The 106593-nt window shown below is 41.3% G+C and overlaps 1 protein-coding gene across 4 annotated transcripts; it reads left to right on the top strand.

Annotated features, from left to right (window-relative positions):
- Positions 1-11175: 11175 nt before the first annotated feature.
- HTR7 (5-hydroxytryptamine receptor 7) lies at positions 11176-99591 on the top strand. 4 transcript variants are annotated; one of them, XM_047073155.1, is made up of 3 exons: positions 11176-11806; positions 86824-87582; positions 99005-99591. In XM_047073155.1, the coding sequence occupies exons 1-3, from the start codon at positions 11262-11264 to the stop codon at positions 99027-99029; spliced, it is 1329 nt and encodes a 442-aa protein (XP_046929111.1). In that variant the 5' UTR covers positions 11176-11261; the 3' UTR covers positions 99030-99591. The 4 variants fall into 4 exon arrangements, with proteins under 4 accessions (XP_046929111.1, XP_046929113.1, XP_046929110.1 ...); XM_047073157.1 differs by having other exon boundaries at positions 86824-87587; XM_047073154.1 differs by lacking the exon at positions 99005-99591 and adding an exon at positions 93993-95712.
- Positions 99592-106593: the final 7002 nt, after the last annotated feature.

The following is a 106593-nucleotide window of genomic DNA, read 5'->3' as shown; positions in this document are numbered from 1 at the left end:
GATTCTTTCGAAATGCACTGTTACAACGTTTATTGAGCGCCCGCCACGAACCAGACCCTTTCGCCAAGAGCTAGAAGCGCTTTTGAAACACTCGTGAGAAACCCTTTTCCCTCCTCCTGAAGTCCATTCCGTTGTTTAAAATGGACTTGCCGAGAAGAGGGAGAACTGACCAGAAGACCTCGGAGAAAGCGTCATTTTGCCAATCAGAACGCGTGGTGCCCAGCACGCTGCTTAGTCTTGCGGTCGACATCTGCAGCCACGAGATGGCAGGGCTCTCTCTGGGACGAGCGGTGAGCTCCAGTAGTGGTTTAGCCAGACATGTTCGACAGGGGAGGTGCAAAATTAAAATGGGTCGGTTTTCCATCTGCTAAGTGTACAAGGTGGTGTAATTCCCACACATTTGATGTTTCCACATTTTTGGACCTCGTATAAATGAACTCTTGAAGACTGATAATTATTCGACAACGTAAAATTGTGGAACTATAGTTTACATCGGTGCTTCTCAAACCGTGCGGAAGGGCCAGTCTAACTTCCACCCCATCCTATGGTACCTTACCCCACCTCCTAATTCTTCGCGGACCAGTCGTGGTGCCTTGTGAATTACCGGTGACGAGCTCCTGCCTCAGAAAACTAATTTGACAACAACCGAATTGCCCTACACTCGACTGAGTAAGAAGACACCACTGATTGGGGGCTTGGATATCCAGACAATACTAAAGTGCTGTAAACGTTTCTAAACATTTTCAATTTCAGTACTTAAAACAAGGTAGAGTCAATGGATCACACCTTGATTAGTCCTCTTTTACATGATTTCTTTCCTGATTTCAGAAGGGAATTTTAAGAGGGATCTGTTCCGTGTAGTAGCACGCAATTCTCCTTTTGTTTAAATTTTATAAAGAAGAAATATTTTGCTTTTTCTCATACTTAATATTTCCTCAGAACAGAAGAATTTTTTACTTCTGCAACTAGAACAAGGTCATACAAACTGTTTTTCATCAAAAAATCTAGTGTTAATTTTGCAAGATCATACAGGCATCTTCACCTATGACCACAAAATCTAGATTGGTTAGAAATAAGATTCTTTGATGCCAGCATTAGGCTAAAGAGGGCTTCTTTGAAACTCATGGTGTTCTTATTGTGAACTGTACCATTTAGACTTTTTCACCTTCATCCTGGGCCTAGGTGTTCAATTTTCAAAGCAACTGTGAATTAAGAACTGGTGTTTTGTTTTGTTTTGTTTTGTTTTGTTTTGTTTTGTTTTGTTTTAGCAACATCTGCACTTTACATCTGAGAAATCTATGGCTCAGGTAATAGTGATAGATAGAACTACATGTAGATACGGGCAGTTTGGTTCAGTTTTCACTTCGCATACAGTCAGCTGGGCAGAGCAAGCAGTGGGGAGAGTTGGATGGTGGGAAGGAGGGAGTGAGAGAAGAGAAGGGAAAGGAAGAAGAGAAAGGTGGGTCAGAGGGGAGAGGAAAGAGGAAGTAGGGAGTGAGAGGGAAGGGGAGGAAGGAGGTAGAAGAGGAGCTGGAGGAGTGGGAAGAGGCAAAGATAGGGGAGAAGAATAGGGAAGAAGGGTCGGACGTTGGCCTGCAGGGGAAGCTGAGGCAGCAAGGATCTGGAATCTGAAGAAGACCCTGAAAATTTCTGCCTGGAAAATAATAGTACTGCATAATTTATGTACTCTGTGTCCATTATCTGACTTATCCAATTTTATCCACTTCTACTTTGTATCCATTATCTGATTAATACTCATAACCAGCCAATGAGGGAGATATTGTTATTCCTATTATATCTGGAGATGGATGGCTCTTAAGTCATTTCCTTTTCTTTGGGGAGTTTAAAAAGAGGGGATGGCTTTTGACATCCAAAGCAACTTTTGAGCCCTTCTCAGTCTCTCCAAAGACCTGTCTTTCTCAAGCTGGTCCCTAAAAGTCAGTGTGTGTTCACTAGCCTTTGACTCTCTCTTTTCATTTGTTCCTCTTTCCTGGGTGCGCCAAGAAACACTCCACTGGGCCCCTGTCCTCTGACAGCTTATGGCTGAGGTGGGCAGCAGGGGAAGAAAGCAGTACTATAACATGATTTGTACAGGTGTATCAGGAGCATCTGGCAGGGTGAGGGGGAGTTTGGGGGATTTGGAAGAGATAAAGGACGGTTTCCTGGAGAAGGGAATGCTTGATTTAGATTTTGATACATGGAATTGAGAAGTAACAAGATGCAGAGGTCTGGGGTATATCCAGAACTGGCACAAAGTAGGCGGTGCTCAGTCAAAATTTGCAGATTTAATCAATGAACCCATGAGCTCTTGTTCTCCTTCATACCCACGTTATTACAGCCATAGCTGTCAGATGTATGCGGTTATCTAAATACATGGCCAGAAATTCACTGAACTGTGCATCTAGTGCACTGGTATGATACACCAGCAACCCCCAAAGAACCCCCTTTCTTGTTCCCAATGATGGAGCACTTACAGGAGCTCCTATGCAGTCCTTCCTCTAGGTAGACTTGTATTTGCCCCCATTCACCACATGGCTGGTAAGTCTGTGCAGTGAGCGATCTGCCCAACTTTTCACAGAAATTTTGATAAGGCATACTAGAGGAGGTAATTGCTAAACCTAGAAGTCTAATGGGACTCCATAAGACATCACCAATCCCGGAAGGCTGTATCAATAATTCCCTCTCATCTTCTTGTCTTCCCATAGAAAATCCCATTACTGACCTGATATCTTCAGAATTGGTCCATCTTCTGAGCTGGGGTAGTCTATCTCTGTTTGCAATGTTAGTTAGTTTTTTATTTGTTTATTTTAATGTGCAAGTGAAATGAAAGAGAAAAAAATTTTTTTTATATCTATACTTCTGTCAAGAGTTTGGAAATGAAAACCAGATGGAGAAGGCTGGTATATTATAAAAATTAGCATTGTGAAAATAAAGAATATTCTTATGTCTTTAAGATGCAGTGTATACCTGTGACCAAAAAAAATACAACTTAAGAAGACATTAGGAAAGAAAGTGAAGGAAGAACTGGTATTTGGAAAAGATGTGTAATGATAAACTTAATGAATGGACAAAGGACTTGAAATTTCAACAGGATTGGTTTTTTAATACAAGTAAAATAAGTGATTGTATTAGTCAAGGTTCTCTAAAGAAACAGAACCAAAAAAGTGTGTGTATGCACGTATCACATGAGGAATTGGCTCATGGGATTATGGAGGCTGACAAGTCCCCACATTGGCAGGTGGCAAGCTGGAGACCCAGGAGAGCTGATGATGTAGTTCAGTCTGAAGGCTGGCAAGCTCAAGGCCAAAAAAGAACTGATATTTTAGCTTGAGTCCAATGACAGAAAACAAACAAACAAACAAACAAACAAACAAACAAACAAAAACATTGTCCCAGCTTGAAGGCAGTCAGGCAGGAGGAATCCTCCCTTATATGAAGAAGGATCAGAACTTTCTATTCAGGCCTCCAATAGAGGATGAAGCCTCTCTATGTTAGGAAGGTTAATTCTGCTTTACTCAGTCATCTGATTCAAATGCTAATCTCATTCAGGAAAAAAAAAAACCTTCATACATACCCATAATAATGTTTGCCCACATATCCCGTGGCCCAGTCAAATTGACAGATAAAATTAATCATCACAGTGATGCTGCCTTGAAATTGTTGCATATTAAGTGAAAACAAAAATTTCCCTGGCAACAACTTTTTAACCAAAGGCAAGTTTACAAAGAATATTTATTGAAAACAAAAGAACAGGTCCTGAACAGAAATTAGCATTTGCAAACATAATAACTATAAATTCTATTGCTCAGTATGTTGGAAATACAGCTTGGAACTTGCAGGATAAATTACATTTAAAAATCAAGTTATTTGGGGGGTGCCTGGTTGGCTCAGTCAGTTAAGTGTCCAACGTCGGCTCAGGTCATGATCTCACAGTTCTTGAGTTCAAGCCCTGCATCGAGCTCTGTGCTGACAGTTCAGAGCCTGGAGCCTGCTTTGGATTGTGTCTCCCTCTCTCTCTGCCCCTCCCCTGCTTGTTCTCTCTGTCCTCAAAAATAAATAAACATTAAAAAAAATTTTAAATCAAGTTATTTGGGGCATTTTCTATTGCAGTTGATAATCAAGTAGATATATAAAGGCTATTTGTGTTGTTGAAAATTTCGATATGACTAAATATCTTCTGGAAATGGTGTCCCAAAAAAGGCACATCATTAGGAAGTGGCTTATTTTTATGTTTGGAGAAGAATTTTGAGAATTTTTAAGTAGATTTGTCAGAATTGGTAACCATGACTACAGATGGGATTCCTGTAGGGGTCATTTTTAACATCAGACTTATGAAACATAAGCACAATGTCACAAGATTTTCTCAAGACATAGAATTTTAGCCAATTTATTGTACCATTGACTAGAAACCATTTTGAGCTCTCAACTTAAATACTGTACAAATAATGGCTATGGTAGTTAACCATGGCCCACACATAGTTCGTGCTCCAAATAGCTGTAAATGGATGTAGTGGACACTGAGAAAATCTTGAATTGCAGAAAGACATCTACTTATTAATGTTATCAAGGAAAATCTCTCCTGGCTCATCAGTGAAGACTGGACCAGATTTAGTTCTATCTCCTTTAAATATTCTGATTCCCTGCTCCCACCCTTCTCCTTTTTAAAAAAGCATATAGGGGCACCTGGGTGACTCAGTGGGTTAAGCATCTGACTCTTGATTTTGGCTCAGGTCATGTTCTCATGGTTCGTGAGCTCGAGCCCCGCATCAGGCTCCATGCTGTTAGCATGGAGCCTGCTTGGGATTCTCTCTCTCCTTTTCTCTCTCTCCTCCCCCTCTCAAAATAAAGAAATAAATAATTTTTAAAAAATAATAAAAAAGCATGTAAACTGATTTTTTCACGTATAGCAAAATTGTGCTTTTGGTAAACTCATCTGGCTGGGAATAATCTAGGTCATTTTCTGCATAGAAACTGGTTTCCTGGTATGAAAATTATGGGCTAACCTCATACTGTAGCATCGAGACTATGATCCAAAAAAAGTACTCTGATGCAAACATTTAAACTTTATGATAATACCACTTAACTTGTCCTTTTCAATTAATATCATTAGTAGGAATGAAAATTACACAAGGAAGTTTTGCTATTTAAGGACCCATATTACAGCCTCAATCTGGCATCTTGGCCTAGAAAACTTAAAATACATATGTGATATTTTACAGAAAATGTTTCATGAGCCCTTCTTGAAATCAGTGTTCCACAAGGGTTGATGTCCTCTCTTCCATCTCCTAGCCAAACCTGGGGTCACTTGAAAATTTGTGTGTGTTTTTTTTAGGCTTATTATTGTCACAATAATTGAGAAATGGGATGGCCGATACTAGCTTTAGCAGGAAGGGTCCAGGGATGCTAACTACCCTGCAGTGTATGAGAAAGTCTCGTACTATGAACACTTGTTCCTCGCCTGGCATGGGTAAAGCTTGTTTAGCATTTTTTTTCCATCTAGAATCTAAATAGGTTTTATATATAAATGCACAGCAATTTTTTTCACAATTTTGATATGCACAGAAGATTCCAGGAATGTAACTATTGAGTAAACAGAGGGAAGACTGTACTTTACTTTGCTTGGAATTAGGAGTTGTTGGAACTGCAAGAGAACTATAAGAGCTGTTACTAATTTCAAAAAATCATGTCATTGCAGTAACACTTCTTTTGTTATTTGGGTTGACAATGCAGTACACCTGTATCACTCCACACTTTTTTTTTTTAATGTTTATTTACTTTTGAGAGAGAGAAAGAGAGAGAGAGAGAGAGAGAGAGAGGCAGAGTGCGAGTAGGGGAGAGGCAGAGAGAGAGAGGGAGACACAGAATCTGAAGCAGGCTCCAGGCTCTGATCTGTCAGCACAGAGCCCGACGCGGGGCTTGAACCCACCAACCACGAGATCATGACCTGAGCCAAAGTCGGGTGCTTAACTGACTGAGCCACCCAGGTGGCCCTATCACTCTGCATTTATAGCAGTTACATTTATAGTTACTCACTTATATACATATTACATATATTACCACACATACCCTTATATACATACATATATGTATATCATCATCCTATATATAATATCTAATATGTGTTAAATAAGTTTATATATTTAGCCTAAAGGCTAAATTTTAAGTAAAATTAAAAATATTACATGTACATTAGAAGTGCTGATGATATTCAGTTAGTTATCTTAATTCTAAATTTAAATATATTAGAATCTAAACATAATTATTAGAAAAGTGTCCCACATATTTGTGGAACCTTGTCCCCTTTCCTCCAGTCTACTGATGAAATTTGTACTTGAACTGCAATGTTGTCTCTGTGAATTCTTTGGTTTTCCCAGTCAGATCCATGCCTATTTCCTATGGACTCCCACATCTTCATTTCAGACCTATATTATGAGGCTTTTCATATAGTACTACAACTTGGAGTATTAGACACTTAATAAATGTTGACTCAACCAGAGTGAATGATGCTTTTATGGGTTTTTCTTTAAACTTCTTTAGATTAAAGAACTTCATTTTTCTTCTTTTGTATATTTTTCAATATTTATTTTGAGAGAGAGTGTGTGTGTGTGTGTGTGTGTGTGTGTGTGTGTGTGTGTGTGTGCACGAGCTGGGGATGGGTAGAGAGAGGGAGAGAGAATCCCAAGCAGTTTCCATGCTGTCAGCACAGAGCCTGACGAGGGGCTCGATCTCACCAACTGCGAGATCATGACCCAAGCCGAAATCAAGAGTGGACGCTAAACTGATTGAGCCACCCAGGCACTCCCATTTTTCTTTTAGTTAGTCCTTCAGGTTCAGCCCATGAAAGACAACATTGTTGAATTTGTTCCCTGACAGAAGCTTTCCATGGAGGTTTTCTCTTTGTGAAATTTGTATTGAGGAACAGATTTCCCACTAGGGGGTGGGCATGTACCGCTTATATTTCAAAATGGTCCTAGTATGAAAAAAATGAGCAATTTAAAAATAAACAAGTGTTCTTGGATCTGTCTGTTCTTTGATTTTCTATTTATCTTTTTTTTTTGATGACAATTTTTTAAAGTTACATTTATTTTGTGAAGAGAATGAAAAATTTCTAAATGGAAGGAACCAAAGAAATAAAGTTCATTTTAGTATTCAGCATTAAGGGATAATACAAAGGTGGCATCATTGAAGGATGCATGTATCTAAAATAAAACAAAACCCACAATTCACTTTTAAGCTGAGGAATTATTTTAAACCATGAATGACTTGGCTATAGGCATTATTCTACCCTCAGTTTATTTGACAAATGTTTATTGAACACCTAGCATGTGGCAGAAATAAAATACCCTTGCCTTGGGGAGTTCGCAGTCTAATGGGAAGATAGTCATGTAAATATAAAGCATACTGCAAAGGTAGGTGCTGTAATAAAAATAGGAAAAAAAATGCTTCAAGAGTCTAGAAAGGATGACACTAGCTACGGTAAAGGGGGTTGTCACAGAGAAAGGGGAATTTCTGGTCCTAAACTAGCTGCTTTTATCCCAACTGAGCCTCCCCGATGTCTGTAGACAGACTTGAGTCCTTGAGTGAGGATGTGTGTTCTGTCTTTTCTCTCTGTGCTACTGCTCAACAGACCAGCTGGTAGCCACAGGGTATTATTTGGATATTTATATGTACTAATCTTAGCACTACATTTGCCCAAGCATTCTGGTTTTCCTAGTCTTTTCTCATCCAATTCTGGGATCAAGGGACACCCAGGCAAATCATTTAGTTGAGTGAGGCCATGGGGTGTAAGAGTGAGTAGCTGAAAAACTTTGGGGAAGTAAAAGAGTAGCTGTAGGAAGTCAGCTGTGTCGGGCATTGGACGTTACTGGAACTCCAGTCGGCATGACGTTAATACGCTTAATCGATTAGTGAGTTGCCAATGGGTCCTGTGGCATAGAAAGGTTTATTTTACTTGCGTTTCTTAAAGTAAATCTACATTGTCAGAGTATGCTGGTTTTAGGGCAAAAGACTCTCCCAAGCTTATGTCCTATGGTTGGGTATGTGTGCGTCTGTGTAGATATGAGTAAGCATGTGCATGTAGATGAGCTAGATGTGTACCTAGAAGGAAGAAGAGCTTATAAAAAGATGGTAATGCCTGTTGTAGGACTCAGCTGCTCTTCTCTGCTACCCTTGAGCGGTTCTGAAAGAAGGAGATTACCAGTTGGAAGCATCAGAAAGCTATAGTCTCAAGTGCCCTCATTGACAATTTTATGAGACTGCTGTTATAGGAAATGAGAGTCTAGACAAGGTTTGGTACTTTTTAAAGCAGCAGAATTATTTTTTAAATGAGAGAAATAAAACGGATGAAGACTAAAGACATGATTTGATTTAAATGCCAACGCTTTTCTTAGTGTCTTCAGTATAACTGCCAAAGAGTGGGTAGGCAGGGGGAGGGGGAGGGAAGCAACACCTTGAGATGGATTTTAAAACGTGAGGAAACAAGGGGCAAAACCCTTTTTTAGGTGAATGCTTAGGTATTTTATGAATATTTTGTGAAGCTGTATCTTTAGCTTTTCTTTATGAGGAGATTATGGAAACGTATACGTGAGATTTTTAGCATTTTTATGAAGAGAGGATGATTTGTTAGTCAAGGTTAGAGGGAAACAAGGAATTCCAGATAGTTCTGTCAGGATTTTGGAATAGTGATGGATGAAATTTAAACTCAACATAAGCAAGGTAATGCTGCAGAAGCTGAGATTTTCAATAACTATGTTTATGCATTGTGACAGCTTATAAATTAAAAACTTAGCCACTCTAAGAAAATACACTCAGCCATCACCGAGGATAATGTAATAGAGGTGACTGCTCTATAAAAAGGGGAGTTTGGACCTGATGCTATATGGAAAATGGAAGAAGAAGTAAATTTTAAAGTAGTATTTTACTGAGTATTTGGTGCATTTATATGTCCTACACTTAAAAAACAAACGTAAAAAACATCAGAAGCTGCTATGGATTGTAAGCGGGCTGGGTAAGAGCTGGCAGGAATGTGGGTGGCAAATTATATCGACTATAGATTTAAATAATAAAACTATACAAATTCTTTGTATAATTATGTAACGTGGAACATTACTTAAAAGAGCCAAGACAGAATGTAAGTTGCTCTGATTACTCAGGGAAAAAAAAAATACGAGGAAAGTCAAAAAAAAGTTAAAGTGAGTTAAAAAATCAAAATGAGGAAAGTCAGAAGTAGCTTGTGAAATTACCACCTTAAAGAAATGTTTAAGACGCCCTTGACACAATTCTAAACTGAAAACCAAAAAATTAAACCATTTCAATGTAGTCATGTGTGATCTTGGACAAGTCATTAAACTTCTCCCAACCTCTCTTTCCCTCTCTGTCTTGAAGGATAAACAAATGGTGTCTTTGATGGCTTCCGGCTGCAAACTAGTTTCCTTTTGTCTGAAATTATGTTTAATACTCACATAAGACTGAAGAAATTTCCTCATCCATTTCCTTAACCATTAAATGGTATTGCTTTGTAGCCTACATGTAGTCTCTTCCACTCTTCCTCTGACTTAAGGTATTGACCTGCTTATCTCATGCAGAGAAGAGCCCCTGACCTTTTCATGGTGAACACTGGCCCACCATTTAGGGATTTTTTTTTTTTTTTTTACTTAAAAAAAAAATCTGTTTTTGAATGGGTAGAGAGAAGAAATTGGACATAGTAATCAGGTAAACCTAGGTTTGAAGCCTATTACCAGCTGAAGGCAACTGTATTTCTTTATCTGGAAAAATAGGGCTACTACCCACCTTGAAGAAGGAGAGTATTAGCTCTCAGATCAATACATTTTGGGGTTTCTGTTCCTTTTCTTCCTATTTATAATCTGCTAGGGCCTAACTAGAAAAGAAAACAGATTGGATTGTTTCCAGAGTCTTAAACTAAAGGAATCACTGCTTGCTTCCAATAAAACCTTTAAACAAAATGGAGTGGAGTAAGTCTCACAAATGATAGAAATCAGACACTCTTACAGGGTTTGAATACCAAGGGGATTTTAGGCAATAGGCATTAAGTCAACATACACCTCCAAGATTCTTCTGCAGGGCATTGTAACCGGTCATTTCTTCGCTTATGTGCAACATTTCCAGAATACCATGGGATAAATTAACCCTCATTTCAATATATTAGGCTTTGAAGTCTGAATATAAAAGCAGCCAGGGATTATTTTCAGAGCCCGAGAGGCCTGCTTCTAGACGCTGGGGGGTTAGTCAGAATGGGTTGAAGCCCATGGAGGTCCCTTCCCCAGAGCCCAGCCCCCAGCCCCCAGCCCCCAGCTCCACCCGGGTACCAAGACCTGAAGGCATCTCACCCTCTCCCTGTTTTCTTTCTTCAGATCTCCCACCCCCCACCCTGTTGGCTGCTTCTCCTTTTCCATCTTCGCTTTTTCCCATAAGTGGTCAAAATAGGAAACGGAAGTATCTATTTGTTGCTTGGTGTAGTGCTCGAAAAAAGGTTTTTTAATTAAGAAAAAAAAATCCTCTCCAGGTTCTTCATTTCGCAATGAGTCCGAACGTCCTCTGGCTCCCGAGTCCTCCCCCATCCGAGTGTCGTTCATACAGTGAGGAGGCTCGGGTCTGTCGGAGGGGGTCTGCGCCTCCAGCCGCACGGCAGGATCTGCGAGCAAGCGAACCGGCTCGGGATCCCGGGAGGCGCGTGGAGCACCGCCCCCCGCCCAGCTGGGAGGCGCGGGAGAGGCGGCGGCCCGACACAGCCGGGGAAACCCGTCCCGGGAGCCCGAGGGGCGCGGGCAGCGGCGGCAGCGGCGGCGGCGGCGGCGGCTGCGGGGACGCGGCGCGGCTGCCGCAGGGGAGCGGCGGCGGCGGCGGCGGCGGCGGCGGCGGGCGCGAGGGGCGGGGCGCACTCCGCAACTTCTGCCGCTGCCTCCCGGGCGCGCTCGGCCGAGGCGCGCGGCTGCTGCGGGCTGCGGGGCGGCCAGCCGAGCCGTGCCCACCGGCCCGCGAGCCGCGCGTCCCGGGCGTCCGTCGGTGCCGGAGGCGCCTCCCGCAGGGAGACTCGGCGCGGCCGCGCTCCCGCGTGGTCCGCAGCGGCTGGGGGCCCGGGACGTGCGGGGCCGCGAGGCCGAGCCGAGGCGCCCCCCAGCGGCCGGCGCCGGCCCCATGGCTGCGCCGGGCGGAGCGGAACCGGCGAGGTGAAGCCCCCGGGCCGGTGGCCGGAGCGCGTGGCGGGGGCGCCGGCTCCATGGGCAGCAGCGCACAGCGGCACGATGATGGACGTTAACAGCAGCGGCCGCCCGGACCTCTACGGGCACCTCCGCTCTTTGCTCCTGCCGGAGGTGGGGCGCGGGCTGCCGGACCTGAGCCCCGACGGCGCCGGCCCGGTCGCGGGCTCCTGGGCGCCTCACCTGCTGCGCGGGGTCCCAGAGGTGACCGCCAGCCCGGTGCCCACCTGGGACGCGCCGCCGGACAATGCCTCCGGCTGCTGGGAGCAGATCAACTACGGCAGAGCCGAGAAAGTTGTGATCGGTTCCATCCTGACGCTCATCACGCTGCTGACGATCGCCGGCAACTGCCTGGTGGTGATCTCGGTGTGCTTCGTCAAGAAGCTCCGCCAGCCTTCCAACTACCTGATCGTGTCCCTGGCGCTGGCCGACCTCTCGGTGGCCGTGGCGGTCATGCCCTTCGTCAGCGTCACCGACCTCATCGGGGGCAAGTGGATCTTTGGCCACTTCTTCTGCAACGTCTTCATCGCCATGGACGTCATGTGCTGCACGGCCTCGATCATGACCCTGTGCGTGATCAGCATCGACAGGTAAGGTAAGGGCCGGGCCGCCCGGTCCCGGGGTCCGCCTGGGGATGTGCGGGCTGCTGCCCCCCTTCCCCCGGCGCTTGCCTTTCTTAGGAGGATAAGCCAGACCCCTCGAAGGGATAAAGGGCTGCGCCTAAAATATCAACCCCCACACACCAACCGAGCAACTTCAGTTACAGCATAGCCTATATACACCTTTAAAAGAAGAGTCCAAAATGTTCTAGTTTACTGTAGTGAGGATTTTAAGACCAAAGTTAAAGTATTTTAAGCATTAGCAGTTCCACCAGGGGGTCCCTTGGCTTGGTTTTCAGACGGAAGGGATTCGATCCTCTCTGAACTTGACAAACCCTTGCTGTGAGCCTGGAAGTGTCATTTCTTACTTTAAGAAATCAGTCGTTGAAAAGCCTCCTTGTTTCCTGATTTTGGGAGCTGCTCCCCAGGGCCAGTGAAGGAACTGAGGATGGTTCCAGAATTGGGGGTTCTACATGTCGGAACGTTGCACTCCTATGATCGCTGATTCTGAATCTCATGCTTTTGGAAGTCTGATTTTAGTGTTTGGCATCGCTGTCTGTATCCTGCAGGCGTGCTGACTGGAGCCTAACTCCGTATCTGAATGGTTGGTTCTAGCCCTTCATCATATCTCTTGGGAATCTTCTCTTGAGAACTCCCCAGTGGAGTAATTGAAACAGAGGCTGACCATCTGTCAGAGATGCTGGGGGAAAAATTCCTGTCCTGGGTGTCGGATCGGGCTAGGAGACCCCAGGGTTTCTTCAGACTCTAGGATTACAGAATTCTGCAGTGGAGCATCTTTGGTCCTAGAAATACAGTGCAACTGACAGCTTGAAGTATGGTCCCAGTGCTCTTTGGCCACACAATAACACTGTGTTTCTCTTGAAACTGAAATATTAAACCTTAATATTCACCCACATAATTCTGATGTTTTAAAACTAGCACAGGACTGGCATCCTGTTGTGTTTAATGATACAGAGAAATGATTGCTTATTTTCTTTGTGGACCTACAGAACCTTTAAATGTGTAAACCTTTCAGCACAGAAGAAATAATTGGTGGCTCCACATTTAAAATGACAGTGCCTCAAAGGATGGTGTAGCACGAAACTGAGATTTTCTTCCTTTTCCTCCCTGTAAACACTGCTATTTGTGGTTTGTTGATGTTTAACATGTTCTCCTATTTTACTGCTTGACCAGGGTTTAGAATTACTGAAGAAAGGGGATGATAGGAAAGGGGTGTTTTCAAGAAAAAAAAATATATTGTATCTGCGTTTAAAGATCTAGGTTATTTTTAAAAAATTGATCCTGCCATTTTCTATATCATGCTAGGTAGGAGCCTCCGACAGCAAACAAGGAATTAGTTTTTAGAGTAGTGCGTGAACAGCATATATAAGAATATTAGCTCTAAACTTGACAGCTGAAGTTCTGAATTACTGTAGTTAAGAATGACAAAAACATATGCACTCACAGTCTGGCTGTGGCAACAGGAACTAGGAGAGTGCACTCAATATACATAGTAAGTATATACATGAATTGTAAGCATAAAAATTGGACCTCTAAGCCTGTCTGAGCTTCTTGCATGAATGCAGTCCTTTTAAATGGAATTTAGTGTAATGCAACAAATATTAATTTATGGTGCAAGAAGTACATTTATAATTTTTTCATTTCATAATTGATACTAACTCGTGTCCTAACACAGCCAGTGCTTCTGTTCTGCTGGGCACGTTCAGGTTTGGCTTGGGACGACCCTGAGGTTCCTATATATGAGCCAAAGGCTTTCTTCACTCAGTGTGCACATGTGACTTACCAGCAAGCAGCAGGCATGTCTCAGATACAGAGAGGTTAATCCTTCTTGGCAAGAGCTTCTAATTTCTTTGTCACGTATATCCTTACAATTGTCACAAATTGTGATATTACATAGGGATATAGATTCTGTCTCCTTATTTCCTCCTATTAAGAAGTGTCCCATTGGTGAATTCTGCTTAAAAATTATTTTAGAGGAGGAACATATCATTTTTTTAGATAAATGAAAAACTTAACACTGGAAGAAGACACAGATTGCTTTTCTTCCAAGAACACACAGAAATAAAAATGAGAAAAAATAAAAAAAAAGAAATAAAAAATAAATTTAAAAAAATGAGAAAAAAGAAAATGTGTTTGATGTCTAAGGTGAATTATTTCTTTTTTTGTTTTGTAAAGTTTATTTATTTTGAGAGAGACAGAGAGCTAGTGCAGGGGTGGAGGAGGGACAGAGAGAGAAGGAGAGAGAGAGAGAGAGAGAGAGAGAGAGAGAGAGAATGAGAATCCTAAGCAGGCTCCACGCTATCAGCACAGAGCCTGGCTTGGGGCTCGATCCCACAACAGTGAGATCATGACCCGAGCCCAAGTAAAGTGTTGGATGCTTAACCAACTGAGCCACACAGGTGCCCCTAAGGTGAATTCTTTCTAAAGAGGTTGTTTTCTTCAGTTCCATTGTAGAATATGACCAATGATACAAAAATGTGCTAAGAAAATATGAAAAATTTTAGTCTTCATTTATTCATTCCATCTTGAGTTCAAGGTTAGGTTACAGTGTGCTTTGTGCAGCATAATTAAAGATGAATAATAATCTTGCTTTTGAGCTCTTACTGTATTACAAGAGTTTGGCTATCTATTGAGCATTTCACTTATCCAAAATGGAGCCTTTGATTTTTCTTAGCCACACCCCACCTCACCTGGATGCTTTTCTAGCCTTTTCCAATGCAATTTCATGCCATTCTTCTTAGGTGGCCGCATTCCCTTCCCCATCCTCTTCAGATAATGAATGATTCATGATCATTGAAAAAGTAACAGTCATTGGATGGGAACGCTGTAATCCTTCCACTACCAAACAGTCTTTCACGTTATATCTGTACCTGTTTTTATTTCGGTCCAGTTAAAAAATGAGATGATATTGTGTCCCGGCCAAGGCCAAACCACCTACACCTCACATCTTCCCATCTCCTTTTACCCCAAGGATTTTGTTCCTTCCTTGATCCCTCCTCTCTTGTCTTCAGTGTTTTCTCTCAATGGGCCAAGCTTGATCTTCTATTTTCTTTTGGCCTCACTTCTCCCTCCAGTAACTGGAGTTAAGCTGCTCAAAGAACTGTGCCCACAACCTGTCTTTGTTTCCTTCCTCCTCAGGTAGGTAAGTTTGACACTTATCAGGTCTACTGGAATATTTTAACTCGCCTTCCTAGCTTCACTTCTGTCCACCCTGCATCCATTGCCCATAAAGAAGCTAGAATGATCTCTTTATAAAAAAAATTGTTTTAAAAAAAATTGATTCTAAGTGAGATAACATTTACATATAGTGAAATGCAAAGATAATAAATGCATAGTCTGATGAGTTTTGACAAATGTCTGTACCCACGTAGCCAACACTCTAGCCAGGATGTAGAATATTTTTATAATTTCAGAAAGTTCCCTTGTACCCCTATTAGAATGATCTTTTATTTAAATTGTTTTTAACGTTTTTTATTTATTTTTGAGACAGAGAGAGACAGAGCGTGAACGGGGGAGGGGCAGAGAGAGAGAGGGAGACACAGAATCGGAAGCCGGCTCCAGGCTCCGAGCCATCAGCCCAGAGCCCGACGCGGGGCTCAAACTCACGGACCGCGAGATCGTGACCTGAGCTGAAGTCGGATGCTTAACTGACTGAGCCACCCAGGCACCCCTACGATGATTTTTTAAAAATAGAAATCACATTATATTTTATATATAGTTCAAAAACATGCAAAACAGTTCTATATGTTGTTTAGGTGAGCTTATCTAAGGAGTAAAGGAAAAAATAGTGCAGAGGAATGGAGAACACCAAATTCATGAGAGTGGTTATCTCTGGTGGGGTGGATGGAGGTGTCATGAGGGACTAGCTCACGGAACTATACTGGTAATGTTTTGTTTCTAATTCTAATGGTTGATACAGTCTTGTTTTTCTTTGTATAACTTTCCGTATGTCCGAAATACATTTTTAAATGTCTTTTGGAAATACATATGGGAAATGAATAAGCCTAAGCGTAGAGCGTGCTGAGTTTCTACAAAGTGAACACCTTAGTGTCGTCTGCCATTAGATCAAGAAATTGAATATTACAACCTTCTGCCCCTTTCCAGTTTCTGCTGCTCCCGAGGATGACTGTTGTCCTGACTTTTTAGCATCATGAATGAGTTTTACTTGGTTAGAACCTCATATAAAGGGAATAGTAGAGTATGTACTCTTAAAAAAAGTTTTTTTAATGTTTATTTATTTTTGAGAGATAGAGACAGAGACAGAGGGCAAGCAGGGGAGGGGCAGATAGAAAGGGAGACACAGAATCCGAAGCAGGCTCCAGGCTCTGAGCTGTCAGCACAGAGGCTGATGTGGTGCTCGAACTCATGAACTGCGAGGGATCATGACCTGAGTTAAAGTCAGATGCTTAACCGACTGAGCCACCCAGGAGCCCCTATATAGAGAATATACTCTTAATTCTGGCTTCTTTTGCTCAGTATATGTGTGATTCATCCATAGATTTTAGTCTGTCAGTATTTTATTTATTTGGTGAGTAGTATTCCAGTTATCTTGCTTATCAATTCACCTGTAGATAGACATTTGAATTGTTTCTAGTTTCTGGTTATTACTAATAGTGCCACTATAAACATTTATTTATACGCATGCCATTTTGTGGACATGTTTACATTTCTTTTGGATAAATATTATGCTGTATAGTAATGTACCTTATTGTATTTTATTTATCCCCTTACATCTTTTGTGTTATTGTCGTCATGCATTTTAATCTACATATTTAAAAGATCTAATCTATTATTTTTGTTATTTTAAACAGTTAATAGCCACTCTTATTTACCCACATGTTCAGCTTTGCATTGCTCTACATTACCCTGTTTTTATCTGGGATCATTTTCTTCTGCCCAGTTACACTTTCATTAGAATTTTTTAAATTAATTAATTAATTTTTTAATGTTTGTTTATTTTTGAGAGAGACAGAGACAGAATGGGAGCAGAGGAGGGGCAGAGAGAGAGGGAGACACAGAATCTGAAATAGGATCCAGGCTCCCAGCTGTCAGCACAGAACCCATCGTGGGGCTCGAACTCAGGAGCTGAGAGATCATGACCTGAGCCGAAGTCAGTCGCCCAACCGACTGAGCCATCCAGGCACCCCTCATTTGCATTTTTTTAAATGACGGTTTGCTGGTAATAAGTCCTCTCAGATTTTACTTATTTGAAAATGTTTTAATTTTGCCATCATTTTTGAATGACATTTTCTCCGAGTATGTAATTCTATATTTGAGGGTTTTTTTTTAGCACTTTAAAACATCATTCCATTGTCTTCAGGCTTCCATCATTTCTGTTGAAAAATCAGCCATTAACCAACATTATTATTATTCCTTTGAAGATGATGTGTCTTTTTTTCTTCTGGCTGTTTTAGGATTTTCTCTTTGTCTTTAGTTTTTATTAGTTTTTCTATGCTGTTCCCAGGTCTGGCATTATTGATTAATTTTTGCTGTTTATTTGCTGTCAGCCCTGGGTGAGGTTCTTAGTAATTTTTGTACTTCTGCATTGATATCTCCAATCAGTTGGATATTATCTTTTTAAATAATTTTACTGTCTCATTCTTTCTCTCTTCTTCTATGTCTCAAATTTACATAATTTGGAACTTTTAGTCTTATCACACATGTCTCTTACATTCTATTTTCCATTTTCCATTTTCCTCTGTGCTTCATTTTTACAAAAGTTTTGACCTGCCTTCCAATTTATTAATCATCTCTTCTGGTGTGTCTAATCTGTTGGTCAGCATTATTTATTCAGTTATTAATTTCACACTCCTAGAAATTTCATTTGATTTTTTTTTTCTGTATTTGATCTTTTTTGTTGATTTGAGTTCTCTGCCTTTTCATGTAATTTCTCCTTCTTGTTATTACATTCTTGAGTATACATAGGCTCTTTTTATACTAATTCCAGTATCTGAATCACTTGTGGTTGCTTTGTGTGTGATCTGTTTCAGTTTTTTAACTCTGGATTTTGGGTCTATGTCTTGGCATGCCTAGTACATTTGATTATACACTCAACATTTTTTATGAAGAATTATGGATGCTGTAGATGATGTTATTTTCCTCCAGAGAAAATAGCTGGTAGGCAGGCATATTGGTGGAATGATTATTGTAATCCAATTAGGGTTTGTGTTACTATAGACTGTGTTTTAGTGTTGATAGAGTTCTGTCTGCCACTGGCTGATGCCTCTTTCTGGGATGTAGCCTTCTTGGGATTTCAGCTGAGAGCAGGGGGTGTTCCCAGTGACTTCTCCCCCTGGCTTGTTCGGTACTCTATTCTCTCCTCAGCACTGTAGATTGCTAAAACTCCCACTGAAAGCCTTTTGGGAAAAGGAAAGCCTTCTTCCTTGGCTTCTTAGCCTCCTGCCCTATACAACTTCAGAATGCAACCAATGTCTTGAGGGGAATACCAGCCAAGTGTTGGGCTTAGTTTTCTGCCCCTTCCTTATTACTGGGATGTTGGCCTCTGAGGTCTTTCATTTTGTCTTTCTGACCTCAAGAGATTACCAATATGTCTTCTGACATTGTTGCCTCTTCACAAGCAGCTCTGCTCAAGTTTTTTGCCTGGATCCTCAGCGCCTTTCCCTCACCTAGTTTTGGCAAATGTCTCAAGGGAAAGAGTGCCTGCAGGATTTTGACTCACTGCTCTGTGGTTCTGTTTTCTCCAGGATTATTTTGTTTTCCTTAATTCCTGGTTGTCTCAAGAATTCTGTGGTGGCGGGGCGCCTGGGTGGCGCAGTCGGTTAAGCGTCCGACTTCAGCCAGGTCACGATCTCGCGGTCCGTGAGTTCGAGCCCCGCGTCAGGCTCTGGGCTGATGGCTCAGAGCCTGGAGCCTGTTTCCGATTCTGTGTCTCCCTCTCTCTCTGCACCTCCCCCGTTCATGCTCTGTCTCTCTCTGTCCCAAAAATAAATAAAGGTTGAAAAAAAAAAAAATTAAAAAAAAAAAAAAAAAGAATTCTGTGGTGGCTACAAGCAGGGGTGTGTGTGTGTGTGTGTGTGTGTGTGTGTCTTTGTGCTTTATCAAGCTTTTTTAGTTGTTTCAGCAGAAGCATTGGTCTGAAGCATCAAGTAGCTTCATCATAGCTAGAAGTGGATGTGTGCCTGAGATATTTTAAATATATACAAATACAGAGTACAATTATGTAAATTGCTCTTCTGAAAACCTTTCATTGGCTTTTCATTTCACTGGGAATAAAATGGAAAGTGTTTAGCACATCCATAAGGTCTCTGCTTTGTTTCTGCCTCACTTATCAATGACAGTTTGTACCAGAGTCCATGTTGCTTTGCAAAGTATAGTCCCCCTGATCTTTTCAGTTTCTCCATCAGGCCCATTCCATGCAAACTCACCAACTAACATATTTGCAAAACTATGATTTCATGTCTGGAGTTCTAGTTCCTAATATATCTGTTCCCTAATATATATTTTTTTATCCCAAGTTGGGAAGCTTAAAAGCGTTTAATGCTCTAGAAGGGCAACCATTAAAATCTCTGAAAAATACTAAGTATTGACAAGGATGTAGAACGAAGGGCACTTCCGTACATTACTAGTAGGATGGTGAATTGGTAAATCATTTCGAACATAGTTTGGCATTATTGTGTGTGGTTGAACATACATGCACCCTATGATTTTGCTATTTTACCATGAGGTATATATCAAAGAGATTCTTGTCACCAAAAGTCTTGTACAGGAATATTTGTAATATCCACAAACTTGGAATCCTAAAACTTGAAATAATATATATGTGTATCAATAATAGAATGGATAAATAAATTGTGCTACATTTACACAATAGAATACTATTCAATAGTGGTTATCCAACTTAAGCATGTATCAGAACTATCTGGAGAGCTTATTAAAACACAGACTGCTGGGTCCTACCCCAGGAGTTTCTAATTCAGTAAGTCTGGGGGGAGCCAAATAATTTGCATTTCAAGCAAATTCCCAGATGATTCTGAGGCTCCTGAGTTGGGGGCCCTCCTTAGAGAACCATTACCATAGGGTAATGAAAATGAACAAACTGGTTAAAACAAATCTCACAAAGTAACTTAAACAATATTTGGTTATAAAAATTTGCAACATATTTAAAAGTGAAGGGTATAGTATGAAGAATCTAATGTGTCCATTGCCTGGCTTCAACAGTGATCAATTTATGGCCAATTTATTCAACATATCCTTTGCAGCTCCTCCAGTCTTCACAGTATTTTAAATCAAATTTTCAATGTCATGTCATTTCATCCATAAATACTTTGGGGTCACAAACACAATGATGAGCAGAAGCCGCAGAGTCCCAAAGAACACGTATAATGCAATTCCATTATGATAAAAATTTGAAACAAACAACCCTGCTTAGAGACCTACGTAAGTGGAACTTTTATAAAGGAAAGGAAAGAACTATATATCATGAGAACTAGGAGAGTGATTACTTCTGGGCATGCTTCTGAAGTGCTATCATGTTTTATGTCTTGACTGTAGTGGTAATTACATGAGTGTTCATTTTTAAAATTACTGTAAAAGCATCCATGTATGTTCTAGGTGATTTCCTGCATGTACCTTTTGTTTTATAATCAAAAGGGCAAAAGGATTTATTTGACGACATCTTGTGAGGTGTATCTGGATTTACATCAGATGGATGGTTAATCTGAGCCGGTGCAGTTACTGTTCCAGTGCTGTCAGCGACCATTCCTTTTTTTAGCTTCGTGTATGAGGGCAGGGGTCATCTTTGGGCTGTTAACAGTTAAAGGAACTCATCTGTATTTGCAGGAGCCATAACCCTTAGTTCTGACTAGGGTCTGGCTGGAGTTTTGCTTCCTCGCCAGGTACTATGACTCATTCACTTTGACGATGTGAGTTGTGCTCTTGGCTTTAATTCTGCTATGATCAGCAGCACAGGGTGCGTTCTGGCTTCTCTGGATTGCCTTTTTTTTTTTTTTTGGAAGAAGTCATCCTTGCTCATCTCTGAATTAATTTTCAGCTTGTAGATACACTTTATGAGTTGATAGAATCCTCTTCTTCCTTTGCTACGAAAGGGTGAGAGGGAGGAGATTAAGCAGGTCTTCCTCTCTTTTGTGAGTGACAATTCCCATAAACTACTTTTTAAAAAATGTTCATTAATTTTTGATTGAGAGAGAGCATGCGCATGCACACACAAGTGGGGGAGGGGCAGAGAGAGAGAGAGAGGGGAATAGAGGTTCCAAAGGGGGCTCCGGGCTGACGGCAGAAAGCCCAATGTGGGGCTCGAACTCACCAACTGAGCTGAAGTTGGACGCTTAACCAGTTGAATCACCCAGGCGCCCCATGTAAATATATTTAAGGAAAAGAGTAGAAGTTTAGGTATGGCCGCGATGGACTTAAATCCTGACCGAGGTCTCAGGAGAAATGTTGAATTACACTGGTGATCGAAGGGCAGGAGAGTTTCCAGGCAAGGGGAACAGCAGATGCCAAGAGGCTGGAGGCAGTGAATCAGTCTGTGAGTGAACTTACAGAGAGGGAGCCAGAAGGCATCCATGTGAGGAAAAGCCCAAGTCTCCTTGTGGCAGATGCTGCTGGTTGCCTTTTCTTGACGCCCGTCACCCCCTTCCTCCTCAGTTACAGGAATTCCTGTTTTCACCTGGGAGTATGGCTGCCCATGATAAAGTCTACATTTTCTCGTCTCCCCTGCAGCTAGATGTGGCCATGTTACCAAATTTTGACTCCAGAGATGTTAGTAGAAGTATTGTGTTTCAGCTTCTTGGAAACTTCTTTCAAGACATTTGGTGTGGGCCTTCTTCCTCTTTTTGTTTGTCTTTGCTTCCATCTTGTCTCCTGGAATTTAAGTATGGTGACTGGAAGTCTCGCTGTCATCTTGGTCGACAGAGGGCCACACTGGGGAAGGAGGAACAGCATGCTGGAAGGGTAGCCTGGACCCTGGAGGGCTGTGGATTCCACAGGGTTGCTAGAATCCTGACTTCTTAGTAATGGGTGAACAGATACCATTATTTTGTCTCTCACAACTGCTGAAGGTGCCAGTTTCTTACCCCACTCGCTTGTCCTTCCCATGGATGTCCACATGTATACATCGTAAAACATCATTGAGGGTATCACAGTACCATTCTTTTTTGGAAACCCTGTAGGAATAACAACTACCATTTTTGAGAGCCTTTTGTGCTACATAAATTCCTAGAGACTTGACATATAATATCTCATTTAATCTTCATAGCAAAGGTGTTTAGTGAGTGTCGGTAAGGGTGTTTATTTACTGTCTGTCATTGAATGTCTCTGCTGGCCGAAGAGGAACAAGAGAGAGTGTGAGCATTTTTAATCCCATTCTGTAGATGAGGAAGCTAAGGGAACACACACCTTCTGTGTGGGAGGAACAGTGTCTACCCCATGGGTTCCCCTATATCACTGTAGCCATTTCTTGCTGCATGAGGAGAACAGTCAAGGCCCTTTATAATTTAACTCCAGCCTCCCTTATAGCCTCAGTCTGACTAACTCCATCATAGGCCCCTCCCTCTCAATATGTCAGAACAGAGCTAATGCTCTCACCCCCCAAACTTGTTCTTCTTCCAGTGTTCCCATCCCAATTGGTGACATCATTCTGTACCCATTTGCTTTGCTAGACATTTGGGTACCATCTTTGAAACTTCCCATTCAGCCCCCCACTCTCACCATCCACTCACCAAGTCCTGCTGATTATCCTTTCACTTTCCTTCTCCCCACTGCCATGTCCAGGAACTCAACCCAAGCCTCTATCATCTTTCATATGGACCACTCAATGTAGCCTCCCAGGGGGCTCCCTGTATCTACTGCCCCATGTTAATGCAGCATGTGTAACCCCAGCTAAAGATTAGAATCACCTGGGCAATTAAAAAACTAGCAATTCTTGGAGAGAGAGATCCTGATTTAATTGGTCTGGGTGGGCCTGGGTAGCAGTATGTTTGAAGATACCACCCAGGTGATTCTAATGTGTAGCCAGATGGAGAACCCCCGAGTTAGGATGATCTTTTTTTTTTTTTTAATTTTTTTTTTTCAACGTTTATTTATTTTTGACAGAGAGAGACAGAGCATGAACGGGGGAGGGGCAGAGAGAGAGGGAGACACAGAATCAGAAACAGGCTCCAGGCTCTGAGCCATCAGCCCAGAGCCTGACGCGGGGCTCGAACTCACGGACCGCGAGATCGTGACCTGGCTGAAGTCGGACGCTTAACCGACTGCGCCACCCAGGCACCCCTAGGATGATCTTTTAAAAAGGCAGATGCAGGGGGGCACCTGAGTGGCTCAGTCAGTTGAGCGTCCGACTTCAGCTCAGGTCATGATCTCATGGTCCATGAGTTCTCACCCCATGTCAGGCTTGTGCTGCTTCAGATTCTGCATCTCCCTTTTTCTCTGTTCCTTCCCTTCTCATGCTCTGTCTTTCTCTCCCTCTCTCTCAAAAATAAGTAAACATTAAAAAAATTTAAAAAGGCAAATGTAGGGGCGTCTGGGTGGCTCAGTCGGTTGAGCATCTGACTCTTGATTTCTGTTTGGGTCATGATCTCACAGCCTTGAGATCAAGCCCCACATTGGGCTCCATGCTGAGTGTGGGGCCTGCTCGGGATACTCTCTCTCCGTATCTGCCTCTCCTTCTCTCTTTGTGTCTTTCAAAATAAATAAATGGGAAATATAAAGTAAAAAAAAAAAATGAAAAAGCAAATGTGATTTTATTTGTGGTTCCCGAGCTTACCTGCACTTTAGAATCACCTAGGAATCTTCAGAAAATTCCACAGCGCACACCCAGGGCATCATAAGCCCAACTAATGCACAGTCTCAGGGGGTAGGACTCATGCACCCCTATTTTGGAAGCTCCAGTCTAGTCCAATGTGCAGACGGGTTTGGGCACTACTCCATGATGGTGTTTTTCTGCTTCTTTAATGGGTTAATGAGTTCCCCTACTCTTGAGATAAGGTCCTGAATGTTTAATGTGACCTAAAAGATTATACAATTTGACCTCTGCCTTAGTTCACTAGATTAGGGGTTGGTAAACATTTTTCTGTAAAAGGCTAGATAAATATTTCCATAAATACTTCAGGCTTGTGTGCCATGTGGTCCCCGTTGTAACTACTCTGCCACTGTAGTTTGAACATAGACAATTTGTAGATGAATGGGAGTGGCTGTGTGCTAATAAAACTTTACTTATGGGTACTGAAATTTGAGTTTCATGTAATTTTCACATCTCATTAAATATTCTTCCTTCTTATTTGTTCAACTTTTTAAAAATATAAAAACCATTCTTAGCTGGGGTTGCTATACAAAAACAGGCAGGCCACATGTGACCTGCTGCAGTCTGCCAACTTTTGCCCAAGATTTGATTCAATTCACTTTTATACCCATCTATCTCCCTATCTATCTGCCTACCTACCTATCTCCCCCAAGTCCTGAATATTCTGGCAACCTTTTTGTTTTTTTCTTCCAATTCCTTGACATTTTGATGTTCAGGGCCTTCACAGGTCTTTTTATTGTACCCCCTGCCTCATCCCCCCATACTGTTCTACCTCTTTGGCTGGCTAATTTTTACCACTTTTCAGACAGGTCCTTGATTAGATGTTACTGTCCCATGCAAGTTTCCTAGAATCTCCAGATTCTCTTAAACAGTCTTTTTTTCTTACTAACTGCATTTTTTCTTACTAACACTCACCTTAATTTGTAAGGAATGGTTTGTGAAATTAACTGTAATGAACACATGATTTGTGGGATCAATCATCCATACACTCTGCATAGCAGGATGTCCTGTTGGAGACTGTGTCCCCATCCCCAGCATAGTACTTAGCACATGGTAGGTGTTTAGTTAATCATGGTGGGTTGAGTTGAGAAGGTTGGGTACCTCATATTCTCAAAGGTCCGGCAGACCTTGACTTCTTATTCTCCAGCATTCTGTGAAACCTTCTTGGTGATAACGTAGAAGTTTCCTTGGGAAACCAAGTTAGGATCTGGAGATTGCTGGAACAGACGTGGTACGGAGGCAGTGGGATAGCCCCAATGGGTTGTCCTATCCAGCTGTAGTAGGCTAGTGAGTCACTCTCTGCTCTCCATACATATGCAGAACACTGACTTTAACAAAGCCCTAGTGATATGAATCCTTAGCAGTTTAGAGCCACGGATTGTGTCTTTATTATCACCATTGTTGTGCCATGAAGCAGACGGAAATGCAGGCAAAATTGAATGAAAATCCCAGAGCCTTTTTCTTTCAGCCGAAAGACACATTTGCAGCCAAGCTCACACATCCTAGAAGGAGAGCGACAGGTATCAGGCAGGAAGATGCTTCCCAAGTAGCAGAGCACAGTAACTGGCTGTTGCGATATTATTTGTTGAGTGCACACTGTGGGCCTGGTCCGCTGCCGGGGGCTTCATGTAATTCATCTCATCTCATCCCCATGACCACTCCAGGGGCACTCTCATTCTGGCCACCTGTGTGATGAGCAAAGGGAGGCTCATAGAGGTTAAATGCCTTGCCCAAGAGCACACAAGAAGAAAGTAGTGGGATCACAGTTGGCTGGGAAAATGACTGACTTAGGTCTTTTGGGCCCGAAGGGTGTTGCCTTTGGAATATCATCAAGCACTAGATAGTTACTGCTGCCTTCCACAGAGGACAGCGATGACAGTAATTATGTTAGCCTAAGTGCAGAGCCTCTCACCTAATATCCTAGGGGCCAGGTGTGTTTTGGCACCCTCTCCTCCGTTGCTGATCCAGGACGTCTCCACTCCAGGCCATCTGTTAGCTTTTGGGTTGGGGTTAGGGTAAGTCATTACGGAATATCAGGATCTGCTTCTTCACAGGTTTAAGATGGACTCTTGAGCAGCAGGTCCTAATAGAGAGCCAGGTGTGTGTGTGTGTGTGTGTGTGTGTGTGTGTGTGTGTGTGTGGGAGAGAGAGAGAGGGAGGAAGAGAGGAGAGAGAGGATGCATGAGCAAGCTAGAGGAGATGGTGGAGCTGAGATTTCTTTAATAGGCAAACCCTTGTTATTTGTCTACTAGATATTTAAGTACTGGGGGGAATACAGAGGTGGGTAAATACATGGCCCCATCTTCAAGAGGTTGTCGAGTTGAGCATAAATTAAGATTATTTATTCACATATCAGAAAATTTGGACCCTTAAAAAGGTAGCTTATACCTTTGCTTTGCAGTCAATCCCTGTGAGCGATGACCTTTTTGGAAGAGTTTGAGTCATTTAGCTTCTGGTTGCAAACAATTGGTTTGTTTGAGTGCCTCCATCAATAAAAACCCAGGTACTCTGGTCTGTTTTTTGAATAGTCTTTCTGTGCCTAAAGAATTCTTGCTGAGGACTGCTGCAAAATGATGGCTCCTGGGTCAGACCTAAATGCTCACTCTTCCGATGTTGTAGTGAAGCACAGGTTGACCGCCTCTGGGGACAGAGCAGCTGGGGGACCTGGGGGGCACATTCCCAGTGCATCTATGTGGGGAGCCTTATTTTGGCCCATTTTGCCGGCTTGCATTCTCACTTTGATCATGGGCTCTGTTATGATTCACATTCCTGAACATTCTATATTTCTGGGCATTCTGATAATATTCTCTGCTCTTTCAGAGAATGGTAGCTGGATAGCTTTCTTCCTTCCAAATGGTTCTTTCATCTGGAACATCCACCAGAACCACCCACTCGCAAGGGACTGCGAGTATTAATGCTTAAACCTGAGAGACTTCAATGGTGTGCTCCAGTCCAGCTATAATCTATCTGGTCCAGTTGCCTGAATACACGTTCTGTATGTTTGGTGTGAAAAAGTCTCTGATATTCTCAATAAAAGTCTTTGAAAATTCTTCCATTGTGATAAGTAGATTGCCTTGTGCTTTCATACTTGATTGTTTTGGGGATACTGCTGGCCCCTGCCATTCTGGCTTCCTTTCTGGGTCACAAAGGCAATAGTCCTTTAAAAGCAACTTCTTAACATATCACAATTGTTTTTTCTTATTGTGGGAGTCATAGGGGATTCATCTATTCACTTCTTCAACGTTTATTGATTGATCACTCAGTCTTCATTAGTTACTCTTCTGTATCCTAAACAAGGCAAATAAGGTCTCTCTCTCTCGGATCTTATATTCTAGCAAGAATAAATAGGACACAGAAATGTTTTTTAAAAGCACACTAATTCATTGGTAATATGTACCATATGGAGAATTAAAACAGAGCAACGTATGGATTAGAGTGGGTACTCATGGAAGACCTTTCTGGAGAGGTGACATATGCACTAGATGTAAATAACGTGGTGGAGCTGGCTCTGTGAAGATCAGGAGGAAGAACACTCTGGAAAGGCAGTAGCTGGTCAAGGCCTTGGACCAGGTGATTGGAGTAGGGGATCACGGGAAAGCCTGGAAGGAAACGCAAGTAGAGCAGTGGTCACGAATTATGTTGGGATTTGGGCCAGGTGGAGTTTGGATTTTATGCCACGTGCAGTGGATCCATTGCAGAGTTTGGAGTGTAGGGTGACATGATCCCATTTACAATTTTAATAGTTCACTATGGTTACTTTGTGGAGAATGGATTGGAGAAGGGTAAGACTGCAAGCTGGGAGACCAATTGGAAGGCTTCTGCAGTAGTCAAGAGAAGAGATAACTGGGAATGGCGAAGATGGAGAAAAGTGGAGGGATGCAAGGTGTGTTGATGGTGCATCTGCAGAACTCAGGGTTGGACGTGGGGAGTGAGGGACAGAGAAGAATAAAGGGTGAGTGCTTTGGGCTCAAGCTACCCAGTAGCTTTCACAGATGCTGTTTACTGACTTTCACAGTCCGTAAACAGGAATGAGGTTTAGTGACTGTGAAAGTAGTAGGACTGGCGGTAAAAATCAAGAGTCCAACTTTGGATGATAAGTTTGGTCTTGGTGGACATTTTGATGTAAGTGGTTAGAGTTCCAGAGAGATTTCAGGACTAGAGATCCAAATTTGGATGTCATTGTAAGTGATATTTAAAGGCATAGGATGGGAGAGAATAGATAGGAACAGGGGCCTGGATACCAAGCCTTAGGGAGAGAAAACATTCAGAGGTCAAGAGGAGAGGAGAGGTTAGCAACATTTAAAAAGGGACGGTCAGTGCAATATGAGGAACACCTGGAGAATGTGCCATCGTGGAAATTAAGGGAAGTGTATTTTGAAAAAGACAGAATATCAACTATGTCAAATGGTGTTGCAAGGCCAGGCCAGAAAAATGGCCAATTTGGTGATCTTGAGGCCTAGTCATCCTGAGTAGTTTCAATGGAGCAGTGGAATGGAAGCCCAGATGGAGTGAGGCAGAGATGATGAGAGGAAAGACGTGGAGACGGTGACTAGAAAAAGATCTTTCAAGAAGTTTCACTGATAGCTACTTAACCTGGGAGTCAGGCAACCTACATTTGAGCTCTGCGTCTGCTGCGTTGTATGCTAGTGATAATTCCTTATGTATACGTGTTAAGTTCCATGACAATGGGCGAGAACTTTGTTTTTTACTTCTACTGCTTCTGCACCTACAAAATTCCTAGCACACAGTGGGTGCTTAATCATTAGCTGAATGAATGGAAGGATGAATTGATGAATATCCTACTAGAGCAGAAACCTTTAGCTCAAGACTGTGTCTAATTCATCACCTACAGGCTCATGTAGACCAGGCGGGATGCAAACATATTCCTCAATGAATAAATGTATCTGGTAAACTTGGGAGTAAAATAAGGCAGTTTGGGTTAGGAAAGGTCCCAGAGAATGGGACAGGATACAGATTCTGTCTCTGTGATTCCTGTGACCTTACATAAGTCACTATACCTTATCTCTAAACCTCATTCCTCATAATGATATAAATATCTCCATAGAGTTAATATGAGGAATAAATAAGATTATATCCAAGAAGAGTTCAGCTGAGGGCTTGCCTCTTATAAAATGCCCACAGATTGAGAGCATTGTTATTATTACTATTATTCATGTCCAACTCTGGGCTGTGGTGGGGACTTGAGTTCTGCCAGCCAGTCAGGACATCATCCTGGGGTTAGAGCTGTTTGAATTGGAGGGCTTACTGGTGCCCTTCTTGACTCTCCTGTCTTCTTTCATTCTGAAAGTGGTAAGTAAATCAAGTCTGCCTGCAGGAAGAGTCTGTGTGCGGTCTTGATGAGGCGTCAGGGAATGCCAGCCTGCCCCCAAACCACCCTACCTGTCCATTGATGCCGGAAATAGGGGCTAAAGTCAATTTCATGATTAAGTTCAGACACTGCTTGAGGCAAGTCAGGGACTTGAATTTCTTCATGCTGGGGTGTGTTCAGTGGGTCAGTCAGGAAGGGTAAACAGCTGGTACCTTACATAATGTTGTAGATAATGGGGAGAAGGTGGTTGGTGGCGCATCATTCCCCGTCAGATGACATCCTAGCTGTCTCCTGCTTTTGCTCTTTCTGTGTGTACTTCCTGAGTGTCACAGAAAGTATGGGGGCTGTTTCCATTTTTCCTGAATATACCACATCCTCCCTTGCCTCTGTATCCTAATAGCTGTTGTCTCCTCTGCCTGGAATGCTCTCACCTTTCCTCCTATTTCCTAAACATTCTTCAAGATTCAGCTAACACATCATGGTCTCTAGGAAGCTATCCCTGACACCGAGGTCTGAGTTGGGTTCTCTTCACACACTCTCCCTTACAACCCTGAAATTCATTCTCTATTATCATCATGCTGAAATGTACCTGTTTATATTTCTTCCCCTGCCTCATATACCAAATGCTGAGGTCCTTGGGGACAGGGGCATCTTATTCATCTCTGTTTGTTCCCAGCTTCTATTGGCATGTGGAAGGTGCTCAGTAAATATGTGATGCGTAAGCGAGTGAATAAATGAATGAATGAAGCAAGCAAGCAAAAAATTGACTTATTTAATTGGGTCTTGGGTCTGAAACAAGTAGGCAGGGAAAATGAGGGACATAGAAGCCACGCCATTTATGATTCAGTTCTGCTCTGGTAGGCCTTGTTTCCTTTCTCCCTGAGTGGGGACCTCATCGTAGCTGCCAGGAGCATTTTTTTCTGACTTTGAAGGCACAGTTCTGCTTCACACGATTTATAAAGTCACTGTGGATTTCATTTTCAGGATGTTCTGTCATTAAGGTCTATTTGTAAACGTGGCCAACATAACAGAGTTTTTAACTGCATGGTGCATTACATGAACATCCCCAGCAACCTTATGGGGTTAGCATCTGAGTCCCAGAGGCAAGACTAGATGCTGGAAATAGTATAATGGGATCCACTACAGCTATGGATAATTCAAATCCACTTGCACAAAAGGGGAAATCACATAATAAAATGTAACCTTGCCTCCAGAGCCTCTCATTGCTTTATCTTGGGTGAGTCAGAGGCATTTTTACATTTCCACATTGGTTCCTGTCTTGATTCTTCTTCCAGGGAATAGCTCCTATCCTGGTAAATTCCTAAGAGACTGTTACTAGATTTCCCTCAAATGTCACTTCTGTGTAAATTATGATAAAAATGCCCCCAAATTCTTCCCATTCTTTTATGCACGTGCCTTTCATGTGAGACTTTACAGCCCTTGTCACATTGACTCTAGGCTTGGCCTTACACCTTGCTTTGGCTGATGGGACTTTAGCAAACATGACTGAGGTGGAGACTTGAAAAGAGCATGTGTGCTGGAACTTGCCTACCTTTGCTGCCTTGGGGGACCCTGTGACTGCTACCATGTGAAGAAGCCTATGCTGGGTGATGAGAGACTCATGGCTTAGTCCCCCTATTTCCTTGGCTGCCAGTCCCCAGTCAGGCAGATGAGATTTTCATGAGCTGCTATCACCTGACCACAGACATGAGAAAACCCACTTGGGATGAACTGAATTTTCCGGGACCAGAACAGTGCAGCTGACCTACAGAATAGCAAGCTGAATATATGGCTGGTGTTTAAACCTCAAGGTTTTAAAGCAGTTTGTTGCACAGCAGAAGCTAATGGATAGCAAGCCTTCAGTGATCTGATCCCTTCTCTTCCCATAGTGATTTGTTCATGTTACGGCACAATGTCCGTCATGTTCTCTGGATGATTGTTTATGAGTCTGTCTCCCCCAGTAGACCTTGGATACTCCAAGAGCAAAAGCAATGTCTGGAGGGCTGGTAGGATTTGCCCACCTGATGCCTTCCCCAGGGCCAGGGACCAAGAACGCACTCTGGAAATGTGGGCGGGCTGGACGAATGTGTGCACAGCTCGGTTGTGATGTCTTAGAATCTTGGCTTCTGCAGCACCAACAGCCTCTTTACTAATTTCTTCCCCTCTCTCCAGCTAGGTATACAAAACGTGATGTTTTCTCTACCCTTAACATTTTGTATTTCCATACTCTCTTTTATAGTCATGGTGGTATCTTACCCATCCTTATAATTTCTTAAGTGTATCTATAGGTAATAGCAAAGTCCCCCAGGTTTTTAAAAAATGGGATTATGTAGTCACAAAAGACACTAGCCAAAATGAAGCTTTTTGAAAAGAATCCAAGTTTCCTTTTTATAATTATATTTTTCAAATGGCATTATGTGATGATTGATTTTTATTTTATTTAGATTTGATTTGATTTTCACTGTGTAAGATTTATATTTTCAAAATGAACAGTTTCCCACTGAAAGCTATTAATTTCCTTCTGTCTAAGGTGATGACTCTTCAAACAAATTCATTTTGTGGTTGTAACTTCAGTAAAAATCCCTGCTCAATTGTTGGCATTTTAGGAACCCTAGAAAGTTGTGTGAAAGGAATCCTCAGAGTCAGAATGAAGGAAGAGAAAGGTAATGCAGGTAAAAGTCATTGACAGTTGCTAAGAAATTTTTGTTAGATAAGTGCCCAGTGAAGGATTAAACATTACCCTGTAGCTGTAGGACTCTGTGCTACGTGCTGACCATTTCATTGACTCGTCCCAATAGTCTTGTGCACTAGGTTCTGTTACTCCCATTTTACAAATATGGAAAAGCTTAGATAATTTCATCAGGTTACTCAGGGTCAGAATCTGGAATCAAACTTGGGTATGCCGGATTCCAGAGCTGATGTCTTAACTTTTATGCTTCACAGAGAAGGGAATCGAAAGTATGGTCTGTTCCTGGTAGATTATGTGTCTTCTTTTAAAGACAAAAATCAAATAACGTATCTAGACCTTGGAGGTTCACCTAGGGCCACATCAGCATCTTGAAATATTCTGTACAGTGATAGGATAGGGGTTGGCCTTGGTGTGTGTGTTGGTCCTTACCTACCCCTGATTGTCCAGAAGTTCCAGGTTTGGCATGCCAGAGGTCAAGTGGGGTCAAGTTGTCCCCCTCCAAATTACCAGACAAACAGAATGAGAGAATATTAAAACTGGAAGGGACCTGCACTAGTTCAGATCTCCGGGTCTACTCTTTACTTTGCTCTGCTCTGCTCTTTTCCCTGGGAAACCGATATGCTCTGTGGCTTCTAGTTGGGTTCAGCTGGTGGCAAGGTTAGGGAAGATATGATATCAAAGGGAGATCCTACCCTTCCTGAGGGTCACCTTGTACTTACTGTGCTCCTTGACTGGAAGTCACTGTTCCCCTCAAGGTGGCTCTTGCTACCTGACTCCTTCCTTCTGGGTCCTGTAGCTGCCTCCTGCTACCTTCCTCCCTTTGCATGTGGGGTGATGATTGTTCTATTGCTGCACTGTCCTTTATAGCTCCCCTACCCCTGTTCATACCTCTGTAGTTTCCCTGAATTATCCTAATTTGAGGGTGCAATTTATTTCTTGCTGAGATTTTGATTGATATAAACTTGTAGAGATCACGTAGTCCAGCCTTCATGTTTTATAAAGAGAAAACCGAAGCACAGAGACAGTAAGTGCCTGCCTGAAGCAACTGACTGCTAAGTGGCAGAACCAGAACTTGGAAGGCACATCGGACTAATATCTTATCCAGTGATTCTCCCATAAGCCCAGGTGAGGAAAGACCAGTGAATGCCACTATATTAGTTGAGACAGTTGCTTATTTTATTTCCTTTTCTTGTAGAACAAGAACTTAACTGAGTCACGTTTTCCTGTAATGACTCTGGCCCAGGTTATTGCTCAACTGTAATTGGGCAACTTGTTAACAATGACTTTGGCCTTAATCTTGGACGCTCCAGAATGAAAAATGCCATGAATGGGCTTCTGTGTTTATCTGGTTATATATTTAAAAGCAGTGTAGGCAGATGGTTTGTGTGTGAGTGTAATTAACATCTTTCAGGACACATGGTTTTTGTTCTTTAGGAAACATGGGGTTTTCATTAGCTCAGGAATGCCCACAAACCACAGTGGCAGTGAATCAGGTTCTTACCGTCAAGGGAAGAATACCGTCACACTGTTTATCAGTAGCATCATTGAATGGTATTCAAGCTGGAATTACTGAAACTTGGCTTTTGCCAATGTGCTGGCTCAAGATAAACAGTCAACATTTGTTGAATGATTTAATGATGAATATTCATATTGTCGATGAGCGGGAAATAGTAAAATTATCAGTAGCACCTACTCTGTCTAGAGTACTGCTCATTAATTCTTTGACTTCTGAGGCGTTCTTGTTGGCTGTTGACACCTAATGAAATTAATTAGAATTCTGATGCCCTGACTCTCTTTATTTTTTATTTTCTGTTCATTTTGCATACCAATGATGACGTAGAAAACGTTACATCTGGAATCCAAAGGTCCTGCTTTGAGGTCTCATTCTGTCACTTCCTTACTAACTGTAAGATATCATTTCACTTTCTTTGAGCCTCAATTTCCACATTGTGGAGTTGGGTTGATAATACCTTTCTCATAGGATATTTTTGTGGCAAAAATCAAAACGTATGTGCAAGGGTACTTTTTTGTAAGTGGAGAATGATGCTTAGCTGTAGTATTAGGATGTTATAACTGCCTTTGAAATGATAGACTTAGTGGGACTATGGGTCCTATGTTGACGTTCTGATCCGTGTGTGTTTTACTAGTTCAGATGCTTGGAATCTCCCAGTATCTGTGAAGCTCGCTTGTGATTCTTATGATTCTAAAGAGACAAGTCAAGAAATGGTCAGAAAGCACGTTTCCTGGAGTGGATTTCCCATGCTGTGGGCTGTGCCTGTCTGACAGCATCCGGGTCCTTGCTCCAAGAAATAATGATCTGAATTCGTGCTCAACTCTCTTCCCATTGAAGCTTTCCCCCTCAACACTTCTTTCAGTATATTGGGGTTCTTCCTCTCTTTTGCCCACCCCCCCAATAACAAAACAATATCTAAAAGCTACCACTCCCTTAAGCTTCCTGAGAACTACTTGAGAGATCTTTATTATTTTATGATGCAAAACAAATTATTTCCTATCAATCTCTATCTCACTCATCAGATTAATCTTGAGCCTTCCCTTTCACAACTTAAGTCTGCATCATCTTGAGGAAAAAATTCCACCCCCCCCCGACATGAATTCTGCACTTTCTCAAAATGCAGAAGCAGCTGGAGTTAAGTATTTCTTCCTTTTAAAAAACAGCAGATTTTCCTTCCTGGTAAATGTAGATGTGAGTATGATTAATAAAATGCAAATTTACTTAAGAGCATTTACGCTAGCATAACGTTTTGTCATTCTGTACTTTTTTAGTCAGCTGATACTAAAAGTGCAATTACTACTGAGTGTGGGTTTGAAAAATATTTTGACATTTAAAAGGGGTCCTCATTTTTGAAGAAGGATGAGAATCCCTGGGATATACCCTTTAGCTTATGAGATACTGCCGGAACTCTGTTTCACCCCAGAACTAGGGAGAAGCAAGCTGATGCCAGTCTAAATGAGACTCTTGGCCTGGGGTCTGGAATGGTATACAGAGTTTTTGTTTCAGGTTTCTGCATTGAGGAATAAGGCTGAAATAAAACCAGTGTCCAGGACAGAATTGAACTTGGGAACCAAGAGATGCAGTTGGGAGTGGATAGACCCCAGAAGTAGAAACCAGATACCAGGTTCAGCCTTCATGATGAAATTTAGGATTATAACTCTAAATTGTCCACAAATCAATGGATATGTGGGAGATGTGAAGGGGGGATAGGGCACGCTGTTCAAACACAAGGTCCCAAACCTGGCAGTTCCTACTGACCCTCAGTCCCCAGTCTGGGGCATCTCTGCTTGTCACAGTGGATAAAGAGACAGTATTTTAGTGAAAAGGGTGTAGGAGAGATTTTTCTGGGAAGAGATGCAAATGAACACTTGATTTCCACAGTGGTTTTTAGTTCTTTTTTTTTCCCTTTGGTGTTGTTTAACAGCTTTAGTGAGGTATAATTTACATACCGTAAAATTCGCTCATTGTAAGTACACACATTGGTGATTTTGAGTGAATGTATGGAGTTGTGTATTTTTTTTTAAGTAGGCTTTACACCATGCAGAACCCAACATGAACTCACCACCCTGAGATCAACACCTGAGATGAGATCAAGAGTCAGATGTGTATTTATCACCACAATCCAGTTCTGGAATATTTCCAGTACCCTCCCTCCTCCCAGTATATATACTGGAAATATATATTTCCAGTATATATATATGTATATATGTATACACACACACACACACGCAGTAAAACCTTGGTTTGCAAGCATAATTTGTTCTGGAAACATGCCTGTAATCCAAAGCATTTGTATATCAAAGCGAATTTCCCCATAAGAAATAATAGAAACTCAGATGATTCGTTCCACAACCCCAAAATATTAATATAGAAATGATTACAATACTGTAATGTAATACAAAATAATAAAGAAAATCCAAACCGTAGGGGCATCTGGGTGGCTCAGTGGGTTAAGCATCTGACTTTGGCTCAGGTCATGATCTCATGATTTGTGGGTTCAAGCCCTGCATCGGGCTCTGCGCTGACAGCTTGGAGGCAGGAGCCTTAGGGTTCTGTGTCTCCCTTTCTCTCTGCCCCTCCCCTGCTCACACTCTGTCTCTCTCTCTCAGAAATAAATAAACATTAAAAAAATCCAAACTATAAAGAAAAATAAATTAACCTGCACTTACCTTTGAAAACCTTTCTGGCTGTTGTGAGGGAGACTAGAGAGGAGGGGTATAGTGTAGGATGACTTTCACTAACAGAATCACTGCTCTCTCTTGGTTCAATGGAATCAGTTTTCTGCATGGGGGCCACTGTATACGCTCACACAGATATTGTCTACAGTACAGTATTAATAAACTCTTGCCATATACTGTATTTAATGTAACTGGCAATACGGCAGCAGAGGAAAGGGTCTGTATCTTCAGGTTGCCTGATCTAGAATGAAGCAAAGTATTCCTAAGCTTACTCTTGTATGGAAAAGCAAAGACCTGTCCATAGGTGCTTGAAAGTGACAAAAAATACACTAGTGCCAGTTGTGGGCACCTTCTGATGTTCTAAAAATCACTGATTTCTTCCACATACCACGGCCTGAGACCAAGCATCCAAGCATGGGAGACGATTACCCACCATCACGCAGAGAGAGAGAGAAGAACCATTGGCTCAGTTGTGATCACGTGATGTTCAGCATCACATATCACTAGCATTGCAAGACATCGCTTGTTTATCAAGTTACAATTTATTAGAAATGTTTGCTTGTCTTGCAGAACACACGCAGAGTCAGTTACTCACAATCCAAAGTTTTACTGTATGTATGTATGTATGTATGTATGTATATGTATATGTATGTGTATCTTGCAGTACAGAATGCTATTGTATGGATATACCACATTTTGTTCATCTACTCATCAGCTGAAGGACATCTAGGATATTCCACTTTTTGGGTATTATAAATAGTTCTGTTATGAACATTTATAGACAAGTCTTTGTGTGGACATTATTTTTATTTCTTTTGAGTAGATAACTGTGAATGGAACTGCTAGTAAGAATATGTTTAATTTTCTAAGAAACTATCAAGCTGTTTTCCAAAGTGGTTATACATTCCCAAAAGCAATTTATGGGAGTCCGGTTTCTTCACGTTCATGCCAGTCTTTTTTGTTATAGCTACTCTAGTGGGTGTGTAGGGGAGTTTTGTTGTCATCAAATTTGTGTTTTCCTACTGACTAATGATGTTGAGCACCTTATTAGCCAATTGGATATTTTATTTGGTGAGGGGTCTATTCAAAACTTCCCCCTACTTTTTAATTGGGTTGTTTATGGTTTTATTGTTAATTGGAGTTCCGTGTTCTGGATACGTGTCCTTTATCACATTTAAGATTTGCAGATTTATTCTCCCATTCATAGTCTTTTTAGTAGTATTTGAATTATGTTAATCATTTATTTTTAACAAATATTTATTAGCACTTACTTTGGAATGGATACTGTTCAACACATTGGGAATTAGCACACAAACCAGACCCGTCCTCGCTCTCACAGAACCTTGGATCTGGTGGAGGACGTCAACACATAAATTAAGACAAAACAACAACAACAACAAAAAACACAGTAGGAAGTAATTTGTACTGTGCAACAAATTAAAACATGGTAACATTAGGCAGAGAAGTGCTGTTTTAGATGGAGTGATGTGGGACATTCTCTGATATGAGGACATTTGAGCAAAAAGATGTGATAAAGTTAGGAGGCCAGTTGTGTGCTGTGTATGCAAATGGGCTCACCCATAAACTTTATTTTTTTATTTTAATTTTTTTGTAGTTTCAAGTTTTTATTAGTTACCGTATAGTATAATCATTAGTTTCAGGGGTAGAATTTAGTGATTCATCATTTACATGCAACACCCACTGCTCATCACAACAAATGTCTTCCTTAATCCTCATCACCCATTTAAACCATCGCCCTGCCCACCTCCTCTCCAGCAACTGTGTTTGTTCAATGTAGTTAATAGTCTATTTTATGGTTTGCCTCTCTCTCTCTTTTTCTCCCTATGCACATCTGTTCCATTTCTTAAATTCCACATATGAGTGAAATCATATGGTATTTGTCTTTCCTGACTTATTTAGCTTGGCCTAATGCAGTCTAGCTCCATTCATGTCATTGCAAATGGTAAGATTTAATTCTCTTTTTTTCTTTAAATTTTTTTTAACGTTTTATTTATTTTTGAGACAGAGAGAGACAGAGCATGGACAGGGGAGGGGCAGAGAGAGAGGGAGACACGGAATCCGAAACAGGCTCCAGGCTCCGAGCTGTCAGCACAGAGCCCGATGTAGAGCTAGAACTCACGAACTGCGAGATCATGACCTGAGCTGAAGTCGGACACCCAACCGACTGAGCCACCCAGGCGCCCCAATTCTCTTTTATAGCTAAGTAATATTCCATAATATACATTATAGAATATGTATAATACCATATATGTGTATATGTATTATACATATATGTATTCTATATGCGTAATATACCACAACTTCTTTATCCATTTAGCAGTCGATGGACATTTGGGCTCTTTCTATAATCTGGCTATTAATGATAATGTTGCTATAAACATCGGGGTGCATGTATCTGTTCAAATCAATATTTTTGTATCCCTTGGGTAAATACCTAGTAGTGCAATTGCTGGATTGGAGGGTAGTTGTATTTTTAACTTTTTGAGGAACCTTCATATTGTTTTCCAGAGCTTGGGGCAGCAGCTGTATCCCAACTAGAATAGAAATACTATAATATTTTAACAACTGTTACAGTCATACCAATGTATGTACCTGATATGAGATGAGACTTACACCTGATATTGTCAAGCAATTTGGGAGAAATAGGACCTGAGTCAGGGCAGGGTGCCTAGGGTATCAGTGTGAATACCAAGAATAAATCAACCTAGAGTCTCACCAGAGGACAGTAGGGCTTTTAAGGGTCCTGATCTGATTCAGGCAGGTATGGAGGCTCAGCAAGGTGCAAGATATTTCTCTGGAGCATTAGTTTGCAACCTGGGCTCTTACGGGAATCATCTGAAGACCTCTGTGCCTAGGTCCCAGCTCAGGCCAATTCAATCCGAATATCTGCAAGTGGGACTCCCACTCTTGTTTTGAGTGAGATGGCACCTCGTTCTGAAGGAGCTAAATAAATGAAGATACTATGTTCACTTTTGCAAACATGTCTTCTCAGGGTGCTTGAGGGAATGTGGACAGAAACCGCAATATCAACTCCCATTTTTGAGCACTCTTTAAAGCACATGACCTCATTTAGTCCATTGATTATTGTCCCACCCAGGTAGACTTCATTCCCATTGTACATGTGAGCGCACCGAGGCTCAGAATGATTATGGTTTACTCAAGACCACAAGTTCACGAAGGGAAGGAGTCCTCCTTCTCAGAGGATTAGCGTTCTCTATATGACTGTCACAGAAGCCTTTAGTACTGTATTGTAAACACAGTCCCCCAACCTGAGGGATGGAGAAGAGGCCTCCACATTCCTACAATGTATGACCCAAGAGAACAACATTAAGACTCCTACTTTGTGTTCTAAGAATAGTTTTTCATTTAGATCGTGGTTATTTTTGGTATAATTCTAATAAGGTTGCTTATCTGGTTTCCCAGTTGTCAGATTAGAAGCGGAACATTAGAAACTGGAGAGGCGCTGCTCACAGTAGGCACTGAAACAGCAAAATGTTGAAGCCAGAGCCTCAGAGTGGAGGAGGAATAGTTTGCTCCTCTGTGAGATGAGTAGGTTGTATTAGTTAATCTCTGAGGTCACTTCCAGCTTTAAAACTCCATGTGTTTAAGATAAAAGCTATAAAAAGCTATAGAAAAGCACACAAGAGTGAAAAAAAAAACCTAGAAATCTGGACCAGTGTAGGGGGATATAGTCTCCCAGAGAACTTGGTAGCTCCTGAGGGCATAACTGTGTCATAGACAGCACAGTGCTTGATGCTTTTGATGATGACACTGAGTCATCGGGAAAACATTAGATTTTGTTCTGTAGATGCTGTTTCAGAATGCAAAAAAAGCACACAGTTATTTTCGGCAGATTTCATTCAATAATGCTTATCAAAATGCTACTTAAAGATGCACCGTTTGGGAATTTTACTTCGTGGGATGTCTTCCTTGACACATTCCTCATTGTTCTATGGAGTTTTTGTTCCTTGATAGAATAATACAGATAGTCGTGACAGTGTCTTGCATCCATCTGTTGTTTTACGCTAATTCACAGCATTTTTCCATCCTAGATCCCAGTTAGTACTTCTACTAGATGTGAAATTCTTCTTATAGTGTATCTTTAGTACAGAGTCTTCTTGTGCAAATGGGTTTTGTGGTTGGCTGCTAATGAGTCTGTAGACCGATGGCTCCTTGAGGGCAAGAACAGGGTTTTCTTCATTTTGGTAGCCTTTGTGCCTTGATAAATGTGAATTGCTGAGTGAATGAACTGCAGAAGAATCAAGTCCCTCGGCGGTCCTGTTGCTAAGTAATGTAGATTCATCTTCCACAAGGAAACGCCTATTGCGTACCTTTCTCTCATTGCCATCACCGCTACCCAAGACAACCACTAAAAAATAAATGCCTGCATGATTGTTGTAGAAAATGCATAAAGGAATACACCCGAAAGGGAGAAAAAAGGCCATCAGGAATCCCACTATCTAGAAAATAACCATCTTTCCAGTCTTTTTGCTTAGATATTTCATGTATAACCCAGTTGTCAGCTGCCACCAGCCTCCTCTGCGTTTCCCTGGAAGAATCCACATAAACGTACTTGTAAGCAATTTATAGTATATTGTAAATTTCCTTTGGCAACAGAGTTTTGGGTTTCTCTTTTACTCTCCTTCTCCCTTTTGTGGACTGCCATTTTTGCCTTCTTTCTCTTAGTTATTTCCTAGAGACTTCTAGTATCTTCTGGCTGTATTATTTATTATTCAGAGAGCCTTTAAACCTTTGTGCTCATGCGCCTGGGTGGCTCAGTCAGTCAATTGAAGGTCCGACTTTGGCTCAGGTCATGATCTCGGGGTTCATGAGTTAGAGCCCCACATGGGCTCACTACCGTCAGCACGGAGCCTGCTTTGGATCCTGTGTCTCCCTCTCTCTCGGCCCCTCCCCCACTTGCACGCGCCCACGCTCTCTCTTTCTCAAAAACAAATAAAACATTAAAAAATAAAGAAAACTTGGGGCACCTGGGTGGCTCAGTTGGTTAAGCATCCGACTTGGGCTAAGGTCATGATCTCACAGTTCATGGGTTCAAGACCCACATGGGGCTCTGTGCTGACAGCTCAGAGCCTGGAGACTGCTTCAGATTCTGTGTCTCCCGCTCTCTGCCCCTCCCCGACTCGTGCTCTGCCTGTCTCTCCTTCAAAAATAAATAAACATCAAAAAAATAAAAAATAAAATAAAATAAAATAAAGAAACCTTTGGGCTCATATCTAGGTTCTCCTTAGAAGTTAGCGGTGGTGGAGGTGGTAGAAGGATGTGATCATTTTTTATGAATGTCTTTCAAATGGTTTCATACCTAGTTTTTTTTCCCCATTTAAAAAATTGTGGTAAAATACACATAACATTTACAGAACTTAGCCACTTTTAAGTATGGTCCAGTGCTGTTAAGGACATTCACATATGCGTGCAACCAATCTTCAGAACCCTTTTCATCCTGCAAAACTGAAATTAGAAACATTAAAGAACTCCCCATTTCCCCTTCTCTCCACTCCCTGCAACCACCATAATACTTTCTATCTCTGTGAATTTGACTACTCTAGGTACCTCACAGAAGTAGAAATGATACCACACTTCTGTCTTTTTTCACTTAGCACGCTGTGCTCAAGGTGCATCCATGTTGCAGCATGTATCAGAATTCCTCTCCTTTTAAAGGTGGAATAATATTACTTTGTATGGCTAGATCACATCTTGCTTATCCATTCATGTGGCCATGGACCCTTGCGTTCCTTCAGCCTTTTGGCTGTTTGGAATAAAGCTGCACGAGCGAGGGTGTAGGAACATGGATCATGGGTGTACAAATATGTCTTTAAGACCCTGCTTTCTAACTCTTCGAGGTATATACTCAGAAGTGGAACTGTTGGGTCATATGCTAATTCTATTTTTAATTATTTTGAGGAACCACCATATACTGTTTTCCACAGCAGCTGCACCATTTTACATTCCCACCGTAGACAGAGTTTTAAGTCTCGCTGTTTTTCACTTAAAATTATGTTGAGAACGGTTGTCACAACCTCAAGTCTTTTTTCAAAATTACAGCTTCTGGTGTCTGAATAATTGTCTACCAGAATTTATTTGGTCATTTTCCTGTATTTTGATATTCAGGTTGTTTCTAGTTTTGGGCTATTAGAGAGAATATTAATGAAAATACTTCTTTGCTGCACTGATTATTTTCTCAGGATAATTTCTTATAAGTGGAAATCGTAAGAGTTTGTGTATTTTTAATATTTATGGCATATATTGTTACATTCTTCAGAAAAATTGTGCCAATTCAGGTTCCGCCACCAAGAAGAGTATGTAAAAGTGTCTGTTTCACTGCATTCTTGCCAACACTGGGTAGTATCATTAAAAAAACTTTTTTGGGGGGCGCCTGGGTGGCTCAGTCGGTTAAGCGGCCGACTTCAGCTCAGGTCATGATCTCGCGGTCCGTGAGTTCGAGCCCCACGTCAGGCTCTGTGCTGACAGCTCAGAGCCTGGAGCCTGTTTCAGATTCTGTGTCTCCCTCTCTCTGATCCTCCCCCGTTCATGCTCTGTCTCTCTCTGTCTCAAAAATAAATAAACGTTAAAAAAAATTTTTTTTTAACTTTTTTTTTTTTAACTTTGGCGATTGAGGAAACAAACATGGCATCCCATTTTGGTTTGTATTTTGATTACAGGTGTCCAACTTTTATCATATATTGACTGGCCTTCTATTTCTTCTTTTATGAATTGTCTTTGTATATTGATCTTCATTTTACTGATAGAGAAATAACTTTTATTTCTGATTGTAAAAATACTAGGTTCACTGCAGAAAATTTGGGGTGTACAAAAAATATAAAAGACATAAAATTCTTATGTTAACCGCTTAATGATAGATACCATTAAAATGGTGAATATTCAAATAATATTTTTTGTTCGTATCTCAGTGTCTGTATTAATTAAAAATTAGCTTTTTGGAGCTCTTCATATTTGAAGATATTCCTCTTTTGTCATACATGTTATAGATATACTTTTCTGGATTATCATTTGCTTTTTAATATAGTCAAAGCTACCTTTTATATTTTAGGTTGCTTTTTGCTTATGATATTTTTGTTTATCTTTTGAAAATTGAAATATTTGTGATTTATTTTAGATGATTCCTGGATTTTTTTTTTTTTTTTACATTGAGTTCTTTAGTGATTTTCATCATTGTAATGAAGTTTGTTGTCCTTTTCTCTAAGTACGTTGTGGTACCAAGGTCTGTTTCTGGGCTATAATTCTATCTGGTTAATTATCAGTTTTTTAAAAAATATTAAAAAAAATTTTTTAACATTTATTCATTTTTGAGAGACAGAGAGATGGAATATGAGCAGGGGAGGGGCAGAGAGAGAGGGAGCCACAGAATCCTAAGTAGGTTCCAGGCTCTGAGATGTCAGCCTAGAGCCTGACACGGGGCTCGAACTCCTGAACCAGAAGATCATGACCTGACCTGAAGTTGGATGCTCAACCAACTGAGCCACTCAGGTGCCCCTAAAAATATTTTTTCATGTTTATTTTATTTTTGAGAGAGAGAGAGAGAGAGAGCACAAGTGGGAGAGGTGCAGAGAGAGAGAAGGAGACACAGAATCTGAAGCAGGCTCCAGCCTTGGCACTGTTAGTGCAGAGCCCAATATGGGGCTCGAACCCATGAACTGTGAGATCATGACCTGAGCCGAAGTTGGACACTTAACCAGCTGAGCCACCCAGGCGCCCCAATGATCAATTTTTATACCAGTATTTTGCTGTTTTAATTTATTATCAATAGTACTGTTTCCTTTTCAAAATTTCTTGGCTAGTATCATCTAAAGATTCTTCTAGATGAGCTTTAGAATCACTTGACTCATTCTGAGAAAACAAACATCCTACGTATTTCTTTTTTTTTTAATGTTTATTTTTATTTTTGAGAGTGGGAAGAGAGGCAGAGAAAGGGGGAAAAGGACCTAAAGCGGACTCTGCACTGACAGCAGACAGCCTGATGGCAGTGCTCGAACTCATGAACCATGAGATCATGTGTGACCTGAGCTGAAGTCAGATGCTTAACTGACTGAGCCACCCAGGTGCCCCTATCCTATTGTATTTCTAGGATACAATTTTCTATGCCAACTTTTACTTTTTAATGGATTCAATATGTAGCCTGATCCTTCTGAGGATATTAATTATGCTTTCAAAATGTTTGTTTATTTATTTATTTGTTTATTTATAATCTGTACACTCAGTGTGGGACTCAAACTCATAACCCCAAGATCAAGAGTCACATGCTGTTCCAACTGAGCCTGCCAGGCGCCCTCAAAAAAATGATACTATTTTAAAGTCTCTACCTGTTTGCTGTAACAATTTTTTCCCCCTCTGGTGTCAAGTGTTTTCGTTGAGTTTAGGGCTTCATTTTGGTGATTTGGGTTGTCCCCATATGGTTGGTGGCTTTTGGTCGTGGGCTCATCTTGCCTTTCCAGGTAATATGTTCTACTAGGTAGTGTTGTAAGCATGGGGCGGGAGTGGAGAGTGATGATAGGCTTATGTGTCTGTTCCTACTGGGATAACCATCTCCATTCAGATCACACTGTTGGTTGCTCTGGATCTTTCTTCCGTATCCATCCAACTTCCTAGCACCTTCAGAGGCTCGCCCACACTTTTCAGTAGTCATTTTCTTTGAGCATTTTGGACTGCAGTTCCTCTTTTCATTTAATCCAATCTACCTTCTGTCTTTAAGGGATTCCATATGATTTTTGGTTCATCAAAGGCACCTCTTCTTGCTTTCCAATACTATTATGGATTTTTAAAAAAACTCTCTTTGTACATTAAGGAATTGGAGTATAAGAGTTGAAGCTGCAGTATACACTGCTCTGTTGAGCTGATCTTATTTTTTTTGTTTAAGAGTTTTTTAAAAATTCTTTTTAAATACGGGGCGCCTGGGTGGCTCAGTCGGTTAGGCGTCCGGCTTTGGCTCAGATCATGATCTCACGGTTTGTGAGTTTGAGCCCCGCATCAGGCTCTGTGCTGACAGCTCAGAGCCTGGAGCCTGCTTCTGATTCTGGGTCTCCCTCTCTGTCTGCCCCTCCCCCACTCACGCTGTGCCTCTCTCTCTCTCTCTCAAAAATAAACATTAAAAAATTCTTTTTAAATATAATTTTTTTCATTACCTATATATTAGTGAATATGTATATTCAGAATGGTCAGCAGGGGCACCTGGGTGACTCAGTTGATTAAGCATCTGACTCTTGAAATTAGCTCAGGTCATGATCTATCTCATGGTTGGTGAGATCGAGCCCCATGTGGAGCTCTGGCTGACAGTGCAGAGCCTGCCTGGGATTTTCTCTCTCCCTTTTTCTCTCCCCTCTTCTGCTTGTGCATGTGTGCTCTCTCTCTCTCTCTCTCTCTCTCTCTCTCTCTCTCTCAAAATAAATAAACTTTAAAGAAATGTTAGCATATATATATATATATATATATATATATATATATGTTGATATACTACTGTATTATATAAATAAATTTCCTAACATTAAACTATGCTTGCATTCCTGGGATTACTTCCTTCATGTTTATTATGAACAATTATTTTAGTTTATTTAAAAATTTTGTTGTCAGTATTTTGTTGTGATTTTCACATATTGCATATCTACCCCCATCGCATTTATAATCACTTGTTTAATGGCTAAACTACAAGTACCAGGAAGACAGAGACCATATATATTTTTTCTTGTATTTTAGCGTAGTGCAGGGTAGATAACAGGCTGTATATAATCCCTCTTGAAATTAAAGACGTGGGACTGGTCTGTAGTTAATTTCAGTAGTTTGTTCGTATTTGGTGCTAGTTTTTTCAGATATTAGAATTATATTAGATTCATAGAATTAGTGGATTTGCACCTTTCTGTCTATAGTAGCACATCTGGTTCTGGAGCCTTTGTTTTCTCTTTAATCTTTCAGTTTCCTTCATTATTATTGGACTGTTTACATTGTCTGTTTCTCTTGGGCTCAACTTCGGAAATTTGTATTTTCCCATACACATTTCAAGTCAGCTGAATTATATACCCTACTTTACCAGAAATTATTATGACCATCTGTGTTCTTTAAAAATTGTTTGCCTGATGAATCTGTTTATCCTTCAACTCTGTGTTTTTTAATAGATGTGTGTATTTTAAGTTTTATCTTGTTGAATGTTTTTGAAGATCATTTGAGGATACTTGTTAATAGGCTATTCGCTTAAGTGATTTTTGTAAGTTTTATGTCTTTGTTTCTCTTGAGGGGTATATATTTTACAGGGAGTGGCTACTACTAGAATGTTGACCAGATGCCATTTCGGTGATATTTTCTTGTACAACTCTGAACTGAACTTCCCGATATTGGCTTCCCTCCCTTCGGTCTATTTTGTCTGTAGACAAAATCAGCAGCAGGATGTCCTAAAACACCCCTTTGATCATTCATTTCCTCATTGAAATTCTCCCTACTGTCTTCAGAATATGCTTAAGATAATTTAAGTGGCACATAGAGTTCTCTGCCCATAGGTGTATCTTCTCTTAACCCTCATTAAACCCTTACACAGATTGTTATTCCAGTTGAATTCATCTTTGTGTTCTCCCTAGTCCCGCCTCAAACCTGCCTTGGACTTTCTTAGGTTTGAACTTTGTTCAAGCTTTTGTTCATGTTTGGATATTCTTTTCCATCCATCCAAATGATACTGATCATCTTTGACTGAAATCTGACCCGCTCCATTGAGTCTTCCCATATCACAGCATGAGGGGACTTCACTCCTGTGTGAGGGAAGGGAGAGAAAGGGACAAGGGAGGTGCCCGTGTATAGATAAGGTTGTGTACATTCTGGTTCTTGGGACGGATAGCACATTCATGGTGATCATTGTATTATTTTTAAAGATAAATAAAAAGAGGGCCATGCCTGGAACAATGTTGACAATATGTTATAAACCAAGAATTATGATTAATTTCCATCTGGTATGGCTGTAGTAAAAAAACAAAACAAAACAAAAACAAAAACAAAACAAGAACCCACAAAGAACAACCAAAAAACCTCCTATTATTTATAGACCCTATCTTGTATCTCCCCAATTAGGCACTGAAGTCTTAGAACCCAGGACTTTGTGCCTTATTTTTGATTCTCAACTGCACCCTGCATGAAGATAAGCTTGGGCTGGAAGTCAAGAAACTTGGCACTTTGGATCATGGTATCGTGGTTATGTTCCTAGCACTGAGACCTTGTGGGATGAACTTGTGTGACACTTAAAGAATTTTTAAGTATGTTTGAGTTAAAAAATGGTTTCGTGTTCTGTTTCATTTCATCCTTTCATCAGAATCATCCAAGCTGTATGGGTCATAGATGCCATGGAAACGAGGAGTTTGAGTTGCATGATTGTACGGTTCCTTTCCTCTTCAAAAATTTTTAATTTCATTGTCCTTTTTTTTTAAAGGCTTTATTATTTTCTTCTTTCTTTCCTCTTTTTGAGAAAGAGTGAGAAAAAGAGAGGGAGAGCACGCACACACAAGTGGGTGAGAGGCAGAGAGCGAGGGGAAAAAAGAATCTTAAGCAGATTTACCTAGTGCAGAGCCCAATGTGGGACTCAGCCTCACGACTGTGAGATCGTGACGTGAGCCGAAATCAAGAGTTGGGAGCTCAACTGACTGAGCCACCCTGGCACCCCTAAAGATTTTATTTTTAAGTAATCTCTGCGCCAACGTGGGGCTCAAACTCACAACCCTGAGATCAAGAGTTGCACGCTCTACCAACTGAGCCAGCCAGGTGCCCCTTTAGTTTCATTCTGTCTTTTTATAAAATCTCCTGAAAACAGATTTGGAGATTTCCCAAGTAAATAACAAAGAACTATAGGGAGCAGCTATGACCAGGTATTTGACATTTGAAAAACCTGAACTCCTGTCACATATTGTAATATTTTCATGTTTGTGAGACATTGTTGGGAAAGATCAAGAAACAAGCGGATTATCAAGCTTCACTTTATGGGAAATTATAATGGTATCTTGAATGAAAGACAAACACTGAAAGGGAATATCAGCAGAGTTCACTTTAAACATTTTTCCCTTTGGGCTCATTAGACCTAGGATAAATAGAAAATGGACATCTTTATTCTAGCTACAATTTTAGGAGTACAACATGGTTCACCTTAGGCTAGCCTTTATTGTCTCATGTTGTATTCTCTCTGCCACTTCCCCCTTCAGTGAACATGAACCCAAATGTATACACATGCACTTGGACCACTTCTCTTTCCTGAGTATTTCCTGAATCTTCTACCTCTTAATCTTTCCTTGGCAGTTTCTGTTAATTCTCCTGTTAAATTCTGTTCAGTATTCAATGTGCCACATAAATACTGATTTTTTTATGTTATTTATGAAACTTTCCTCTAACTTCCTAGTTGAAATTCATCATCCTACAGTCTACCTCCTCGAATCTTTAGGTATTAGATGTATAATCTACATACACACTTTGAAGTCCCTTTGCACATATTGCCATAGTCTAAATATGTGTATGTCTGTCTTCTCTAGACTTAAGCCTTCTTGTGGACAGGTACTTTGTGTGTCTCATTTAGGAACCATTATAGTTACTAGCCTATGATAATTGCTCACTAAAGAGAATAGCTTGGAACAAAGTTTTCTGAACCTCCCTTTTAAATATCACGTGTAATTCAAATATGTAGAAGGGATTAAGGGGACATTTTATTAGTGTAAATTTGTGACTTCATATTTGTGACAATTGATCATTAGAAAGTCATCCAAAAGAGTGAGGAGGCTGACTTAAACTTTCAGTGAAATTTGTGTTTATGGAAGACAGTTCCAGTCACATCAATTCTAAGCATCCAGTTTAATTTTCCCTTTCACTCTCTTTCTCTCTCATACCTACACATACTTTTTTTGCATGGTGTCAGGAAAATGTGGACTCATGCTGATGAGTAGTTGTGAATAACAGTATTTTCAAAAGTAGCTTTCTTTTCAATTTAATGGATACAGTAACTCACAAGAGTAGGAAATACTCGTCTCAAATTAAAATCACAGCGAGTAACAAGTGTGGTTATTAATTAAGTATTCAGCTTAAAGGATCAATTAATGGGTTCCTCAGCCATTTTAATTTGTCAGCATCTGTCAGAAAATACCATGTGAATGTGTCTTGTCATTTAACTGAGTGGAGCACACATATGTTGTACGATTGTATTTGCTTGTATGATTGTATGTAAGTAAGCACGTGCAGGTGAATTGTAACCAAACAAAACAGAGGGAAACAAAAGACCTGCGGTCTTCATAATCAGTGTCATATTCCCAGGAAGTTCAAATACATCCACAGAAAAGCTTTATCATGAGGTCTCTGGAATAAAGCAGAGGCAGCACATATTAAGTTCTTTGGGGTCTCCTTTGAGTTAAAATATGATAGAGAACGTAAATGAGTGTGGCTGATGTTTCACATTACAGTTTTAAAAACGATTCATATATTTTAACTGTGAAATTTGAATCAAACGTTTGCAGAACTCTGGGAACACCATTAGACTATTCACATGGCTAGGATAAAAGATGTTGGCATGGGAAAATTTCATTGTGTCTGATCCTTTCGTTTTTCCAGATAGGAGCTGCGGTGGTATGTGTGACAGTTTTCAGCATAATATCCAGGGTGTGCACTCAATACTTATTTTCTTGAAGTACTGAATAAATGAGAAAAGACAAAGAATAATAGTTAATATTTATTGAGTGTTTACTATATGCCAGATGCTCTGCTAAGTGCTCATAACAAACCAGGATTGTGCCATTATCACTCCCATTTTACAGATGAGAAAACTGAGGCATAAAAAGATTAAGTAACATGTTTTAGGTCGCCCAGTTTATGCACGGCCAAACAAGGATTTGAATTCTGGCTCTGTGATGTGCCCCAATCCAAATATTTTTAACCATTACACTATACCAGCAAGATACATTTAACCAAGTACAGTGCTTTTCCTGGTGATTTGTTTTTGTTTAATTGTAGCTGATTTTATGTAACTATGCAATTCCATCCTTGTGTTTTATTTCTCATTTTCATGGAGTGACAGCGATTCTTAATTGTCTGTTAACCTTCGGCAGTACATTTGCCAACAGCATTTAAATAAACAGATCGTGTCCAGGCACTTGGATTTATAAAGTGGGTTTGATGCTCCCAGTGAGCCTTTCCACATTCTTTTCAGTTCAGGCGGATGCACTGATGTGTGTGCGGTGTCCCTCCTGACAGAGTTTTATCGTAGGCAGAAGAGACAAAAATAGCATTGGAAACCAAAGCCCTTGGTTATTTTTTCTGCTTTACATTTCAATGATTGTCGATTTTGTAACTTGGGAGGACTCGTTTTGAAGACGATGCACACACACACACACACACACACAAAATCACAAAAGGAAGAGTCAAAGCAAAGGCCTTGAGAATTGCTGGGTCTTTAAGCTACTTTCAAGTGCTTTCTGTTGTATAACAATACAAAGTAAAGCTTGGGAAGAAGGAAGTGGCATTTGTTTCAAATGATCGTTATTTACTTCTGGTTTCTGTAGTCACTTAGCTGGCAGATGTGCTGAGAAACTTCAGAAGAAAAGCCTCATAGTCTCTAGAGGACAGGGACAAGTCAGTGCCTAATTATGATATTATATTATATCATCATGTACATGTCAATCTGGGGTCTCAATGGTGAGAGTAAACAGCTGGAGGAGGGACACAGATAAGAAAAACTTCACAGTGGAGTGACCTTGAGCACGGTCTTGGAGGATGAATAGGAGTTTGCCAAGTTATGAACTGGGGATTAGAAGCATATAGGTGCCTGAGTAGCTCAGTCAGTTAAGCGTCACACTGGATTTCTGCTCAGGACATGATCTCACCGTTAGTGAATTCGAGCCCCGTGTTGGGCTCTGTGCTGAGGGCACAGAGCCTGCTTGGGATTCTCTCTCTCTCTCTCTCTCTCTCTCTAAATAAATAAATAAATAAATAAATAAATAAATAAATATATGTATGTATGTATGTATGTAAAAAAAAGAAAAAGTAGCATGGGGCGCCTGGGTGGCTCAGTCGGTTAAGCGGCCAACTTCGGCTCAGGTCACGATCTCGCGGTCCGTGAGTTCGAGCCCCACGTAGGGCTCTGTGCTGACAGCTCAGAGCCTGGGGCCTGTTTCAGATTCTGTGTCTCCCTCTCTCTGACCCTCCCCCGTTCATGCTCTGTCTCTCTCTGTCTCAAAAATAAATAAACGTTAAAAAAAATTTAAAAAAAAAAGTAGCATACAGATTCTTCCACATTTTCCCACTTTGGCCTGTAACTGTGTTTCCCTGCATTTTTCATATACCTCTTCTCTCCTTTCTTTCTCTTCGCCTTTATGTCAAAGGGAGAAAGCAACTTAAAATGACTAATTGAAATAAAGTACTCATTTATTTTTCCTGTTTGTTTCAAGGAAAGGTCTTTTAAAAAAAAAGTATATTCGGGGCCCCTGGGTGGCTCAGTTGGTTGAGCATCCGACTTCGGCTCAGGTCATGATCTCACAGTCCCTGAGTTCGAGCCCCACGTTGGGCTCTGTGCTGACAGCTCAGAGCCTGGAGCCTGCTTTGGATTCTGTGTTACCCCCTTGCTCTGCCCCTCTCCCACTCGTGCTCTCACTCTGTCTGTAAAAAATAAGTAAATGTTAAAAAATATGAAAAAAAAAGTATATTCAATTGGTTTGGTTTGTCTTAACTTAAACAAAGTATAGATAGAGCCTTTTTCTGATACTGATACGTTGATATTACAATGAGCTAATATTTATTAAAAGAATGGGCAGAGAGAGTTGAGTTCCTGTAGAAGCAAAGATCAGGAACAATCGTTGTCTTTTAGGCTTTATATCTGGACCCAATCTAATTCTTGGTCTCCAAATGACTGGTTTTATCTGTATTAACAAGATTAGTGCAGTTATTTGTAGATACATATATGAAGTTCTCTTCTGTAAGAGTTTGAGGTCTTCCCTGTTGTGTTGTGACCATGATCATGACCTTTCTGGAAGAGTTCCTTCTGCTCTGTTGATCCCTTAAGAGTACCAAAGCTTGAAAAAAAAAAAAAAAAGAATACCAAAGCTTGATCTGCTTGGGATATTGTTAACTTTATATACTAGTTGAGTAGCTTTTGGCTATCAAATCAAGTGTGAGAGGTCTGTAGAATGATGGCGAGGTACCTGCACGAAGACGTTTACCTGAATTATCCAGGTGATCGCTTTAATTTCCAGCAGCCTTTGTGCTGTCACCTACTCAGAACAGTGGTCTTTCCTGTGCCGGGCTTCTCGCCACTAGATGGCGCTAATATTTGCTGTTGTGGCTCCAGCCCAGGGTAATTTAGTAATATAGGTGAATCATTTATTCGGTAGAAGTTATCAGTTAATTACCCACGAACCACACTCTGTAGGGGTTGTGATTGGTGGGTTCCAAAGATAACTAGGGTGCAGATCCTACCCTTGGGAGGATACGCTCATTGTTGTACACAGATAGCAAGGTAGCAAGTGAAAGAGGGCATAAAAGGGAGGCAATTTCATGAAGGGATGAAGCATGCAGGTTCTGGGGCCAGAGTGCCTGGGTTCACATCCCAGTTCACCCACTTACTAGTGTGCCAGCTAAATTACTTAACCTCTCAGTGTCCTCATTTGTAAAATGTGAATAATAATATTAGTACCTCCCTCACAGGGCTGCTATGGACATTATCTAAGCTAAATATGTGAAGTATTCAGCACCACAGCTTATATAATTGTTGGCTATTCATTCCCTACCCCCAGCTGTGACAGGTAAGCCCAATGAAGACAGTGAACTTTGTCTGCTTTATTTACTGGTGGGTTCTGAGTGCACCAAGCAGAGTGGACGGTTCTCCTGCGTAAATATGTCGTACTATATGGGAAGGTTTGAGGATGGGCTTTGTGGGCTTAGCTGAGTGAGTGAAGTGTGGAACTGTAGGTCTGAAAGGGGCTCCAACTTACTGCTTTATTCACTTTGTGTTCGATTTCTGTCTGGCTTGTTCTAAAGAGGTACGTTCATTATTCAAGAATGCTGTTTCTATGGGGAGGTCTTCCTGGGAAAATGCAGTAATGCAGAGGATGGTTTTCCCCATGTTCTGCGGGAGGAGGAGAGCTCCTAGGGTGACCTTTCGTTTCCTAGGGACCTCTTATGGAGGGCTAACCTCCTGCGTACTGTGGTAGCCATTCCTCTTGTCCGCTTCTCTCTTGCTCTTTCTCTCTACGTTGAACAAACATCTTGAAGGCAAATGTCAAGACTAGGAATAAGAAGAGCTTAATTTGTCACATTGAGTACAGCTGTGTGTGGAACTGCAATTTGCATTTTAATGTCCTGCTTATTCCAGAAAAGTGGCGTTTTACAGATTTCCTGTATTATTCATGAATTTCAAGGCTTTGTAGTTTAAAAATAAAAGTTCAGGTAATAACCGAGAATAAGGGAAGTTAAACTCTGTCAGGTTTTCTCGCTCTTTGCTTATCTCATCACTTTTTTTTTTTTTTAATTTGAGCATTTCTTAGCGCGTTCCTCTGTCGTGTGCCCCAATACCAGGAGCAAGCACACGTGGAAATGTTAACCAGGCGCCATATCTGGCCACCTCTATAGCTTCAGAGTTCCCGGGAGAACCTGTGTGGTAAATATATAAATAAACAAATAAATAAAAATCGCTGACCTGCATAGTGAAACATGAACCAAATACCTAGAAGCAGGCAAGTATGACCAGGCATTTTCCTGCTGATGAAGTGGATGAAGCATCCCAAGGCGAGGCCTGCCCTTGGCCACTTGGCCTCCACAGAGTGCTAATGCCCCCATGGTGGGTAGCCTGCTTGTTGGACATATGGGCAAATGCTGAGCAAAGATCGGGTGTTAACCTGCCTGCTCTTGTAAAATCTGTGTTTTTAATGAAAACACAGGTTGGTTCAGGCCAGACATAACCTGGGCATAATGTGCTGTGAAAGTTCCCACAGCAGAAATGCCTGGAGTGAGTAGTCTTTAAGATAGAAGCCAAGTGGTGTGGAAGCACCTTGCAGAAAGGCCAGAATCTGGGGGTCACATGAATTTGGGTGAGGAAGCACACTCCAGGGGCAGACACATTCCGATGCTGGGCTGCTCGCAGGGAGCCTGGTGACTGCTTCCTGGGCTGTCCTGAGCAGCAGCCGTAGGACCTCGTGCATCACTGCATTCTGGGCTGAGTCCTTGTCATCGGGCATTGTGGATGACAAGCTTGAGGAACAGTAAAAAATGTTGGGGAAAAGGTAAACACAACTTCAAGGACCAAAGAATAAGAATACACCATAGTGTTACTTAAAATAGATCACAGGGGGGAAAAAAAGAAAAAGAAAAGGGGCTAAGCATCCAACTTAGGCTCAGGTCATGATTTCACTGTTCATGGGTTCAAGCGCCATGTCATGCTCTGTGCTGACAGCTCAGAGCCTGGAGCCTGCTAAGGATTCTGTGTCTCCCTTGCTCTCTGCCCGTCCCCTGCTCACTCTCTGTCTCTCAAAAATGAATAAACATTAAAAAAATTCTTTTAAATAAAATATATCATGGGGTACCCAGGTGTCTCAGTCTGTTAAGGCTTCAACTCTTGGTTTCTGCTCAGGTCATAATCTCGCAGTTCGTGAGTTCGAGCTCCACATTGGTCTCTACGCTGACAGCGTGGAGCCTGCTTGGAATTCTTTCCCTCTCTTCTCTCTCTCTCTCTCTCTCCCCCCCTGCTCCTCCCCCATTCATTCTCATTCTCAAAATAAATAAAGAAACTTAAAAAAAAATACATCACAAAATGGAGGCTCAAAGTGGATTGCGGGAGTTTGGTTACTGGTTCTTGGCCAAAGTATCTATTGCCATAGGCAAAGTGTTAGGATTTGATGGGGGAAAATGGCAGGGGTGCCATTCAGTTAGGTAACATTTATTTGGTGCTTATGTGTAAGGTACTGAGCCGTGTACTATATGGACAAGTGTGTGTGTAGTGAGTAGTGGTAGGAGAGGAACAGACAGACTGAAGGGGGACATTACACAGGTAGCAAAGGAATTTGCATCTAGGACTTAAAAATCCCCTAGATTCTACTTGGCTTTCACAGAGAAGACAATGTTGAAATGTATGTTCTGTCACTTCTTTAATTCGATCGTCTCAATTAGATATTTAGGTCTGTCTGAATGACCAAACACTTCTAATATTTCTCATGTCTCTAAGTGATGTCTAATAGGGCAAATAATAAGTATTTTACTACAGTTCTCTGCATGTTTCATTCATTCATCCAATCAATATTTATTTAATGCCTGTCATATCAGCCATTGTACTAGGATTGGGATTTAGTGCTAAACCAGGAAAAACATGGTTCCTGTCCTAACGCATCTTCCATTACTGAGGATCCAAACAGATAAGCGGATGACCATGGTCCAGGGTAGTTGCTGATGTGATGAGGCAATGCCCCTGGAATTCTGAGCGGGGCAGTCAGTGAGACGTGAGTCTTTCTGGAGGAAATGGCATCCAAGCTGATCTCTACTGAATGAGTAGGACTTAGCCTGAAAAAGACTATGGACTGTTCCAGACACAGGAGCAGCCTGTGCAATGGCCAGGAGCTTAAGTCTTCCCCAGAGTGGTCATGGCTGACGAATGAACTGGGCAATAATACAGATCTGCAAGTACCATACTGCAAGAATTGCTAATGATGCCGAGTCACACGGTCAGCTGTTACACTTCCTGAACTAAGGCCGGAACCATTGACTTCATCCTGACTGACCATCTTGGACTGTGGGTTGACTCCACAGAGGGCCAAGAAGAAGAGGTGGGTAGGTTAGCACATACTAATCCCCACTCCTTAAACAAACCTCTTGGTTTCCTAAACTCTGATACTGGCTCAGTTCTGGTCACTATTCTGGTGGGGATGATGCTAGATGAATATATTTTTTTAATTAGACATTAATAGATTATTCTTAAAGCTGGCAATTACTGCAGACAGTCTGTGTGTCAGGCCCTGTACCAAGGATTTTACAAACATTCTTATTTCAACCCTGATACGGTCACGTGAGGGAGGAGCAGTTATTCCCATTGTGCAGATGAGGACCAGAGGCTCTGGGAGATGAAGTGACCTGCTCGTGCCCTCTCACCTGGTAAGGATTAGAGCAGGGATTCAAACTCAGGCTGTCCCAAAGTCTGGGCATGGAACCCCAATGCTTGAGCTTCAGAAAAGAGACCACATGGAGGTATTTAGTATGCGATGCAAGGGTTATTAATAGATCTTTCCAGAGTCCTTTGTGGTTAATTTTAAAATAATGAAAGGTTTATAGTGGGTAGATGGTTATATTTCCTGAGGTGGTTGGCAACATGATTAGGCATTTTTGTATGTCGTGTATTTTGTGGCAGATAATGTATAAAATGCTATACTATTCCACATCATCTATTTAATGGGACTTGTCTTAGCAAGAAGGTAATTAATCTCCACCTTTCTTTGTGTAATTGTATTGTACCTAAATTTTCTAGAAATCTTGCTTGAAATCACAGTATAAAAATGATAATTATATACTAACCTTTCTCCTATGGACAGACCTAGTTGGAAAACTTCGTGATGAAGTGCCACAGCTTAATGGCAGTTGAGAGGAGAATATAAGAGAAAACTCAGAGGGGAGTTAGTGGGGGCTCCAAAGGAGAGAAGGAACATCATGTTTATTGAAGCAAGATGACAAGGAGAGGCAAACATAAACCACTCAAATAATAGGGTGAAGAAAATACCGAGTAGATTTTAACATCAAATTAAAATCCAGGCTGTTTGTGGTAGTATTATGGACGGACTAGATATTCTATTAAAGCTCATCTAATGCAAAACTCTGAAAATGCTGGATAAAAATTTAAAAATACATGTCATTTTAATTGCATGGCTGAGCTGGCAAGAAACTAAGAAGAATCCTCAGAGGCCTAAAATGGAGAGGCAGCAAACAGAGAGGTGAGCCAGTTTGGAAGCTGGTGGCCTCCCTTGGGGCTAGCTGCTGATTTCTGGTGACCTAAAGTCTTAAATATAAAGGCTTCTTGCATTCCAGAGGCAAGAATAAGCCCAGGGGTTTTGCAAAGTTCCTTGCACAGCAAAGGGAGTGAGATTGAAGCTGCTACCCAAGTCTCTGAGAGGGTGGCTCTTGAAAGGCTGACCTAAGGGGGGAAGACTTGCATGGGACTTTAACAGGGAGATTTGCCTTTCTTAATTAACCCTGGCATTGGGGGGTGAGAAGTCTCTCTTGAGAATCTGTAACCATAAGCAGGCACTCACAGCGTTTGGGGTCGCCTTTATACTACTCCTGAGGTCCAGGAAAATCAAACAAGCAAAACCTCCAAACTAGACTTAGGTTTAAAGGGGCCCTGGATTGGCAGTGCTGCCTCACCAGGCGGAAATAGATGCAAATAGTCTGGAGAAGTACACCTTCGATGTAAGCTCCGGAGAATTCCCACCGTTAAAGTTCCAGGAGGAAGGGGTTCATATTCACCAAATCATAAAACTCCTCAGGAAACCAGTCACTACTGGAAAAAAACTGCACACAGCACAACTGGACCTGCAGACTTTAGATGTAATCATCAAATGTTGAACACAAGATACCCATGTTTACTGTGCTTAAAAAAATTGAACCAGAAGTGAGAACGAGGAACAAAAAAGCGCAAAAATGGTCAGATTCCCTTTAAGAGAAACCTTTCTTAGGATGGGTGTTAGATGATTGTACAAGCCTCAGATGCACTCTGGAGGAGCCCCAGGAACATGGCATGGGTGAGGGTTTACCTTGTCTCAGAGGATCCTGGTTAAGGCTAGTTGGCCAGTTAAGGGCGCCATTGTGGCTTTTTCAGAGTACCTTTTCCCCTGGAAGGATCTGGGCCATCTCGTTCCTTGAAGCATAGGAAAGGTGACGGGGCCTGATTCTAGGGGGTCAGTTGCTCAAGGAAGTCAGGAATTACACACACTTTTTGGAGAGGTCAGTGTTGTCACCATTGCCATCGTCGTCATCTCCATGAACATTTATTAAGTACCTGCTGTGCTTTCTGCTGTTGCGATGGCCACACGACATGGATTGTTTAATCTTATTAAGTAAGGTTATACTTTGTTTAATCTTATTATGTAAGTGTTGTTAATAATCCTGTTACAAATGAGGTCATGAAGTCTTAGGAAAATGGCCCACTCAAGCCTATGAAGTTAGAACTTGGGTGTGAACCCAGTCAGCCTGACTTCTGAGCTGACATTCCCACACTTTGGCGCTTCTGGAGACTGATCAGTGCCCTCTTGGAGAAGCAGAGCACTCTGCGTGATATCCTGAAGAGTCTGGGGTATTGGGTGCGCTGTCTCTTGCCTGTGACTGTGGAATTGGAGGTGCCATGGACCCAGCCAAGCTAGTATCTAGGAGCTTCTCCAGGGTGTGGGATGGAGCACTCTTCCCTATTTTTGTGATGTCCATTAATGGCAGGAATTGGCCTCCCAGGGGGGAACCAGAGCACAATGAGAGGTCACTCCTTGGTTCTGGAGTCCAGCCTGATGCAACCTAGGCAGAGGCATGAGAGACCCAAGGCCTGGAGCCAAAGGAAGATGTGCCCAGAGCAAAGAGCAGGGCCGTGGGAGTAATTCTTGAGTAAGGTGCAGAGTGGGACTTGCCTGCTGCCCATACTCACTGTGGCAGCTTGTGCCAGGAACATTATTGTAGTCAAAAAATAGCAAATTATTTCCCAGCTACGTCCTGATTTTGATCCAGAAAATCTGACACATGAATATTTAAGTTGATGGGGGAAGGCTTTTAATTCAGATTCTCTTTCTTGTGAGGAAAAAAAACCAACAAGAGTCCTTGTTACATAATAAGACAAAATGTTTGAAATAAGGACATTTGAAATCAGATTTCTTCTTCTAATAGAATCACACACGTTGTATTTTCTATGGAAAGTAAAACATTTACTTTCTCAGATTCTTAACTTCACTTGAAAGATGAATAGTTACAATAATGTTGACCATTTATTATTACCCTTCTGATGTCTTTTGGCTTTTCTGTAGAATATGAACTCTGTTTTCTCATTGTTTATCGAGGACAATGCCTTGAAGACTTTCTGTTTGAAAGATATATTTAAAACTCCAAAAAGTTGTGGCCTCTTTGTTAGGGGTTTGGCTCAAATTCTTTATTCTCACTCTTAGCTTTAAGATCGATGAGGTGTGTTTATATGTACTGATTCAGAGATGTCCAAATGTACAGCAAAAAGAACAAATTGTGGAATATGTAGAATATGATCTTGTTTATTTGGAAAGATTATATATCAACATGTAGGAATATAATATGCATAGAGATTTCTGGAAGAATACACTGTTAACAGTGATTACTTCTGAGAGTGGTATTAGGGATCTAGGGTGGAAATGGGGAGGCTCCCACTTTTAAATTCAGGTCATTTTGTATTATTTTAAATTTTTGCTTTGGGTCCCATATTACTTTCTAATAAAAAAATGAGAAAAATTTAAAAACTTTCAAATTTCAAGCCACACGTCATAGATATAAGCATTTTCTTTGTGTTTCCTTTGCACAGTAAGGAAAATACCAACAACAAAAAAAGACAACCTACTGAATGGAAGAAGATATTTGCAAATGACATATCTGATAAGGAGTTAATATCCAAAATATATAAAGAACTTATACAACTCAATGCTATACAAATAATTCCATTAAAAATGGCAGAGAGCCTGAATAGTCATTTTTTCCAAGAACACATACAGATGTCTAACAGACATGTGAAGAGATGCTCAACATCACTTATCATCAGGGAAATGCAAATCAAAACCATGATGAGATACTGCCTCATACCTTTCTGAATGGCTAAAATCAAAACATAAGAAACAAGTGTTGGTGAAGATGTGGAGAAAAAGGAACCCTCTTGCACTGTTGGTGGGAATGCAAACTGGTGCAGCCACTGTGGAAAACAGTATGGAGGTTTTCTCAAAAAATTAAAAATGGAATTATCATATGGTCCAGTAATTCCACCACCCAAATTCACCCAAATAATACAAAAACTGTAACTCAAAAAGATATATGTGCCCCTATTTTATTGCAACATTATTTGCAATAGCCAAGGTATGGAAGTAACCTGGGGTACCTGGGTGGCTCAGTCAGTTAAGCTTCTGACTCTTGATTTTGGCTCAGGTCATGATCTCATAGTTTGTGGGTTTGAGGCCCATGTCAGGCTCTGCACTGATAGTGTGGAACCTGCTTGAGATTCTCTCTCTCTCCTCATTTTCTTCCCCTACACCTCTCGTGCTCTCTCGCTCTCTCTCTCTCAAAACTAAATAAATGTAAAACATTATAAAAAAAAGATATGGAAGCAACCCAAGTGTCCATTGATAGATGAATGGATGAAGAAGTGGAATATATACACAATGGAATGTTTTTCAGCCATAAAAAAAAAGTATGAAATCTGCCATTTGCAACAACATGGATGGAGCTAGAACGTATAACGCTAAGTGAAATAAGTCAGTCAGACAAAGACAAATATATGATTTCATTCATGTCGAATTTAAGAAACAAAACAAATGAACAAAGACAAAAGACAAACAAACAGAAAACCCAGACTCTTAAATATAGAGAACAAACTGATGGTTGCAAGAGGGGAGGTGGGTGGGGGACGGATGAAATAGGTGAAGGTGATTAAGAGTACCTTTACCGTGATGACCACTGAGTAATGTGTAGAATTGTTGAATCATTGTATTGCTTCCCTCAAACTAATATAACACTGTATGTTAGTCATACTTCAATTTAAAAAAAAAAAACAAAACTTTAAATTCAAGCCACATACATTGTAGAACATTTATTTCTTGTGAGGGAGTTTTGTTTTTCTGTGTTTTCTTCCTCAAACCAATGGTGTTCTTATGAAGGATAGAAGCCTGAAATAATGTTCTAGGCATTGGGCTCTGTCATTCTCTTGCTGGGACAAAACAAAACAAAACCAACCTCCCCCCCCCCAAACAAAAACAAAAACAAAATCACATCCCATAATTCATTGGATTTTACTTTTACAGATTCACAAATGTGGAAAGTTTGATTTTGTCCTTCTTGATGATGGCTGACCTTCATACTGGATGTGGGTCTGTCCGTTCCACTCCCCTGTGACATTGTGCTTTTGCTGTTCTAGGCTCTTTCTAGGTTGCTATGTGTTTATTCATTTAATCATTTACCACACATTCTGGAATCCCTCACCATGTGCCACACACTGAGGTCCATACTTGAATTTTCAAAACACAAGTAATAGGCCTTTACAAGTGTGTAATTTTGTGAGTCAAGATAAGCAAATAATGTGGCAAGTGTAATGAGAGCAGAGAGTTCTGATAGCCTGGGTGCAGGCCTAGAGGGTGAGGAAAAACTGATAGGAATACGAGTTAACCAAGGAAAGGGTGGGGGTGGAGCATCTTATGGAGAGAAGCCACTTTGAGGAGCTAAAGGGTGGAGGTGAAACGATAATATGGAAGGTGTGGCAGGTTATTCGTGTGGCTCAGCAGTATTTCCATCTGTTCTTCTGCACTTGTGGACCGACTTCCTCACCGCGCCAGGGTTAGTCACCGCCATATAGTACATTTTAGCCAATGGGATGTGAGTGGAAATGGTTAAGTATTCAGCTGTGGGTGTGGAGTCTCCAGATACTGTTTCCCTGCCACGGGATCATGGAAGCGTGGCTTGACACAGAGAGGTACCGCTTAGCCATCGCTATGGAGGAGAGCTGGCCTGAGGAGTTACCTGGACTCATGGAAGATGTGACATGAGTGAAAAAAATGTGTTGGGACTTCGGAGTGTTTTGTTTTGTTTTGTTTTTTTATGACAACAGAAGCTAGCTTCTTTGAGCCAATACAGTATGTGAGACACAAAAAACAGGTATAGGAAAGGAGTGCCCTACAATGAGCTTGGAGCAAATGGCAGGGGGTTAGAGCGCGGAGAACCTTGTCCGTGTCTTGCTGTCTTCTTCCTGGGATAAAACACTGACCACTTCCTGCAATCACGTCCGATTCTAATTCTCAGCAGATTTAGAAAAGGAGAGCATTTGATTTTGTTATTCCTGATGGTGTTGGTCCCTCTTCTGTCTGTCTGTCTGTCCTAATGTCTCTGGTCCAGCATTCTCTGCTCCAAAGAGGGGCAATGGAAGAAGAGAGCTTACCTTTGCTGGAATTCTTTTTAAACATCTTCAAGAGGCATACACACTTCCTCAGGGACTGCTCCTAAGGGCTGTGCAGGGCAGCGCCACCATCAAGTGGCATGTTTAATATCCTCCCCCCCCACTGGCCCTTCACCAGTGTCATGACCCGAATCACATAGACAACGGCTGTCCAGGTATGGAGCCACATTTGGATGCTAGAAGAAACAGGAAAGCCCAGTGTGAGAGGCAGTGGGTGTAGGCAAGTGGAGGTGGCCTGGGTTAATTATAGAGGTAGAGGGCACATATCCAGTTTGTGTTTCTGTGGGACCCCAATTCATTTAAAGGAGTCCTTTTTGAGCGGACCACATGGTGAGACTTTGCTTTCAGTTCATTGCTACTCAGCATGTCCAGTAGTCTGCCCTGCTAACTGAATTGGCTGGTGCAGACAGACATGCCCTCGTCCTTGTCCCCTGGGGTCCATGGTTTGCCTAGTTAGAATCCACTTCAGGGGCAACGGAGGAGGAAAGAACAGTATGGAATTGTATACTTGGAAGTGTCCATGGAGCCTAACATTATCTGAGGGGGAAGAGACCAAGAGACACATGTGGTTTGGGATGGAGGGTCAGGAAGCGGCATGGTTACTTGTCAACACAAATTGTGTTCTCTTGTACTGATGCTCTCTGCTCACTTCCCGACCCACTCCCATGAGATGTAGGGAATTTGGAAGCCAATTCCCCTTTCTCCACAATTATGCCGTAATTCCCTTGTGTGCAACTGCTGGTTACTTTTTTCCAAACCCGTTCTGTTGTTTTTCTTGATCACCAGAGCTCTGGTTTTGCTTAGAATGGCAATGCTTCCATTTGAAATACTTCTCTTCCAGCCTCTCTTGGCGCTGTGGTGGTCAGGTTACACCGTCCTGGCCAGTAGGACTGAGACTTATCAAGTTCTTGGGGGTGGCTCCTGGAGAAGTGCTCAAATATGGCAAGACTTGGTTAGCTTTATCTTTTTTGCCTTTTGGCCTTTATCCTGCCTTCTAGCCTAGAACATGGATGGCATGCTGTTTTTTGATAGGTGCCATCATAAGTCTCCAAGATAAGTTTGTTAAAACTGGGAATTTAGAAGAATGGGTTCCTGATGGCATGGTAGAGACACCACAGCTATTCAGGACTCCTCCAGAGGAAAACACATCCCACTTTGGAGGGGTTATTATATTTAGCCAAAAGCATTCTTAGCTAGTTACCCTCACTTATTCTGTACAAGAATAACTGTTCTCAGGGCACCTGGGTGGCTCAATCCGTTAAGCATCTGACTCTTGATTTCAGCTCAGGTCATGATCTCACGGTTTGTGGGTTCCAGCCCCACACCGTCAGCATGGAGCCTGTTTGGGATTCTCTCTTTCTTCCTACCCCTCCCTCGGCCCCTCCCCTGCTCATGCACGTTCTCTCTCATCTACCTCAAAATTAATAAATAAATAAATAAATAAACTTTAAAAAATAATAATAATTGTTCCCTTTTGCCATGCTATAGGGAGTTCTGGCTAGACCTCAACTAAACTAAGACTTTAAATAATTGGATTTTCTTTCCTTTGTATCTCTGTACATAGATGGCTATTATTCAGAATAATAATGCTGAGACTGCATAACTTCTGGAGTCATCAAAGAAAAATCTGTTATAGGCAGCAGACTATACTTCATTAATGGAAATCTGCCTAATATATTTTAGAAAGATTTTTCACAATAAGGAGCAAACATTAACTTTAGAATTCAATTAACAAAATCATCTTATTCCCTAAGTGTTCTAGCTAATCAGCATTTTATAACTGATAATTTAATTTTACTCTGCTTAAACGTCAATTAAGGGGCACCTGGGTGGCGCAGTCAGTTAAGCGTCCGACTTCAGCCAGGTCACGATCTCGCGGTCCGTGAGTTCGAGCCCCGCGTCAGGCTCTGGGCTGATGGCTCAGAGCCTGGAGCCTGTTTCCGATTCTGTGTCTCCCTCTCTCTCTGCCCCTCCCCCGTTCATGCTCTGTCTCTCTCTGTCCCAAAAATAAATAAACGTTGAAAAAAAAATTAAAAAAAAAAAGTCGATTAAAATTTTTTCAGAAGTTGTGTGCTTTCAACCTATGTGAAAACTGCTATGTGATGTGCGAGGTATGAAGTTTATGAAATTACTTATATGATTACATCAAATTTAGGTCACAAATTTAAGAGAAATAAAAAATACTTAAGTTTCACATCTTTTCTAAGGTTAATAGAATTTATCTAGTTAGTTGAAGCTATAAAGATTTCCAGCATTTTGTTTTTCCTGAACTGAAGCTGGCTAGCATACATATATGTGAGTATGTATTTGAATTAAAGTATTTGAAAATAAGTGAATCTATTTTTTTTAATGTTCATTTATTTTTGAGAGAGAGAGAGAGAGAGAGAGAGAGAGAGAGAGAGAGAGAGAGAGAAACAAAGTACAAGCAGGGGAGGGACACAGAGAGAGAGACACAGAAGCCAAAGCAGGTTCCAGGCTCTGGGCTGTCAACACAGAGCCTGAAGTGGGGCTCGAACCTATGAGCTGTGAGACCATGACCTGAGCTGAAGTCAGATGCTTAGCTGACTGAGCCACCCAGGCAACCCTAAGAAGTGCCTCTAAAGAGGCAGTAGAATGAGAGACAATGTCCATCCAACAGATCTGAGTGATACTGGAAATTAAAGTGGGTCAGACCTTTTATAATGAAAACATTTATGAAATTAAGTCGTCACATATTAAAGGCATGAAACAGCATAAGGGACACATTAGAAGGAATAAAGAACAGGTGGAAACTATTGTCCCAAACTTGCACGTCCAGTATGGTAGCCAGAAGCCATATGTGGTTTCTGAAAGCTTGATAGGTGGTTAGCAAGAATTGTGATGTGCTGTGTATGTGTGAAATAGACATTAGATTTCAAAGACTTTATATAAGGAAAGACTGTAAAATCTGTCATTAAAAATTATGTGTAGAAATGATAATATTCAGGATATATGGATTAAATAAAGTATGTTATTAAATTTAAGTTCACCTGTTTCTTTTTTAGTTTTTTTTTTTTTTTACTAGAAAATTTAAAAGATATGGGGCTCACGTTTGTGGCTCACATTATATTACTCTTGGATGGTGCTGGTTTAAAACAAGTAATTGAAATAGACTCCCAGAGATACAGGAGAAAGCTGGTGAATAAGAAGCATTGTTCTTGTAACTGAGGAAAAAATGAACTTAAAAAGCTGTCAGAGAATCTTGAAAAATCTGCTTCCTAGAATCTTGTCTCCACATAGGTCTCTTCTCCACAGAGCAGTCCCAGTTGACCATTAAAAATGTAATGCAGGCCCTGTCTGCCCTGCTCAGCTCTTTGGTAACTTCTCACTTTACCTGGACTAAAACCCAAGGCTCCATAATGGCCGCCAGGCCCATAAGGTTTGGTTGCTGACCACTTTGCCAATCCGTGGCTTCTATCTCCTTTCTTGCTAGCATTTCGTGCTGCTTGGGCCCTTTTGCCTTTGTGAGCATGGCCTAGTGCTGCTCCCAGGGCCTCTGCATGTAGGATCTGCTTTCCCTGGACCCACAGGTGACTCACACACTCGCTTCTGTCAGGACTCTGCTCAGGCCTCTTCTCAACTCACTATCTCATTCCATCCCACTGTACCCCCCTTTACCCTTTAAAATTCATCCGCAAAGCACCTAACACTGCCTGAAAAGAACATGTAAATTATTTGTTTCTTTGCCTTTATCAGTACCAAATCTCCACTGCCTTAAACAGTAGTGGAACATAGTAGGTCCTCAATAAATACTTGTCAGACAAATGAATAAAACAATTTTAAAGGAAGCAACCAGAAAAGGGGAAGAAACAATAACAGTTTGGATGGAAAAACACCAATATGTTAATAAGATCTATTTCTCAGTGATGGGTGATTTTCTTTTTTTTCTGCTATCTACCCAAGCACATGGTTAAAAGAACCTATTTTGTCCAGGCCTTCCCTCTTCTACCCATTGCCTTGTTTCACCAGACCATTCAGGGCAGTCTTACATTTCTTTCCGCAGTTGGTTTGAGAATAGGTATGTGATATACCTATTCTTGCTGGTGAGCTGTGGGCAGAGGGCTTCTGAGAAGGAGGCCACTTGGGAAAGATGACACTTTAAAAAGAGATGCTTATGGGGCACCTGGGTGACACAGCTGGTTGAGTGTCCGACTCTTGGTTTTGGCTCCGGTCATGATCTCACAATTCATGAGTTCAAGCCCCACGTTGGGCTCTGCATTGATGGTGTGGATTCTGCGTGGGATTCTGTCTCTCCTTCTCTTCGTCCCTCCCACACTTGTGCTTGCTCTCTCTCTCTCTCAAAAATAAATAAATAAACTTAAAAAAATGCTTATGAAGGACTGGTATGTTGGTCTGCCACAGCTCTACTGGTCTTGGTTTGTGTGTGATGCTTGGCATGGCAGTAGCCATATTAGGTCCCTGGAGCTGCTGAGTCTGAACACTGAGAATGGCAGATTCAAAAGCTGGAAGGAAACCCAGTCCCTGATGATGTTGTCGGGCTGACAAATTAACTGTCTCAGGGATGTCCTACTTTGTGACTTCTTGTTTGGGGCTATAATAAATCATTTTCATTGGTTAGGTCATTTGGAGCTGGGTTTTCTGAAAATGTTTTTCCCAGCCAAATGTAACTGATGCAACACTGCAACAAAATTCAGGTGAAGCAGCCTCCAAATTATAAACTTGTCAGACAAAAGTGCAGAAGTCATAATAAGAGATACTGTTGTATAATAGTGTCTCCCTAAGGACTAGGCTAGGGACATAGTTGGCTCAGTACTTAAGAGAAGAACAACTCCAAAAAAGAAGAAATGCATTGAATTCTTTTTTATTTTAGTGTTTGCTTATTTTTGAGACAGGAAGAGACAGAGTGCAAGTGGGGGAGGGGCAGAAAGAGAGGGAGACAGAATCCAGAGCAGGCTCCAGGCTCCGAGGTGTCAGCATAGAGCCCAACGCAGGGCTTGAACTCACGAATGCAAGATCATAACCTGAGCCAAAGTCGAACACTTAACCAACTGAGCCACCTAAGCTCCCCAAAGAAGAAATGCTTTGAATTATGAATATAATTATATAAACTTGAATTGTAAATATAACACAAAAATGTGGAGAAAAAAAACCGATTCCTCTTTTTATGTCATCTGCGATGATTCAGACACATTTGGAGTCCTGAGTTCACTTCTGTAGTCATGCTGTAAGGTTGCTGACAAATTCTACTGAAAAGAAGGAAGGTGTGTGTAACAACTATTATTTTAGTGGGAAACTACCCCACCCTATTCTTACTCTGTGTGTTTCAGGGGGAGTGGATGCTACCCCAACTTGGCCATTGGGTGGGAAGGGTGTGGTTTTCCGGACCTGTATGATTGGCTCAGGGATGGGCATGTGAATGAATTAGAGACAATAAAATGAAAAAACAAACAAAAAAAGACTTTTCTGGGTTTGCTGGGAGAGAGTACGCTTTTGAATCAGGCTGAACCTTACAAAATATAACTCTGTGGCTGCTGGCAGCCATATTGCCATATGCTGAGTTTGAGAATGGAGCCATGTGGTTGAGTGTAGAGATGAGAATTGCAGGGAACCCAGATTCTAGTGCATCATTTGAGCCCTGGATCAAGACATGCATGAAACATAATCTTAACTTTCTTTATTCATAAGCCATTATATTTGCCTTCTTTTTTACTCCTGTTTGAGCTCAGGGTTCTGTCATCTCCATAGAAAAGACCTAACTGAACAGAAGAGTGAAAAGGGATCATGAATGTCTGAAGCCATCTGAATAGCTGTCATATGGAAAAGGTTGACAGTTATTCTCAGTTGCTCTAAAAGAATGGCACCCACAGAGGGGAACCATCGAAAGGCACATTTGTCCTATACCTAATGTAGAACTTTTAAACACATGTGACTATCCAACAGCATAGCTGTTTGCTTTAAGCTGCTATGACTTTTCCAACAATGTATGAGTTTAACCAAAAGCTTGGGATGTTCTAAATGGGAATTTCTGAATTGAGTCAGTTCGGGCTTCTAGGCTCTTTCCAACTAGACTTGCAATGATTCTCCAACATAAATGGAAAAAGAGGATTATACGAGGGCACGTAGACAGATGTGACTTGTAAATGATTAAGTAGAAAATATGTATTGGTTAGGAGGAGGCTCTGGAGTCAGAAAAAAAAGCTGTTTGAAATCCAGTTTTGAGCTTTATTAGCCATGTGAAATCATTGGGAGAGTAAGTTAACCTCTCAGGGCCTCATTTTCCCCATTTGTGAAATGTGGCTAATCCCTACCATATAGGGTTGCAAGGATCGAATCCAAAGCCGTAAGTATGCATTTATAACACAGCTTGGCGTTTTGCGTGCTCGGTAAATGTTAGCTAGTAGTATTCAAATGCTAGGAAAATATGAGGCAGAATTATTTTTTCTCTTCTTAGTCTTTTAGCATAATCATTCTGGGGATAAAAGGAAAAGTGTATGCCATATTTCATTAAACTCACACAAAGCGGGTTGGGTTTCTGGGTAGACACGTGTATAAAAGAAATATAAATTTTTCCCCATACGAGTAGAAAATAAGCTTATCAGCTGTGATTTTTTTATTTTTATTTTTTATTCTGGAAGAGTTTTGCCTTCATGTAAAATGCGTCATGGAAAAAAAGGCTAAGGGGAAGAAGGGTATCTGGATTAAAGTTGTGGTGGTTTTTTAATGGTTAAGTGTGCTAAAAGGGGAAGGAAGAAGAGGAGAAAAATCTTGTGTTTCTAAGAGGAAGACATATAAGTGGTTAGACTTATGTCAGCGGCTAGTACTGAATACGATTTCAACCTAGTAGAATAATATCATTTTAAGGAAAAAATACTGAAAGGCTAGGAGAATAAAGGATTAATACTAAAGAAGAGAATAAGTAACCAACCAAAATACCTGATGCCTGTATGCTTTTTTTTTTTAAGGTGGATAAGTAGATACTAAGATTATTAAGCAGATCAGAACAAAAATTATGCTGTTACAATGTGCAGTTTTGTTTTCAGAACTTTGTTCTAATTCTGTCTAAATTTAGGAGTTTTTGAATTATTTTATGGTAATTTTGTAAGCAGTTTTCAATTATCTTCCTAAATATTGTTTTTATACAAGCAGTGATTTATCATTCTTACCAAAAGGTTCTTTTTAAAAAAAAATCTTTGTTTTAGGCTTTAGTTTACTTTGAAAGCTGTTGATCTTTTTAAATGCGATATTCTTTCTCTTTCATTTCTTTTCTCTTTTCATCCCTTTCTCATTTAATAGTCTACAAAGGGTCTTTTCAATTTTATTCATTTTGTTCAACAAACTCACTCTTGGTGTTTGTTATTTTGCCAACAATTTCGGTTGTTACTGTTTTATTTTTCCTTTAGTTTTTAGAATCTAATTTTTAAAATTATGTTTCTAGGTTGGAATATATTATATAATTGATTTTCTAATTCTAAAAATTCTTTTGTTCATTCATTCTCATAATTATTTTAAAGTATATATTTTGTATAGGTACTTATAAGGTCCAAAGCTTATTATGCTAAAACTTAAACCAGAAAATACATTTTGATAAGTATGTGCCGGTTTATATTCTATTTCAGTGGAAGTATGTGAACATTTGTGATAGGCCTAGAGCAGATAAGCAATCTAGTTCAGAAAGAAAACATTGAAATTATGCATATATAATATGCATTTCAAGATTAAAATATATTTGCTAGTTGATTGCTTTGGAGGAAGATAAATGGAAATGGGCAAATTAATTATCAATGGTAATAAATCGGAAAGAGAACACAGAGTAAATTTAATATATAACTTTCCATACAATTCATTTAAGAAAGGAAAATGGTGTTATCAAAGTATTAAATACAGAAATAAATGTCTTCCCCAGAGTTCTAGGTGCCATATTTTTATGTGCTTTTTAAAAACTCGAACATTGTTGAGTTTAGACTGTCGGGTATGATATTCATGAAGTAGGAGGAAAATAATGCTTACATTCAAATAGTGCAGCAACTTGAGCTACATTGAAGAAATCTGTCTTCTTGTCTTTTCTGCAAGGATGGCTCAGGGACACACACCCTGAGCCATTGCAGGATTTTTGCAAACTAGGCTCCAGACTCCAGTTAATGGGAGTATTCTTGGCTTGTAGAAAGAAACATCAGCTCTTTGCTCTGTCAGTGGGATCGTCAGTAGCTGAATACCAGACTTGGCCAACAACGTCCTCCCTTTTCTTCAAAGGCCGACCAAAGGACAGGTGGCCCCTAAGTTTGAGAGTTGACATCACAAGGAAGACACTGGTGTTGTTTTGTGGTTTTTCTGCCTGGGTGTTTGCATCTCAAGTGTGGATTTCTTTTTGGCTCTGATTGGTGGACAGGCGAGTATGAATGTTGTGGATACCATTAGAATTTATTTATACCATTATTTATTTATAACTGGATAAATAAATGATGGCAAAGTCCCACAATAGAATGCTATTCAGCTCTAAAAAAAGCACAAGGGAGCTCTTGATGCACCAGTGTAAAAGTATCTCGGGGATATATTTTTAAGTGAAAAAAGCAATGAACAAAACAGTATATCCAGTATGCTGTTCTATATATAAGAAAGTTGAAGAGAAGAAACATATTCTTATTTGCTGGCCTTTGTACAAAGAAAAGGTAGAAGTGTACGAAAGATTCTAATAAAAATGATACATATAGGGTGTAGGGGGTGAGGAGGATGGGGCAAGATTTGAAGCAAGGGACTTCTCAGTATACACTCTTATTTTAATTTTTTAAGTATGTGAAGATGTTACATATTCAACATTAAAATTAAAAAAAGAAAAGATCATGTTGGATGTAGGAGGAGATTGGATTAGGAAGGAGAAGAATAGGTATGAGAGGCCAATTTAGAGGCCATTGCAGTAATCCGTGGCAAGATAATGATTCCTGAATGGTGGCAGTGGAGACAGAAGTAGGTAGGTTTTAGAGCTACTGAGGAGGTGAAATAGGTGGGACTGGGCCAATATGCAGGGGAAATGACGAATGAGAAGGAGTCCAGGATGACTCCCAGGGTTCCTGAACCATAACCTTAGGTGGATTCACTAAGTTGGGAAAATAGAAGGAGGCTCAGGTTGTGGAAATGATGACTAGACACGTTGAGATGGTGCTAGACCCATGAGGGTGTTTAAAAAAGTCTGTTGAAGTCGTGCATAAGATGGTTTAGAAATAATCAAAGTAGAGATGTGAAGGAGGCAGCTGGATTTGTGAGTCTGGAGCTCCATGGGGAAGTCTGGGCTGGGATCATCAGCCAATAGAGGGTTTTAAAGCACTGGCAATGGATGAGCACAACTAGGGAATACAGAGTTGGAAGGAAAGTGGGGTTGGGACCCAGCCTGGAGGAATTCTAAAACCTAAGGGCCCCAGAGTAGAGGACAAGGCAGCCAAGAAGACTGGGCAAGAGTGGGCCAGAGAGCTGGGAGTGGGTCAGTACTGAACCAAGGGAAGTTCCAAGAAGCAGCCAGTGAATACATGCTAAGGGCTGCATAGCTGTCGAGTATGAAACGGATGGAGCAATGTCCCCTGGGTCTGAAGAGGTCATCGATAATCCCCTCGATTTCTGTCTCAGAGACCTCTTGTGCTGGGAGGTGGGTGGCTGTAGGCTGAGGAATGGCTTATTTCAGATAATGGTCCCACCCTCTTCCCAGTCTGCCTGGCTTGAAAACTGATGAGCTTCTTCAACTCCTCCTTTCCTTTAGTCCGGTTTTCCGCCCAGTCCTTGCTAAATCATTTTCTAAGTGCTATCTACTCTGTTTCAATAGTATCTTCTGCTTCTGTCTTCTTTTCTCTATTCATACTGCCACTTGCCCACTTCAAGTCCAGTTAGCCCTCATACCAACAAGTCCCACAGACCCCTGTCCTGCCCTGCCAAGCTCTCGTATGTGGGGCATAACCACCCTCTGCTCTTCCTTTCCCAGATGCTTTGTATTATAGTCCTCTTCCTCTCCTTTGGGATCAACTCTGGTTGCCGGCTTATTTGCCAGCTCCTTTCTTTAAAATGGGGTTCTGAGGGAAGGAAGTCAGCTCTATTTTTTGAGCGTCTGTTAGATAGTGGGTGGTGTGAAAACTTCACATGCACCTTCTCATTAACCGTCAAAGTGACTCCATTCTTTCCCCCTTTGTCACATGTGAGGCAGCAGAAGCTTGGGATGGCTGAGTATCCTTTTCAGAGTACTCTAGCTAGTAAAAAGGACAGAGCCAGAATTCAAACCAGATCTGCCTGATGCAGGGTTTAAACTGTTTTCATTTTAGGGGCACCCGAGTGGCTCAGTTGGTTGAGCGTCCGACTCTTGATTTCGGCTCGGGTCGTGATCTCACGGTTCATGGGTTCAAGCCTCACATCAGGCTCTGTGCTGACAGCGTGAAGCCTGCTTGGGATTCTCTCTGTGCCTACCTGACTTGCGCGTGCACACGTCCTTCTCTCTTAAAAATAAACGTTTAAAAACCAGAAATAAGTAAACTGTTTTCCTTTTATACAGACGTTGAAAGTCATCTAGCCGCTATGTGGGGACGGTGCTTCTCCACGCAGCCTGAGGTAGAGAAACCGGTGACCGCGGTGCCACACAAGTGAAGAGCGGGGAGCCTTTCAAGGAAGGCTGGGCAGTCTGCCACCGCATTTCAGGGATCACAGTGCACACCTGGACCGCAGCTTGCCCCCACCCCATCCTCCACTCTCTGTTCCCCTCCCCGGCTTCGTTTTTCCCCATTGCACTTACACCATTTCTGACCTATTGTATATTCTTACTACTTATTTATGATCTCTCTGCCCCACCCCAGGTTGTAAGCCTCATAGATTTTTTTTAAATTCCACTTATTTATTTGTTTGTTTGTTTATATTGACGTATAGTTGGCACACCAAGTCCCATTATTTTCAGGCACACAGCATAGCGATTGGATGATTCGGAACATGAGGCGACGCTCACCACCATGAGTGTGCTCACCACGTGTCCCTGCACAGAGATCTTGCAATATTATTGCCTTTCTTCCTCGTGCTGTGCTTTTCACCCCCATGGCTTACTTATTTTGGATCTGAAAAGTTACAGAATGTGTACCTCTTTATCCCCTTTACCTATTTCGCCTATCCCTCCAGCGTGCGCCTCCCCTGCCCCCCACCTCTGGCAACCACCAGTTTGTTCTCTCTATTTATCCTTGGGTTTCTGTTTTTGTTTGTTCACTTGTTTGGTTTTTTAGATTCAAGCTTCATGGATTTTTGTCTCTTTTGTTCACTACTGTATTCCCAGTCCTTAAACAGTACCTAGCGTGTCGTAGGTACCCAGGATACATTCTTTGATTGAACAAATGAATCAGTTAAGCTGGAGTCCAAGTGAAGGAAGGCGTAGAATGAATTTTGGAGTTGCTTCAAAGACCAGTGAGTATTTGTGGCTCACTTTTAGGGGCTGCAGATGCCAAGAGTGAGGTGAAGTGCTTGTCAGCAAGTACAATTTCTGAGATCATGTGCCAATTAGAATATGGCATTGGTGTTCTGTCTCAGTTATTTGTTGTTGAATGAGAAACCACCCTGTAACTTTATTTTATTGATTACTGTTCCTAATTCTGTGATCAGGAGTTCATGTGGGTGGTTCATTGACACAAAATGGCATCATAAGGGCTTATTTACTTGGTTGGACCCAACTGCTGTCTGGGCCAGACTGGAAGATCCAAGAAAGCTTTCCTTACGTGTCTGACTCCTCCGTGCTCCTCTCCACGGTGCTCTCCTTCTTAACGTGCTTAGCTTGGGCTTCCCTAGCAGCGTGGTGGGCTTCCAAAAGGGAGGTTTCCAAGCTGTGAAGGCAGACGCCACAGATCTCGTAAGGCACAGCTTCGGAAGTCACACGTCACTTGCCCCACTCTCCGCTGGGAAAGATGAGTCACAAGCCTAGCCCAGAATAAAGTAAAGGGGAAGAGTTTACCTCTCAAAGACAGAGTGGCAAAGAATATGTAGCCCCCTGTAGTCCACCACAGCTCGTTAGGAGATTAGACTGTTAAGATGCCCAGAACTGGCTTCCTCCCAAGATGTACTTGACATTTCAAGAAGTTAATGAGAACTTACAGTGCAAAGATAATTTGCACAATTTTCTGAGAAATTGAGTATGGCTAAATCAGCAGCTAATCCCAAACTTGCCAAGTTTATAGAGAGATCTGTAAAGAAGGACCAACTGGCAGGTGAATGAAATTACCGGCTGAAACCATAATTTTTTTTTTAAAAAGGCCTTTCATTATTTTAGAGAAATAATTTAATTTTGTGCAAATTATATATGCTCAGCATAAAGATTTCAAGCATTTGTAAAAAACACAAGGAAGGAGCAAATCATCTAAACTCTCCCTGTGCAGATGAAGAAAAAAAAAGTGCTAACACTTTGTGAGTATCGTTTTGAGGTCTCTTTATAATTCCATTCGCTTAGAAGGATTGCTGACTCTCTTGTTGACTGACTCAGCAGACAGAGAGGCAGAAAGTTGACAGAGGGAAAAATTATAAGAAGGAGATCACATTATGCCTGTTATTCTAACAAAATATTAAAACACAGTTTACTTGAATTTAAAAGAAAAATAAAATTAAAATGAAGGAAGTAAAAACCTGAAGTAGGGGCTATAATTTTAGATCTATTAGTTCCTCAAAGATTACATGAAGATAAGGCAAAAATATGCAACCATCAAGAAGTTGGATTTATATAAACTATATGTTAAAATTTTATAGACAGTGTTAGTTGTTCCCTACTATGAAAGTTGAAGCGATCAGTCTTCTAACACTGTATCCTACACCACTTTCCTCAGTTCCTGATTCTTGTGGCTTCTGCTATTTTTACTTTGTAAGATACACATTCTGTTTTTCTAATATAATTCCCACAGGTGTTCGTTCTACATTTAAACAGGTTCAGTGATAATCATGGTTCCTTTGGTTCTCTTCATTTTGATTCATCTTTTGGTTGATGAATTTTGTCCTATCCCCCATCCCCCCGAAATGAATTTATGGGTACCATATTCCCCAAATTCTTTCATGTTTGCGAATGTCTACTTGTTGACTTTATAACATTAAATAATAGGTATAACGTTATTGCACACTCACATCTTTCTTTTTTTAATAATTTTTTTTAACATTTATTTTTGAGACAGAGAGAGACAGAGCGTGAACAGGGGAGGAGCAGAGAGAGAGGGAGACACAGAATCTGAAGCAGGTTCCAGGCTCTGAGCTGTCAGCACAGAGCCCGATGTGGGGCTCGAACTCACAGACTGTGATATCATGACCCGAGCCGAAGTCGGACGCTTAACCGACCGAGCCACCCAGGCACCCCAGCACACTCACATCTTTCTAGGCATTTTTGTGTTATGTTCCATTATGGAACGATGATGTTTGAATCTGCCTGATTGTTTTCCCTTCAGATGTTTCTTAATTTCTTTTTACATTGTAGATGCCTGCATACAACTTTCCATGTCTTTATTTATTTATTTTTATTTTTATTTATTTATTAAAAAAATTTTTTTAAACGTTTACTCATTTTTGAGAGACAGAACAGAGTGCGAGTGGGGGAGGGGCAGACAGAGGGGGAGGCAGAATCCAAAGCATGTTCCAGGCTCTGAGCTGTCAGCACAGAGCCTGACGGGGGGCTCGAACTCATTGACCACAAGATCATGACATGAGCCGAAGTCGGATGCCCAGCTGACTGAGCCACCCAACCGCCCCTATTTTTATTGTTTTTTAAGTTTATTTATTTATTTTGAGAGAGTGCAAATGTGAGTGGGGGAGGTGCAGAGAGAGAGAGAGAGAGAGGGAGAGAGAGACTCCCAAGCAGGCTCTGTGCCCTGTCAGCGTGGATCCTGAAGTGGGGCTCCATCTCACAAACCGCGAAATCATGACCTGAGCCGAAATCGAGAGTCCACCCCTTAACTGGGGGGCCATTTAGGCGCCCCACATCTTGCCGTGTCTTGAAGTTCAATAACTTTACCTGGCTAGGTCTTGTTAATGATAATTCTATGCCATTTTTTTCCAGCTGTGTTGTGTCTCCCTCTGATCATGATGTTAACCTCTTTCATGGATTTAAGGAAAATATCCCATGTTGTATCCCTGTGTACTTTTTACATTTTGCACCTCTACTTACATTTTGTGGTTGTCATTTTGTTTGTTGGGTTCTTTTGTTTCTTTGGGAGCACAGTTATCCTTCTGTTGTATTATCTTTGTGTGTCCTCCTTGTCTATCATCTTCCCTCTAATTCCATGAATAAATTTTTCCCTCTGCATTGTTTTATTTTACCTTCAGCCTTCATTTCATGCCAGTGATCTGCTTTTCAAGTGTGTTTATTCTATTCCTAGCTGCTTCTGATTTATCTATTAGACCTGAACTGGTGGTGTTTTGACCTCAGCTTATTTCCTTAATGACAGTCTCTTTTTCTGTCTCATTCTGCTGTTTTCAACCTCTCATCTTTGAGTCTCTGCTTTAGTGATTACGTATATATGTGAACAACACTGGTTTGAACTGCGTGGGTCCACTTATACATGGGTTTTTAAAAATTAAGACAGTACATACTGTAAATGTATTTTCTCTGCTTATGAGATTCTCCTAACATTTTATTTTCTCTAGCTTACTTTCTAAGAGTACAGTATATAATACATATTACGTAAAAAAATATGTGCTGATCAACTCTTTATGTTATCCAGAAGCCTTCCGGTCAACAGTAGGCTATTAGTAATTAAGTTTTGGGAGAGTCAAAAGTTAATATGGCTTTTCGATGGCATGGAGGGACAGCACCCCTACCCCCTGAATTGTTCGAAGGTCAGCTGTACTTGGTCAGCTGTACTGAGGTCCTTTACAATGAAAAGTGTTTCTAAGAAGACTGCTTCTAATATAAGGGTATGCTCTCTTTTTCGTTTGGCTTTTCAACAGTTTTGTGTGTTCTCTTGCTTTCTTCTTTCACTGCTATTATTGTAGTATGTTTGTATAGATGCTGTAACATTTTTTTTCCCATTTGGCTCATTCTTAATGTGAGTTATTTAAATCTTAATGTTTGTTCTAACATCATGTAGTTGAATTCACCTTGATGTTCTGCCTCATTCCATAGCAGTTATTTTCCTTGCTTTAAGCTTTAACCTATTCATCGTACCTACTTTTCTGTAGCCTGAGGGTGTAGGGTTGGGGAGGGGGAGGGACTGGACTTCACTGTAGCTGAGTGAAAAAGGCCTCAGTGGAGGACTGTTCTTTATTCTGAATCCTCATTAAAGGTCCCGATCAGAGCACATTCCACTATGCATGCTAAGGATTTACCCACCTTATGGACCTTGGCGTATTTCCCATTTCAACCTCAGTGCCTTGAAAGATAACAAATTTTGGTGCCCCTTCTCACCTTTGCTAAAACGATATGTCAGGGCTCCCCTTGTTGATGATTTTTCATGGCTTTACCTTACAATGGCTCCTCGTCACCTCAATTTACTTCAAATAAATCCTGGTCAGAAATTTAAGGATTTTATTCACTTACCCTTTTTCTTCAATACTGCTTCTGTGGGGTGGTGTGCACTTGGAAGCCACTAAGTACTATCATAAAACAAAATACATATTTTTTCCCTGCCTGTACTCTTTTGAAGTTTTAACTAAAGTTTTTTGCCATTCCTTTGTTTTATTGTTGTTGGTAAAATTTTGGCTCACTCTTTACCTTTCCATTTCTCTCTTTTTCTGAGGAATAAGACTTCAGTGGGAAAATTCAGACTTTAGTGTAAGTTCGACACAACTGAAGTGATTAAACACCAAGCATAATTCAGGGGTCACTATTAATCTCTTGCATTATTTATTTTCATGACTTTATGTAATTATAAAAAAATTGTTAGGTAGTTTTTGATAGACAAAGAGTGTTACATATTAGGTAGCTAAAAATTGAGTTGAAGGTAAGAGAAAACTTATGTTTGGGGTGTTTTTTTTTGTTTTTGTTTTTTGGTTTTTTTTTGCATTGAATGATGGAAAATTCAGCAGAAAACAATTGCCTTATAATAGAGTACAGACAAGATTAGTCTCAGTGGAAGGTTTGTGTCAGCTTGAGTAAGGAGTAAATAGATCTCTGTTGAGCTCACTGGGTGGAAATTTTTCTGTATCCTTAGCTTCTGTTATCACTGAGTATCGGTGGGGGGCAGAATTGTAAGATGGCCCCGAGATTCTCTTTTCCTTGTGTGTATGCCCTGTATAATTCCTTTCCCTTCAATATCAGCGGGTCTGACCTAATCAGGTGAGCCCTTTGCAAAGAGGATTTAAAGATCAGAGAGACTGAGACATGTAGCAGGTGCTCTCCTGCTGGCTTTGAGGATGCAACCTTTATGCGTTCTGCAGCATCCAGGAAGTGAATTCTGCCAACCATGAACGCTTGCAAGAGTTCTCTTCACATGACACCTCAGCCCCAGCCGACACCTTGAGTTCAGCCTCATGAGACCCTGAGTAGAGAACCCAGTGGAGCTGTGTCCAATCTTTTGACCTACAGAATTATGAGAACACCTGCTGATTTGGTGTTATTTTAAGCCACTCACTTGTGGTAATTAATTATGTAACGACAGCAAACCAATACAATAGATGAATTTTTAAAAAGTACTTTTAGCTTTAAGTGATTTGCTTTATTTTAATTAAGCCTAATTTTCTCCCTACAGGGAACTATCATTTCTTATAATTTACTTTTTCAAAGAGAAAGCTTTTGTTATTCCGTTTCCAAATTTTATTGGTGTTTTTGGTATTTTTTCCTCCCCCCCCCACCCCCTCCGCCCAGTTTTCTTCCTCAATACTGAGGCCACAATGGGGAATCTAGAATCTAGAATGTTTACTGGTCCTGACTGTAATTACAGCCTGGAAACACTGATGAAAATGGTTTAAAAGTGTAGTGGAACCCCATTATAACAGCAGTTTAGAAAACAGGTCAACATGTAGGTTAATGGCAAATGGTAAGTTTGATGTGATCTTAAAATTTTACTTTTAATTTTTAATGTTAACCTTATTTATTTATATTCCCAACACTGCAGAATCATGATCCACAGCTCACTTCATTTCTACAGAGTGGATGTATTTATGTAACACACCCAGATAAAGAAGTAGAACATTTCCAGAACTCTAAATTTTCCTTAGGCTCCCTTTTACTCATTAACATCCCCCGTCCCCTCAAGGTAACCACTATTCTCGTGTCTAGTACTATAGGTTAGTTTTGCCTTTTTTTTGAAATGTGTGTTCTTTTTTTTTTTCTCGCTGTTTTAGCTCAATATTATGTTTGTGAGAATCATTCATGTTGGTGCATTAAGCAGTAGTTGGTTGGTTCACTCTTGTTGTTTTATAGAATTTATTGTATAAATATACCACAATTTACATACCCATTTTACTATTGTAGAATTGAACTTATTTTATTCCTGTGGAATGGGTTGGTTTCATTTGGGGCTCTTATCATTAGTGCTGCTATGAACATTCTTATGCAGGTATTTTGGTGTTTTGATGAATGTTCATAGTATACTTAGAAGAATTGCTGGAGATTATATATATCACACACATATATATATATATAAGCTTTATGTATAACCTATATATACATATATATGTGTATATAGCATATATATATATACATATATATATATATTTATGTGTGATTAAAATCAGCTTTAATACATGTTAAAAAATAGCTTCCCAAAGTTACTGCATCAATTTATATGCCCACCAGCAATGTAGGAGAATGACAGTTGCTTCCTGTCTTCACAAAACTCTTAGCACTGCAATTTTTACCATCATTGTCATCATCATTTTTAATTGTCACCATTCTGATGGGTGCTGGTGGTATCTCAGTGAGTTTTAATTTCCATTTCCCCTGATGACTTGTGATATTTAACGCCTTTCCGTATGTCTATCGAAGGCCAGTAATTACTAAACTTTGAGTCATTATCTATTATTGGGTCATGAAATCAGTTGAGTGCATTAAGACCAACATATGAAAAATCTGAAGTAGAACAGCATGGAAGAGAGTGAATTGCAAATTATAATGGTAAGTTGGTATTGTGAAATTTTTGTTTCAATTTCATATACAAACATATGCAGGTCTATGTCTGCATACCTACGTATGTATACATATGTATGCCTCAATTTCTTATTTGTATACGTAAGTCTCTGTGTACTGAGTGACTGTGGAAAATATATTTCTTATAAGAAATATTTGTTCTTATTTCTTATTGTCCGAAAGGTTTACAAAACCCTGCTATATACTGTGCATTTGAAAAAATCCACAAGTTCATTAAGACATAAAAACCATGCTTATCTCACTTGCATGTAGCACACAACTGGGAGACAGAAGTAACAGCTGGGATAATGGAGATGTGATTCATGATGTCTGGCTGGGCCAAACTGGAAGCAAACCATTAAGGTGAAATATGTAAAGCGAAAGTAAAGTCCTTCATACAAGAGTGAAGTCTGTAATTGAACAAGGGTAGGCTACTCTGAGAGCAGTAGTGGGGATAAAGAACAGAACAGCCCTAAATACAAAAAAACCTTGAGCCTCCAGACCTTCTTGGAAGAGAATCTGTGTTGGGCACCTGGGTGGCTCAGTCGGTTAAGTGTTTGACTTCCGCTCAGGTCATGATCTCCCCCTTCAGAGTCTGAGCCCCAGGTCAGGCTCTGTGCTGACAGCTCAGAGTCTGGAGCTTGTTTCAGATTCTGTGTTTTCCTCTATCTCCCTGCCCCTCCTCCCCCCGCCGAAAAATAAACTTAAAAAAAATTAAAAACAAAGAGTTTATGGATGGCGATCTGGGAATCTGTATGTTTCAAAAACTTCTCAGTGATTCTGATGTTCTGACAACTTTGGGAACCACTGAGACAGGCTATGGGTTTCACCTGTAAGGAGGAGAGTTCTCATGGAATTGGTGTCCTCAATGTGCAAAACTTTTAAGCCTAACATTCCCTGATGTGTAATTCTATCCTGTTTCTTTTACCCCCTAAATTATTATTCTATAGCAGCAAAACTCAGGAGAAGCCCTTTAATTGAAGAACCATTATCTATAATTTCTATACAGTTAGAATGGAAGACAGGCAGCAGAGTTAATTTGCTTTCTAATCCCCCTCCCTAGATTATAACTCCCTAACCCTCTTTTTCTACAAACCCCTTCTTTAGTAGAGCCCCTATTATGAGTTGCATGCATTTCTCAATTATATAATACTTTGGCGACTTTGTCTCTGAGATTTACTGTATTTTCACATTTGTATGCATTTTAAAGTTAAATTCTGAAGGCTTTATAAGCACCCTGCTTTCTAATTAACAGTGAGCATAAATGTTCATAAAAGGTAGTATGACAAATATTAACTATGCATATTAGGGAATATTTAGAATCAATCTAGATTGCGTCATTCACCACCCCCCCCCCCCAATCCCAAAAGTAAGACTTATACTATACAAGATTTGGGAGAATGAATGTATAATTTGGACAAACACTTCCTTGAATGCCAGTATTACTTTATATACTAATTATGGGATTTTGAATGCTGGTGAGTTCTGTTTCCTTTGTGTGAATTTGTGAATGTAATAAAACACTTGTGGAAAGTTAATCAAAGAACACAATATAAGATTTAATTATCAGCTTTTTAAAGATTTTATGAACCAGGTCATCTGTATTGTCAAAATCACGTAGGTGACTTAGGAATCACAGAATCCTCCTTAATCTTTTATTGTATTCTCAGAATCAAAATGGTTTTTCTTTCTTTCTTTTTCTTTCTTTCTTTCTTTCTTTCTTTCTTTTCTTTCTTTCCTTTCTTTTCTTTCTTTCTTTTCTTTCTTTCCTTCCTTCCTTCCTTCCTTCCTTCCTTCCTTCCTTCCTTCCTTCCTTTCTTTTACATATGGTTAACAAACATTTAGCATAGAAAAGTACAAAGAGGGGCGCCTGGGTGGCTCAGCTGCTCTTGATTTCTGCTCAGGTCATGATCTCACAGTGGTGGGATCGAGCCCTGCTTTGGTCTCTGTGCTGGGTGTGGAGCCTGCTTGAGATTCTCTTCCTCTCTCTCTCCCCCTCCCTGCCCCTCTCCTGCTCACATGTGCACCCGCTCTCTCTCTTCCCCCCCCCCAAAAAAAAGAAGAAAAAAAAAAGGAAAAAGAAAAAATTTAAAACTACTCAAATTTCTATAACTCAGATAAAAGTGCCATTTATAGTTGGTAGATTTTCTTCTAGACATCTCAGTATACACACACATACTGACCCACACTCACTCATACGCACACCTAGTTTTACATAAAAAAATTAATACTTGTTACTTGTCTTTTAGGGCTAGACATTGTTTTCTATCCACTTTTGTGTGCTTTCATGTCAGTCAATAGTACCTGATAATTTTTAGTGGTTACATTATATATCCATATCTATCCATATCTATCCATGTATCTATATATACATGCATATACTCCCTAATTTAACCTCCTATTGATAGACATTTATACTGCAGCTTCTCCCTGTTATGTGTTTAGTTCACATTCTTGCACACTTATCACTTTGCACTTGTACAGTTATATTCTTAAATTCCTGGAAGCCTGATTGCTGAGCCGAGAGGTAAATGCCGATGTATATCAATTCCCAGACAGCCCTCCAGAGTGGTTATCTCAGTAGCAACTCCTCCTAGCAAAATGATAGAGTGCGTGTTTTTTTTTTTACACTTTCTCAATATTGGATTTTGTCTTTCTTAAGAATTGAAAAATGGCCAAAAATTCTGTCATTGTTTCAAAATGTGCATCTCTTTGATTCTGAATGAAATTGTACATATTTCCAAGTGCTTGTTGGATATCCCTATTTCTTCTTTGTTTAACCCCTTCAGTATTTTTATTGGGATAGTTTTGCCTGTTTCTCATTGACCTGTAAGAGATCTGTGAATATTGAGTTTTTCTTATTTGGACTCCAAGTTTGTCGTTTGACTTTTAACTCCGCACACAGTGATTTTTAATTTAAACTAAATGTCACTTATTTGTTTTTATTCTGTATATAAAATTTTTGTCCAAAGTTTATTACTGTGTCACTTCGTAGTTTTAAGCTTTGGTATCATAGTTAGGAATGATGATTTTCCTTCCAGGATTGCAGAAATACCCATATTTCCTCATAGTAGCCTTAGAGTTTAATTTTTTTACATGATAATCTTTGATCCATCTGGGATTTATTTTTGAGTAAGGAGAAAGATAAGCCAGTTTTATTTTTACTTACCCCCATTGCTAGTCAGTTGTCAGACTTCAAGAACACATACCCAATTTACTGCTGATTTAAAGTGACTCATTTTCTTACATTATTCCCTTATATATTTGAATCTATTTCTCAGCTCTGTTCTATTCAGTTGACCTATTTCTGAATAACTATTACTGTGTTTTGTTTCTGTGGCTTTACACTATTTTCTTTCTTATTTTATTTATTTTTGAGAGAGAGCATGAACGGTGGAGGGGCAGAGTGAGAGAAGGACAGAGGATGCAAAGTGGGCTCTGTGCTGACAGCAGTGAGCCCATTGTAGGGCTCTAACCCACAAACCCTGAGATCATGACCTGAGCCAAAGGCAGACTGAGCCACCCAGGTGCCCCGGCTTTATACTTTTTTTTTTTTTTTTTTTTTTTTATGGAATAAGTATCCCTTCAGTTTTCTTCTTTTTCAGATTTTGTTTTTTCCATGTTTACTTGATGAACTTAAAAATCATTTGATCAAATTAAGAAAAGCCCTGCTGGAAATTTCAAGTAGAGTTGTCCAATATTAATGTATAATCGTATTTGTGTGTGTGTGTGTATACTCTTTGTATACATATTTTTGTAAAATTATATATAGTTGTAGAATTGAGGGAATATTGGCACTTTTATAATACTGAGTTTTAGTTTTAGTTAGGTCTTTCAGTAGCATTTTATGTGTTCTTCATATAGGCTCTGGCATTTAAAACATTTAACTAGATACTTTAGTTGATTGTTGTCTTGAATAGAGTTATTTCCTCTCATAATATTTCTAATTATTAATTAATTAAAAAAAAACTATTGACTTTTGTTTATTTATTTTATTTCCAGACACTTTAATGAGCACTCATACATATTTTTAAATCATCTTTTGGTGGATTTTAGCCTTCAAAAGTCTCACCAGGTGGTACCCAGGAGACTCAAAAAGTAAATATAATTGCCTTAGTGTAGGACATGACTTGAGAATGGACTCTAAAATAGGAATTTATGCAATATAATTTGTACCTCCAGGAAGGACCAAATGTGGGCTGACCCCCGTCATGGAAATGCAGTATAAGTCAAACTAAGTATATTAGAATGAATAAGCATGCTGTGCTTATGAGATTATTTAATATTGTGAGATGTCCTTGGTACTCAATCTCTCAGGTATAATCTTTGTGAATTCCATATTATTTATGTGAGCAGAAGAAAGGCTGGATTTAATTAAGCCTGAAGATAGAATTCCCTGTTTAAGTAAGGACTATGGGAAGAATGGAAGGGAAAACTGAACCAACTTCTTCAAGAATAGGAGTCTACGAGGCTGTGAATTCCAGGCTTGCTAATATTTTATATGACCCCACAAATAAAATAGAACTTTTCTTGTTGAGAGTGATCCTACTTCCTCCTTCTGGTAGACACCTACCTGCCCTAACTACCCACATCCCAACCCCCTCCCCTCCCCTTCCCCCCATAAGTAGGTGTAAGATGGTCTGACAGTGCCATCTGGTGGCCACCTGGGGAACTGTAGGAACTGGTCTCCTGTTGCACCTCCTGCCTGGGTTGGCTAGATCCAGGCTTGGAAACAAGCAGCTTCTGCCTGTGGCTACAGGCAAAGAGAGAAGATAATCAAATCAAAATCCAAGTCCTGGCAAAGGCTTGCCGGGGGAGTGGGGAAACAGGGAAGAAGCCAAAAGGCTACATCCACAGGAGTTGTTAGAGAGCAAATATGAGATATGAAGACAGAGGTCTGCAAAGCAGTTGCAGCAGGAAAACCCTGAACCAGAGAAATTGGTTCCAACACCTTTCTTCAGGGGTTTCCTCATCTACCTTTTTTTATTTTTATTTTTTATCGTCTTAAAGTTTTTCTCCACAGCTTAAAACTCAGATAATTTCAGATAATTCCAAAATGGCAAAGGCTACTCCGCATTTCCCTTCCTTGCTCTCTCTTTCCCCTCTTCCTCCCTTGCTGCCTACTTCCTGCCTCATTTTCTCTTTCCCTCCTTTGCAGCTCTAATTCTTGCATTCTCAGGAAAACCTCCATGTTTCTCGTCCTTCATTCTGTTTGAGAGCCAAAACTTAGTCCTAACATTGCCTGAGAAGCCTAGGGATACTGCTTGTGGGTTAGCTTTATCCGGGAAAGGGACCTAGAGGTTGTGAAATGAAGAAGCCGTGCCAGTAACACCCGAATCCTTGGAAAGAATCAGGAGTCCCTTCAATATTACCACGAGGCTCAGTCCTCCTGTTCAACCCAACATGATTTCCCCAAGTGCATTCAAGATTTTTGTCTCTTTTATTCACTGCCGTATCCCCAACTTTGAAGACAGCACCTGGCATATGGAAAGAGCTCGATTGATATTTGTGGAAGGAGTGAATAAATACTCTCGACGAATAAGCAAATATGGCCGATTCCTCTTTACTGATGTTTCCGTTTTAACTTGTTATAAGTGCTGCAGTGATGCTAATTTTCATTGGGAAAGCATGATTTTGACTTTTGTGGGGTAATTTAAGCAAAACACGTGAGGCTATGTCTAGCACAAAACAATTATTTTTAAAATTTCAACCTACCAACTGAGAGACTTTCAGAAAATAACCTGTTGGTAAGTTGGGGGACTCTGTACCCTTCCTTTTCATGTGTGAAGAGTGCATCTTTAATATACATCCATGAAATAAAAAACCAACAAAATGATCAGCTTTTACCTGTCTTGGCTTCTTACGGGCTCTTTGCATCCTCCTCCAAATAGAAGCTAAGGCCATTAAATACAGAGAAGAAAACAAATTTGGAAAGCTGAAAACCATTAAACATTTGGTAAAACATCTTGCTGTGTATGTTTTCTGTTTGCTGAGTCTCTTTTGCATTGGAAATCCTTGATAACGGAGACGGAGAAATATTTATTCTCTATCTAGAACTAAGCACAGAAAAAACGTTGGTTTTACCTCATATTTTTCAGAATTGTGCCCCTTTTTTGTGATCCTTCTCAGGAGAGGAGAGACGAGGTAGGCTGTTTTTATTTTATAGATTGTTCTTCTGAAATCACTCTTGTGTGAGAATTTTCTGGGCATAAAAAATGATCAGTTGCTGCTTTGCATTCCAAAACCCTAGGATTTCCTTAATATCTCACAAATCTCTGTGATCCTTAGGAAATGCTTTTGCTACAGTGCAAAGGGGAACTTAAAATGAATTAAAAGCCTGTCTGAATTAAGACAACCCGGGAGATCAGTGGGTGTATACTATCAGAGTGTGGTAGACCTTGGTTAATTTGTGAGGATGTGTCACAACATCCCACGTCAGACTTGACATTTTGTTCCCAGCTGATTTTGGTGGCGGTGGGGCGGGGGGAGGGCGGATGTTTAATCTTTAGTTCATTGACTGTGTGGAGTAGGAGAGGCTGCAAAGGATAAGGAGAGCATGGCCTGGCATCATAGAGGGCTCCCACGCTGACCCCTGGCAGTACCTCGGGCTAATTGTGACCTGGAAAGAAGTAGGTAGCATCTCGGAGCCTTAGTTTGCCTCTCTGTAAAATGGGCATAATGGTGCCTGCCTCGAAGGGCTGTCCCGAGGAACGGACTGCCGCGTGTAAAGCCTAACACCTGGCTGGTCGTGCTTCTCGCTGCTCAGGTGGGATCCCAGGGTCACATGTCCGCTTTCCATTTCTCACCTAGGTACCTTGGGATCACGAGGCCGCTCACGTACCCGGTGAGGCAGAATGGGAAGTGCATGGCCAAAATGATTCTCTCCGTCTGGCTTCTTTCTGCCTCCATCACGTTACCGCCGCTCTTCGGATGGGCTAAGAACGTCAACGATGACAAGGTGTGCTTGATCAGCCAGGACTTCGGCTACACCATCTACTCCACGGCAGTGGCATTTTATATCCCCATGTCGGTCATGCTGTTCATGTACTACCGGATTTACAAGGCCGCCCGCAAGAGCGCCGCCAAGCACAAGTTCCCCGGCTTCCCTCGCCCCGAGGAGCCCGACAGCATCATCTCCCTGAACGGCATGGTGAAGCTCCAGAAGGAGGTGGAGGAGTGTGCCAACCTTTCGAGACTCCTCAAACACGAGAGGAAAAACATCTCCATCTTTAAGAGGGAGCAGAAAGCAGCCACCACCTTGGGGATCATCGTCGGGGCGTTCACCGTGTGCTGGCTGCCGTTTTTCCTCCTCTCGACGGCCAGACCCTTCATCTGCGGCACCGCCTGCAGCTGCATCCCGCTGTGGGTGGAGAGGACATTTCTGTGGCTGGGCTATGCAAACTCCCTCATTAACCCTTTTATATATGCCTTCTTCAACCGGGACCTGAGGACCACCTACCGCAGCCTGCTCCAGTGCCAGTACCGGAATATCAACCGCAAGCTCTCGGCCGCAGGCATGCATGAGGCCCTGAAGCTCGCCGAGAGGCCGGAGAGACCTGAGTTTGTGCTGTAAGGTCGTTTATCACTGTTTTCCTTTTCTCCCCCTCCCCACCCCCCCCCACCCCTTTTATGGAACTTCTTGAAGCGTATCCCAGAGGGCTGGTTGATGTTCTACCAAGCAGATCGGGTCAGAATTGCGAATGCCGTGAACTCCAGTCCTCCGCCCAACAGAATTCCCAGTCCCCAGAGCCAAAGTCGGGTGCTTTGCGGGACTGGAAGACAGGACTGATCTGTTGACGAATTGCAGTCGGTGTGATGGGACAAGGAAGGTGCTGTGTCCCATCCTTTTCCCATCAACAACATCCAGATCGTGTCCCGGATCTCCCATCCTCGTAACACTCTTGCTTTCATTGCTGTTTCTCTTCCATCCAGTAAAGCTGTTTTGATGACCTCATCCTTGGCTGATAAAGTCGTTTGAGAAAGGGAGCAAATTCATACAGGCTAAAAGGAAGCAGCCTGGGACAAAGGAGATTGGTTAGCATGGGGACGTGCCAGGATGAGGCCGAGTCTTGAAAGCCTGCAGAGCTTTTAGGAAGCGTTGCCCACCTTTCGGGGGAGGAGAGAACCCATAATGTTGCTGAGTCTGTCTAGGAGGCCTCAGTGACCTTCCCAGGAGCGATTGCAGTAGGTGCTGGGATCTGAAAGGGGATCTGCAGAGGGCCAGCGGTGACAAGGAGGTGGGTGTTTCCTGCGCAGCCCGCACCTGGTGAGTTTGGCATCGTAAAGCAGGAAGGAGACGGTGGAGTTCTTTAGGGCGCTCAGCTGGCCACACCCGATTTTGCTTTAAATTTGGGGCAGTGGCCACGTCCTCCTGTGGGAAAGCTGTTTGGGGGGGGCGAAGAAATTGGGATGAGAGGATGGAAGGTACTGGTGAGAGAGAGAGAGCAGAGCAGTGTCGGACAGGAGAGTAGGAGGCGCTACTTTTCACCCGACCCGGAGGGAGGGAGCAGCCAGAGAACCATGGGCCGCCGTGGCCATCTTGCCCAGGCCCTTCATTTGGCAGACGAGGTAACAGAGCTGGAGACTAAGGTGGCCCCCCAGTGAGCTAGTGCATCATCTTAATCTGACTTCCGTGAACTCTTCATATATTACATTCCTTTATGTAATACGTGTGACAACATATACACATATGAACATGTGTAACAACCATGGCAAAGGATACCTTCCTCCTGCTCCCACCTGTCTCGGGGGAGCAGCCCCGCTCCAGGAGGACACCAAAGTGCCAGAGGCTCCAAACCTAGCATACACCCCCTCCCCACTGCCCCCTGCCACCCACCGCCAACTCCACCACCAATGACTAAAAACTTCTAGGAGCTCCACTGTTCTCTGACTTCACTAACAGAACATATTTGCCTCTGGGTCCATAGCTTTTTATGGAGGCTTGGATATTGTTTTCCTGTTAGTCTAAGACAGGGGCCAGTGAACTTTTACTGTGAAAAAGATGGTAAGTAGGTCAGGCTTTGCCAGCTGTAGGTCTCTTGAAACTACTCATCTCTGCCTTTGTTGTGAGAAAGCAGTCATAGACATAAGTAACCAAATGAGCATGGTCCTGTACCAGTAAAACTTTATTTACAAAAACAGGCAGCCAGGAGAATTTGGCCCACAGGTCATAGTTTGCTGTCCCCTGGTCTAAGAAAAATCACTATCCTCTCATTACATCTCTCTCTGTTTGATTTGGTGTTACTGATTTTATTTATAATTATAGAATCTGAAAATCATTTGGAATAATTGGCCTAAATATCCATTAACTTCAGGACTTTTTTTTTTAATTTATTTATTTATTTTGAGAGGGAAGTGGGGCAGAGAAAGAGAGGGAGAGAGAGAATCCCAAGCAGGCCCCGCACTATCAGTGCTCAGCCTGATATGGGGCTCGATCTCACTAACTATGAGATCGTGACCTGACCCAAAATCAAGTGTTGGACACTCAACTGACCGAGTCACCCAGGTGCCCCAACTTCAGGAAATTTCTTTTTTTTTTTAACGTTTATTTATTTTTGGGACAGAGAGAGACAGAGCATGAACGGGGGAGGGGCAGAGAGAGAGGGAGACACAGAATCGGAAACAGGCTCCAGGCTCTGAGCCATCAGCCCAGAGCCCGACGCGGGGCTCGAACTCACGGACCGCAAGATCGTGACCTGGCTGAAGTCGGACGCTTAACCGACTGCGCCACCCAGGCGCCCCCCAACTTCAGGAAATTTCTAATAAGAGAGTTGGAATAGCTGCTGATTGAAAAGATGTATACCAGGCAGCTTTCTAGTCCACCCAATGTGGGAAGGCTCCTTTTTAAGTTCTTGCTCACAACTCTGCCATACATTGAGAAGGATGTAGAAAATGCATGATCTTTCCCATCCTGTGTATATTTCTATTGGACAGACCAAACATAAGCATACACGTGTGCACACTCATCCTGTTCGTAGTAAGAACGACAGAAAGGTGGCAACAGGAAAAGCTATGGGATTCAAAGCAGAGGAACATAACCGAGAGCTCACCCTAACCCTGACCAGGGAAGACCTCGGAGGATGTGGTCTCATGTATGTCTCTGAAAGTAATCAAGCATTTATAGCTAAAGGAGAGTAGAAATGTAAAGGCAGCAGTGTGGGACCTTATGCAAAGGACAGTCTGGCTGATGCCGAGCACTGGGCTGGGGCAAGATTTGGAGATGACAACTCAAAGGTAGCGTGAGATGAAATTATGAAGGCTCTTCCATTCTGGCCCCAGGAATTTGGGGTTTTAGTGTAGACAAGTGGTTCTCAACCAGAGTTGGTTTTGCCCCCAAGGGACACTTGACAGTGTTTAGAGACATTTTTGGTTGTCACAGTTGGGGGAGGGGAGGGCCTACCAGCCTCTAGTGGGATGCTGCTAAACATCCTGGAATGCAAGGGCAGCCTCCCTCAGCAAAGAATTACCCCACCCTCGATTCTGTAATGCTCACGTTGCAAAGCCCTAGTGTGGACAGCCGTGAGCTCTTGACTGAATCTCTGTAAATAGGAGAATGGGAATCATCAAAGTGACAGACTGATCCAGGGACACAAGGTGAGATGAGTCAGAAGGTGGAGGCTGGAAGTAAAGTCTCTCCAGTGGCTGGTTTTCTCCAGAAACATTTGAGGCCTGTTCTGTGCAAGGCATGACGCCAGGCACGTCGGGGGATGGAAAGATGAGGAAGTGAGCGGGCCTTGCTTCTGGAAGCTCACAGTCCGGTGGGCCAGGGTGGCAGGAGATGTGGCGGTGGTGTTTAGTAAGAGACTAGTAACCAGAGTACCGCGTGCAGTCCACACTGCACGCTTGCGCTCAGGCACACACTAGCTGGATGACCCAAACAACTCATAACTCTCCTGGAGTTTCTGGAACAACGATTAGTGTCAAATCCATAGCTCACAGCAAACCTTCTCAGGATCCTCTCTCCACCCCCTGCCTTTCTATTCAGCACCTACACTTGTTGGCCAGCCTGTAGACTCAAGGTTCCTCCCTCCAGTCTCTCCAGCCCTTTCCTCCTCTGGCTGCTTGGGTTCTACTCTCGTTCTAACTCTGCCTTCTTGGCTCTATTTTTTTCCCCTGCATAATAGTTTTCTTCCTTCTCGGTGTAAACAGTCTACTAGATTGTGTATTGCTCTTTCCAGATACCTACCCATTTCTTCCCGTTTTCTTGATCAGTGTAACAAAAGAGTCAGGAGTCCAACAGGCAGTAGGGAATCTTCCTTGATGGAGGGAGTGGATAGAGAGAAAAGCTCTGTGTGCCTCGCTGGTAATTTTAATTCACTTTTAAATTATAACCTTTGTCCCCTTTTCACAAGTGTCCGAATCTGGTTATACAAAACCAAGTGTGATACTGTGACACAAGCAGGGATCCTTTTGTTTTTCTTTTTAATTTGACAACCTTATCTATGGATTTGCTTTGAATCGCCGTCAACTATTTTTACGTGTCATGTTGTGACAACTTTGGTTCTTAGACACCATTATGGTGAACTATATGGAAAAGCAACGTATGAAATACTTCCATATAAAGGAATTTCATGGAGTTGTGCTGACGTAGGTCTTCCTTCCCCTCTCCCTTCTTCTCCTTGGTGATCATAGTGTCTTTCTCTTCAAAACAGACTTTTATAATCCTGTTGATTTCAGTGGTGAGCGATAGCAGAATAATCTTGGGTTCCTGTTACGAATTCTGTCTCTGCTGCCCCACGCTTAGCGCTGCGGCTTTGGAGTTCAGGGTGATTCTGCTTTTTCTTTATGGAAACCAGTGATAAAAACAAAAACAAAAAACAAACAACAACAAAACAACAAAATGGATCCTAGTGGAAACTGGAAGGCCCTGAAATTCTGGGTTTCTGTGGTGGGACGTTGCCTTAATGGCAGAAATGAACAAAAAGTTTGCTGTTTCGGGGATTCCCTCCCCACCCCCATGGTAGTAGTTTCCTCATCATTAACTAACTGTAATTTGGCTCTTTATTAAATCATCAGTTAGTAATAATAACAGTTTGTTTGTGTCATGCTTTGGCAGCGACCTGCATTTTAACTTTGCAATATCTCTTTAAAATAGGAAAGGCAATGGGGCGCCTGGGTGGCTTAGTCGGTTAAGCATCCGACTTCGGCTCAGGGCATGATCTCGGCTCAGGTCTGTGGTTTCGAGTCCCGCTTTGGGCTCTGTGCTGACAGCTCAGAGCCTGGAGCCTGCTTCAGATTCTGTGTCTCCCTCTCTCTGCCCCTCCCCCGCTCATGCTCGGTCTTTCTCTCTCTCTCTCTCTCTCAAAAAAGAAACAAGCATTTAAAAAAAATTAAAATAGGAAAGGCGGGCAATTGGCCTCTCGTGCTTTTTCTAACATACTGTTTTGTTTTCTGAGTAGATACACACTGCACCAAATAACATCGAATGGTACAGATGGGTATACAAGAAAAATAAGCCTTGGGGGAATGTTTTGGAGAGGAATCCTGAAAGAGGTGGTAGTTGGAGTGGGCCTTGAATAAAGAGCAGGAATTTAACAAGGAGGAATGGCAGGGGTGGAAGTAGGGCTGAGTCTACTCATAGCAGACGGGACAGTGTAGACACAGGGACACAGATGTGGAGGGAGGTAGATAAGGAAACTGGGGCAGGTCTTCAGCACTACCTGGGAGCTGGGTAGAGTCAGCACGGAGGTCCAGGCGGGTAGGAGGTGAGATGAAGGCTTTCGAACAGGAGTGAGAGCAGGACTGCAGTGTAGATGGGGCTTCACAATAGAGGACGGGAGACGGGTTAAGAGACCAATATGAACGTGAGGTCTCCTGCCACAAGGGCCCACATGAGAAGGGTGGTATTGAGACAGGAAAGAGGCCAAGGATGTCTGAACATTTGGTAGTTGGCTGGTAGGCGGGTGGCAAGGGAAGGGGGGCCTGGGAGATGGTGCTATGGCTTGAGGACTGGAGGGATTCGGTCCGTTTCACGAACCGATGTGAGCCGAGCTGCGCTGAGCTGCAGAGAAGTGCAGTCTCCCCTCTGTGCTGAGATCCAGCCGAGGCCCCAGGCCAAGAATAGGTGTGGAGCATCATCAGGGACATGGCCTGTCTCCGGTGCCTGTTCCCACAAACCCAGGAGCCTAGGGCTGCGAATTTGAGCTGAAGTGTGGCGCTTCTCTTTAGGCACCATTCCGTGAGGTGACGGACAAAGCAAGAGACGGTGTCTTCTGGAGAAACTGAGCCTGTCACCAGGCAAACCCATCTGCCCAGTTTTGAGAACCAAGTGAGAGTGGCACTGTCGATGAGATGGGGAGGCAAAGCCCAGGGTTGCAGGGCCGGTCCCCACAACCCAGATAGACTTAGGTCTCAAGCTCACATGTGGTGTTCAGTAAGTTGAGTCCTTTGAAGGTAAAGAGTTAGGGGAGTGTGGACCTGGAGGGAATGTGGCTCTACACCAAGGAGAAAGAGTCTTGTCCTCAGCTGTTGGCCAAGACTCCTCCGTGACTCATGCCAGTTCCGTGAATCTGGGAGGAAGGAGGTGAGGGAGATGGGGTTTCCTGGCCTCTGTACACTTGTCTTTCTATGAAGCACCCCCCTAGGCTTGAAGGGAGGGACACTTCTCATAAGCGGTCATCATTATCCTTTTCATGCGGGGCACGTACAATAGTATTTTGCAGGGATTTTCGAGAGTGGAGGCATCTTTGCCTACAGCTGTATTATCGAAGTGAATGTCTAAATGGGTTATCCGGGGCTGATTTGCAAATATATTAAGGCCCCAGCAACTTATAGAAGTTATAAAATTTATGAAAAGAGCCACAGCACCCTTTCTTTCCTTTTAGAAAAGCTCCTCTAACCCCTTAAAAGCCGTAACTGATTCAAATTACTGAATGCTGTAAAAAAGTGAATCCACCCACCACAAAACGAAACCTCACATTTATGGTTCTGCTAAATCATTTTCTTGTCTTCTCTCTCTCTCTCTCTCTTTCTCTTTATAGACAAAACTCTGACTACTGTAGAAAAAAAAGTCATGATTCATGATCAAAAGCGGAATAGCGGAGACGAAATAAACCAGGCAAGACAGAGGTGGAAACAATGCAATCCTTTGCTGAGACTGCAGAATGGAGCGTGGCTTTGTCCTTTCCTGGGATGGCTGACACGTGACAAGCAGGGTGATCTGTTGTACAAAGCATATTAGGAGGGAGATGGTGACCTCTCCTCTTTTTCTGTGGATCAGTGCTCTTGTGTGCCAATGAAAATAGTGCTCAGTTCAAGACAGCCAGATCGGCTCAGCACTAAAGCATACAAACAGAGTTGAGTCTCAGAAAGGAAACAGTTTCTGGTGCTGTGCGTGTGTCCAAGTCCATACAAACAGAAGAAAGTTCCAATGCTCACTTCCCATGCTTCCGAGTCTAGGCATTGTGGTGAATATTCAGGAATCACTCACGAGACAGAATGTATTTTGTGGTAGGACAGAAGGGTGTATTTCCAAGCAAACTGTGGTAAGCGTAGTGTTGAATATGTTGCATGTCTGTGTTAGAAAACAGAATTCCGTCATCAGCTAATATAAATGATTTCCCATAGCAGTGTCTGGTTTAAAGCTTCTGTCAAATAGTTTTTGCTTTTTTTGCAGGGTTCCTGTCACTTCCCTACCAATGTACTTTTCTTTGTTAACTCATTGATTGTCACGGTTTAACTCAGGAACAGATCTCAGGATGGAGAGAATCCTAAAACCTGAATAAAGCTTTTTCTTGCACTCACACTTCTTCTGAAGGGTCCTGAGAGATGAAGGGGATTCCTTCTGAGAGGAAGGATGTGTACCTGGACGAAGAGGGAGTGCTACCTAACTGTACTGTATACAAGCACGGTTATTGGCACAGAACTTTTGGCCCTCGGGTTCTCACCGATGCAGTGGGCTCCCAGGCTGGTCCATAACTGTGTTCTTCTGGGGAGGAAGTGTGGGAATAATGGGGTTTCCATGAAAGGTTCTGATGCTTTCAGAGACAGAGCATCAGTATGTTAATTCTTCTTGGGCAGCCCTGTATTAAAGTGAATGGTGCGAGTTGGATGTCGCTGGGGCCGCTGCTGGGAAACACTCCGAATACCATTCCGTTCCTTCAGGAGGATTTGTTTTTTGTGTTCTCTGTATCCTAAAACAAATGTGTGCCTGGCCAATTCTGTTCTTCTTTCCTCTCTCTCCCCAAAGTGGTAGATGTTAAGGGCAGGTCAGGAAACAGAAGAGGCCCCTTTGTGGATGGTATTTTTTTTTTTTTAACGGTACTATGTAATACGTAATGAGACAGGAAGGTGGCGGATCAGAAGGGTACCTCCGAGGGGAAAGAGTGAACACAAACCTTCATTTGATAAAAGAGAACTGACAGAGAAAATTATTTTCCTACAAGAAATGTGGCTGTTCTCTCACTGGAAAATGTGGCATTATGGATTTGGATTGTGGGCAACGCGGGTAACGTGGATAACGTGGATTATGGATTTCTTCCGCTCTCACTGACGTTGCATCTCACCAGACACAAAGAAGGGTCTGGAAGGGGAGGTGGGCTTCAGACAAAGCTTGTACAAATTCCTGAACCGCAGATTTGCTAAAGTGACTGTATATACTTACATTCATAATTTAAATTATTGATTCTGGTCAGATAAATGTTGTTAAATTTGAAAATGTTTTATTACATTACATCAAATAAAGTTTATTTGTAGCTGTAATAAAGGAACTTAAGTAATGATTTTTAATTGAAGGTCTGCTGTCATAAATATTGCTGTCTGTAGACTCGCAAAAGGGCAAGCTTTGTAGGTTTTGCTGAAATCCTAACAGGTAGTTAAGACAGTCTGTAATTCACTGCATGTCACTTGTCACTTTTTTTTTACGAATGACTGTTGGGTCCTTGATTTGATTAATGGGCATTTATTGGGCTCCTACGACATTCAGCATGGTGGACATAGAGGGATCAAAGATGAATAGTGCAAGTCCTTACTTTTAAGGAGTGTGCCATCAGGTTGAAGGTAGATGTTCCTCAGATGGTCACCATATCATTTAGGGAGGGCCACGGCAGTTTGGAAGGAATGACCGGTTTCCTTCCTGTAGCACAAGACAAGGCATTACGGTTAACTGGATTGATTCAGGTTCTCAAATGGGTTTAATTTTTGAAATTCTGACATTCACATTGGCTCTTTATCATGCCTGACTTGAATGCCTGGTGATTGAACTCTCTGGCCACATGTGCTTTTACACGCATGGCGGCCAATTGAAAGGGAAAGGGAGAAACCGAGAGAGAATGACAGAAATATCAAACAATTTATACTATTCCACACAGGACAACGTTTGTGCCAAAGGCACAGCTTTTGTTTTAACCAAGAATTGGGAGAATCACTGAGATAAGCACTGTACCCATATTTATGACTGTTCAGCGAGAATGACTGTTAGGACTTATCTCTCGACTCACTCAAGAGTGTCAGCTGTCACCCTGCAAGGCTGGGGATTGCAAAATGGTGCTCGGGAAGGACAGTGCTCATAAGCTGTAACTGAATGTCTCTTACCTCGTGTTTAGTTTTGTTATGTAAATATTAAACAGGGGTACTCATAGAGTTCCTAGGTTTTCTCGAAACCGTTTCATAATTCTTAAAGCCTTTACCACAGTTTCATGTGCTTGAGATGCGTGTATGTGTTTTCGATGATCATATTTTCATGGAGTTTTATTAGATTCATTGATTACAGGCATGATATCAACCATATGAATAGAAAGTTCAGGCCATTTTATAGATAGTTTATGCTAATGTAATGATTGTTTGAATTGCCATCTGGCGGTGGTAGGAATTTTCCTTGCGGCATTTTGACTGTCAACTGAGTCCTCGACTTAATGGATAGAAATGTTTACAAATCCTGCATTATTTATTTATACTTATTTATGTTTTAAGTTTATTTTTTTATTTTGAGAGAGAGACAGAGAGAGCGCGTGAACAGGGGAGGGACAGAGAGAGAAGAACAGAGAGAGAGACTCCCTAGCAGGCTCCTTACTGTCAGCACAGAGCCCGACCTGGAGCGCGAACTCACTAGCTGTGAGATCATGACCTGAGCCAAAGCCAAGAGTGGAATGCCTAACCTAATCAGCCACCCAGGCACCCCATAAATCCTGCATTTTTTAAACAGTCTAGGCTTCCCATCCCAGGACCTTCACACACGCTTTCCCCCTCTATTCAGAATACTTCTCCTGTTTTCAAAGATTTATTTAATGTATGTCTCCATCATGGTTTAGTAATTCTTCAAGGGCAGGGACCGTGTCTGTTTTCCTCACCAATGTGCCCAGTACTTAGCATTGTGCTTGCAACATATATAGGAGGCATGTAATAAATGTTCTTAATAGGAAGGAAAGAAGGACAGAAAGGAGGGAGAGAAAGGACAGGGAGAGTGGAAGGCCAGAGTTTCCTTGGCTTCCTTTTTAATTTTCGGAGGAGACAGTCAAGGAAAGTTGGTGCGATCAAGTGACATGCTCCGTGAGTGGGACAGAAGGGGCTGGAAGTAAGGTCTCCCGTGTGCAGCGTAGGGCAGGCGCTCCACTGCATGGTGCTCCTTCTTTTACATGAACTTCTCGTGTCAAGAGAGCAACCTTTTCTTAATTTTCTGCACGAGTAGAGCAGAGCCACGTATGTGTTATGGCCCATATGTTGAAACTTGTTTATGTACAGCTCGCCAGATGGTCCCTACCAGCACACAAAGAAGACATTCCACAACTTTCAGGGGGTCAGCGTGCTGAGGAAGCACTGGACGAAATACATGTTGTGAGGTCATCCCTTACTTAATCCAAGCCGTATAGATCCAAAAAGGAAAACCTGGTCAGACATTCGGTGTGAAGCAGGGAGACCTGGAGAACCAATTCCGGGGATCCAATTCTCAGAGACAGAAGTTGACGTAACTGGATCTCTCTTTAAACTTACTTTGTCCACATTTTCTCTGGAGCAGGAAAGAATTTCTTAAAATACTTTGCTTTTTAAGCCCCTGCTGGCTAAATAAATTTTTTTTAAAAAAAATTGCTTATGCAGTACAAGCGGCAGGGAATAAAATGTAATATTTTTTATTGTAATTTTTTACAATAAAAAATGTAAAAGGAAAATTCACAGAGCTAATCTGAAGCAGGAAGTGAGAGGTTGACGGCCATCAGAATAGGACTTGCAGACAATTGTATTGGGGATTTGGCATTAAAAAAATGCTGAGTTGAGGGAATTAAGAGATATTGTAACCGTGGCTCTCTGAACACACCTGAAATCTTAGATTCTGTTCAAACTATAAAATTTATGCTCAGAGATTATAGAACCAAAAAAAAAAAAGTAATGGGCAAGAAATATAAAGACTATAAAGAAATGAAAGCCTGATCCATGGTTCTACCACTAAGAAATTCATTCATTCTTCCATTCATTCCCTTATTCCAATACATATTTATTTAGTTATTTTTATTTTTTTAATATTTATTCATTTTTTGGGAGAGAGAGAGACACAGAATCCGAAGCAGGCTCCTGGCCCTGAGCTGGCAGCACAGAACCCGACACGGGTCCCAAACCCACGAACCACGAGATCATGACCTAAGTTGAAGTCGGACACTTAACTGACTGAGCCACTCAGGCGCCCCCATACATACTTATTAATATGTCAGAGACCGAACCCTAGGACCTAGTGGTGAGACAAAGATGATCTCCATTCTTGTGAAGCTAAAAATCTAGCAAGGAAGCCTCATGTGACACAAATGATTAAAATCCAGTGCGAGACATATGATGATGAGGCAAATACAAGGAGATCCAGAAAGAAATGCATACTTCAATATATGGATACGAACATTTAAATCTCAGTGGAGGAGAGAAGTGAGAATCCAAAGTAGCAGATGGTAAAAATATCTAGATTTTATCTTTGATGTGTATTACATAATATTTTTGGTGCCAAATTACCTTTGTTAATTACATTTTGATTGCGCTATTATTAAAATGCTCTTTATTCCTTAAACCCACACAGTCTCACAGTGGGAGAGATGGTGTAGAGGAGCGACCGGACAGCAGGAAGTCCACTTGGAACATAAAAGTTTGTCACCTGTAGGAAAATGAGATATAACTGTATCCACAGAGAACTGCAGAGCTAGAGGAAGCTCATGGGTGACCTAGGACAACCCCCTACTGTTTAGCAGGTGAGAACATGCTGGAGTAGAGCTGTGTTTTGTCTCAATTTGTTTAAAGGAACGTGGTGGACGGCAGTGCTTTGCAAGCTATCTTTCGGGAAGCATTATTTAAAAAAATGTGTTGCACAGCTGTGCGTTTGCAAACTACAATAAAAATGAATTACAAGAAAAGTGAGAAGAAAATATAAAATATAAGTTCAGTTTTTTTCATATTAGGATCAGTAGACCTAAAAATGCAGCTCAGGAAATACGGTCAGAACAAACATAACATGGAGAACAAGAAAAAAAAGTCAACACTGGCCGTCGTCCCCCGAAAGCATACGGTTAGGGACAGCCGGACGGTTCCCGGACTGAGAAATGACGAGCATAATCATGACGTGTGCAGGACACTGTGTGCAAGGCCTGTCCACAGCATGTCGTGGTGAGCGTGGTGCAGGGAGGCTGTAGGGGGTGTGGGTGGGGGGACTACACGTAGCAGCTTCCTTCTAAGAACTACGCTTGGGGTAGGACTAATGCTTGCGTGACCTCCGCTCGCGAATCAGAGCATTCCAGTAACTCAACTCAAATAACTCAACTTTTCCCCTGTGTTTCTCCTCTTTCATTATCTACAATTAAATTGAATCCAGAATGCTGACCCGAAGGCGCTGAAAGGTATTTAATTTTTAGAATGATTATATTAATCAAATGGTTCTTTTTTGAAAAAAAATTTTTTTAATGTTTATTCATTTTTGAGAGACAGAGCACAAGCAGGGGTGGGGCAGAGAGAGAGGGAGACACAGGATCGAAGCAGGCTCCATCCAGGCTCTGAGCTGTCAGCACAGAGCCCAAGGTGGGGTTCCAACCCACAAACTGTGAGATCATGACCTGAGCTGAAGTCGAACACTCAACCAAATGAGCCACCCAGGTGCCCCCCAGATTGTTCTTGAATAGGGCAAAGAAAGAGACTAAATTTTGACAGGGTCAATAATAGTTTAAAGGCAAAAGATTGTGGTATAGGAAAGGCTAAGGGTAATATCAAGTGACTACTCTGCCTTCTGCTTTACACTCAATATCTTCTAAACTTCACTCTGAGTAAGAATTATCTAGGGAGCTTGTTTTTTTTGGTTAGGTTAAGGTAACCCATCATGGGGCTTGAAGTCACAAGCCAGAATCAAGCATCGCATACTTTACTGATGGAGCCAGCCGGGCGCCCCTAAGGAGCTTGTTAAACATGAAAACTCCTGGGCCCCATTTTCAGAAATTCTGATTCATTATGTTGTGGGGTGTAGCACAGGGTGAAGAATGTCTTTAGCCAACCTACCAGGTGATTCTGCTCCAGCTGAGCTGGGTGCCACGAGTTGAGAGTTACTATTGCCAAACATGTTGACAAACTGAATCATGTAGCTGATACTGTGTGCAGTTAGTGTGGAAAAGCACAACTAATATGAAATAATAACATCTAAATCATTTGTATATAGTTATGGCATTTGTTAGAGAAATACACAAAATGCTCACAGATTCTCTTACATACCCTTAAATATTCAGTACCTGCTGTTGGCACCAAAAAATCCAGCAATTTGTGGAAGAACATAACCCACAGATCACCTTAGGTTGTTTTCAACTTTATTTAAAGACACATGGAGTTTGGTTTTAAGTGCAGTCCTGGTTAATTCCTACATTACTGAGTAACTCCTGGCATTAACTAATTCATATTGGTGCTAGCACAAGGTCAGCTGAGAATCAATGCATCACCTTTCTGTCTCCATGCTAAGCAGCTGATCAAATGTTTGTCAACAAAGCAAAGACTAGATCTTTGAACATAGGTATTGAATATTAGCCAATGAGAATGAGATGTTGACTTTGGCCAAGGTCCATGCTTTTACGTGTGTGTGTGTGTGTGTGTGTGTGTGTGTGTGTGTGTGTATTATGGCAGTGATTAAAACAGCTCACATAGGTTGAATGTTTATCACTCATTAGTCATTCTGTTAGTAAAACAACCCTAAAAGGGGGGGGTGTTACCTCCATTTTATGAGGGACCTGACATTTATAGAACTCAAGGACATTAACTTGTAAGTAGCAGAACAGCCCTCCAGCTGATTTGTACTTTCTCTTACATCCTCCGTTCCATTCCACAAAATGCATCTCAGTGGTACCGACTGGTTTTGTGGGCCTGGAAATATGTGTCTGAACTCTGAGAGGACTCTTGGGTCACTGAATTCCTCAAAATGCTTGTTCAAGGTTAAAGCCCAGATAATGTGAAGGGGGCAAAGGTTGTGATTCCTAGTCCCTAATCCTACTCTTGGATTCCTCCAGATCTGCGCCTTTAGCACCTCAGTGTTTTCTCCTGGTTTGCATTTCTATTGCAGACTGCCTGTAATGGTTAATTTTATGTGTTAATTTGACTGGATCACAGTGTGCCCAGAGATTAGGCTCCACATTATTTCTAGGTGAATTTGTGAGGGTGTTTCTGGATGAAATTAGCATTTAAATCCATAGACTAAGTAAAGCAGATCCTCTCCCCAGTGTGGGTGGAATCTATCCAATCCCATGAGGGTCTGAATAGAACAAAAATTGGAGAGTGGGAGAATTAACTCTGCCTGACTGGCTGAGCTGGAACATTGGTTTTCTCCTGCCCTTGGCCTGGGACCACCAACCTTCTGGTTCCCAGACCTTTGGACTTGGACTGAACTATACCACCAGCTTGCAGGGTCTCCAGCTTGCAGACAGCACATTGTGGACTTATCAGCCTCCATAATCACACGAGCAATTCTTTAATGAATCTCTCTGTATATAAAACTTCCTATATAGATTTCAAGGATATATATAGATATAACTCTATCAATAGAATATTGGTATACACACACACACACACACACACACACACACACAAACATACACACACTGCCTTCATTGCTATTGCGTTATAATGTGTGCTTTTTTAGATTCTCCTCATTAAAACTTCTATCTTCTGTGTCCCACTCTCTTATCTTCTGCTGTCTCTAAACCGGCAGCCAATTAATCACATACACTAATCCAATATTCAGGGGCAATATCCCCTTCCTACAAGGCACATAGTTACACTGAGACCAGCAATCCCTTAGACTGAGGTCTGAACCTGAGAAAGTGTTGATAGGAATTTCAGACAGTGTGACAAGTTGGTGGTGGCCAGAGCGGTTGAAATCATACCCGTGTGTTTCCCTCATCGTCTAGGATTCTGTGAATCCTACAGCCGTTTAGTTACTTACAGACTCCCAGGGGCTTGTGCAGCTGAAAGCATGCTGTTATCCAGACCCATCTGTGTGACTTGGGCCGGATCTTTCTCCTGCTCACGATGGAGCCAACAACTAGCTTTTGAAAGCAAAAACAAGTGAGGGTGAGTCAGTAACAAGTGAGATTTGTCAGGGAGGTTTGGCCAGTTGCCGGCATCCTAGTCTCTGTGGAGATGTGCTTCTGTGAGACAGTTTCGGCTGCCCTTCCGGCGTAAGAGAGCAATCCCGGTGAAGAATGTTGACTGTCATCTCCATTATTCCATCAACTTCCTCATCAACGGCTTGGGATGAAATGTTAGAATAGATTTTGGAAGTGGAGATAAAATGAAGACCTGAAACTATTCTGGATGCATGAATCAAAGACTACTCTTTATACTGCTTATTCTCCTGGCTCTTAGAAATTTAATTGCAGCAAGCTTTTAAATATTGGCTTTTAACTTATCTACAAAAAAAATGAATAAATAAAAAATAAAAGATTTAGTTAATTAAATCATTTGAGGGAAGATGGGGCCCAATTCCCATTCATCCATTTGGATCATGCAGAGCATAGATTTTATGGATGAAAACCATCCCTAAATATTATACCATAAATTGTAGTGGGGCACAGAAGTTTACGGCCATACTTGTGTAATATAGACTGAGATAGAATGTCTCCACTTCTATCTCATCACACAAAAATAAAAAGAACACTCATTTATGTAATTTATCTACTGTTGGTGAGGACAGTTGAGATAAAAACCCATGTTTTCATGAAAAAAACCTCATAACCAGAGTTTTAGAATGATCTTATTAGGCAAGTTTGAGCTTCTGGAAGAATAAAACAGAACTTTTAAATTTGATATTTCAAAAAAGCAAGAAAAAGAATGAAGTATCATAAATAACCATCTATTATGTTGTCATTTTGTCATATTTCAAGTCCTTTTTAATAAAAGAAGATTTAATATACACTTAAGGACCCTTCTGTATCCTTTATAGAGGTGTGTGACCTTGGGCAAATCCCCTAATCTCTGTGTTTCTGTACATCAGTCACTTCATCTGTAAAATGGGGATAACACTATCCAGCACCTCATGGGGTTGTTGACAGTGTATACAATGAATAACAGTGTAAAGAATGAAGAACAGAGCCTGACCCACTGATGCCCAAATGGCGTCCTCTGTGGTTGCTCTTTCGCAATCCTACCTGTGGGTAAGATGCTCGAATTCCTAGAAAGGTAATTGTGTTAAGAGTAAGGTTTTGACAGTGAAGTTGACTGTATAGAGTTCTGGTATATATGGGCTGTGGAATGCTCCAAAGAATAAGATTGTAGTGAGGATATTTAGTATGATAATATTGGCATATTCTGCTAGGAAAAATAGGGGGAGGGGACCTGCTGTGTATTCAACGTTGAATCCAGAAACGAGTTCTGATTCTCCTTCTGTTAGGTCAAAGGGAGCTTGATTGGTTTCTGCTAATGTTGAAATGAACCATATTATGGCTGAGGGCCATGTGGGGAAAACTATTCATATGTGTTCTTGGATGGTAATTGATGTGGCTAGTGTGAAGGATCCATTTATTAGTAGTTCTGATCGGAGGGATGATGGCTAGCGTGACTTCGTATGAGATTGTCCTCAATCCCATTCTTCTGCCAGAAGCAGGCATTTTCCGTGACGTTATGGTACCTCCTCCTAATCAGTGCTTGTCTGCTTTTAATACATGACAGTTGTATTTTTTTTAGTTTCCCTAACTATGTAAATTTTACACGTATTGTCATAGTGTGTGTACCATCCTTCTGTGGCCTGCTTTTTTCTCAGTGCTAGGTTTTTGACATCTTTTCATATTGAGAGTTATAGGTCAAGTTTTTCCATTTTAATTGGACTATAATACTTGGTTAGCTGAATATACAGTGACTCATTCCTCCGTTTTTGCTCTTATGGACATTTAGCTTTCATCTAGATTTTTGTAACTATAAAAAAATGCTGTTGTGAGCATTTATGGATGTGTCACCCTACACATATTAGGGAGCATTTGTAATATATGGGGTTTCCCAGCCCTTTTCACTTGGGTCACTCTGCCAGATGTCACTGTGCCTCTAATCCAAAGCTGCCCCGAGAGCTGAAGAGGTCAGCATCTTGTGTCATGACCACTGCCCACTGACCTGTTTAGTGCAGACCTGTTGGGAAACTCTGCCCAGAATACTGGTCTTCAAATTAGGGTATATGCACTGCACCAATTTCCATCCCCACTCCACTGCCTACACACACATAGACGCGTGCACATGCGCGTGTGTGCGAATATATATTTACGCACACACACACGTTTTCCCAATATGGATGGTTGCTAAAGTAGTTGATTTCCACATCCTAAACTTGACCTGCCTGAGGGCCACATGCAGTTTCCATCTCATCATTCACTATCTTTTTCTCCCATTTTCTAAAAGAAAGGTCTCTTGCCCACCTAAGATCCTAATATAATGTCTCAAAGGGACAATTCAAAATATTGGGATCCACATGGTCTTCTTTAATTGAGGGCCTATAAATCTGCTATAGGGCCTCCTGACTTTCCTTGCACATATTCTGTTAAAGGCAAAAACTTGGGTAGAATTTAAAATTCAGATAAAATACAGGATGTCTAGTTAAATTTGAATTTCAGGTAAACCACAGGTAGTTTTGTATTACTTTAGTATAAATATATCCTGATCTAGTATGTCTCAATATGAGCTGTGGGAACATTTATATTAAAAAATTGTTTTCTGAAATTCAAATTTAACTGGGCATCCTATGTGTGTATGCATGAGAGAGAGAGAGGCAGATAGAAAGTTTGCTAAATTTGGCAACCCTAGTGGAGTTAGAGCTGGTACTTTCATCCATGGGATGATCTGGATTCAGATATAATGTCAAGCGGGTGTCAGGACATTTTTTGTTTAATGATTTCTCCTGTTCTTTCTCCTGATTGTCAAAGAACACATCGCTCCCGAAGAGGAGTTGTGTGAGCAAAACAGGTAAGAAATGAGAGAATTTTGTGTCTCCTTTCACTGGGACACTGAGCTCATGGCAACTCCTTGGTCTTTATCCATCTGTGTTAAACTAAGAATTTTCAGGAGTTGTAAAAAGAATGCTGGGAAAACACCAGTCTGTGAGAAGCGCGGCCTGTAGTTCTCATTCTTTTTTTAAAAATGTTTGTTTATTTATTTATTTAGAGAGGGAGAGAGAGAGAATCCCAAGTGGGCTCTGTGCTGTTAGCACAGAGCCCGATGTGGGGCTCAATCTCATGAACTGTGAGATCGTGACCTGAGTTGAAATCAAGAGTCAGATGCTAAACCGACTCAGCAATCCAGGCGCCCTTCCATTTCTCATTCTTAAAAGGGAGAAAGTTTAGAGACTGATTACTCACAGGGCTTGGTCTTGACTCACCTGCATTGTTTGCGTGATTTAAGGAAGGAGGAGGTAAACACTTTTGTGCGTATCTCCTAGAGGTCGACATTACACCTTTGAGTAAAAGAAACTCACGTTCCAAGTAAGTTAGTGTTTTCTGTTTTCTCAAACACTTCATCAGGTTTGTAGAAGAAATATTTGCATTACCTTTGCAAAAAGATTATCGGACATTATAAATCCATAGACACTCTTCCTTTGGACTTAAATTTCCTGCTCAGTGTTGCCCATCAACCAATTCTCAGCTCATTTGTTCATTTTGGCCATGTACTTATTATATTTATATAACTTAGGTATATTTAGTAGAATTTATTGTAAGAAAATCCACTTAATCATGAATATACTGTTGGTAAATTCATACTGCTGGTGGCTTCATTCCTTTTATTTTGTTGTTAATTTCACAAGCCCTGTTTTCATTTTAGCAATAAGCAATATTCATATCTGGATACATGAACTAGATGAAAAAAAACCTCTCCCTTCATTTCATTAAAAGCATTTCCAATCAAAACTTACATTTTTACAGTTAATACTTATCAGTATGTGCAATACATTTTGGTTTTGGCCAATAATAATTTAGTAGTTCATTTAATAGTGATGAGATTTAATAAGAATTAGTAATGTAAATTACCACCTAAAATAGTTATTTAGTGATAATTTTTTTTAACGTTTATTTATTTTTGAGACAGAGAGAGACAGAGCATGAACGGGGGAGGGGCAGAGAGAGAGGGAGACACAGAATCGGAAGCAGGCTCCAGGCTCTGAGCCATCAGCCC

This window comes from Lynx rufus, unplaced genomic scaffold (assembly GCF_022079265.1).
Source record: "Lynx rufus isolate CCGP_SWC_20201006 ecotype Redwood Valley unplaced genomic scaffold, mLynRuf1.p SCAF_11, whole genome shotgun sequence".
NCBI lineage: Eukaryota > Metazoa > Chordata > Mammalia > Carnivora > Felidae > Lynx > Lynx rufus.
Note: the sequence above shows the minus strand (reverse complement) of the source record. Positions and strands in the feature narration are given on the sequence as shown.

Coding starts and splice junctions, on each gene's coding strand:
- HTR7 (XM_047073154.1), top strand. CDS start 11,262: ATGATGGACGTTAACAGCAGCGGCCGCCCGGACCTCTACGGGCACCTC. Junction 11,807..86,823: donor TGCGTGATCAGCATCGACAG/GTAAGGTAAGGG, acceptor TTTCTCACCTAG/GTACCTTGGGATCACGAGGC. Junction 87,583..93,992: donor GAGAGACCTGAGTTTGTGCT/GTAAGGTCGTTT, acceptor TTCTCTTTATAG/ACAAAACTCTGACTACTGTA.